Source organism: Diplotaxodon limnothrissa, linkage group LG5, assembly GCF_057381915.1.
Source record: "Diplotaxodon limnothrissa isolate DT_005_m linkage group LG5, D_limnothrissa_male_GT1.1, whole genome shotgun sequence".
NCBI classification, from domain to species: domain Eukaryota; kingdom Metazoa; phylum Chordata; class Actinopteri; order Cichliformes; family Cichlidae; genus Diplotaxodon; species Diplotaxodon limnothrissa.
This window is the reverse complement of record NC_140600.1, coordinates 23,487,191-23,609,086: the sequence shown is the minus strand read 5'-3', so window position 1 is coordinate 23,609,086 and position 121,896 is coordinate 23,487,191. Positions and strand designations below refer to the sequence as shown.

Here is a 121,896-nt window from a genome sequence, read left to right as displayed (position 1 = left end):
GTTCTGGGAATCCATCCTACCTGACAAACCATCCTACCCGTTGTTTCTACGCATGCGCACAACACGACATTCAGTGGCGAACCATCCTACCTCTGTGAATATGAGCTAGAAGCATAATTTTACAGCTAGAATTCAGTGGCAAACCATCTTACCTTTGTTAATAACAGCTAGACACATACTCTGACGGGTAAAATTATGTGCCAAACCATGCTACCTTTGTGAATGTGACCTACAAGCATTCTTTAACGGCTAAAATGAAGTGGCAAACCCGCCAAACCGTCTTGACTTTATAATTATGAGCTACAAGCATACTCTGATGGGCAAAGTTAAGTGGCAAACCCTCATACCTACTTACATTTGTGCTGGAATGACTCTGTGACAGCAGAAATGTGCATAAACTACTTACGGTAGAACACCTGTAATATAAAAAAAGGTGTCAGAAACACAGTTTTGACAGTTAAAATATCCCGTCTCATGTCAGTACGTCTAAATACTTGCCACACCCCATTCTCACTGGTTAACACTCGCACTGTGCGCGGGTGTAAACGTGCCCTTGAGTCACCTAATAACCGTTTCACAATCTCCGAGTCTCAGAGTAAGACCTAATAATGCTGCACACAGTGACAGCAGGGGCTACAAACCTCCAGAGGATGTGATGCAATGCGTCATTATCATAATATATGCTGATATCACTGCTCCCGTCCTTCGCCAATCAGCGCGCTTCACTTTCACCACCTGCTAGGAACTGAATTCCATCATTCCAGGCATTCCTACTCTCTCCCTCCCTTCCCCGCCTCCTCCTCCTCCTCTTCGTTTACAAGCAAGTTTGTCCCGACAGCTCTGCTACTATTGTCTGGCCTCGTACGGGACCGCTCAGTCGCGGCTTGAGTTTTTTTATTTTTTATTTTTCTGGCACTCTCTTTGGGACCATATGTTTTATTTCGGTTAATTTTTGTGTGGACGCTATCATTCTGGAAGATACCAAAGTGGCGCTTGAAGGAGGTATGTGCTGCCAAACATGAAGTTGTGTGTCACTGACATTGTTTCGTTTTTGTTTTTTTCCCCCAGTAGTGTGAGAGTGCAGTGTTTATCTAAGCTGCGAAGGACAAATATTGGACCCTTTTTTCCCTGTAATATTAAGCTTGTAAATGAAGCCTGTGTATTGGAGCGGTTAAAAATAGGGCTGAAATATTATCGGGCGCCTTCTTACACATTTCATTCACGATATGAAGCAGTGCTGGCGGGTTCCCAAACTTTATAATGCTTTCGGCCACACGCTTTTCCTTTAGAGATTTCACTTGTTTGCAGTGAGTGTGGAGGAAATGAGTGAAAGCTTATCAATATCAAGAGGCTATGCATTTCCTCTCCAGTGCCAGGCAGAGTTCAGTGCAGATCCTTTTGCTCTAATCCTTCCTGGATAGGGTTCATCTTAAGGGACCGCTGTTAAGGAAGCACTGAGTCAGACCGATATAAATACTCTCACCGGTGGGAATAAAAGTGGACGCACTTGCTACCATTATATTCGGCTTTTTTTTTTTCAGCGCAGACCTGTCCCATCAAATGCTTGTCGAGTTTCCTTTACGCTCACCACCGTGTAGTAACGAGGTATCCCCGCGTAACCCTGCTGCGTTTGCGGTTTGATTTGAAGTCGTAGTACGGGCTACTTTTCAGTAGTAACGATGCTTGATACTCTGTTTTCCTTGAGTAACAAGGTATCCTAGGAATGCAGAAAGAGGGAAGAGAAATGCGCTGGAGCATTTTATAAATCCACAAATACCTTTCATAGCTCAGCTAGTCAACACTGTAGGAGAGAACTAAAAAAATAATCCTAAAAAAACAAACTAAGAAAACAAAACTCTGTGTCTGAATAAGAATATGACAACTCTAAAGTGAATAAAAAAGCTCTAAGTGGTAATAATGAAGTGTAATTACATCAGGAATGACAGATGGCTGGTTTATACATACTCCTGCTGATGATAAATGACAGTGTAGGAAGCATAATTATTTTATAGAACGACTACTGAACAAGACAGCAAAAAATGATATATATTGTAGGCCATGCTTTCTTCATGTTGATGAGTGAGGCTCGCAGACCACACAAGTGTTTGAAGGTACTTTCACAATCCATCTGGATTAAGGGCTTGCTGTCAGTGCAGCAAACTCTTAATCCCAAACTTGGCCCAAAAGTGAAAGGCTTATTGACAATCAGCTGGATCCAACAAAGACTCTTAAGGACCAGTCACACATGTGATCTCAAGTCTGATCAGTACAATGAAACAACATTCATACAATTTTGAATTTCAGTGAAAGCACCTGGCTTTTTTAATGATTATGATCTGGTATTACAGGGCCGATTTAAGTTCATGGGCCACATACAGTCCGGTTTGATCTCATGCGAGTTGGACCAGTAAATCCATTGTATCATAATGTTTTTGAAATTAATAATTAAATTTAGTAATTACATGTGCATCACAATTTAGAGTGAACCTTCACATATAGAGTTTCACAGAGCTTAAAAACCCAGAAAAACAGATTAGTATTTAATAATTTAAAGAACTCTTGGAGCTCTGGAAGTCTTTCCATACATTTTCTCTGCTGTATAGCAATGCTGCCATCACCACACCAGGAGAAGCAGTGTGTTTTCCCAAAAAATTTAATTATTTTGCAGCTAATTTTATTGTTATTATATATATTTTTTTCTAAATCAATCCAGTTTGCCAAACTGAACCCTTTGGCAGCATGTTCTGGCCCACGAGTCATATATTTGACACCCATATGTTGATATAATTTTCACAGTCTAATGACATAAACGATAGAAGTATCAACAAAATAAAAGCTTGTAAAGTTAAAAACAGTCCACTTATAACCACGAAATAGACATAAACTAAACAAAGACATTTTAGCCATTTAAAGAGTGTTTGATTTGTTTAATGTTAATCACATTATTAATTGCACGCTTTACTTTGCCCCAAATTGCATTTAAAGTAGCCTTTTAAGAGAGTTTGTAAACCTTTCACTTCAGGGTTATGGTTATCTTTGAGGAGTTGCACATGAGCACTTGGTAGACCCTCAGCATTCATGCACCAAAGACACTCGTAGTCTAAGCACGCTTACTGGGAATATATCATTTATTGCAAAAGGGAAAGGTCCAGTGTATGTGGCTAAGATTCTCAACACACCTACTTAACCTATAAATAATAAAAATAAAAAAAAACATATTAATATTGATGACAGTATATATTTGGTAAGAAATTTGCATTTTTATTTCTGTTTTGAGTAAAGGCTGGTTTGTTTCATTAGTGCTGAAAGGACACAACTATTAAACACTGGCTTGTAATGTTTGACTACAATGTCTTTGTTATTATATTTTATATTTATACCTAAATCAGGTGAGACTATTCTAGTATAAAGGCAAAGTCTTGGACAGGTGATTGTGCTAAAGGAACACTAAGCACAATCATCTTAGTGATGAGTAGAGAAGCAACATTTTGTAATATAATGAGGAAAAAACGAGAGAATCTTTTATATTTATATTCTGCATCAGTTAAAGCAGTCAGATTTCTTATTTTTACTTTTGTGCACCATGAGACTTTGAAACAGTTTTGGAGCTTTTAAGGAAATTAAATATTAACTCCTTTTTTTTGTTTGCTTAAACTGACAAATAGTGATCCCTAAAGAGTTTTGACACTTTGCCCTCCTCTCTGCCCTGCAGGCATCCAAGCATGGAGACGCCACTGGATGTTCTGTCGAGAGCAGCATCGTTTGTTCACGCGAATGAGGAAGAGAGTAAGTTTTATCAAGCTTCCATTTCTGCTTGTATTTATGAGCCTGCAGAAATCGAGTTCAGATGCATGCCGCTTTTTTGCTTCCTCTCCCTCTCTATTGACTGTTGTACCGTTGAAAGGTGCAGGCAAATGATTTGTATCATTACAGTCATGCTACATATAGATGAAGTGCAACTGTATTTACAGTCTAAACCCCCGGGCCACGTTTTCTTTCATAAGACAATAGGTGTCTTTGTGTTGTACAATTGTGCTTTCTGATTTGCAGGCAAATTAGACCAACGGCCTTCAACTGTCATCACTACTTCTTTTTAACCAGCACCTCGCTGTTAACCTGCTTTTACTGAAATCAGGGTGGGGTTTTATCTTTCCTGCTGCTGACTCTGTGTCTGTGTCACTCTCATTGATTTCTGTCCATCTTCTTCTCCAGTCATTCACTTCATCGCTGTCTTAATTTCTCTTACTTTTTTTGTTCCGGCCTCTTCTGTCATTTCCTTTCTCTTTCCCTAATCATGTCTGAGTGCTTCTGGCAGTGCAGAAAAAAATTCCTTCCGAGATTAACGAGAAATGGCCGGTCCTTCTCAGCAGGCCTCCCTGCAGCCAGCAGGCTCCAGAGCTGAGCGAAAACTACAAGGACACTTAACATTCAGTGGATACCACTGATAATTGACATGCACTGTTTAGAGGAGGCAGCTCAGTTTGTTATTTTTGATATTTTGCACAGAAACACAGTATGTTTGTTTATTTGACTTTTAATAATTGGTCTTTGGTAGAGTGGCATTGGAAATGTTTGTACTTTTGTTGAGAGAAAAATCTAGAAGCTCTGACTTTGTGATTTTTTGTGATTTATATCCATAAATACCATGATTTGAATTCTTAAAAGAAACAGGACATGCAGTGAATTCCACTGAGACAAGTGTTTCTTAGTATTATTATTTTATAGAGATTCAGTCTTCCTATTGTGTCTATTTCACTTTGATAAAACCTGCTAGAAGGTTATTTGAAGATCCCCATTTTGGAGCTGATTAAGTTGACGCACATATAAGCAAGTCATTATACAGTAAGATAATCAGAACTGCTGTGTCACCAGCGTGTTCCTGTAATGTTCTCACTCAAATTAAGTGGAATATCTGCTTCCTTGTACTTCTCAGTAAAAGGCCTTGGGATCTCCCCACCCCTCTTCCTCTGCTCCCTCGCTCCCCTGCAGTGTTTTTGTTTTTTTCTCCTGCGCTGATGCCACTTTTTGTTGTCAGCTGTGTATGGCCTCTTTGTCCAAAGACAATGCACGCAACCTGTTTCCACAATAGTGCAGAGAAAACGGCTTGAATCGGAGAGCCAGCTGAGCTAACTGCTACACTAGTCAGCTAACGAGCGAGTCTGCCAAAACTAGCTTCAAGTTAGTTGAACAACCAGGCCAACAGGCAGTTAAGTCAACAACCTCTGTGGGCTCATTTGCATTTATGACGAGCCTTTGCAGAGACCGCGCAGCACTTGACACCAGAGCCTTGTCACAGATCAGGGAGAGGCTCAGGCCTGCCTTTTCAACAACTGATTTAATTCACGTTGAATGAGTGGGGCTCACTTAGGCCAGTGCTTTGGATCAGATCAGCTGTTCCAACCATACCCCTGCATACCCCTGCAGATAAGCCATCACTGTTTGAAATATTTCAGGGAACTATAGAAATGCCGTCTTGAAGGACATAAAATTACTGAACATGAATAATGTATTGACATTACTGCAGTAATGTTTAGAAATAGAATTGCTGGCTCAGGCCCAAATATTAAGGCTAATTGAATATGAAAGCTTATACTGTACAAGCTTAAAAAGAAACTCTACTTCCATTAGTTCTAACAACATGAGGCAACTCTTCAAGGAGAACCCATAGATTGTATAGAAGAGGTGATGCAGTCACTGTGATGTTGCTTAGTTTTGTGAAGACTTGATGTGCTTCTCTCATATGCTTATTACCTGTCAGTCACACTGTAAAGCATTCCTTTCTTTATCCTCCTTTTTGACTCTGATATACAAAGGCACTTCTGTATTGGTTTCACTTTTCAGACCAGGAAGTTTTTGTCGTTTATACAATTCAAACATTTTGTTTTCCTTTTTTTGTACTTGTGATGGGCTGATAGCAGTAACGGCTTTGTTCACGAGAATCTGCCGACAGTTAGAAAAGTATAGAAATATCATAGCCTTGGATCTACGTTTGTATGTCGCCTTGCAGGTTTATGAGTACAGTTAAAAGAAAAACTGGTTTTCCATAGAATGTGATCTGAGTCAAAGACAGTGCTCTTAAACTAATGCAACACAACAAGTTTCCTGATTACAGTACACTTATCATTAAACAAAACCAAACAAACATTTAAATGTTGCTGTTAGCTGCTACAGACCTGAAAGTCAGACTTCTGGGCTTCTCACAGAACTGGTTTAATTCTGCCGTATCGTTTGTGCTAAGCATTGAAGGCTCTCTCACGGTGAGAGATGCAATGCATCTCTCACCGTGAGAGATGCATTGCATCTCTGCAGGATTAATGTCCAAGGCTCTGGCTTGGTGCTTAGAACCTCTGCTGAGCTCCAGCTGCACAGCCACCCTGACATTCTGTAAGATACCTGGATCAATTTTGCAGTTCACTTTCTCTTTCACTTTCACTTACTTCATCTATAAGGCGATGTTTGCATGCTGGGACGAAGTGGCTCTTTGCACCATATTTTTTGTATGTTTCTCTAAGCAATTCTAAGCAAAAAACTTCGATGAGAAACTACAACTTTAACCACTATAGGGAAAAAGCCTGCTAAAAAAATTATATAAACGTATATAAATATACTTCAACCTACTCCAAATATGAAACAGCACAATGCTTGCATATACATACCTACAGTACACACACTCTTCAGCAGTACCGGTCTTTGTCAGGGAGCCACCTTCCGGTTTGAGGACAAACTGTCTGCATGCAACACTAATGACAGGTTTTATGCTCCTGAAGCCGAATATATGGTAATTACACACATACTAAAAAAACAGTGAAGTAAACTGTGCCTTGTATTTAATGGTGAATGTGGGTAAATGCTTAATACTTGTCATCACCCTCCATAGCAATTTTGGTGTCTACTTGGAAGATCTCACGGTGTGCTCCACCCTTCCTGGAAGCAGACCTGTATTTGAAAATCAGTCTAGAATGCATTGCAAGCCCAGCTTCAAGGACAGATTAATTATTTTTGTTTGTAGCTTCGCGTTTTCTGCGTCTTATAAAATATGCATGCACATTTCCTGGTTGTGGTCTCGTATGGTGCACTCAAATCCTACTTGTTTGTTTATAAAATAAACGTACACGCACGCACACACACACACACACACACACACACACACACACTTTCAGAATACACCCTTTATTGTTAGTTTCCATGGTTTGTTGAAGCACTCATTCTTTTTCCAACTATTTCAACTGTCTTCCTCACTTATACGAAATTCTGACTGATTGTGATGAGTGGCATACAGTAGTTGCTTTCTCATATAACAGTAACAAAAATTGGATGGATGGAGAGACAGACGGATTGACAAACATTGTGTTTTCTGGTTCTGCCAGTTTTTATTTTATTTTCCAATCTGTATATTGAAAAAAGTCACTTCATCATTTTGCATTTAGTGCTTATTAGCAAAACTTAAATAAATTGTTCACAATAATCTCACTGTGACACGAGCTCTCATTTTCAAGATCGTCCTGTTTTAAATATCCATAAAAAACTGTTTAAACATAGTATAGTTATTACAATTCTGGATAATAATAACTGGAAAATTACAAGTAAAAATAAAATAAAAGACTGTAGCAATAACACAATAAGAGCAGGAACAGCCATCCAATAATGCTTTCTCCATCATCCTCAGAATCTGTTTAAAACGCTTCAGTCCAGTTAAGCTGCATTATAAGAAAATGCTTTTTTCCCAAGTTCTGTGCATACATTGTTGTAATAAACATTAAACAAATGTTAGCACACTCACATTTTCATTTACGACAGTGAACTCTACAAACATTTTCTTATAAATACTAGCAAAGTAGCGTTATCATTGTTAGCAGGTAAGCGAATTGGTATTAGCTGGTGTTAGCATTAGCTAGAAATGCTAATGTAGGAACAATGGTATTCGGTAATTATTAGTCTTATTTAAATATAAAGATAATATACCATTAAAAAAAATACAGAGCAGATTTATAAAAGGAGAATGAGGGGATTAACAACACCCGAAGGCTAAATTTATATTTTGTTGTTTTTATTTCAGTTCTTCAGCTCATTAAATGTTCATCAAGTGGATTTAATGAAACTGGCTTTGACACTGTGCTTGCAAACGACAGTAAACCTCCTCAGTTTAGTCACACAGCTGATGTTTATTGAGGTGTACCGCAATGGTAGAGGCAAGTTTGGTTAATCTGAACTGGCACTTTTCTAAACTCTTAAAGGGTGGTGTAGAAGTTCTTCGAGCAAATGTATTGTCCGGACTAGTCGTAGCATGTCGATGATGATTTGTATGTACTTGGATCAACACTGAAAGGGAAATCGGAGACCTTGCATCACTGCTCTTTGTCTAAACCCATCCGGAGGGATTCTACGTGGGAGGTAATTTGATTGAGAATTCGTGCCCGTGGGTGGGATGGGTTTGGTTTTGTTTAGGGCTTCCTTAGGAAAGAGTAGGTTTGCCCTCAAACCTGTTTTGGTTTCTGACTTTTCTTCAGTTCAGCCCGTGTAACATGACACAGGTTTTAAGTGAACATGAAATGTAGATAATGAGTAGCACAGCTCCTTCTGTGTAGTGCATCAGGCTTGGTGGGGCATTTTGAAGGAAATGGCTTAGATCTTGATACACACGATCTTGTATGTATGGGTAACCCAGTGGCTCACAAGAAAAACAAGTGGGTCTTTGATTCAACATTGGGAGCCAATGATAACATTTTGCATGATTCACAAAAGGACTGCATACATGCAAAATAGACATTTGTTTAACTGATACCTTTCTGAGTTTCTGATTGTTTGGCAAACTCACACAGAGTAGAGAAATCCAGCAAGTCAGTGCTCTTGAAATGGTCTCATGTACCTCATATAAAGTTGAGACTTGTCATCAAACTAAACAAAAGTATTTAACTTTAAGGCAGAAGGTGACATTTTATTAACTTTTAAATAAAGCCTGCCTGCGAAGCTAAGCTAACTGCCCTCTACTTGTAGAATAAAATTATAATTTTTAAACAGACATTAATACTCAAAAGAAATGAAGGAACTTCTGGCCTCTGTAAAAATGCTAAGTGTTGACACTTTTCACACTTTTTTTTTAATCTATCCATAACATTAGACTACGATACATTATATATAGCAGCTGGACCTATGACCATTAATAGCCCCATGGCACATCTCTATTATAACACATACAGTGGGGCAAAAAAGTATTTAGTCAGCCACCGATTGTGCAAGTTCCCCCACTTAAAATGATGACAGAGGTCAGTAATTTGCACCAGAGGTACACTTCAACTGTGAGAGACAGAATGTGAAAAAAAAATCCATGAATTCACATGGTAGGATTTGTAAAGAATTTATTCGTAAATCAGGGTGGAAAATAAGTATTTCCTCACCTCAAACAAGGAAAATCTCTGGCTCTCACAGACCTGTAACGTCTTCTGTAAGAAGCTTTTCTGTCCCCCACTCGTTACCTGTATGAATGGCACCTGTTTGAACCCATCATCTGTATAAAAGACACCTGTCCACAGCCTCAAACAGTCAGACTCCAAACTCCGCCATGGCCAAGACCAAAGAGCTTTCGAAGCACACCAGGAAAAGTATTGTAGACCTGCACCAGACTGGGAAGAGTGAATCTACAATAGGCAAGCAGCTTGGTGTGAAAAAATCAACTGTGGGAGCAATCATCAGAAAATGGAAGACATACAAGAACACTGATAATCTCCCTCGATCTGGGGCTCCACGCAAGATCTCATCCCGTGGGGTCAAAATGATCATGAGAACGGTGAGCAAAGATCCCAGAACCACACGGGGGGACCTGGTGAATGACCTGCAGAGAGCTGGGACCAAAGTAACAAAGGTCACCATCAGTAACACACTACAACGGCAGGGAATCAAATCCCGCAGTGCCAGACGTGTTCCGCTGCTGAAGCCAGTGCATGTCCAGGCCCGTCTGAAGTTTGCCAGAGAGCACATGGATGATACAGCAGAGGATTGGGAGAATGTCATGTGGTCAGATGAAACCAAAGTAGAACTTTTTGGTATAAACTCAACTCGTCGTGTTTGGAGGAAGAAGAATACGGAGTTGCATCCCAAGAACACCATACCTACTGTGAAGCATGGGGGTGGAAACATCATGCTATGGGGCTGTTTTTCTGCCAAGGGGACAGGACGACTGATCCGTGTTAAGGACAGAATGAATGGGGCCATGTATCGTGAGATTTTGAGCCAAAACCTCCTTCCATCAGTGAGAACTTTGAAGATGAAACGAGGCTGGGTCTTCCAACATGACAATGATCCAAAACACACCGCCCGGGCAACAAAGGAGTGGCTCCGTAAGAAGCATTTGAAAGTCCTGGAGTGGCCTAGCCAGTCTCCAGACCTCAACCCCATAGAAAATCTGTGGTGGGAGTTGAAAGTCCGTGTTGCTCGGCGACAGCCCCAAAACATCACTGCTCTTGAGAAGATCTGCATGGAGGAATGGGCCAAAATACCAGCTACTGTGTGTGCAAACCAGGTAAAGACCTATAGTAAACGTTTGACCTCTGTTATTGCCAACAAAGGGTATGTTACAAAGTATTGAGTTGTATTTTTGTTATTGACCAAATACTTATTTTCCACCCTGATTTACGAATAAATTCTTTACAAATCCTACCATGTGGATTCATGGATTTTTTTTTCACATTCTGTCTCTCACAGTTGAAGTGTACCTCTGGTGCAAATTACTGACCTCTGTCATCATTTTAGGTGGGGGAACTTGCACAATCGGTGGCTGACTAAATACTTTTTTGCCCCACTGTACATATAGATTCAGTCCATGTTTTTCACTGACAAACTCTGTCTTGTTTTTTAGACAGTGGTTAAATTTACAGTAAAAGCTACCAGCAAGAATCAGCCACAAGCAAAACAATGGAAGACAATGTGGAACATTATGGCAGACAGTGCAGTTATTTTTCATAATACCTTTTATGTGTGTCCTGTATTGTGTCTAGTTCAGTTGTTTTATTGGTCAGCTTTACTATCAGTCCTGTAGCCGGTATCTCTTATGTTTCATTATTTTACAGACTACGTATTACAAGAACTGTTAGGCCTGTCTGGGTCATCGCCCCTATCAGTTGTTCTATAGTTCAAAGAGTCTGCAGTAGAAAAGCCTTGTTTGTCAGAAAGGTCTTTATCAGCTGTAACGACCACAGCGATTTAAGGCAAAGTGATGTAAAAGTTTCTCTCATCCCATTTTATCTCATATTTTATTGGTACACTTTTTCCATAGTTCTTTCACATCTGTTTGTTATGGTCTTCTTTTTACCATAACAAAAGACATTTATGGTATGTAAAATATTACTGGACCAAAGGCTTTGCAGTGTGTTTGGCTGTTTCTGGGTAGGATGAGTCAAATGATAAAGAGTGACTGGAATTGCACTGGGATTATTTTTTATCATCCTCCAGTTTGATAGAGTTAACTGTTACTATAAGCCTGTTATACTATGATAAAAGCAAAGAGGGAAGCATTATTTGATTCTGATGGCCAATAAAAACAAGGCATAAAGTAATAATGGACTCTTAGGCATTATGAATGTTACTGCTCCAGTAGTAATATTACTACTACTTCTCAGACAAATGATGTGTAGCTCTCCATGTTAAGTCCATATTCACTGTCCAACTTAATTATTATTTAATTTAATTTATTTATTTATGTTGCCTGCAGCAATCAGGATTATTGTCTGAAGGCCAATAAAAATGCCCAACAGATTTTATTTTCCTAAGTGAATCATTACGGCTTTGCCAGGCTGGTCCACTTGACTGATCCTTATTATTTATTTATTTATTTATATTTTTACTTTTAAGTTATTACAATCTGAACACAAAAGACTGGGGGACAAGAGAAGTTAAAGAAAAGGAGAGGAAAAGAAAAACAGAGGGGGAGAGGGACAGAGAGAAAAGACTGAAAATCCGATGGATCACCTGCTGGAAAAAAAAGAAAACAAGCAAAAGAGAACAACACACCAAGGAAACCAGCAGTAATGGCGCAGAAGCCACAGGGGGCTGCAGTGACATGCCTGCAGGCTCTGCCGGCAGCCTGCTATGCCAGAGCGGGCCAAGCCCCTGGGCCCAGAGAGCCGAGATCTGAGGGCCCCACCAAGCAGCCGCTGGGAGTGAGCCAGTACACACTCGAGCGCCCAGCTCTGGACACTGAGAACCACCAATGCACTGACGGGTGAGGGCATCAGCGACTGGCATCAGTGTGGTGGGGGGAGACAGGCCCTCACACTCAGGGTGGCCTGAGATGTTCCCAGAGAGGTGGAGTCTAAGACCCAACCTGACATATAAACATAGACCATGTAGTATGCTAGTAAAAAATTAGCTGAAGTAACGAAAGTAAATAGTAAAACAAAAACAAAAACATAACCAGCTAGCAACAATTCCCAAGTGGCATGTTGCAGGATGAAGGAATATGCTCAATGTGGATGTAGGTGATTACTATTACGGAAGTCCATGTCTAGCCATGAGATAATTAAACTGTGGATATGGTACAGTATATGTGTTCTGCTAATACATCCTGCAAACGTCTTTTTGCACTACCAGTGTAAAAAACTTTGCCCTAGCGCCACTATAGCCCAATAAAATAGTTAATATTAAACTCCTTTCGAGTGTGAAATCTTAGTCTCTTAGTCTATAATACACCTGAGCAATGATTGCAGTGGTTGCTCTTATTGGATTCTCTAGGTTTTGAGCCCAAAGTCAGTGTACTGTGTTTTGATACTGGTTCTACTATCTTTACAGTATATCAAGGGGAGAAAAAACATATTTTATCTTATGATCTTTATAGAAAACAAAGGGACTTTACATACATCTGTATTTCAAAAAAAAAAAACAACAGACAGAAAGAGTGCCAGAGAGTGCCCTGGAGTTCTTTGATGATTGACCTTCCTCAGAATCATACATTCGTACAATTTGAATGACCCTGAGGGTTTGTTCCCCTCCTGTTCCTGTGTACAGAATACTGCCATGGCTGATTTTCCCCAATGCAGCGTAACAAGCAGTAAATGAAAGATGACTTCATCTTTCTTTACCTCTACACTATACACTTCCTTTGACAGTTGTATTTACATAGGGCTTGACCAATGCACACTTACTCAGGTATTGCATCACCGCCGGTTCAGCAGACGGCTATTAAAGCGACAAGTTCTACAGGCTGCCATTGTTGCAGGGTCAAAAGTCAAGTGTCACAAGATCATGGTTCCAAGCCTTTTTTTTCCCTGTTACACACAGTTTTCCCTGTAACACACATATACAAAACCTCAGATTGTTTTGTATATGTGTGTTAAAAATGTCATTTGAGTTTCTTACGTTGACCAATTGCTTTTTTTATAGTTTCTATACAGATATTACACATAAGCAAGTACTTGTCTCTCAAATTCGATATGACATACACTGCAATGTGGTATATTTCACAGCAGACTCCTTTAGGCATGGAAATCAGGCTTTTTGCAATAATATTTTACGGCATCAACAGCATCAAGTATGAAATATGTATTGAGAAAATAGTACAAAGAATTATCATCTTTATTGATTAATTTAAATTATTAGAAAGTTAAGTAACTGCAGAAACACGCAGATCATCCAGCACACTCCTTACTTTTGGGTATCCACCAGGTTTCATGTAAAGCTCCTCTCTTCTTTCTTTACATGAAAGTTTTCTATAATGAGTGAAATAGTCAAGTCACGTTCAGAGAACTCAGCTGACAAGAGGCGGTGGTTGAATTTGGGTCCTAACATTGATATTTAAAATGTAAAAGAAACCGTGTCCTAGATTTGCTTTCAGTAAATGTCACACTTGCTGGTCTTATAGCAGCTCTGTGTCTCAGTGAGGGAACCTTCTCTCAGAGCTGTGCTGACCACACATATTTGACATTCCTCTCTTTTTGATAGCGCTCGCTATAGCTACTGAGAATGAAATAAAATAGGATTGCATTGCCTTTCACAAAAAAAGGTTGACTTTTCTAGTGCAGGAAAAGCATTTTTTTTGTTACAAAGGTAGTTCATTTGACCTGTCCAAGCATACAAAAAGAAATGCGCACACATCTTATGCAAGGCAGCAGTTTTAAAGAATGCATTGCATTTATTTATTGCATTCTTTTGTGTTCACCTAGATGAATCATTGTCTAGGTTAGATTTCTCTATTTTCTGTACATTTTAACTTTCAAATGGGAATTTCAGGGTTACACTAAGAATATCAACTATTATATTGTGTTAATTGCCACTGCATCCAGCATAGCAAAGCAGGATACAAAACAAAGATTGAGAAAATGAGTGGCAGTGGCACAGACATTCCCCCGGGGTCGGTTTGCTACAAGCTAATTGTTAGCATGGCAAGAATGTTGTCATAGGTTTGAATGGCTGATGGGCGGAGTTATCCTTTTCCATTAATAGAAATAGAATCTGTTTGGTGTGATATATTTGAAGTGCTTAACCATTCTTTAATTAGCAACAAAAGAGACACTGACCACCCTCAACTTTTCTGTGTCAAAGTTGGATGCCATATTTGGAAACTTTTCTCTCTTTTTTTTTTGGTGGTTATCAGCATTTTTTTTTGAGAGATTTGAATCTCAACTTGCTGTACATAAGATTGGAGATGTGTTTCCAACAGTAGCATAATATTAGTATCCAGCCTCGCATTGCCTGAAGCCAGCGTAGCCAGTGCCAGCCAGTTTCTGTCAAGACGGTTTTCTTTATGCCGTAAACAAATATTGGCAGGCACGCTGCAGGGGAGGAGTAGATGAAAACACTTAGAGACAGAGGGAGAAAAAAGATCAGGCAGATAGAAGATGTGCAAATCAAGTTTAGCACTGACAGACAAAAACTCTAAAGATGAGCAAGAGATCACGTGGAGAGAATGAGTGAGGAAGCCTGCTCAAACTGCAAAAAGCCAAACAGGACAGATGGACTATACTGAAGAGAAGGTCACAGATGACTAGGATGTCTCAGCTGTGAGAGAACACTTTGCACAGGACATAGCAGGCTTATGTTGATTTTAAAGATCATATAACACTACTAAGAAACCACCATCATTGTTGATAATAGTTACACTGACTCAAGTACTGCAAAACACGCATTTGTAACAATATTAAGATAAAATTAGGGGAAAGTTATAAACCACAGTAAAATAATTTAGAAAAAGAAATGGAAACCAGACAGAATTAAAGCAATTTGACAATACACCACTATGAATGAGACCTAACCCAGCTAACAGGTAGAGGTGAGTTGAGGACTGTAGGAAGATGACCTGATCTGAAAGGTGAAACTGTCCAGAGTTTCAGAGCTGAAACTAAAACAGCTCAGTCTGCTTTTAGAGCAAATCTGGGAACTACTCGAAATTTCTCATGACCTAAGCGAGGCATATGGGACATAAAGTTTTAACAGATCTGATAGATACTCAAAGGCAAGCACTTAAATGTGAACAAAGGAATCTGGTTGCCATTAGGCAGCACCACCATGAAATGGTCTTTGTTCCTTAAATGAACCTTGGAGTAGCTCAAGCTTGAATCTTCAACCTTAATGGTGTACTGACTCTTATTCAGAGCTGTCAGTGTCCACGTGGCCCAGATTCCAAAAATATTTGTATATAATAATGTATTTGTTGCGATACTTTCCTCTACATATATTTAAACCTTTGTAACATGATAGAAGTTTGCTAAATGTCCTAAAATAATACATTCTGAATTATACAACTTAACCTCCTAAGACCCGAACTCTTCCACGACATGCATTTTTAATTTCTCTTTGATATTCGGGCATATTGGGGCCCGATGAATGTAAAAACAAAGAATTACCAGATTTTTTTTTACTTTATTTTTGTTTTTAAGAAAAATGAGAGCCACAAATGAGGATATTCATTTAAAATTTTGATAGAACAGTAGCAGTATGATGTCCTCGTAAGTGGATATCAGGCCTATGTAGAGCAAAATTTAGTATTTTGGTCTAAATAACCCAAAATGCGATGTCCACATATGTGGACGGCAGGTCCTAGGAGGTTAAGGTATTTTTGCCGTTAAGGTTTAGTAATTGGATATAATGCAAAAAGTAGGGCATATTGTACATAATGGTGATCTCCGTCATTTACCTCTTGTCTCCCATTAAGTTTGTTGTATCTATGATGTCAGTAGTATTATATTACAGAGTTAGTATGTAGGTTTTAATCGAGTTCGAGGTCGGTGTCTCTTATGTGATGACAGGCTAAAAAAAACCCCCAAAATAACAAAAACACAAACTCCAGTGATGTAATGGTTAAACAGTCCCACCAAAAGCGAGCTTGTGTTTAATATTAAACAAGGCCGTGCTTAATAATAAACAAAAGGTTTCAGCTTTTCACCCCACGCCAGACAAAGGCGGGAAATGACTGAACGGCTTCGCTTCCACACAGTCACCTGTTGTTGTCATTGTTTCAGTGCAGCAACCTGATATTTCCTCCTGTGGGAGTGTGTGCTCACAGAAACCATGTGTAAAGAAGCAGGGAGATTTAAATGTTTAAACTAAAGTTTTGGATTAATTCATAGTGACGTGGAGTTGGTTAAAATCTGTGTTGTGTCATGATGCAAAATATAAGAACATCAGCTGTTTGCAGACATTATAGCTGCGATCAAACCTTTTACAACTTCGAGGTATGTGGAAAAGAGATTGTTCAGTAACCAGCCTCATACAAGAGGCTCAGATGACACATTTCAGCAAGGAAAAACATCTTTGATGCATTATGTCACCGTGTAAACAAAGCCAGTAATGGTTTGGGGAAATTTCAGAGACGCTGTAAAGTCATCAAGGGTTTGACCTTTAGCCGCTGCCACTGTGACAGTTGTTCTTGCTCCACGCCTTAATGAGATTCTGTTTACACAAATGTTATTTTGTGTAAACAAAGAAAGTGATAAACCTCTATTCTTTTCTCACTTTTCAATAAGGCGTGAAGAGGATTCAGAATACGGAGAAGAAATAGGAAGCATGAGCAAATCAAGCGAGCCTTTGTTATAGTCTTTAAAATCAGCATCATCTTTTATGTTCTGTCAGTGTTTGTGTCGCAACATGAGAGTGTGTTGATGAAGCATTAACATGAATTACCACCTTGCCTGTGCAGCGTTGCTATTCCTGACACACCCACTCTCTGGAGAAGCCCAGACCTGATCAGAGACACGTAAACATTGGAGGAGATCAAAAAACTAGGTCTGATAGCACCTCGTCATGGCAGATTACATTAATGAATGGGTACAGAGGAAGCAAGGGGGGGGGGGGAGGGGGGGGTGATGGCAGGAAAGCTGGAAAAGTTTGGCTTACTAATACTAATGGATCAACTTCTCCTGTTTAGGTTCTAAACTAAGCAAAATTATAACTAAGCATAATTCAAACCTGATCAGCAAAGTCTAAATAGGACAGGTGTTATTGTAAATGTAGTCTATGGTCCGTAGTAGGCAGAGGTAAAGATAAATAATCAGTAGCTGATGGGCCATACTGTGTTTCCTAGAGCTGGCACATATGAGTTGCGCAAAAGAAAGCAGGCTATGGAAACAGTGAGGAGAAAAGGTTTATTTCCTCCTTAGGCTAACTTGTGTGTAACAACTTGCCACTGCGGAAGAAAGAGGTGGATTTTCACCAGCTTGTTGTGTAACCATTAATCTGCTTATTATACTTATTCATCTTACAGCCTGCAAGGCCAGAACAAGGAATGTTGGAGAATGTGTTTTTCTTTGTAAGCAAACTCTGTGTAATGCATTTGTGATAACTGCATGATTGGTATGCACGTTAAAGTAAATGTAGCCACCACAGGAATACTCATGCATTTTATTTTAGCTGCAATCAGACCGCATTATACTCAGAAAAAACAAACATGCCCCAAATGCTGTTGTTGATGATATTGCTGATGTTGTTAATTGTATTTTATTGGAATGCAAAATGTAAAAATTACAGTTTTCTTTTATTTGATGGCTTTCAGTATTTTTTACAAGAGTAAGTATAAATAGTATAACATAGTCTCAAAAGTTGGAATCATCCTTTATCCATTATTATGTTAAAAAAAAAGTCAGGGTTCAGTTTATATAACTGAGGTCCACGATGTTACAATTTAGCTCTCTTTTACTTCTTTCACTTTGGGACTATAAACCTGTGTTCAGAAGGAAGAAACTTGACATCAAACCCTTGTAACTTTCTGGTGTACAGGGATGTGGGGCTAAGCTGTGGCTCACCAGTAAGCTTCTGTTCTTCATTATCATAGTTTTGTCAGAGTGAAAATAAGAAAGTTTCCTTAAATATGACAAATATTGATGCTAATTTTCACACTTATCTTCAGTTTGCTTCAAATTGAAATTTTCACTCAATTATTGTTTTGCACTATTTCTAATATTGCACACATTCCACCAGCTAACCCTTATTGGACATGAAAGGAGGCTGTTTTCTAAATTCAGTAACCATTTTTAGTAGATTACTATGACAATTTCTCATGTAGTAGTTGCCATGTAATAGATGTTGTCTCGAGGTCTACTAGCTGTGGGGATTCCCAGATATTTCCTCCAATGCCATTATGAGTTTAACATGTTGGTATTTAGTTGTACGTCTCATTAAATATGGTATGTATAATCATGAAAGACCACCAGCATGGTTTGGACTTATCTAGTCAAATGCACACATCTATAAATGTTGATTGATATTTATTATTTGTTGGTCAATGGAAGCCTCTATTGGCCATAAGAGGGCACCAATCTGTTATTATCTGAGAGTTTCTGTACACAGATGGATAGCACCTGTCTCTCCTTATCTCTTCTGTTACAACAGCTCGGTGTATCCTGAAAAGTTGTGGCACTAAACAGACTTAAGCTTCACAAAATATTTGTGCAAGGTTCTCTGTCCGGAGAATAATGTGAAGCACTGAAAGGAGTTAGCCTGAAATCAACCTTTATGTGACTGAAACTGCAAACAATGGCCGTCCGAATAGACACGAACCGTGTTCCTCAGTTCTGAGTCACCACTGGAGGAGGAGGAGGCCAGGAGGAAGGAGAGGAAAGGCTTTTGTGTGTCTGTGTCTGCACAACAAAGAAAGGAGAAGGCGTATAGACCAATGTGTTTGTGAAGCAGGATGAAGTGGGTGTGTGTTTACATGGATGCGTACTGCGTTTGTTGCATTTGTATATTTCTGCGAGACAGGAGGTAAAGTTTTTTTTCCTTTTACATTAGTTTGAGCAGTTTTAGATTTTGGGGGTCTTTTATTAAATGACAGAGATAGAGGTCTGTTTGTGCTTTATGAGAAATGTAGACTTTGCATGTAAAGTTAAATCCACACCATCAGATATTTCCCACAAAACAAATCCACTGTGCTCTTTTCCATTACCCTTCCTTGTTCTTATTTGGCCTGTTTGTATGTTGTTACGTAAGGTTACCAAGACCAGAAACAAAAACAAACATGCAACACTAATATATGGTCACATTGGCTAAATAAGTTTTCCTCCCTTTAATTTGGAATCTTTCACTTTTTTGCTTATTTTCTTTCCTCTTGCTGTCTTTCCATTATAAATATTTTATTTTGAGTGTAAAAGTGAATATCCACACTAAAGCACAGCCACACCTAGTGAGGTGTGTTGTCATATGCCCTGAGGAAATTGTTCTTTTCTCTTCTCAACAAGCTATGCAGTGTTTTGAGCTTCATGAGTCTATGTACTCTTTTCATTCCCCCTTGCCTGATCAGTGCAATCTATCTATCTATCTATCTATCTATCTATCTATCTATCTATCTATCTATCTATCTATCTATCTATCTATCTATCTATCTATCTATCTATCTATCTATCTATCTATCTATCTATCTATCTATCTTAGCCCATGTCAAACGTCAAACACTAGGGGGCAGAAGAGGACCACTCGGGATGTTAGAGGCCCACCAGGCCCTTTTAAACCTTTTTTTTTTTTAAATCAACACACTAAAGTTTGCCTGTGTTTTTGTCCAAATAAACGCCGACAGACAATTTAGAAAATGCATATCCCTGCTCTTTATCCTCATGGCCTCTCCTGAATGAAAAACAATATATTCTGTGCTATAAAGTATGTTGTTGACAGATGAATAAAAACAATATTTTGGTAGGAAAGTATCTTGGCTGTAAACAAAACGCTTTATGAACAGCATCTCCAAAAACTGAAGCACAGTTTCTTTTTTATTTACCCTTTTATTCAAGTTTTTTTTCTCCTAATTTCCTGACATCTTGCAGGTCTCCCTGTACTATTACAACACATAGAAACGTTTACAGTAAAGCACCGTCATCAGAGTAAGGCACTCTCCCTCAAATAAGGTTATATCGACCTAAAAATATTTTATGGCAACTGTAATCTTATGACCTCTGTATTCCTAGATGGAGTGTGCCTGGATTGCACGTCTGCATATTTAAAACCTTTTGCAAAAAAAACAACAAAAAAACAACAACAAGCAAACAACAAACTACAGCACTTGGACTTAAAATATTTACTAACTGTAGTATTTATTTCCTAAAGACTTCATGTGGGATTGCTGCAGTTCTTTGGTATCTGTGTGTGTGTGTGTGTGTGTGTGTGTGTGTGTGTGTGTGTGTGTGTGTGTGTGTGTCTTTCTCTCTCTCTCCCTCCCGTCGTTCGCTTTCTCTCTGGATGTGTTTGGAGAGGCTGATCTTGTGCGTAAAATATCCCTGATATTTGAGGCGCTCCACGGATTTAGCGAGCATGCCCAGTGCGTCCCTCTCGGCAACAGTGGAAACCGCTGGTGAAGCATAGGAGTCATACCAAGCATAGCCTGCGTGTCAGTGCAGTCGACTTACAGCTGGCTGTGAGGAGAACTGACGCTACTCATATTTTTGTATTATTTTATTTCTTTGCGCTTTGTCACCGCTGCATACTTACCCGTATTTCATAAAGTAAACTTACTGAGATCACTTTCCACACGGGTTAAATTTTGTTGAGTTTCCACAGAAGTAAAGTTGGAGGCTGGGCCTTTAGCTTTTTTTTACCGTCGCTTCAGAGGAGAAGGGAGAAAACAAGCTGGTCTTCTTTTTTCCCCCTTTGTTTTTAATTAAAGCCCGATAAATGCTACTAATGAAAATGGACCTGTTGAACTACCAGTACCTGGACAAGATGAACAACAACATTGGCATTCTCTGCTACGAAGGTAAACTAGCGGGTTTGGGCTGTTTGTGGGCGTACGGCTGTTTTTAAACTTCGGAGTGGCGTTACGCTGCGAGCTAACGTTAACGACGTAGCTGGTCGAAGTTTTCTCCTCAGTTTACGCTGCTTCGCTAGTTAGTCGTTTCTTCCCGCAAGCACGGTAGATAAAACGTGCCACTCTGTACACATGAGCATTGATTTAGCTTGTTATACGATTTATGAATACAGACTTGAGTAGTGTTTTTCAGCATTTGTTTTTAACCCGATTGTAACGCATTTGACGTAGAGTTGGTGTAAGCGCTCTTTCTATTTTGTCCTTTTCTGAATGGCTGGAAGTGCATTTATTCACTTGTCATATCATTGTTTTTATTATTGAATAAAAATCTAGAAAGAAAAGGCTGAATTAATTGTCTGTAAGTCGTGTGTCCATTTAATGGTCTCTCATAAGACTGACTCACAGTATTACTAGTTAGCGAGCTCTCTGGTGTTGTCCTATTATTCATGCCGTTTGCATTCAGATGAACGGATGTGTCCAAGATTTTCACATCTTGTTTTGTGGGGTTGACCCCCTACAGCACGCTGTAAGCTGCAGCTGCTAATCTTTGTTTAATTTTACAAGTGCAGAGATTTCTTTCTGTGGGCTGCAAGTCATTTCATGGCATTAAGGTAACTTTTTCATTCAATATTATGTCTTTGTCATGAAATCAGAGAGTAGAAGATTCCAAATCTCTGCAAACTGCCTAACTTTGAAAACGCTCTTGTCTCCTGTCAGGCTTTGTAAGATTATCCTGTCTGTCCGGGGGCTATGTCCAAGTTTTCCCTCTGCCCTGTCGCTGGCCTCTGCTGCAGCAACTAGGGTCTAATCCAAGAGTGGAAAAAAAGCATGTCCTTGTTTAATTTCACCAGCAGGTCCTCAACTGTCAAGCTGAAGTCAGGTCAAAATGTTCAGTTTATGACATGAACATAAAGTAATATGTTTTATAGATAGAAAGTAAATCTTTGAGACTGGTAGATAACGTGGTGACTGATAATTAGTCCTTATCTTATTTTTTACAATTACAAAAGCAGCAGCAACACAAAGACAACGCATTTTCTTAATAAACTGGTTGGCAGGCTTTTCTTCTCCTGTTTTTAGTCACATTGCTTCTTTCCCCTGCTATTGTGCCTTTCAGCTTGCCTCATCATTTAACATATAATTAACTTGTAATGGAGCTCCTTTTAAATATGCTGTGACTGACACCCATTTTGCACATTTGCACAATGGCATATGATTAAAACAGACGTTAGTTTCTGTTTTGTTTGTTGGTGAACCTATGCTACCAGCAGCAGAAGAAAAAATGTTTTTGTTTTTTTTTGCGGTTTGGCATGTGATTAAGGCTTCTGTTGTGTTTTTATCTGTTTCTAATGCTTCTGGGGAAAGGGGGAAAAAAGCCTTGGGTTGCTGTAATTCCTGTTTGGCTGTTGCTTGCATTTAGGCACATGACTCTTCAAACTGTTCTCAGAAGCTTGAGCTCACATGCCATTATTGAGAAATGTTGGTGCCATTTCTGCACAGTGCAGGTGTATTAGATAAGCCTGCCACTGGCCCGGGATTTTTGCTAGTCAGAATATGAGCGTTTGTGTCACCACGAAGCTTCACTCCTCACAGCTGTCATCTAACTCTAAATAAAATGACATAAGTAAAGATGGAGATAAAATCTTTGTAGTGGTATTTTTGTGCTTATATATCTGCTGGTTTGGATACAATTTGTGTCTGGAAGCATATCTCTGCACTATTAAGACAATCAGTTTGGTTTTCTTTGTGTTTGTTTGTGTGTGTGTGTGTGTGTGTGTGTGTGTGTGTGTGTGTGTGTGTGTGTGAGACACAGAGAGAGAGAGAGTGTATGGTTTTTAGCTGACTGAGCTAAAATCTGAGCTTCATGATAAGAAAACAAAGCTAAAAGGACACGCTTATCAGTGAAGAGGGGAAAAGGAAAGCCCCTCGTGTTCAAACTTGTTGAGCCAAGAAAGGGATAGAAGTGCTTTGTGATATTGTGGGTGTTCTGACTTGTTACTATATGCATGAGCCAAACTACACCATCATTTCCCAACAATCACGCTCCTACTTGTATACTGTCCTGTTGTGAAGCTATTACTGCTCCTGTATTATCACTGACATTTAACAACATTTAATGCAGATGGGACATTTGAATACCCTGCCTATAATGCAACTGAATAGCTGCTAAAAAAAAGTAATAATGGATGAACAGCTTGGATAGTCTGCACTAGTGTGACTTTCTAGGTAATCTCAGGTTGAACATTTTATTTGTTGTGCAGGTAGATATATTGTTTTTACAGACTGTGTAAGTGACAAAGTTTAGTGAATTCTCGCACAAACAAATCAAATCAGCTGTAGTGAATTAGAAAAAAGTTGACATCATTCAGGGTCTTGACTTGGCTCATGGAAAAACAGATTCTGACCTCAAGTTCATTCACCAGGGGTGATTAATGTGCTATGATGGTGACGTGAACCTACAGTGACATTAATCGTCTTCCTTTCTGTCTTTATGACTTAATTCATCTCAGTTGTGAGTTAAAGAAAAATGTGTGTTCACTCCTGGTTGGACAGATGAACATGTGAAATTTGGAAGTTTATGCCATGTCATAAATTGTATGCAACTGTGTGCTTCATAACAAATTCCATATAGTAGTCATTCAAATCTGAAGCCCACCAATACTGTAGTTTTGGGGCTGCCATATTGACAAAAACTACAGAGTGATGTCATTTCTAAACTTCCTCAGATATCTTTCTGCTTTATGTTTGTTTAGAAAAGAAGCCATAAGAGCATATACAGGAGAAAAACAGTAATGATTTATCTGTGATTGGCCAGAGCTGATTGACAGTGGGCCCACAGCATTGAAATTAGATTGGTTAAACAACGTATTGATTGCGACTGACATTGTTCAACACTTTCCTTCTATGCTCTCCAGCCATGTTCGATGTGCTGCATGTTCAAACTAAATGCATACTAAATACATACATGTGACATACTGGCTGAAGTGGGGATAGGACTTGCCAAAAGAAAAACCCCAAAACCTGATCTATCACCATACTTGCTCATTGGCTGTCGCTTTGCTGCCTGTGGTTGGTTGCTTGTGGACATTCTAGGCTAATGTTGCCTGGATAACTTATTAATATATTTGCCCCCTTTGCCAATCAGCAATACCATTCACTCTAATTGCTAGTTGCTTCAATCAGTTGCCTTAAAGTTGACAAAACTTGGGACCCATTGCATCGTTGCTTGAAGTTGCTGAATGTCATCGACTTTCTATGATGTTCCTACTTCACTGAACACCCCTTTAGTTTTCAGAAACTTGAAGCTCAGTTGATATGAGTTTTAAACAGTTCCTTAAATGTTTATAAGTAGTCCTTCGACAAGCAGTGGTCACAGCTTTGGCAGCTTCCTGGGGCTGTCACCTAATTAATTGTAAAGAGATTTCAGGGCTCAGTGGTTCAAATGGCTCATTTGGATTTAGAGCAAAATATGGATTTTTGTAAACTGTAAAATGCAGTTGGTGGCAGATCTATGAATTAAAAACAAAGTTAAGCCAAAGCAATTATTTTTACCAACAAAAAAATTAATTCATGATTGACATCATACAACATCATTTTTGTCTAACGTACACAGCAGGCAGCAAAGAAGTGACGCCATGGTGAAGCAACACAGGCAAAGTGAAGGAATTATGTTGTAGAGTTAACATTAACCACCATTTACTGTGAAGGCAGTTACAACTTTGGTGGGTTAAAAAGCCAATAAGAGGGTCACTAGGTCCAGGTTGTTTCTCTAAGTTAGTTAATCTGATGAACTAGAGATAACTAGTTTTGTATTGCTGTTACTTGCAACTTAGACTCTTGACCACTGAAGCACAGCACAAAACATCATCTCATCTCTTTATTTTAACCAAAATATGGAGAATAGAATTCAGAGTTTTAATAAGCAGCAGTCTTTGTATTGATATAGTTGTCTAAAATCTCCCTAACACATCATAGCTGACCTTGAAGCAATCAGCATTTCTGATGCTCAGTAGTTTTGCTAAGAATTAAAACCATGTTGCCAAATAGGACACTGAATCTTTTTTTTAATGTGAGCCATGTAGGGATTTATTCCGATGTGTCATCAATGTGACATGCGACACCTGATTATGCTAAACCACCTACTTGCGCTGTGTTTTTTTCCCCCTCTCTTCTGTCTCTCTTTGTCTGTCTGTGTGCCTCCATTTTCATATCAGAGGTCAAACAAATCTAACATCGGGTTTAAAAGTTCAGGTCAGTCTCATACAGTCCAGGACTTTTGTGGAAGAGCTTTTTTTGTATTTCCTTTTTAGTATTTAAAGTGTAAAACCTCCATGGACTCGGATAATAAAGGCAGCCAGAGGGCCAAGTTCAATTTACTGAGAAATTCAGCTAAAAATAACTACATAGCTGTTTTGCAGAGAGAAGACATGCTAGGAACCATCTTTTTTTAAGTATCAGATAGGGGGGAAGGACAGAGCGAGGAAGGGGGAGAGAGACGGAAATGAGAGCGATGGAGAGGGAAGCTCGCCTCAGTTTGTAATCCAATCTCATCCTGATCCAAGCTGTTTGAAGTTCTATCAGGAGAAATAGGCTTTGATCATGTGGACCTAATGAACTCAAAGAGCAGAGAGGGGAAAAGACAGAGTGGAGTTTGGCTTCTGGGTTACGGCTCTATTCCCACTAATTGTCTGCTGGTTTAATGTAAATGAAATGTATTTAGTGAACAAATATTTAAACTAATGTACTATAAATAATCACTTCCTATATGTAGATACATTTCTTGTGTGTAAAAATATATAAAAACTTAATGTGTAAGTACTTCTGCTCTTGTTGTTTCTTTTTGCCTTTTGATTTGAGAATAAATTGCAGAAAATGATTTCATTGCATTGTCCTTCAAATTATCACCAATGCAGGTTAGTTTCAGAAGGAAAACTATGCAACCAGTTTCCAGTTTGTTGTATATCCCTAGTTTAAAAAAACACAAATGACTAATGCAGAATTAGTGTGTATTGAAACTGCATTAGGCTGTGAAATCATCTTCTATAACTCATAAGAAAAAGCGGACATAATAAAATTCTCAAAGGCTGCAGTCGTGTCAGATGGTTACACTTGAATGACAACCTAGTATATATTAGTGTGCAATAGCAGTTGTATTGTCGCGCAGGTCAACAGTGTTTGACCTCATACGGTCGAATGTCTTGCCGCTCGAAGATTCACTCTTTTGTTGAGCACTTTACTCGGTGATAAGCGAGTCCTGGATGCTGATTGGACAGTGTGGTGTCAGTCTCTCTTCCTTTATTGCCATCCCTCTCCCTGCCAAAAAAGATGATGTCACCCTTGTTACCATGGTACACAGTAGCACGAGAAGGAACATGCCAGAGAGAGAGGGTGAGGGGAGGAGCTGCAGCTGTGTTTCATAGGCCATGAAGCTTAACATACATGGAGGAATGGTGGAGGAACAAAGTCTTTTCATAGTCTTTAGGCTGTTTTTGCTGCCGCATTCTGAATGACTCAGTTTTAGTTTAAACTGGCTTTCAACCAGATTTTATGACCTTATTCATCTGAAGAAAAGAAGAATAAATATTTATAAGAATTCAGTTTAATGTCTAATGTCCTGCTACTTAGTACTAATGTGTGTGTGTGTGTGTGTGTGTGTGTGTGTGTGTGTGTTTTTTGGGTTTTTCTTTTGGTTCTACAAATGCAGGAAGAATATTTCTCCAAAATCTAATCAATACTGATTGGTTTGTTATACAAAATAATTTGAAATGAAGGATGAACTAACAGTTAGCAAGTGTTTGTAACTAATTCGTTTTTATGTGAGTTGGACTAGGAGTTTTAGTGTAGGCCTTTCAGTGTTGTTTGGGTAAAGTCAGACAGATACATGAGGCAGAAGCAGTGGAAAGTCCCCATGCTGAGACAGAGCCAGTGGTAGTTTTCCTGATTCTCTTGCTCTAAACTCCCACTCACTGACAACTCTGTAGGCCTTCTGTACGAGGGATAAGGCTGCAGAGGGAGAAATAGTTCCCCCCCCACACACAAACATATGCAGAATCCATCCGCAACTATTTCTTTCAAAACATTCCTCACCAGATACTCCTTCTTTTATGCCAGAGGTTTGTGCCTCTCTCAGCAAACTGTATAAGTCAACAAAACCCCAGACACAGCCTGTAACGTTGTCATGCGGTAGACACCTTGTTTTAAAGTGGCAATACAGCAGTCACCTTCTGCTTTTAAATGCTATAATTTAGGCTAATTACTATAATTGACATTTATTTTACAGTAATCTTAGTAAAGCTAACCACGTGAGGTGACCACAGCTGCACAACTGTCACTCTAGTCTCACTTTTGAAAATGACAAAAGTGCAGGCAGCAGTTCTTTTGCAAACTTTCTAAGACACATTCTCCTAATGTTGTATTGCGTTTCACTTGATGTTTTCGTCTTTCAGAGTTTGTGTAGCAGTGGAGCAATCTCAAACTCATTCAGACTTCTAAATGATCGTGTTTTGGAACACGGTGTCAGCAGCACTAATAACCCTCTGTCTTGTCTTTCTTTCCTCCCTTGATGTCTTTCCTCCTCAGGTGAGGCAGCTTTAAGAGGAGACCCCAGACTCCTGTCCCTGTCGTCTTCCTCCTCGTCTTCATCATCGTCCTCCTCATCTTCCTCCTCCAGCCACAGGACGGGTCCTCCTCCCATCAGCCCCACTAAGAGGAAGCTGAGTGGTGATCAGGGGGACAGCGACATGGATGAAAACGAGCACGTGGCAAAGATGAGTCGACTGTTTGCCGCGCAGCTGTGAGTACATATACACATGCAACTGAACAACACACACATTCTAATAAAAAGCTTTATAAACATCTGGAGTTATAATTTCCAGATGCTCACTTTTTTATGAGTATCTGGAAATGAAAATGAACTTGTGGTTTGCTATCAGTGCACATTTCTCTTTCCTGTCCATCTGTCTCTTTCATATACAAACAAACACTGTAGCCAGTGAATGGCCATGTACACTGAACTGTTTTTCATACATGTCCAGAATGCATATTTAGAACCCTTGGTGCCTTGAGCCTTTAAAAGAAGTCAGTTTTTCCTGTCAATGCACGTGTTTCTGCCATCCATGTGTGAAACGGTGCACAGTGGCGCTATCTTAGAAGTCCTAGTTTGGACTCCAGGGTGCTATGCCAGGTTTAGCTCGCTCAACAGTGTTACAAACTCCTTATAGCTGCAGATCTCTGGAAGCTTGGAAACAGGGACTGCACAACAGAACGATTACTCACGTCGTTCCCGCATTCCCAATACCAGAGATTCCAGAGTCCTGGTTGGTGGTGGTGAAGGACTGCTGGGGCCAGGGGCAGTCGAGTCAGAGTCAGACATGACTGAGTCAGTTATAGGACTCCAGCCATTGCTATTTATTGCAGATGGAGTCAAGGGGTGCTGGGTAGAGCTGTACAGTTTTGCGTGCAGTATGTCAGTATGTCCAGATGCTGGGGGTAGGGGTTGGGGGTGGGGAGCGGAGCAGAAGTCGAACATATTTTTATAACCACAGCGCTGTCTGCCAAATGACTAGACAAGGGCTGTGCTATGACTTTTGGCTATACTTGTATATAAAATGATCAGTTTGAGAAAAGGAAGAGGGGCAGCAAAATTATATTTTTGCTTCTCATATGAATTTAAATTTAACAGCAGAAAACTACATATTCTATAAAATTAGGAAATATCCAAAGAGTGAGATATTCAAGCCCATTTCTGCCTCATGCAAAAATACAATACAAGTAATATGTGGATTGTTTTTATTCTTCTTGAAGTTTTCAACTGACACAATGGGATGCAGTAGATGAATGACTGGATATACTGGAAACTGGAAGAAGAGAGAATGGGTACAAGCATTGTTATTATATAGCTAAACTTATATAGTCACACACTTACATGTAGTACATGGCTGGCCCAAACAGGAATATCCCACAAGTGTCTGAGAATAGATGACTTGGAAACCAACAGATTTTAAAGGCAACCCTACAAAATGTTCACGTGTAGATAGATTCTATGGTTGCCCACCACCTGATTTTCATCATCAGTTAGTTTTAGCACCCGGTAGTTGTGAATACAAGTTACCGGAAAAATAAAGAATTTGTACCTCGTTTAGCTTCGCACTGATGCACTTGCTTTTTCTTTTGTTATGACTCCAGAGCATCGCTTTCCTTTACAACTGTGGCCCTTTTACCCCTCCCTAAAAAGCTCAAAGTCATTTCTCGCCATGCTGTGGCAGGTTTAATTCACCTCGAGCCAAGATGAAGAAAAGAGCCCTAGGGCAACAAGAGAGGTAAAACCAGTTCAGCTGTTTGGAAACACTTTGCTTCAGGGAGTCCAACAAGGAAGAGCGAATATAACCTTCAACAAATGAGTTTGTATGTCTGAAAAGTCAGTGAGTAAATAATGTTGATTTTAGGATTACATTAAATAGTTATGATATAATCGAGGAACTGGCCAAATAGTTACAATCGAGTTAAACAAGTTAAAATCTCAAAAAACTTTCTGCAGAAGTATCTCAAATTACTGGCACTGTTTTCCAACACTCCACAGTGCAGGTAAATGGAAAAAATTACACACTGGTGTTTGTGTATTTACTGATATTTGTGAAGCAATAATTGTTTGCAGAACCTATAGCAGCATACAGATAATGTCGTTTTATTGTCATGATTATTTTTATTTATTTATTTATTTAGACTAGGTTGCATCTGACTTTTGAATTAAGCTGTTCTACTGAGGCCGTGGGTAAGGGTCTTTGTTCTTTAATCTTGTGACACATAACAAAGGATTAGCTTGTGAGATTTGACATTTGTGCAGAATCATCATTTTTCCTGTTATTCTGTGGCAGTTGTGTGGGCATTAGGGTTATAGTCTGCAGTAAATCCAACCACTGCTTGTGGTATTATTCTGTTGTCTCTGTTGTTTTTCACTCCACGTGGGACATTATATATGCACTGTGTGGTTAACTTTTGCATGCATCGATACGTAAGTGCTCCTACTTGTGTATCACAAGTTTCGTAAGTCGGTGTTGTGCAGCACAGTAGAACTTATTGTTATATCAGCTTTCAGTTGGTGTCACAGATCCTCGCCACAGCTCCTACGTGCAACCATGTTGTTTGACTAGAATAAGGTTCTGTAAAAATAAAACTGATGCAAATGTCTGTGATGTTTAGGGCTTTTTAGACTGCTCGTTTTACCATGATTATTTCCAAGGCGCAAGCCATAATCCCCGTATTTAATCTCCATTTTAATTATGACCTTGAAGTCATTTGACTCCTGCTGCTGCAGGTTAATCTCTACCTAACAAAAGTCAATTGCTACATGACTTGCTGCAGCTTGAAGATGGATCCAGGGCCTTTCTAGTTCACAAAGATATATTTTTTTTTATCCTGGAAACCAAGTTCCCCTCGGGTCATCCCAAATGTGTCTTTTTTTAGTCATCTAATTTGAGGTTTCTCTGAGGGCATTCTTCCCCTGGTAACTGCTGTACGACTTGTTGAAACTTGTATCCAGCATCAGCCAGAAACACTTTCCTCCTAGGTGTAGCTCCCCTCCCTTTCCAAAGAACTTGGAGTGAAGTGGAAAATGATGGGATGTTGCTACAGAGAAAATTGAGCTAAAAATGCTCCTTAAACACCCTCCCCACATGAAAAACGACATAGGGCAGCCAGATTTTTAACATACATTCTGTTTTCCTTTCAGCTGTGCCATGTAAGGAGATTAATACTGTAATACAGTGCTTTTTCTACTCTTAATAAGTAAAGTACTTTTACACCGCATCCCTTATTCACCAATTCACCTTCACATTCATACAGCACTTTATTTTTTGCCCTTAATGGGTTTTTTTCAATAGAAAAATGAAACTCCACCCAAACCACACACAGAAGCAGTTCCCACGTCTTCTCTATCTGTTGGATTTTCCTGGCTGCTTCTGTCTGTCTGCTTTCTCTCTGTGTGCGTGTGTGTGCACTGATTGCTCAGCTCACTGTTGAGTGTCCCTGCCCATGCAGAAGCTTTTGTGTTCATTCTTTTTTCTGAAAAGTGTGGGTTTTTCTCTCTTTTTGCTCGTATTGCAGCTTTCCTCTGCTTTCCTCTGCTTTCCTCTGTGCTGACTTGTCGAGCTCCGTGTATTTGGCTTTCTTTTGTATTTAAGTTCAGTCATATTTTCTGTGAGCCTCAACACACACAGACACCTGACACCTCCGATTAGGGCGGGGCTATGAAGGGGGGACGCTCAAGTTTCCTCTGTTGGCCAATCACTACGAGCTAAAGTTAGGGGGAGGTGCACAGGCAGTGGTGAGAAAAAGTAAACTCTCTGAACCAGCTGAAGCTTTTATGTTTGTTTTTATGAACATGCATGATAAGTGAATGCATTTTGCTTTTGTCGGCTGCCTGTGTGTTTAAGAATGTGGCCGTAAGTATGTTTTTCTCAGCAGGCTTATTGTTTTAATAATATCTTCCTTTTGTTGTTGTTGTTGCTGTAAGTCCCAATGAAAACAGACTCTTGCAACACAGAAGGGTTTTTGGCATTCAAAATCCTGAATATTGAAGTCTTAATAGAAATAACTGCCAGTGCTTATATGTCGCCCTAGTCTACATGTATCCATCGGTTTGTGCAGGCATGCACATGTGCTGTTGTCTGTGTTGTTTACACATGCATGCGTGCTCTCCTACCTGTGATCATCTGAGTGCTTGTGTGTGTGTGTTTCTGTGTGGGGTGAGGTCAGGCAACAGGGGCTACTTTTTCATTTTCTCTGAGTAGTAGGAGGAGCCTTGAACAAAGAAGCCTTATCCTGTCCACTGGAGCCTGCGGGCTGGAAGCTTGCTCCTGCCTGTGTGCCTGCCTGCCACTCTGTAGTTGTAGACTCGCCAGTATGAGAGTCCTTAACAGTTTCATTGCTCCTTGAGACTAAAAGCCACTGACATGGTTTTTGCATTGACTGTAGTTTGGCGAATTTAACTACAGGAAAGTTTATATTCAGCAGTCAAAATACATTAGACTCATTAGGTACTAGTTTGCTTTTTGTTGTTTTTTTGAAATACCATGAAAATCTGTTGGTTCTGTGAATGCGCCAATAAAACATGAGGACCTTGACTAATGCAAACTATGTCTGGTTAGTCACTGGTTGGAACAGATATTTGCTTTTCATGCACTTGATAATAGTTCTGAATTTCCATTTCTCTTCACTCTGTAGAATTTTAACCACCGATGAAAATCTGAAATGAAAGCCTGAAGATCTGCAGTTGCATTCATGCTACATTATGCTGAAACAGTATACAGTATTACAGTTTACTCCAAATGTACGGCTGTATCTATAGGCACTAAATGCAAAATCCAAGTAAATCACATTGCTGCACAGAATACTGTAGCTTACAGAAACCACAGCTGCTTTCTACTGGGAACTTCATCAGTAAGTTGTTCTCATGGAAGTTTCTCTCGAGGCTATATGGGGAGAAAATAAGAGTGGAAAGAGGCTGTGTGTGTGTGTGTGTGTGTGTGTGTGTGTGTGTGTGTGTGTGTGTGGCTGGTGAAGTCATTGTTACCCTCTTGTTTTACATGAAACTATTTATGTAGCGAGCATGTGAGGAAAGGAGGGGAGATGTGGGTTTTTGTTTTTAGCTGTGTGTGTCTATGTGTCTGTGTGTGTTCACATGTTGTTTTCTTTGCCTTCTTGTTGTGGTTGTTCCCATATCCGATCTGTCCCAGCTTTGATAACAAAGGATTTTCTTCAGTTCTCTGTCTCTGCAGTCAGTTAACTGTCAAAAATGTGCTGTTTCTATCAGTATTTCTGCATGATTGACAATCTGAAGGCTCCAGCACCAGCGTGTAGAGAGCAGTGAACAAGCTAGTCTTTGGTTTAGAATTGAAGTGTTATATATCATTTGTTTCAGCAGATATTTGATTAAAGGGCATTTCCTCTGGGCTTTGATCCTAAAGGATGCAGATATTTTTGCTAACTTCCGCTCACACCAGCTACTAAAGACTTCAAACAGCAGAGTAAACGGTGTTGAGATGTTTGTATACTATATATACATAGTCTGAATAAGCTCTGTGGCTCACAGTCTGTGAGTGTGTATGTGTATGTATATCTCTTTTTTGTGGTTTTGTGTAGAACTTGTAGAGCTTGGTTCTGGTTATAACCTGTGGTTAGCCCTTCATCCTCTTCCACTTCTTTTTTTTCTTTTTGTTGTCTTCCCTCTACACCCTGATTCTTCCCAGATGTTTCCTGTGTGTATCTCTCCCCCCCTCTCTCGTCTTGCTTTTTTTTAAAAATGCATTTATTAAAGAGTTGGATATGAACCTCTGCCCAACCAAAGATTTGTAGGGAGGTTTTCTCTAAAGACCTTGGAACACAATTGTGAGAAAAAGCCTCGAGCTTTTATAGCTTCTGTCTCGCTGCCTCATAGTCAAATATAGCAAATTCACCAAACTGGCAGTCTCATACAGGATTAACCCTGGCACACTTTGAAAAAGAACCCATATTTTTAAAGTTCTTGGTTCATATGTTTCTATTTGTTTTATGTAGTTTACTGTCGTGATTATTAGGGCATGTTAGCTCAAACAAACTTGCTTTTCTAGCCAGCATGAACTAATTACTTGTCCACCCCCCCCACCCACCCCCCAGATCATTCAAACACATGATCGCAGTATGATCTTTAACTTGAGGTTGACTTGCGGGCCGGATGTCATGTGAGTGGTTACTTAAAAGGCTATGCTTAATGATAGATCTGAGTAGTGTAACATTGTTAAAGATATATGAATATATCATTTATGTATTGAGGGTTGGACTCTCTGGGTTTTAAATTAAGGGATCTTTCAGTAGGTGCCCACCACAGTGACTACCACTAATACCAGGCTGCATATAACCTAGCCTGCAGTAAAATACAGCCAGATAGATATTTTCTCTGTATTTCATTTCTCAAACAGATCATTTTGATGTCCTTTACATCATTCCTATTTACAAAGTAAATCAACTGAAAAAAGGGATCAGAGACGTTAGAAAAAGATATGACTGAATATTCTCACATATTCTGACTGAGCTCTACGTTTAAAAAGCTTTAGTTTGGTTTTTGTAGTTTGGCCAGTTTATCTAGGAAACGTCACTTTAGCAAACATTTTCTGCCAATTAAGAGGAATCCTGTCATCACACTGCTGGTGGTAAGAGCTCACTTGTTGTTTGTAAACTGCTTTCCTTCATGTTTATTTATACGTTATTGGATTTGGGCTTCCTTTACTCTCTGTTTCCAACCTCACCCCCTTCTTTTTAAAAAAATGCTGTTTGTCTCCCAGTGCCCACTGTAGGGGCCAAGTCTCTGTGTTATTTAGTAATCAAAGGCTGCCCCCCCTCTCTCTCTCCCACTTTTAGCTCCCATCTATCCCTCTTGTCCTGGCAGCCTGCTCTCTTTAGCTCTAGCCCTTTTTACCGCTCAGTGGCCATGTTTCATATGTAGCCCTTGCCATCTACCCTGTCCGTCCTCTCCCTCCTTCCCCAGCTGTGACCTTAATGATAATTAAGAGGTGAGTAAGAGAGACAAAGGCACAGAGTGGGTTTTGAAAGCCTGATCTCTGGCATGAAATGTGGTCCAGGGTTTGGTGGGCAATCAGGCGAGGGGAAGGCGGGGGCGGCGGTGGATTCGACAGCTATTCCATTCATTGGTCAGATTTGTTGATCCCATTCACTGGCTCCTGCAATGGGCCCTCTTGAATGAGGATGTGGGCATGCCTGCTCTTTGGCAGTGATTAAAGTTTGGAACAACTTCCACAACCCAACTCAAGACCCAGCTGCTGGGAAGGGATGAGAGAGCTTTGTTATCTGCTTGGCTCTTAGCTAATCAAGAGATTGTTTATATTTGAAAATAATAGAGAAATTATGCAGGGGGACCTTTCTTTATATTGTCTGATTAAAAGTGGATGTTTCATGTAGTAATAATTTAAACAATTTATTCAGTTGAATAGGCTTTAGTTTTAATTATGACCTGATTTAAAGGGATCAGCTCCAGAATGTATGTTTTTCTTTGTACTGTTTAAAAAAAAATGAAGATGAAATGGAGAATTGATGCCACTGTGAAAGAACAAAAAAAGCTTGTTGGTGAGCTGTCGGCCAGGGTTTATGCAAGCGCTGCCAAGTCCTTTCCTTCTTTAACCCTCAGGAAGTTTGCTGCTGATTGTGAGAAAAAGGGGAGGAAAAAAAAGAGAGCGGGTCTCCGTGAATGTAAGCTCTCGGCACAAACGAAGGAAACTACTGACCTCACTCTTTCTTAAAGTCGAGGTCCCGACCATTCACATGCAACTCACCCTTCCCCACCTCTTCTCGGCTCTTCCTCTCCCCCTTTATGTATTCTGTGTAGATTGTTTATTTGTGGAGGACTGTGCCATGGACTCCAGATGCTTGACCCAACAGTCAGGTTGCTTAGTCACATGGATCTACAACTGCTTTCTTGAGCTTGTTTTGCAACTTAAAGGGCTCCTGCAGCCTTTTAACTTGTGTGGGTTAGGAAATGCCCCTGCATAGTATTCGGTGGAGAATGAGGAAGTTATATATATTAATCGATGTTCGCTTGAGTTCAGTATTATTTCTTGCAAATTTAATCAAGCCTGCATGGTTTGTGTGTAGCGTATTCTGTGTAGGAATGAGCAAGTCGATGTCTCTATCTGTGAATGGATTATGGAGTTGGGGAGAAAAGGAGAGACAGAGGCGAGTACAGTAAATCTTGCTCCCTGTAGCTGGGCCTCAGTTTGTAAGAGGGGAGTGAACCGCACACACGGACACACACCCACAAACACAAAAAAAAAAAAACACAGAGCAAATCTGATGTAGGGACCAAAACAATTACTAACTTGTTAAACTACAACTCAATGGTCTTTAGTCGCAGACACTTGTTTACATCAGACATATCACAATCATTATTGTCAGAGCTGGAAGAAAGCCTGTTTTCTTAAACTGTTGTTACTTTAATCCCTTATCCTTATCTGTTTTGCAGTGATTAAAATATGAGCTCACTGCTTGGTGATAACAGTGCTGCTAAATAATTCCCTTTCATATGGAAGGTGCATGGCTAACCTCCTTTTACCTCCATTAATCACTTCATTGTTGTAAGTGTGGACAGGGAATAAAACTCAAAGAAAGGATGTTTAGTGACTTTAATTGAATGTTGAGTGACATCAGCCTGCATCTATGCTCCGTTAGTAGTTTTCTTTTCTTTTTTTAAATTATGACTGCAGTAAGTGCAGCTTGCCGAAGAGATGAAGTTGATTTGCTTTGCTGGGGAAACCTCTCAAGAGCTTTGAACTTTGTGCCCATTTGTCCCTCCTGTGTCGAGATAAGTTTGGAGTCTATCCATGTTGGATAAAGTTAGGAGAGTGTTCCTTCCTCCATCTGAGGACAGTGTGTGAGCCTGTGTTGGCACCATATGGTCTTATCAAACCCCACCAGCAATCTGAGAGCTAAGGCTGTGTGTCCATGAGAGTGTGTATTTGTTAGACCAGTATTAATAGCTTTTGCCGTTCCTGCTGACACAGAGCACCATTTACAATTGTCCTTTTATAATCTTTATTTTTTTCCCCCCACGTCACATTCTCCCTGTCTTAGCTGAACTCCTTGTGATCTTTCTGTCTCTTTACTTCTTGGCTTTTTTTTCTTTGCCCATTCCTTACATCGTTTGTCAACACTCTTTGCACGTCATGTTTACTTTTCATCTCATCCCAAACACCAAATATTGTGTTTTTGATAACCTTGGATCGTTATGTTTAAGCTCCAAATGTCTTCTCTTATCATTTTAATTATGATACTGGCTTCAGAGTCAATTTAGTGCTAGCAGACTCAGAATACACATGAATTAAATAACACTATCCAGTGTGCGGGATGAATAACGTGCGTTTGTTTTTTGGCTACTTGGCTGTTCCTCAGGAAACCTAATGGAGATTATCGCAGCTCTCCTGGCTCCAAGGACCGCAGCAGGAGCCCCATCGAACGTGTGGTGGTGCCGGGTGCTCTGGGAGTGCCGAGCAACCACATGTACAGCCACCCCCATCACCTCCACCTGGCCAGCTTAGCTACCATGGACCAGCCACTGGCACTTACCAAAAACAGCATGGTGGAGTCAGCACGCAGCAACACAGCAGCTATGGCTACAGTGCTGCACACAGTCAGCACTGTGGAACGCCAGCAGGTAACATACCCGTCCTGTCTTTGGCTCTAATGCACACCACATTTTTCTTAAATTGTCGAGTGAAACCTCAACTCTGGTAGGTCCCCCACATGATGTGACTAATATGCTTTCATTAACCTGCCTCCTTGGTTGGTGGAAAGTACACATTTCCTATTTGGCTTGTTTGCAAACCATGTTTTAAAATCCTGGTGGTCACTGGATCATTCCTGCTGCCTCAAACTTAAAACGTCTTTTCATTTTCTCCATCTTTTCTGAAAAGTTGCTGTTCTGTTCATTTTGCATTTACTCTGCTTCTTTTAACACGCTTTAGCAAATTGCTGATCGGCAATCATAAGACTGAATTTGACATTTAACACAGACTCTTTGTGTTTCAGAATCGTCCCTCAGTGATCACATGCGCCCCAGCAAACAACCGCAACTGCAACCTGTCTCACTGTACAGTCTCCCACAACGGCTGCTCCAACTTCACCAATAACTACAGGAGAAGCAACAGTGAGTACATGTTTGCAAATGCATTTGCAACAGCAATGTGCACCCCAGAGAGAAAACAGCTCATACTCTCCACGTTCAGATGTAAATGTATTGTAGTAATGCTAGGGTTCTTCTGTTTTTATAACGAAACCGTTGTTATGATAGCGTTTAAACATACTTAATTACAATCTTATCTGTTATCTCTGTACCCACAGAGTCACTCGAGGCCTTGGCCAATAAAACATTTGTTTTCTTTTTCCTTCATGTTTTCTGTGGGTTTTTATGATCCCAGTGAAATCTCTATGATCTCATTGAGGTTAACAGTGAAGTTTAAAATGTTGATTTAAAAAGAAAACCTGCAATAAAAAAGTAAACTCGCATGCACATTAAAACAAATTGCCTGCTGACCATTTCTTTGTATTTTAGTTTTTTTTGTTGTTTTTTTAACTAAAATTGTAACTAAAACCCTTTTTTTTCTCTTCTTCTTGCATAAGCCAACACAGTGTGCGACCCTGTGATTGAGGAACATTTCCGTCGCAGCCTTGGGAAAAACTACAAGGAGCCCGAGCCCACCGCCACCAACTCGGTGTCCATCACGGGCTCAGTGGATGACCACTTTGCCAAGGCGCTCGGCGAAACCTGGCTGCAGATCAAAAACAAAGGGAGTCCCTCGTCATCTGGCAGCAGCCCAAACTCCTCCCCTGACAGTCGCATGGTCAATCACAACCACTCCCCTTCTGTCGTCTCCTGAAGGGGGTGGATAGACCCCAGTTTTCCCGATCCTTATCCTGGCTCTAACATCCATGCCCCCATCACTTTGGTCTGTCACCAGCATCCCAGAGGGAATGCTTGTCTGCTGGTCTGCTAAAAATATCTAAAACCCTCAAGCCCGCTCTCTCACTGTGCACTCATAGAGGATCAGTCGAGCAATAACAACACAGTCATTTTTCCCATCTGTCCTCTGGTATGCTAATGCCAGACAATCAGTAATGAGTGATGAGGGTTTAGCCTGGAGCTTAGGTGGAGCATGAGCTTGCTCCTTCCAGTCATACATCATCCTGCATGTCAAGCTTGGAGCTGAGCAAGTGTCTGTAGTTATATGTAAATACGGAGAGAACGGAAAAGGAGGTGTTTTAATTATTAATTTTTTTCTTTTCTTCTTTGTTGTTATTTTTCTTTAACGGTAGTTTTGTGTACTTGCTTCTGCGTTATGCGATGCCCGACGTTTCAAAGGAAAGATGAGCGAGAAACACTTTGGAGAAAATGAACATAAACCACCTGACTGTTCTACCAAAGAAACCTCAGACGCTGATGTTTATCCATGCCCACCTCGGAAACAAAACAACAAAAAGCCATCTTGCAATCACCTCCCTCTGTTTTTATCTCCTTTCATCCTCTCACCTGCCTCCCCCCCCCCCCCCCCCCCCCCCCCTCACTTTTCCTCTCTCTCTTCTGTGTATGTGTTCTCGTGGTTTTGTTACTGTATGTGTATACTTTAGTGATCGACTCGGTCTGATTTGCACTACTGCCGTAGAGAGTAAAGGGTGGCATGTCATTTTGCGATCTGGCACTGAACACACTGGGACGGACGAGGCTGACTTTGACACGATGGCATATTATTCCAACTTTTGTTGGAATAGCCATTTTTGCATCCCATTAACTCCTCTCTGAAATCTACCCGTGCACATTTCCACCCCAGCGCTGGTAGAAAAGCGTGAACAAGGTCATTATCCATTATTTATTGAAAGCATTTAGGAAAATGTAAACACGCCTTTATGGCATTGGGCAGTAGACGCATGACTCACAGCAAGCTTTTGACTTTTGAAACTTCAGTAGTGAAGCTGTTAGCTGAAAACACACACATAGGTGAAAAACAGACACCAGCACTTCACTAAGGAGTGGTTATATTGAGAGCTGCAAGTATTAATATAAATAAAGAGAAAAGTTATTGGAGGGACTTAAAAATTTACCATCCACCATTAGTCACCAAACCGCTACATCATATTGTGAGAACAAGGTTATAAGTAGGTTGAATTAAACACTAGAATTGCAGCTTGTAGATTTGGTCTAATGTGGCCATAAGATGTGTAAATATGAATGTTTGTATGTGGTTTATACAGATACCTAAAAAGCAAAAGACCCCTTGGTTTGATCCTGGTCCTCTGGTATCGGCTCTACGCACATCCAGATTCTTATTTAAGCAGCGCTGATTTGTATCGAACAATGAAAACTGCTGGCTTTCAGTTTAAGAGCACAGTCAGGTTAAAAATGAAAAAACCGTCAGCTCCTGTGATGTTCATGGCCATCACAACCGTAATGAGAGGAGATTAGGGTTGAAAACACTGACCGAGTGTGTTGAAGGCTGGGCTTTGCCGAACGACGTGCTTTGATGTGTTTCACGGGCTTAACTGCTGACAGTGATGAGGGGATAGATGACGCTGCACGTCACTTTGTGGTTGAAAGAAAAAAAGTCTGGTTTCTCGACCGGGGGAGAGAAGATTTTTCAGATCTCTTCAAACACACCTTTGTTTTTGTTGTTTTTTTTTTGGGGGGGGGGGGGTTGGTCTCTTTGATCGTGGGTGTAGTAATTATATTTGGCATACACCCTGCTGTCCTTCCCTCCCTCTCCTACACACTGTGGTTTGGTAGATTTCTACAAGGTTTTAAGGGTAAATTAATGCATGTTGTTTTGTTTTTTTTGTTTGTTTTTTAATAGCTGGTATCTATTAGTGTTTTTAGCATTTCAAACATAACTTTTATTAGCCTTTTCATTCAGACGTTAGTTGTTACTTCTTTCGTTGTCAGTAACAGACATAGACACTATACACTCACTGCTGGGTCAGTTGTACTCCATATTGTTATTGTTATTATTACAATTTTGTATTTTTTTGTTTTGTTGTTTTCCATTACTAGCAGTATGGTAACAAACATCTATAGTGGGACAGCCTCCGGACAGGCTCTGTTAAATGATGAGAGCAATGTTTCCTAAAATCATCTCAACCCAGCAGGCGATCAGCTCATCCCCGCAGCAGAGTGACGATCGTCTTGGGGTTTAGTTGGGTTTGGGATCCAAAGCTCATTAAGGTTTTCTTAAGATGTTGATCCATCAGTGGTACAGGATGCTACAAACGTCAGCTTGACTGAGCTGAGACACCACACAAACAGCAAAAAGTCAGCGGGGTCTTGTTTTCTCCAAAAGCATCTGAGCATCTAGCCTGTTCAGCTGCCATCTTAAAGTCACCTTGGCAGGCATTGGATGCTTTTGGGAAGCAGGGTTTGTTTACAAGAAGAGTTGGTTCGCGATGGCTCTCAAACATCTTGTTGACGCATAAAAGTGTCTTAAAGTTACGGCACTAAAAAGACCACATTACGGAAATAGCATTGGCAGACCTAGCAGAGAGACGCTAGAGAACAAAACACTTGGCTGATAATTAGTTATCTGAATTTATGGTGTGACGTTTCACCTCGCTCAACCTCCATCAGCTGACTTTTTGTGTTCCGACTTGGTGTCTAGACCGTTTTTATTAATATATATATAAATACATATTTCTCTCTTTCTTTTCTGAACTCAAACTAGAGTGCTGCAGTCTAAGGAAATGAATTTTACTCTGCAAAGCAACCTGCGCCAAGGTGGCATACATTCCTGCTGTAGGCAACTTTGTACAGGCCTCAATGCATTCGCTATCTTTATATCAACAGGCGGAGCTAATAAGTAGTGAGGGCTACTTGTCCCCATCCCCTCCCAACAACATCTCTCGTGTCTTTGCCCGAATTAAAAGGTGCCCCATTTGCCTTTTTTAAGAAATAAATTGGCCATAGTGAAGAATAAAAGATAAAGAGAGTAAAGGAAGAATTGAATTTTAATTTTTGAGGACATTTAGTGGTCTGATTTAGAGAACTTGGGGTCTTACTAGCAGTCAGTGAAAACATTACTCACCCTGCATTAAAACTACAGATTGACTTAAAGTCTCTGAGCTAAGGCAGATAGGTGGTGAGGTTTTGATTCGTTGGCTTTGTGTAATTTGTGTCAAGAATGGCAAGTACGTACATTAGAGTTCTGTACCGTGTTCGAAAGCGTCTACACATTCCAGTCTCAGCTATCAGACCCTAGAACTAGATGATGGAAGTTCTACAATGTTACCCGAGATTCACATTTAACTGGAGTTCTGTCATGTACTTGTGCTTTCTGTGACCAGTTTCGAGTGGATTGGGTTGGTGGTTTTTCGCAGGCAGAGTGTTGGGGCGGGAGGCTGAGCTTTCAGAAGCTGAGCTTTTGTAAGCGCGACCTGTGAGTCAGGACATGTTCACCTGCCACTCAGCGTTGCCTCTCCCCCCACCTCTCAGATTCAGTCAGCCTGTATGCAGTCAGTAACATCGGAACACGAGGGAAATGGACTCGGTGTCCAGAGGATTTTGTTTTTCTGTTATTCTTTATCGTTATCATTTCACTACCACCCTGTAGGTAGGCTCTCTTTATGCTTTGGCACACACTCCCTACGCACTGTAGGAAAATCACTTAATAAAAAAATACTTTTTTATAATAGGTAAACTATAAGACCATCATTACGCTGTGCGTAACGAATGTACAGAGAAAAAAAATCGTAGGTATTTTTTGAGGAACAATGAATTTGTTAATGATATGTAGCTATTTAATTGTTTTTTCCCTGTCCTTCTATTGTAATCATTGCATTTTCTTTTTTTTGTGAAAAAGTTGATCTTTTTTGTTTATAGAGTTTGTCTTGTTAGAGTAAAGGTTCAAGTGCAGGAGCACAGAAAACGTGTGAAACCACAGTAAGCCACAGGTGTGTCGGTGACAATCGCTACTTCCATTGGTCCCCATGGTGTTCGATCATGTGACTTCAGAGACATTTGAACAAGACTTACCAGTAAGCCAAAACAAAGTTTGTTTTGTGGGCCTTTTGAGCAATTTGCATGTTTTGTGTTGTTGGAAGATTTTGCCTCTAGCCCATTCTGTCTTGCTTGCCATTTCCAAAAGAGTTCATTTTAAAAATATAAGCAAAGTCCCCATTAGTCACGGGCTAGCAGGCAGGTACAATTTCAAACAGCACGTAAGCAATAGCATTTTTTTTTTCATGACTTTTTTCATCTATAGATGGGAAATGAGTGAAGTAAAACTATCAGTCAGCATTTGTTGAATTTGCTGTTGGAACTGATGGAACTGTAGATTTGCGCTGCGGATCATCTGCTTTGGTGCCAGTCAGCGAGGCGTAGATGATCTAAGAAGCAAATTAGTTCTGGGGATGTCACTCCTAAATATGTCACCACAGTTTCCATCTGTTGAAGTCGTTTTGCATTCTTAATCAAGTTAACATGAAAATCGAACAAATAAATCAAAGAGGAGTCGGTCTTTACTCGGACTGCACCACATTTTCCAGGTCTTTTTTTGAAGTGGAAGTAGCATGTACTTAATGGTAGTAATACTCTGAACTGTAATAAAATTTCTATCAAGATTTGTGGCTCTGTGTCTCCTACTTAAAAGGTTTTGGCAGGCCACCTTTTTTGTACGTTAAAGTAGCCTTGATGAACAATAAAGTGCTTTTAAACCACAGTCTGACTGTGTGGGTTTCTGTCTTGTAATTGTTTGGTGTGTTTGTGCTTGTGAAATGGTTACGAGAGCGGCAAACAGCTTTTTGGAAAGACTGAGCTAAAATAAAAAGGACATTGTTGCATAGCGACATAAACCTCACAGATGTTAATAGAGAAATAATGGATTTTATTCCAGTTTTTTTTAATACAGAAGAGAAAAACAGCTCCGAGATTAATCAGAAAACAAACCAGATCCTTTCTCATGATTGAAACTCGAGTCAGTCTCAATCACTTTCATAAATATCCAAGCATTTGTTAAAATGTACATGTGAATACACTGAATACATCACTGCAGATGAGACTTCCAGGACAATGCAGAGGAAGAAATAAACACAAAAAACATAGTTACACAAACATGTACATGCATCAACACCAACAAACCAAGAGCAACAGTTTCCACAGTTCTAATTATATCTCAGTAACATCTGTATGCAAGTCCTCTCTGAGTGAAAGCTTCATAGCAACAAAGCTGGTTTAAGCATCACTTCTACTGTACGTGTCACAGCCTCTAATCAAAAGACCCCAAAAATGGATGAATCTGCAGAACTGTATTTTATTTTCAAAACTTATCCGAAGCTCTTTCTCAAACTGAATAAGTGAACAGATGTTGTAACTGCCTTGCCAAAGATCTCTCCAGTAAAATCATTAAATGTGTTGATGCAGAGACCTTGGGAGGGGATTGAAACTGTGGCACTTCAGAGAGGTTTCTTGGTGTTTTTAGACTCTTTAGTTCCAATATTTTTTGCAGGTTTTGTTGTGTTTTTGTTCAGGGACTTAAAGTGTGTTTAGACAACAGCAGGTGACAGGAACAGGTACATTCTTTAGTAAGTTCAACAGTTTTACATATCAAAAGCAAAAAAAAAAATCAAAACTTGTTCAGGCTTTCAGTTATTGTTTTGTTGTCTTTTTCTTAATTGCTTATTAGATTACTTCCCAGCTCTGAAGATCTGGGTCATCTTGAATCCAAATGAGGACTATTAGGAATTTTAAAGCTTTTTAAAGCCTTTTTAAAGCATTTATTTATTTATTTGCTCATGTGCTTGGTGCTCATTACGTAAACAACCTTGTCTTTGTAAATACAGGATTTACTTTAGAAAAAAGAAAGTATGGATGGATGTGTTTAGTCCTGAGTGCTTGCTCCGCCAGTTGTTCAGATGCTCTCATCGTCGCTCATGTCCCAAATCTGATGAGAAAGAGACAAAAAACAGGAAAAGAAAAAATCAGCAAAGGCAAAAAGAGACAAAATTAACACATCAGTTATGTTTGTGTTTCCAGAACAGTAAGTGAGCAAAGATATTTTAAAATGTCTCTTGCTGAAGTCCACTTGCTAGCGTGCATTGCCATTTGACCATATTGCAAAGCCTAGCTGCACAACCACCACTGATTGTTGACCAATCGTAATCATGGACACATTTAGAGTTTCTCACAAGAACAACAAGCTATGGTCCAAAACAAATATGAGGAATTTAAAACTAAGAAAAGCTGGAAAAACTGCCAACAATGTGAATGTTTATGCTTCTCATCACTTCAGTCATCTGTGTACCTGACAACAGCGAGTAGCCTACTTATGTCTATGAACGCATTCATTCAGCAAGACATTAACACAGGATGGGTAATTAATTTTCCCAAGCTAAGCTAAACTCGATTCTGCGTGATATCAATTTGATCTCTTTTTAAGACATTGGCGTGGCCCTCCACAACAGTCCTGCTTTTTCATGTACACTAAGCAGATTTATTTCCCCAATAATCTGTTTAAAATATAAATGGAGATAAATGGAGTACCAGGAATTACATGCCCCAAAATTATAGTGCAACTTACACGAAACACAATTATGTCAGAAATGTGATGCAACTCCCACATTTTCCGGAAGTGACGCAATAAAAGACACAAACACACATACACACACACACACACACACACACACACAGCTGAGCAACTTCTTCTGCATGAATCTGTCAGTAAACAACAGCGGCCTTCACATGGCAGCAGAAGTCTTCACATTCTTCCTCTGTCAGACGTAATTCGCATACCTCTGACACTTTCTGGAATGTTACACACACAACCACAAATACACGCAATTCTGACACACACACACACAGCGTCCTCTGAAAGCACGGCTTCGCGGCTTTCAGCGCTGAAACGTGAAATTCAGGGAAGAAGCAGAAATCCAACACGTTCAAATGGTTTTTAAGTGAAGCCGAGTCTCTTTGATTATCGCCTTGAACTCTATGAAGGTCATTCAGAACAAGGTCACACATCTTCCAAGAGCAGTTGCAATGAAATTGCAAAAAAAATATTTTTTTTATTTGGTTGGTTATTATTATTATTATTTTTTTTTAATCATATATAAATTCAATAAATATGTTTTTTATTGTTTCATTTTATGCTTTTATTTTATTTTCGCTGTTGCATGATCAACTATGTTTAAATTAATGGTCAAATTTACATGAATAAAAATTAACAGCAATTATTACACCAACAGTGTAATAATTATTGCACCTGTCCTTTAAGTAGGATTTTCTATGTCAAAGAGAAGAGAGACTATACATACAGACATTATACAGAAGCCCACCCCACAGTAAGGGTGAATGCTCAGCACTGAGGGCCAATGGCTTTGCCACTTCTACTTAAAATATGTCATCAATAGTATACATAACAACTTAGCTACTTACACTATACATTTAGATTTGGCTGGTTTATGTGAAACAATCAATGTCATACACCAATTTACTGCAAGCGTAACCCTCCTGCACATTTTCCTCATTAAAACAGAGACTGACCTATTTTAGATTCTGACAAATGTCCAGAGATTGTGTTCTTAGATGATCCACCGAGGGGAAACATCTCTCACAGAAATGGATGCAAACAAATAAATCATTCCTGATGCCTTGTAGCTTAACAAAGGTGTTGGAGTTGTATCCAAGACAACATCATCCCGGTGTGAACATCAGCAGGTTTATTACTGTGTGAATGCAATGAAATATATTTTCTCGCGGTCGGAACATTCTTGTTTAAATTACGGTTGTTGGAATAGTTAACATTTAGGGAAATGCACTATTATTGTTGTTTTTTGTGTGGTGCCAAGTCCAACAATACTGTGTTACTCCACTGTAAACACAGATAGCTTAGCATCTGCAACTGGAGAAACAGACTGGCTCGGTCACTTGGGGAAAAAAGGCTCCGCTTTAAAACTGTGTTTAATGTGTGTCAAACAGAGACGCAAAAACATGCAGCTTGTGTGTTGTGGCTGATGTTTTTTGCTCTAACTATTGCTTGACCACCAACGGTTTAGCCTTCCACCTAGTAGCCTTTGTGCAATCAGCTTGTGCAACAGCACGTCTCTGTTTGGTACCAAACCTGGCAACATCACCATTTCGGAGATTTTGACACGGCTAAAAGCGTCAGCTTCATGTCTGAATGAGCACTCGGGGGTCACTTTTTCTAAAAGTCACTGCAACAGTATTTTGAGTAACTTTCAGGAGAAGTCTGAACCGCATGTTCAAGTAACCCCCTCCACCCCTCCCCGAGAGGGACATCAAATCCTGATAGACAGAATCAGAACAGAGCAGACTGATCAAACCACGAGAGCGTCACCAACCAAAGACCAGGTCTAAAAGTGTTTTCACACTTTGCAAAGAAACAGTTTTCCCTCTCCTCCCTACAAGTTAAGCCAGGCTTAGCACAGCTTGTCTCCAGCTATTAGCAGCCCAGGATTAGTCCTTTTTTTTCACCTTACTACAGACAGAAAGATTAATAACTGTAGTTAGATTTACTTGTATGTAAATCCCCCCATTTTAAACATCTTAACTGCCAGAGGACACCAGCTTTACTTTAATAAAGAATTTATTGATACCTGAAGGAGAAAGTTCACATTTAAATCATGAGCAGTTATAAATATGGGCCACTGAGTTCTGTTTTGGCGATGCTATACTATAGTCTCTTTGAGCCAGATTCCTCCATTATTTTTCTTTCCTCCTCATCTGACTCTATTTAAACAAGAATATTTCAGTGATGCTTTTACTTTAGCTTTTCCTGACATACCTGCTTTGACAGGAAGTAGCGTAGGTAGTGCTACACACAGTAAGGACCGCAGGTGCTCCTGCGGCTAAAAATCATGTGTGCCAGCAGAAAAAGCTGCCCAACCTGTTCCATAGCAGCTCTGCCAATACTGAATATATGGTCTTTAAAAAAAGACAGAGTGTAGCACCAGAGCAATGCTAAGTTTTCACAAAGCTTTTTTCCCCCCTCATAAACTAAGTGTGGAAAATCAAGGACAAATTTTTATGAAAGCTGGATTTTCTGCACTTCTGCTCCACTGCTGCTGGGTAGCAGCCATCAAAAGGACAGCAAGCAAAGAGCTCTTTGAAAGGGAGTGACACTGGAGCCCCTCTCTGGATGGCTGCCATGCCACACTGATGGCGAGTATGTGGGCCTGTGTGAAATCTTTCCCGCAAAATGGAAAGGGGGGTAGAGGTAGAAGAGTGAGGGAGATTTTGTGTGTGTGTGTGTGTGTGTGTGTGTGTGTGTGTGTGTGTGTGTGTGTGTGTGTGTGTGTGTGTGTGAGAGAGAGCCTTATGTAACACGAATAGCTCCAGCAAACTGAAGCCTACAACTTACTACACTCTTTCGAGCTCAGCTGAATACTTGGGATGTTTCTCAACCATTGGAAGCCACCTCTGTTGCTGCAACACATAAGCAGATTTCTGTAAAGCCAAGATCAAAATAAATCACTTCTCAGCTCTGTCCAATTAGGAAACTTATTGAAACCCAAACTCCTTCTTGCATCATTCACATGTACAATCACACCTGTTCAACTGCTTGTTAACGCAAATATCTACTCAGCCAATCACCCGGCAGCAACTCAATGCATTTAGGCATTCAGATGTGATCAAGGAGACCTGTCAAATTTCAAACTGAGCTTAAAACTGGGGGAAGAAAGGTGATTTGAGTGACTTTGAACATGGCAAGGTTGTCTGAGTATTTCAGAAATGGCTGATCTAGTGGGATTTTCTCATGTGATCATCTCTTGAGTTTACAGAGAGAGAAAATACCCAGTGTGCTATATGGAACCCAATGAGAATCAACAGGAGAATCGATAAGGAATCAAGTCGATACGTGACAATGATAATGAAATCAGAATCGCTCTATTCTTATTAAATCCCATCCTTAGTAAAGACCCTACAACAGTACAGAGAAAACCCCGACAATCAAAGGACCTCCTTTGATCGAGCACTTCGTGAAAGTGGGACAGAAAAACTACCTTTTAATAGGAAGAAACCTCGAGCAGAACCAGGCTCAGGGAGGGGCAGCCACCAGCCTATTTTTATGTCTTGCTAGACTTGGTGCATGTTCAACTTTTATCACCATAAAAAGCTGCGTGAGAAGGTAAAACTTGACTCTTCTAACAGATGGAAGAAAGCAAGAAGCAGGATTCAGTTTTTCTTTTTTTATTTGAAGGACTACATTAATCCGAAAAATATCAACAATAAAACTAATGACTGCTTGCAGCTCTAGCTTTAATTATATTTGTCTTGGCTGTTTGACCTCTACTTCACACACACACCCTCAAAGGAATTGGCAACAACACAATCGATGAAACATCTTTACCTTTGAAGCCGCCTTATCGCTTCAAGACCTTGAGCCACCGCAGGTTTGAAAACAAAAGGATTGCAGGATGTTTCATAACATCCAACAGTAAGCTGCATGTAATCATTGTGCGAATGTGTTTGTAATCAGTTGGGCTCCGGCTGATATGACAACTCTAATCCAGGCTAGTTGTTGAGACAAGGCCGGGATCTGATCAGATAGTGAAGGCTTTAGCTGGAAGCTGAGGCTGGTAGAATCACAGCCAACTCTCTGCTGCTGATTGTTGCTGCTACCCCGCAAATGGAGCACAAGCCTCAGCATGAAGGGCAACGTTTATCTCAAAAACTAGTGCCCGAGCTACGGTGTTTACTGCCTGAAATCAGTTTATCAGGGAGAAACTTTTCAGATCACTGTCATTTCACTGACAAGGGTTGCTGCTCCTTAGGAGAGCCGATCCAAAATACTGAGCCAACTTACAGGAATAGTTCCTAAGTGCGGGTGGCCCCAGTGGGAATCCAGCCTCTAAAGTCATTCAACTAGCTAGTGCTACACAACCACTGATGGGCTTTGCTATTAAACACACATCTGTTTTACATATTAGGACTGACACCAAAGCACAAAGTGCAAAGTCGAGCTTTCATCATGGAGACTGGCTCCATCTGATATGTAATTAGAGGACCACACAGACTGATGTGGTTTATGGCTGCTGGATACAACACTGACTGTGCGCTGTTGGTTGAGGAAGAAGACGAGGGATATCCAGTTGGAAGAAAATTTTTGGTTCGTGTAGGTGATCTTGGATAGTTCATAAAAGTATTTACAAACCTCTGTTCATATATCTGTGCATACACAGTGTGGCCTCTCATTGGAGGGCATTTAGGCTGTATGTAAACTATGCTAGTGGGACATTCACTCATCAGATGAAAAAAAAGTAAAAATAACTGAAACACACATAACAAAAACATGGTGGAAGTGGTACTGATACAACATTTTACAACACCTCCATTTCTGTGCGACGTCTCAGCAAATCCTAAAAGCTTAAAGCATAGAAAAAAAAAAACACATTCAAATTTTTTTAAGGGTGAATTGTTGAACTAGAAATACTGAACTCCAGGTTTTTTGTACCATAAATCCAGACTTAGGATGAGTCCTAAGTCTGGATTTATGGTGTGCTCCTGAATAAGTCGGAAATTCCGGGTTCCTACTGGGAAATTATTTGTGGAACGTCCCCTCAACTCAGATTTCCCACTCGGAAAGTCGGCGCAGACCAACACACCCCAAGGTGTGCAGAGATGCTGCAGGAAGGTTTAATCCAACACAGGAGTACTACTATGTCATTTTACTGTGCAGTGCTGATGCACAAACATCAGGATAAGCTGCAGGTTTTTGGAAACAAGTTCCACAAACATATGAAGGTAAACTTGGCTCTTTTTTTGTCATAGTCACCAAAGATTTGAAGTGCTACATGCAAAAAAAAAAAAAAGAAAAGAAAAGAAAGAAAAAAGAAAGAAAGAAAGAAAAAAGAAAAAAATTCCAGCAAACTCAGGAAAAGAGTGAAAGTGAAAAGATCCTGGGTTCTGCAAAAAGGACAATGATCAAAATCAGACCTCGAAATCCATCATGAACTGTTTACAGTCTCCTGACCGCTACCAATCTGCATAAGGTACATAATGGCACCTCCCAAAGAGGTTTTGGCCTTCCCCCAAAGGAAAATCACCAGGACTGAAAATGATTTTTTTTTTTTTTATAACCGCTGTTTTTTTTAATGGTTTTGAATGAACTCAAGCAGAAAATCGATTTTTATGCATCAAATGACCACAAAAAACAGGAAAACACATGCACTTCTGTTAGCAAAGTAATACAGAGTCTTTAATACAGAGTCCCTCAGGGAGGAGCAGCTATTTGCTGTGACTGGCTGGGGGTGAGGACAGAGGGAGACAGGATAAAAGACACACTGTAGAAGAGAGATGGAGATTAATAATAAATGCATGAAAAGTGTGAAAAGAGGTGAGTGTAAAAAATATAAGCTTTATCTAAAAGGAAAGTTTTCAGCCTAATCTTAAAAGTAGAGAGGGTACATCATATATTTTGATGCACGCTCAAAAATACAGGTAAAGAAACCGTAGGACGGAGCGTTTTCAGTGGGAGAAACATTTCGTCACTCATCTAAGTGGCTTCTTCAGTCTCAGCTGACTCCAGGTTTCTCCAACCTTATAAACAGTTCATTTGCATAATGACTGAAACTAGCACCAAACAATGGACTGTGAGGTCAGTTTCTTGACTGTTAATATGCATACTGTCATGACCACTGATCAGCAACCACCAACCAAATCATGGCAATCCTCACGACACTTAACAGCGTACACTATACTACTCCGTTTGTGCCGGGGGACCCCATCCTTGGGGTGGACCAATTTTGGCACAGCGTGTTGCCTCTCAGCTATTCCAATACTCCTGATACATAAACGATCACTAAGTGATCATAAGTGATCCAAATGAAGCATCGTGCTACATGATATGCATCTACTATGGAATAAAACATCTTTGAACATTAAATGATTTTTAAAATAATTCATAGATTAAGAACTGAAAGACTGGATGATAGAAAACAAAGGGATCAACTGAGTATTTGTGTGTTGCAGAATAAGTTGGCAACAAGTCTGTTGGCAGCCAGTAATTATTCAGTTGCTGCTATTTGTGATACATTATGACTCATATGCAATTTATAGGAAAACATTGCTTGAAATAAATCTGGGTTTGTAAACTTAATGTGTCATATTCCAGTAAAAAGGTCAATTAGGATTAAAAGTGTTAAACTCTTTTTGACTGAGTCTCTTCTTTCGCAACACACTTGAAACAGTCACACACACACACACACACACACACACACACACACACACACACACACAAAACATAAGTGCATGTGCGTTCCCATTTTCAGGCAAGAAAATGACATCATAGGGTACTATGCAACACCAACTGTTGGTGTATTCCCAACAACATTCCTGAATTCCTCTGTGGTATTTCTTCACCATGTGGGCAGTCTGTCAATTCTGCAAGTCAATTTTGCAGTCTGGGGGTTTTACTGGTTGAGAGACAGTTTAAAGTAGGGTGAAAATGTCAAGACAAATGCAGGAAATAAAAAGTTTTGAAAGAAATGGAATAATAGCAGAACATATCTGTCTGGTTAATCTTTGTTTCTACCTTCCGCTATGGCCACAAACTTTAGGTAGCGACTAAAGGTATAAGATAGCCGAGACAAATAATGGAGATTAGCTTCCTCCAAAGGCTTTGAGGGTTCAGCCTCTGAAACAGGGTGTGGAAATCATGTATTTGGCAGGAGCTCACGGTAAAGGTGCTGCTCCTCCACATCAAAAGGAGCCAATTGGTGTGGTTTGAGCATCTGACTAGGATGCTTCCTAGGTGAGGTGCTTTGGGCACGTCCAACCAGGAAGTGACCCTGGGGCAGACCCAAGACACGCTGGAGAGATTATGTTGGCTGGGGATGGCCTGGCTTGGGGATGCAGTAGAAGGTGGTCTGGGATTCTCTGCTTAGACTGCTAATGAGATTTTAAAAAATGGATGGAGGCAGCGTGTAGTGCGCGCTGACACAATAAGCAGAACTGTCACTGGTATTGCTTGGAAGTAAAAACACTCATTTGATAAAGTAGTTCCAGATGCCTCGGTGGATATAAAATGTCGGGACTAAGAGATACAGATTCAAAGCAGTACATGTGTCAAACCAGGATGTAGATTTGGTTTGGCTAAACGAGAAACAGACCACAAGACTATTTAAATATACTGAGTGTAAACATCTCACAACTAGCAGCTATTTCCACAGATTTTAAAAACTCTTGACAGTCATACTGGGTCACACAAAAACACTATAATTACAGCAAATTTAATTCCGTGTACCAATACTGAAATTCTGGGAACTTGCATAAACAGCAGCAGACTTCACTTCTGTACAGATTTTTACTATTATGTGATTGGTTCACACAAGGAGCATTTGTGTCTATTTTCTCTGCACGTGCACTTTATAGTCCTCTTCCCACCCAGAAAACACTGTAACCTGAGGAAAAACCTCAGGGCCTTAATAACTATGTAATTCTGCAGCCACATGGCACCGCACTGTATTCCTTAAGTTAACGAAAACTAAAGACATTCCACATCTGAAGGGTTTGTGTACTACAGTACAGCTGGACCGAAATGTAGGTAGTCCCAACCCCCTCGTTTTGAAATGATCACTATGTGTGCTTCCATTTCCTCCAGCAATCCCCTGTGTTCTTTCTGATGTCCTCTTTGTTCCAGGGCTGCAGCTCTCATGGGGGAGCTCGGTGAACATGGCGTGTAATTGGGTGTGCATGGGTACACAATCTGTTCACTGGGACTTGAGACAGGAAAAGGAAAAGGGGATGGGTGGAGACAGGAAAAGGAGGGGAACCTACTAACTTAACCTGCCCTATCGGTGACACATATCCTATGTGCAGATTACGTTCAAAGAAAAAAGAAAAAGACCCACACACCCTCTCTTTGACACTAAAAGGCAATAACTTTTTATTAAATATTTGACTTTTTTTTTAAGAGTGTTTGTTTTTTCTACAAAAAAATAAACACTCATCACTAAAAATATAATGCGAGGATAATCTGTATATGAAATGACAGCCTTAGGATATGAAAAAGTAAAGCAAATCTATTCTTTCCAGCAGAGTGAGACTTCTCTCACTCCAAAAATAAAGATCATTTTGCTTCCTTGATCTGTAGCCTCAGTAAACACTTTACTGATGAGTTTATGTTCTCAATTCCCAGTTTCATGTCTTTTTGAGTGTAACAAGACGCTCATTTTGTAAATTATGGTCCCCGTCAGAGTTAAAAACAAAGGATAAAACCGGATATTCTTTAGGGTGGGCCTATCACTCTATTCTAAAACTGTGCAGTGTATCTCAGTTTCTCTCTCAGATCCATGTGTTTGTCATGTCCGGTTTCATAACGCCAAGTTCGCAGGAGCCAAAATGCCTCACTTGAGGTTTTCAACACACAATTTTGCAAACCACTGGTTTGTGTCATGGTTACCAGTTCCATCTTTTATATGCAGTCTATGCTTTTATCTCTGTCGTTCTGCTGTCGTTGTTTACTGAGGTACTTACTAGAAATACTACTGGGTGTGACGTTATAGGACACCTCACTGAATAGCAGTGGTGTGACTCCAGCACTCACAAACATCACTGCAGTGCTACAGGAAGCCAGCTCAACTTTCATCATCTTACATCGATGCAGTGACCCTCGCAGGCATCAGTTTGTAGCTTCATACCAATGGAAATGTAACAGAACTCAATCAAGCTGCCATTGCACTTCAGTAACACTGTTGGACTCATTATGAAATCCAATGCTTTTTTTATTCCACGTATGCTTCTTCCCAGTTCAAAGCCCAGCAATCTTACTTATTTATAGTCTCTAGTTGTCAGACCTGAAAGGCTCAAGTGTCGATGTTTGAGGCACTTTTTCCTCACAAAGCTTCCCCCACATCCAGCGTGGATCCAAATTTGGTGGCTCCTCTGTAACTTAAGCAACTTTATGGGGTTAATTTCCTTCTGAACTTGACAAAAATGTTAACAGATACCCAATTATCTTATCTTATATTTATTAGGTATTTAATTCAATCGATAAAGGAATGCTACTTGTATGGCTCACCAGCAGCTGAGGGAAAATGTGGCTGAAAAGGCTGGGAGGGGGGGGGGGGGGGGGGGGGGTGTTAAACCCAGGTCATAATTTTATTAAATGACAGCAGTGTGTTTTACAATAGCTACAAAAAACAGCCCAGTCGTTAAAAGTGTAGCAATTACATTTGGAGACAGAGGGAAAATAAGTGACACAAGGAAAAATGGGAACAACAGGACAACACGGATGAAGCTCGAGAGGAGGTTGAAGAAAATCAACGTCAGGCGGAAAGTGAAGGATAACATGGATGGGAGTGAAAGTCGTCTGACGCAAGTTAAAAAAGGGAAAAGAGATGGCTTAGAGGAGCTCTCGTGGGAACGGCGTTAATGTTCAGGTCCCAGCTGAGGTCATGTCCCCTTGGCTGTGTTTTCATAATCTCCCGAGTCTTGGGGTAATCAAACAAAGCAGTGGCATTCTCAATACTCGACCCAGATAACAAACTTTGGACCAAACCCTTTCACGGAGAACTGACAAACCAGAAGCGATGCAGCATCCTCTTTTCATTTCCTTTGCTACTTTTCACTCTCTCTTTTCTTTACTTTAAGTCAGCCGGAGTCTGCTGCCACCACCTCCACCTCCCCCTTTTCCCACTTTTTCTGTCAGCGTCGTGAAGGCCAGCAACAACAACAAATGGAGCCTCTCTCCGCTGGGTGTGGTGGCCTGCAGAGCAACAGCTGGGTTCTGTTGTTTCTCCTGAGACACCAACAGACTATTCGCCCTTCTTTGCAGGAGGACTGTTCTTCCATGTTCTTAACTTTTTTCTTAAATATTTAGGGGCTTAAATTTCCCAAATGTCCTCTTTTTCCAGTGGCAGTGACTTTCTACCTTTCTCTGAAATGTTTCCCTAGATCGAAACAGTTTTTGAAAACAACATTTAGTTCGACAACTGACATATCCTCTTTCCTTTAAAAGTCTCTTGCTCCGTCTGCCTTACTCTACTTTTCTGTCCTTTCTCTCACTGTCAGCCACTGGCTATCGTTCTCCATCTTCCACTTCCCTACGTTTTTCCCCGTTCCCTGTTGACCATTTCCCAGTGACACATTTCCTGTACAGCAGAGGTTATCAACACATTTTAGAGTCATATCAGGGTTTAAAAAAAAAAGGGTAAAAAAATATCTAATTTAGCTACATAGTAAAATATATAACAGTACACTTGAAAAAAGTCCTTTTACAGATTACGTATGATTTTTAAAAACTGGTTTTCGCTGTTCAGTTACAGCTGTTATGACAGTGACAACTATTATTTGTGTGCCAAAGCTGCAGTAAAATTAAAACCTTTAAAAGTTTGAAGCCTCTGTTTAGATCAGCTGCAGTCGCCTTTGGCGAGGCATTAGCATGTGTGTGTGCTCGCAGTGTAATGAACCATTTTTGAGGGTGCAACTAACCGAATGGCAATAACAGATCAACTTCAGAGGCGGTGTGTGTACGTGTATGTGTGCCCTGCCAGTTCAGACCTGCCCTACGTTTAATTAGAACTATGAGTCAAAGCCCAACTTGTGGTCAGAGCAGCAATCAAACACTAGCAGGGCCCCATGGGCATGTGCACTAAGACACACACGGGCTTGGGTAAGCGTGCGCGCACATTCACAGATCCTCTCACGCACTTCTGCCTAACAAAAACCCTCAACAGAATGCAAATTATGAAACGAGAACTCTTTTTTTCTCTGTTTTAAAATCTGTAAATTGTCAAATTGAGTGCAAATACTATTCAAACCAGTCGTTCTACTGTAGAGCAGCAATCCCTGCACGCAAATACAGACACACACGTACACAAACGCATTTAATAGAAGAAAAGAAGACAAAGTGCTTAGTAAACCACAGTTGAAGCAATCTTTTGATCTGATGCTAAGCACACCAGACAGTCACAGTCTTTCATTACAAGGCTTTGCACTTTGCGAATCAGTCACTGCCAACAACTTAAAACTTCATATATGAAGAAAAGAAACAAAGTCAGTCAAACATTAGCCAAAGTCTATCTGTGAGCGTTAGTCGTAGTCTCACTCACAGATAGCAGACAAACACAAATATACTATATGTACAGATACATGCTGTATGCAAATCATGCAGTACTTATCGTGCGTGCACCCGCGTGTATGTATGTGTAATTATCAGAACCCCGGGCTCGATGTTATCACTGCTCTCCATGTGCTCGACAGGACGGCATCGGGAGAAAAGATAAGAACCGGCACTGTGGCCAGATGTCCAATGTGTGCGTGTGTGCAATTCCTTTTCAAATCGGAGCTCCTGGGCAGATTACCTGTGACCAGCAAGGCAGGCCAGAATCAGGCTACAAGATCCTCTCTCTCTCTTACACACACACACACGTACACACACAGACTCTTATCTCTGTCTTTGATGCAGCTGGAGATTTTTACTGTGTTTGCCAAAACCAGAAAATGAGGACAAAAAGCCCTGAACTGACAGAATCCATGGAAAACACTTTAGACTCCAGGTTATATGTACACACAGCAGCTATCTGTGCTCATGTGAATGTAAAACTGATCGTTTAATTATTCTTGACTTTTTTTTTTCAAATAAATTTCTGTATGTTGTAGTAGTTGTGCGTAACAGAAAAATACAACTCTTAGTGGGTTTGATGTTAGAAACACTCCTGAATGGAGATTTCGTCATGTGCTAATACATCTGTGTATGCCAGGTTTCAGCATATCAAACAATAGAATATGTACTGGGCACAATGTGTGCTTACATTCTGATAACATTCACTTCCTTTGGTTCCAGCTGAGCTGCATTTACTTGGATACAGATGACACATTTGACCTTCACTGGAAAGGTAAACATCCATTAAATTCAGCGCTGGTATCTCCAAACCTTTTGTCCTTAGTGAGGAACAAAACAAAGTATTTGAATTTAATTACTCACCCTGAAAGATGAGATTGGACCCAATATGTAGTGATGTTGTCTAATACCAGTTTCAGTATCAAGGAGGATGAGATTATTGTTTATAATCCAACCTTCAAATGAAAAGTGTAATATCTTTAAATATAAATTAAATATAATATGTCTTTAAATATAATATCATTGTTTTTCTGTTTTTTTTTTTTTTTTACCTTAAAGCAGTTTCAGTAACAATGCAGAGCAGACCCCTTACTTATATCACTGCAACTGTAGTGCCACAGTCTCCAGTTTGAACAGTGAGGGGGAAAATGAACAAAAACAAACAAACAAACAAACAATCACATGACATAAAAGTTGGAACTTTTGCAATTTTTGCTATAACCAGACTTCATCCAGCAAAGATGAAGGCATTCTTCATGGGACTTTATATTAGACACTTAGTAACCTGTCCACAGCATACCCTGCCTTCCGTCCCTCATGACCTGAATTGGTTAAGTAGCAGAAAATGGACAGATGGTAATATAAACGGTTTTATATTCAAAATTATGCATTTATCAAACTGGGCTTCCAGGACTCCATTACACACTTATACCTAAAACAACACTACCTCATCATCCATTAATAGATGGCAGAACATTATTTTTCTAAATGATACATAGCTCGCCAACTTGATTCACTTCATTTGATAGCGCCAAATCACAACAACAGTTGTTGTCTCAACGTATTTTATATTGTAAGGTAAAAAACCTTCAATTACAGAGAGAAAGCCCCAATGATCAGACGACATCCTATGAGCAAGAACCTGGTGACAGTGGGAAGGAAGAACCCCCGTTTAATAGGAAGAAACCTCTGGCTCAGGCTCAGGGAGAGGCAGCCATCTGCTGTGACTAGTTGGGGAGTAACAATAAAATGTGTATCTTTTTGCTTTTCAAAAATTGTGCATTACTTAGCGTTTTCTCCGTAGTTTAACAACAAAAAAAAAGGGTATACAAAAAAGAAGACAAAAACCAGTGACGGTGTGTTTTGACACCATGAGAAAAACATAATATAGGTGTTGTCATATCAATAAATCATTCAAGAGTTTTTTGAGTACTAGCAAATAAGTTATTTGTATTGGGACTAAATAATACCAGAAATCAGATAATAAAATCTTAATCTCCAATAACATAATGTCCATGTTAAAACAAAAATTACATTGACTAGTTCAGCTGTGTAGCAAACCGATCCACATGTAAGCAAGTGGTGTTGGGGTGCTTGCACAAGTGACAGTCCACTCCAAAAGTGCAAAGCTGACACAGATACAGAAATAGTTGTTAAGCTACCGAACAGGAAGGAGAGTAGGAGCTAAACAGGGACGACTAGACTACTACTCTGTCTGCTGCCACCCAGTCATCTGTCCATCTGTCTGTCGCTCGCTTCCTGGCTCGAAGAAGACATCACTTTGGACTGACTGGCGCCTGAGAGGAGAGGCCATGTATAGGAACAGGGCCTCTGTAAGTTTTCCCATGTAGTGAAGGAAAATTTGGCTTTATGGATCCTATTTATGACTTATGAAAATACCTCCCTGTGATTGATGATTAGTAATTCTGTATGAGCTTCTTTGGGGTCAAGACACAGGACAGCTGTTCTGGGTGCCATGCTTCTTCTCCACCCCCATCCTACAGTACATCCCTTTGCTGGCTCCAATCCTGTGCATAAGGGTATTAATACAGCCCACCAAGGGAGAAAAGTGGACTTATTTCCGTGCCAAGAAGCTTTACAACATATCACCTGCTGTTCTTCTCACCTCTTCATCTTTATCTCCACATTGAGTGAAAAAGCTCGGAAAAATGCTAATATCAGTAACAACAATAATAAACCTACATAGTGCTAAATCAACAATAACTCGGGTAATCTATTAAAATTGACCAGTCTTTTCTTCCTTTTATAAAACAAAATCTCTGTGTTTGTCTCTTTGTCTGCCAACTCCTCCTACACGATGAGGATTTGAGCAACCATTACAATGCCATCAAATTGCTTGGCAACCACCTAGCAACAGGCTAGGCTGAACAGTATTTTTTGCCTCTATGCACCTACAACACCTTATGAAAGGATCCTATTGTTTTAATTTTATGACAATAACATGTCCATTATAACCACAAAAGCTGAATTATATGTGATAGATGACAATGTTATCACGTTGCCTAGCAATCACCTTGCAATGGGCTAAAAGAGACCATTGTTTGCATTTATACACTTACAGCACCTCATATTTTTTTAATTTCACGGCCAAACAAGAACAGGCAACAAACAATATTGCAATATGAGCATGTACTAATAAGGCAAATGGATCACTGACTGGATATTTCTTCTTTCTTCTTCTTCCTGGGTATTTATATTTTGCTGAACATGGCACCTTGTAATGATGGAAACACTGAGCAGCTCTGCTAGTTCTAAGTGTCATGTTACCTCAGCTAGAGGATCAGAAAGGTGGGACAGGGGCAGTTAAATGACTGATGGCGTACTGTAGCTGCCACACCTGACCCAAGTCCTGAATGACCTGCCCTGGCACAGAACATGTATTATTCAATCCGGTAACTCTATTGAGTAAAGCAGGCTGTGGTTGAATCACTTTGTTATCCCTATTTGTCAAACTTCACTTGTTTGCACTACACTATTTTCCCTTTTGTGGTTGCCAGCACTCACTGCCAGCGTCAGACAACCAAGAGCCAATTTGTGCTGGACAATCTAGAACCTGTGAAGACTAGGGTTAGTTATAAAAACAAACACACAAGAATTACTCACCCCACTTATATGTTAAGGTTAGCATATGTAGGATTAGCAAGTGAGGTTAAAAGTCAAGCCACCGATGACACAAAGCTTCTGAATTTAGCCTGTAAAGGACTGGGATGATTTAGACTATGTATAGGAACAAAGTTTCTGCATGTGTGAGAAACTATGTAAAGAAAGGAAGGATAGAAGATGTGACCTGTCTCTCCCTGCTGGCATGCATCAGAGAAAGAAGAGCACACTTTTATAATTAGCAGTGCAGAAGATGTCAAGCAGGAATAGCTGGCATATGTATGGGACATAAATATGCATGTGCCACATGATGGTATGCACGCTTTACTTTTTACATTAATACACAGAAATACAAAATCACACAAAAAGTCTGTAATGTAGCAATATTTTCATAAATTTTCCTTGAAGGTTTTCTGGAATTAACCAATTGAGATTATTCAAGGAGTAAACTTCAGATCAATTAATTCAAATGATCTGTAACAATAAGTATTTTAGGCAGAGTGAACTTAGAAGCTATCAAATTATAACAAGAAAGAAATGAAGACTAAAGTTTCCAGTAATAAATTTAGAATGATCACATGTTAAAACTGAAATTTCTTTTTATGAGATCTGTGAAGAATCTCTTCTTGACTTTCAAACTCTAAACAAATTATGGAACATGGTATCAAATAACTTTCTGAATCCTTCTTCTGTGTTTCAACCACAACTGCTACCTTTCCTCTCCTTTCCTGGAAACTGCTGCATGAAAGCAGCCAGTTAATGTTCTACTGAATTAAATATAAAATGCTTCATCTCTCTGCATCTTAATAGGTGATATTTTAACTTCTTTTGTGGTTTGACATGTTTTTACTGGAAAGAAGATGTTGGGCTGAGATCAAGGGGGAGATATTATACATAATTCAAATGGTGATGTTTTATGCTAGTAATAGATGATATTAAAACATGCATCAGGCATGCTTTTTTGTTTCAACTGATTATAAAATAAGAGTTAGTTGCATAATGTAGTTGTATCCAGACTGGTTTCATGAAAAAGTGTCGCTTTCACCATGCACTTCTGTCTGCCACTGGGCATGAAAACTACCGGGAAAATGAAGTTTCAATCGTGCAGCCAAAACAAAAGGAACATTTCATTTTCCTGGTAGTTTTCCTGAATTAGCTTGTAATGGCAGATGTTGGAATAAGTAAAATAAATAAAGACTGCATGGCCAAAAAAAAAAAATCAATAAAAAGCAAGGTGAAGAGGAAGTGTATAATCGAAATCTAAAGTTTAAACAAGAGTAAAGTCAGTTGGCTACGCAAGAGAGCACTCTAATACTTGGCTTTTGCTGCTAAACTCAATAAGGGCCCAGTCACACAGGCCTAGAGACTTGACGGTGACCTCCTAGCAACCACCAGTAACTAGGACAAAATGTGTATTACTCAAAAGGTCAGGAAGTGCTTGCTTCGGGTCCAATCGATTGCTGAAGCCCCAGCCACAGATCCAGAGACCGGTCAGTAATGCCAGTGACACAGGTTGCAAGGGAATTTTGAAACAATGTGTTACCAACCAATATTTTCCATTTCCAGTTTCACTCAGTGATTAGTTGGCAAGTGTTTGCACACAAATCAGCATCATTCAGGCAAATCACAGGTGACCGTGGGAGAGGTTTTTGGTCCAGAACCTTCTTTGCAACCGATGTCACATAGCGACAGCCATCTTTAATAAAATGATAAGTCTGGCTGCTTTACCAGGTGTAACAATGAATAAATCCTTTTTTTCCATGGATGCCTGGATGTTAAAGTTTAACAGAGTTAGAAGTTAGCAGGGAGTTAGCTTGCTAATTTCCATCTAAACATAATATACCCTGTTCCAACTGAGGGATTTCAGAAAAATTAAAACGTACAGTTCTGCTCTCACTTCTGACATAAATGAAGACAGAAAACTAAACAGCAGTGATGTTTGTGGGGTTACTGAAGTTTGGCTAGCTGGTATGTACTGATGTGCTACGTGGTGGCTAGCTATATAAACACATTAGCACAGTAACGTTTCCACTCAATAAAAGTTAGCAATCGCATGGCAGGTTGCTGTAAACGGACCAAACTTCAGTCAGAAGCACAACCGAGATCATTCATCAACAATACGAGGTTAGTCATTAATATACTGTTGCATGGGATGGGCTGTAGTTACACTGTAAGGTTTTTAAAAAACGGTGCTTTAAAACGTGCTGCCGATGAATAGTGGTAATAAAAACTGAGAAACGCAGAGTGTTCACCGACCTTTTTCCCCCCCTTTTTTAAGGAGCTTGTTCAGATTAAATCGAAAATTAAATAGAAAATAGACAGTGTTTAAAAAAAAACAACAGCCTTAGTAAACACAAAGTAGTTTGGACCCGGAAGCAGGGTTCATACATCATCACTTAACAACTGGATAGGAAGTTGGTGTTTATGAACAGCAACAGCTTGTTAACACACAATTTCCATACTTTCCAAGTCTTACTGAATGGAGTTTCATGGATTTCATCAAGTAAAAAAAACAAAAGGATTGTACTTAGATATAAAGAGTTAAAAAAAAAAAAAATAGGTGATTTTTTTTTTGTTTCAAAGGAACTTAATAGTAAATCGAAATGAAAATAAGCAACTACTCAGGGACAGTAGATTGCAGTCAATTTAAAGACAATTTATACTTTTTTAAAATGTCTCTCTCATTCTCCCTCCTTATTTTTTTTTCCCCACTCGAACTCTCCGTCTCACAGGAGGGTGTGCAGTGCAATAATGAAAAAGCAGACTTAATATGTTTTCCCTGAGTCCATCTGGTAATAATTGCAGCATGTAGCAACTGTAGCTGTGTTTGGATAAAGCTCTGACATACATGGGGCCCTCTGACGCTCATAGAGTAAGCGTGTGTGTGTGCGCGCGTGTGTGTGTCTCCACTGGGAGAGTCTGTTTATGTGGGGACAAAGAGAGAGAGAGGAAGAAGAAAAAAAAGCATGTGACTGGATAATTTGTGTTACTCTGAGTGTGTGTGCGCGTATCCGCACTTGTATGCTTTCCAAGCTGCTGGGTGACGGGCCAACATAACTAAATCAACTTTATCGTCAGCGCACTGTTTTACGTGGATAAGCGCAGAGCAGAGCATGGATGAATGTGTGTGGGTGGTTGGGTAACATCTCCTCCTCAAGGGGATGAGTATGACTCAGGGTGATGATTACTGGCATCTGATGGCACTGAGATTGCTACCAAAAAGCCACAGGCACACTGGACAGATCCAGGTACCTACATCTTATCGAACACAGCTTCTGTGTACTAAAATTAGACCTAAAGAATTTTCAGCAAGACTCGGATCACTTCTTTACTTAGACGACAGGTACGGTTCAATCTTAGGTCACGCAGCAAAACCGAAATAATTTAGATAGCAACTGTCAGAGCAATTATCTAAAGTGTGCCTCACAAACCGATCTTGAGCAAGACACTGACTCACAATATGTAACCTTGGATATTTGGAGTATCAACTTAAAAACAAATGCCTCCCAAATCAGGGGCCCCTGTACCCAAAGGAGGAATACAAGATGGTCCTATATTATTAAAAAGGGATTGAAGTAATTTCACAATGATTTCATTTCAAAATGCAACAATAAGATGATGATGTTACTAGAGATGGACCGATCCGATATTACGTATCGGTATCGGTCCGATACTGACCTAAATTACTGGATCGGATATCGGAGAAAAATAAAAAATGTAATCCGATCCATTAAATATCACGAAAGCACCTCACAAAACTTGCAACACGCCGTAACTCGCCTCAGAACGTCGGAGCAGTATGCATCACGTGATAGAGCGGCTGTGGCATGCGGGACCTGTCGGTGGTCTGGATAGCATTTGGAGCTTCGCTAGCAACCTGGCATTTCATCTCCGACAAAGTTATCCCCGAGAGAAGTAAAGCAAGTGTGTAAGTCCATCTCTGAATGTTTGTAAAGCATTCCCACGTTAAGCTTAACGAGCGACTGCCTCTCGCTCTCCGGCTGCTACTTCAATCGTGAAACTGCTTAATGATCAGCTGATCAGCTTTTCTGTCGCGAGTCTGTCTCTCGTTTGTTTTTGGTCCACTTTGCGCCAGAAAGAGCAAACCAGCGGCTGAACAACAGCAGCACGTTTAAGCTTGATAAGCTGTTGTTACAATTTATTTAATATTACTTTCTACACCAGGATCTTTTTCTACGTAGCTGACGGCTGGTAACTGTGCAGGGGCGGATCTAGCAAAGTTTAGCCAGGGGGGCCGATAGGGCATTAACTGGGAAAAGGGGGCACAAAGACATACTTTTCTTTCTTATTCTCATTTAAAATGTCTAGCTTTTAATAAATAATTATCTGACACCCAAAGTTTTAATTTGATGTAAAATGAATAGAAGTCAATTACTGTATATAGTGACTATTAAGTCTAATATACCCTAGTAAGCTATAGTACTTTTTCCTTTGGGAAGGTACCATCTGTGCAGTCTGCAATTTTGCTGAAGAAAGATGTTGAATCTATTTAATATTTCTTGAAAAATAATTGATTTCTGTGCATTTTTTTTCACACTGCATCAAATTAAGGTTGATTACGTTGATTAAGCATCATGAGGTGGAGCGTGAGGGGTGGTTCCCTATTTTTTATTTATTTATTTTTGTTGTTGCTGGGAGTTGGAACCCTATTAGTTAGGTTGCTTAATATTTACGCTAAGTACTCTTTAAAATACCAGAATAGGGAGGATGGTGTAGGTCTAAGTTTATTAGATTGATCAGTATTGCTGAACTATGAAATATTTTTTTTGTATACAGGTATAACAGAATAGCTTTAGTGTAGTTGTTGTTTTAAACTTGAGTATGAACTTGCAGACTTGCAAAATGCAGCAAGATATTTTAAAAAACAGTTTTGTTGATTAAAAAACACTATATCGGATTCATATCGGTATCGGCAGATATCCAAATTTATGATATCGGTATCGGTATCGGACATAAAAAAGTGGTATCGTGCCATCTCTAGATGTTACACAAACACAGGTTACACCCTCTAGAGTGTGTTCACATAACCAAACCCATATTAAATGTTGCCTAGTTTTTCACTCAAATCCTTGTGGAGCAAATCACATCAAGTGTTACTTGTGTGATATGAGATTCTTTTACTAAGCATGTTCTAAAGGCCCCTTTGTTAAAAATCAAGCAGCTGTCACGGTATTCAACATGAGACTACGTCCCAAAGAATCAAAACAGAAAAGAGTGTGACAAGTGACACATTCTTCTTCAAGTTCAGCACAGACGTGTCTAACTCGTGACTTGCTGCCAGTGCCAGTTGGAGTAGGTGGAAGGGAGTGGAGCATGGATTCTGCAGAAAGACCCTTTGTGCTAAAAGGGTCACACATCCTCTGTTTGAGCCATTTACAGGCTGACAGATTAACACATACGGGAAACACGCTCGTTCCCATGTTTACTGACAATGATGACAGGGACATACAACATACACAACTGAATATCAATGACCACGTGCTTCCTTGATGTTAATATAAGGAAACTGCACAGCCACAAAATAATATCTAACCTTGATAAAGTCAGATGACTGTATATGAGTGTAACGCATCACTTCCTTTACAAAATCTCCTGCAATCACATTACTAACCTGACGCATTAGAGCTGCAAATGAGTAAAAAAGCAAAGCCAGCTTGTTATTATGACTTTAACTTTCAATAATGGTATAGCGCTTCTATTTTTTGTTAACATTAAAGTCATAAAATTAACCCATTTTGTCCTTGATCCCTGTAAGTGGCTGTATGAATGAGCGCAGTGACTCATCCTTCCAAGGCAAAGACAATCAGTGGGCATCGTAGGAAAGGTAGAGCATCCCGTACAGACACTCATTTCCTGTCAGCTTCTCTGAGTGTTTGTGTGTCTGACCCTGCCCTCAACAATGAAGCTACAGTGAGGAAGGAAAGGGCAGCCAAAACTCAAAGCAATGTTCCGGTTAAACATGTTTAAATGACAAAATTATTGTGAATTGAAATCGGAGCTTGATTCAGTTCAGGTAATGCATCCCATTCAACTTTTGAACCAACATGGCGACACAGGTTGAACATGTGACCCAATTCAGTCTTATTTGATCTGGTTTGGATAAATCACACGCTGGAAACAGTTAAAATCTTGTGGTAAATGGATATTTTTGTTGGCAACGATAACGTTTAACTACAAATACTCATCTAAAGTTAGGAGAAAATGTGTATCAGTCGAGGCATGAGGCAGTTTTACGGCCTCGGAGGAAGTAAGTACAATGATTTTATAGCCAAGGCTTGTCTGAATGGTTGCCGTAGTCTTTTCCTGGCTGTGTAACATTTTTCCCTCATCTCTTTTGCTTCTACAATGCTATAAATAGTAAAAATAGAGATAGTGGCCCACACTCATTCTTAACTTAAACATAATCATTCATGTGGTTATGAGATAAATAGGGACCAAGAGGGGTAAAAGAGGCCTGAAACACATGACAGCATAAAGGTGGTGTGATTGCTGGAGAGTCTATCTCAGAAAATGAGCCAAAATGTTGCTGTATGACACAATTAGACCATATGAAAATAACTCATACACACAGGAGTGACAGTGGAGGTAACAGTTGCACAACACAAGGAAAACTAACCATGGCAATCTGCAGAGTAAAAAACAAAGTAGTATAGCACAACTACAGATCAGCTCATAAATATTAAAATCAGGTCATGTTTCATTTTCCTTGCCACGAACATGAACGGCCTTAAGAGGCATGCTGCATACAAATGTTTCAAATATAAGTAACTGATTTGCCAGATTTATAGTACATTTTCCACTCTGCCATGGTCCCATCACAGGCTGAAATCTCAGCAGGGCTGATCTCACAAAGAAGCCATTCAAAGTGACTTGTGCACGTTAACACCACACACATACACGCACAGGCACAGCTTTCAGGCAGTCTAAACTTTTACCGAACTTGAACTCCCACAAAACCCTGCAGTGACCGCATAAAAAGTAGTTCTCAGGTTACAAACTCACCCAAAATAGGCCTTAAGTACATAGTAGTGATATCTAGTGACGTAGATTATAGTTTAGAATGGTTACACACACTTGAACGGCTGTGATGAATTCAGTGTCATGCTTTAGGGAAAGGCGAGAACATTGAAAAGTGTAACTTGTTTCATTGTAATACTATGTTTTTTCATATATGACCAGTACTATTGTATTTCTCATCAGAACCTGCAGTTTAAAAGTCATACTTGTAAAATCTGTCAACAGTTTCTAAAAAAAACCACACCAGATGAGATAGTTAGTCATGAAAATAGCTATTCTTTACAATTCAGGGAAACCTTTTAAAAGCAGTGAGTCACTGAAAAGTCACTGAAAGTGATAATCTTCCCATGAGGACTCATAACTGTACCCAATTCCAATATGTACACATTAAAAAGAATCACATAAGAACCCTTTAAACCCCCTAATTTTGCAGTGAGAATCATCATTATTGCAAACCAGAACTTCTCAAAATATGGGGTCGAGCCCCAAAATGATCCACAAGCCTGTTTCTAGTGGGTTCCCGCATGAAATAAGTAATAATATGCTTTCAAAGTCAAGGAAAAAAAACCACTACTGTCTTTCCTGGAAATGAGGGCTTTTTTTTAAGGGACGTCCTTAAAGCGCAGTAATTTTCAGAAAAAGTAATCTGTGTACAGGAAACAGACGCAAAGACTTCTGGCGCTAGTGGGCTGAGCAATCAAAACAATCTCTCCGTGTTCTGATTGAAGAGAATGGGACCGATGCCAGACTCTTCAACACGCTTCATCGGGGAGAGGGGGTGGACAGAAGGGGGTGGGAACAAATGCAAGAGATGGAGAGAAATGATAGGGATGAGGTGGAGACTGATAGAAGAAGAGGTGAGAAAGGGGGTAGAAGTTGGGGAGAGAGAGAAAAGAGGAGGAAGGCATTTTCTTCTTCACTTGTTGCTTCTCTCATTTCACCTTAAATTGTTTTCTTTTCATCTCCAGTCCTCTTTTGACGTCCATTCTTTCTTCATGCTTGTCTTTTCTACGATCTCCACTGTCTCTTATCTCTTATGTTTCTCAGTATTTTAATCTGGCTCTCATGCTTTTCTTTCACCCCCTCCTCCTCATCGATGTGTTATTAGGGAGAAAGTACATGGGATTTTCCCACAGTTCAACAGTCCAACCCCCACCACCCACACGCACTCGTTTTCTGTCTTTCCCCCCGATTCCCTCTGTCTCATGTCAGAGGGGAAAGTCTTGAAGAAAACCACCCATATTCCACCACAAAGTATTCTGGGTGTTTGCTGGAACTTTATGCCGCTCGTTGTTCCGTCAACATTGACTGTGCGCTTCTATGGCAACACAATAATTAGAGGAAGGTTATGGGACGAAAATATCTCTGCTTCGGGATTAAAACGGCATCTTTGCTTAATGATTTAGGTCCTGTTTGGTTTTGCTTTTAGAGAAATCCCAATGATGAAATTAAAATTTCCACAAGAGGATAAAACCATTCTGAAACTGTGTGAAAAAAACATATTGGTACGAATTTCCCAGGGTTGTAAAACTTCCAGGACCAATCTAAGAGCTATGTAGCCATTAATCTCTGCCCCACTGTTTAGGTTTCAGTCATGGTTGGAGTAGGCAAAGCAAGAAGCTCAGAAATCTGTTTGGTCAGCCATGAAGCCGATATGAAACAAGCTGCCCAAACCATTTCAACTACACTCTAGAGAGCCTGAAAAAAAGAGCCAACTGGACTTCTTTAGGTTTGTGAAGATGTTTCACCTCTCATCCAAGAGGCTTCTTCAGTTCTAAAAGCAAACGATAAAGAGCCACAGGTATTTGACCCCAAGTGGCAGCTGTCCCCTTAGACCTGGTCCAATTTTTGTCTAAGACACAAACTCTCAAACACAAGATGAAAAAAAATGTATGCTGTGTATACTCTGCAGTGAGGTGTGGTCGGACCTCTGCATAGGTAAAACTAAACAGCCATTTCACAAATGCACAGTACAACATATAAGAACCACCTCAACAACAGACTTAGCTGTACGTGTGCACCTAAAGGACAAACTACAGATGGTTTAAGAGAGGAGTAAAGGAGGCCATCTTTGTCCACTGTGAGTAACCGTCACTGAAGAAAAGTGATGGCTTACAACATGAGCTGTCAGCCACTTCCAGTGCAGTCTTGATTTCTCTTCCCAGGCAACCCCACTCGCACCTCGTCTCTGGTGACCTCAGTAAGTCACATGATAGGTTGAGGAAAGATCTCACAGGGGTTTCACCTTTAACCACCAGTGATGGTAATGACCCATGACTTCTTTCACCCCATGGCTCATGTCAGTCGTCACATGACCCAAAGTCAATGAGCCTCAGGAATACATTCAAGGGGACAACCCCCATTAAGGGTTAAGTACCTGAGACCCCACCAATTTGTTTTTAAAACTGAAGAAGTCTCTTCAATGGGAGCTGAAACATCTTCACAAATCTAACTAATGCTGTTACCTCAGTCCAGCAGTAACTAGTTTCCACAGGTGAAGGCTAGCGGCTGATTTGATGAATGGCCTCTTTACTATTAATGTCCAACTCCATTGCAACAATCTAATCCAACAATCTGACCAATTAGTATATTTTGGGCTAGGGTTGTGCTAATGGTGATGTCAGGAATTGACAAGTGAAAGTCCGCCCATTTTTAGGTTATTTTCCATATTAAGTTAATCTTATTATTATGACATTAACATTAAACTGAATTTGTCTCAGTGTTGTTTTCATGTTGAATCTCCACATATAAAAGACGCTTATAACACAGATGTGTCTGGACGTGTACGGGCAGGCAAACAAGTTCATGCCCAGACTTCTGACTTTTAAAATTAATGTGGAGCAGCGACACTGATCCAGCACAATGAAATGAGAAAAACAGGGGATATTTCTAACTGGTGGACTGATTTTTTGGGACTCTGCATTTACAGAGAAGCTCATTTATCAATCTCCTTAACTTTTTTAAAAACACATTAATCACTTTTGTTGGTGTAGGGAGGTCACCATAAAGAGCACAGATAAAAGAGATGGGTAAAATATTTCACTCAGAAAAAACAAAAAACAAAACAAAACTAGAACACATGGTTTAACTATCAGTCTGAGGTAAAGATGTAAAAACTTCATGCCATTTTAGCCTTTTCAGTGCTGTGTACAACTTTCCACTAACAACCTCCTGTTGGTGAGCAGCAGTGGTAGCAAAAAAATAGATTTATGATCCTGCAATCATGTCTGTTTTGTAACTTTCCAGTTATGCAGAGAAAAGAATGACTGAAAATCAACCAATCAACAGATTTTTGCTTGCATGCGGTCCTGGAGCTAACTAACAGTCTGTGGCCTGTGCGGATGGATAGGAAAGGGAACTGCTACAGCAAATTTCAATAAAATCAAAGAAGTTTTAAGAAGCACGGAGGAGAGGACTGATAATGACTGCAGTACAAAGCTTTTCATCACTCGTTTTAACGTCATTGCTGAGACAGTTTTATAAAAAATAAATAAATAATAAATTTCTGCAGCATGGGCTAAGGTGAAGTACAAACCAGAGTGCAAACATCAAAAAACACCATATATTTTTGAGGCTACAACCTGCATCATCATAGCTCTTTGGAGCACTTACTCACTATTAATGCACTACCACGCAGAGCTCTTTACTCCCACTTTCAAACCAGACCCCAACAACACTTCACCTGACAGTGGTGGCTAACATTATTTAAAAAAGACAAACAGAACAAACAAACAGAAACAAAACACAAAATTGGTGACAAGTGTGCTTAACTACTTTCAAAGAATACACACACAGCTCTCATTCCAGCTATACAAACATCAGTTTCTTGTCATTATGGCTCAAGGACCAGGTTTGCCACACTTAGCACATTTTGTGATCATGTCTCCACCTATTTGTGTGGGTGGGTGTATGTGTGGACGCAATCTACCTCTGCAGCCTGTGTCTCTTGGTGCAGCAGAGTCAGCCCCGTCAGGTCCTCCAGGAATGAATGGGAAGAATTAAAAACCTTGGACAGGAAGCTGAAACCTTCCCTCTCATAGTGGTCTAAGACCTAGATTAAAAAACAAAAGAAAACATAACAACAGTTAAAGGTTATTTAATCCAAAATGCAACTCTGGGGTATTACACCATTGTTTGAATTATGTGTGCTATGATACTACACTTCTGCTTTCACTGAAAGTAAACAGAAACAGCTGATCAGCATAAACTGATCGTGAACTGGCTAAGTAACTGGGAAAAATACAAAATGACTTAAAAACTTACAAGATAAAATCTCTAAATCTTCTCTTTCTGAAAATGTAGATGTCGCCGTGTGTGCTGACTAAACAGACGAAGCCCTCTTTTAGTTTGCTCAGGTGCAAGAGTTAAAAGGTTGGACTCACACAGGTGAAAAAAAGGTTCCACAACCTAAATGCACTGTTTGACCTTTACTGTGTTTTTTAGTAATATGTTACATCTTGCCAAAGGCAGTTATGAAATGTTTTCCTTCCCCACACATTACGCTTTTGGTGTCCTTATTAAATGTGCCTTGCACTGGAAAAGTAAGCCATGCTAAAGAATCACAACATGAGAAAATGTATCTTCAAAAACATTATTACATAAAAGCAGATCATAATTTTTGCATGGAAGAAACACTTTTTAAAAAAGGAACTTTTAAAACTCTGGCCCTCAGGCTTAACTTCTGTAACACCACAATTCGGCACCTCTACAATCACTCTGCGGTGTTTACCATAATCCCCTACAGTACAGACTTCAAATACCCACACCTTCTTTCCAAAAACCACACATCCACAGATCCTCTGCCCTCTGGACTACCCTGCTAGACTTAGCAAAGCCTTTCATAGATGCCTACAGACCCTCCCCTGCAGGTGTAGAGTTACCTCTGCTTCAGACAGCAACACAATGTGTGCATCACTGTCTGTGTGTGTGAGTTCGCAGACTGGCGTCTAGTCTTGGAGCCAGACACACCGCACACAATACACACTGATGTGTCCCCTCATTCATCTTTTCAACCTCTCTTTTCTTTCCTTCTTTCTCTTTTATTTCTTTGACTCTCCACTTCGATCCATGGGGTGTGTTATGTGAGACGCCAACGGCCATAACCCACTTTGTTGAAATGTAGCTTTTCATGACACAGGAAGCAACCTAATGACCATGACGATCTTGTGATAAAGTTAATAAAGTCACTGCACAAACACAGTACTAAGGGCATCAAACACACACCTTTTGGAAAAACATGTCCACAAAGGCTCTCTGCGTTTAGAGCATTTCCCATAAAAATGTAATTACATTGTTGTAAATACTATAATTGGACACACAAAGAAATGAAAAGACTACAAAAAAAGGAGAAAATTTTGAAGTGTTTCGCGGTGCTGATGGCTTTAATAGTGATCATGTGCTGCTGCTGGATAGCATCAATTAAGCAAAACTACAAATTCACCAACAAACAAACATCTGGATGAGATGGGTTGCTGCATATATGGACATAAACGAGGGGCGATCGTGGCTCAAGAGTTGGGAGTTCGCCTTGTAATCGGAAGGTTGCCGGTTCGAGCCCCGGCTTGGACAGTCTCGGTCGTTGTGTCCTTGGGCAAGACACCTCACCCGTTGCCTACTGGTGGTGGTCAGAGGGCCCGGTGGCGCCAGTGTCCGGCAGCCTCGCCTCTGTCAGTGCGCCCCAGGGTGGCTGTGGCTACAATGTAGCTTGCCATCACCAGTGTGTGAATGTGTGCGTGAATGGGTGGATGACTGGATATGTAAAGCGCTTTGGGGTCCTTAGGGACTAGTAAAGCGCTATATAAATACAGGCCATTTACCATTTACCATAAACGCTGACATATGGATTCACACGTGCACTTGTAGCAAAGCTTCCTTCCACTCGGGGCCACATAAATGCATCTCTGAGCTTTATTGACAGTTGGCAGGCCTCCTTTTTGAAGCTGGAACCATACAGAAGGCATTAACTGGAAGCATCACACACTACACGTGTGCCTCTAGCAGTTTCTAAAGATATCAAACAGTGGGTGGTCTTGGTGACACAGAGGACTCCTTTACAACCAAATTTTAAAGGACTCAAATTTGCTTGTAAACACTGAAGAATATGAGGGACCGGATGCTTTTCAAAGTACAGCTGCTTTAATGGTGGTTTAAGCTGGTTTCATTTTTAACTTAAGCACATAATTTACCAGGACTTTGTGTTTCCATAATGTGACACCTAATATATTCTGAATACTGTGAGTAAACAGTTCCTGCTGACTCACTTCCTCTGTTAACAAGAACGGCCATCATGCCTATGCAGACACATGCTTTAAAAACTCCATACTGACTCATTATTATAGGTTTGTGGGTGTAACGGTATTGGTGAAAAGGGACACTTTCGAGAAGGTACAGCTAGCAAAGAATGTGTAGCTGGAAGTTTTTTGAGTTTTTTTTCCTGGGCACATCAGCATAATCATCCTTCTTACCATCTTACCTACTCGCTAGAAGTGATGCCCTGCATCTTCATCCTCCTACCCATTATGAATTTCAAGTTAAAGGGTTACTATTTTGGACTACATCCACCGCAAAATGCAGACACACAAGTGCGAGCGGTTTAAACAAGATTTCCACTGAGCGTTCCCAAAATAGAAGCCCTTCTGGCAGCTGTGCAGCTCCGACTAAGGAGACTACCTTGAAGAGGAGATCAGGCAATCTAAAGGACTATTTTTTGTTTTTTCCCCAGGGCGCACTTGTGGTAACTTATGATTGCATCCTATGTTTTATATCTGATTATTTTCTATTAATTTTTTTGGTTGGTGCTTTAAAAACTTAATATCACACATCAGCAAAAGCAATGAAATGGAAATTCACCCCCTGACATAGCACAAAAAATACCCGCAGACTCTCTCTGGCTGTCCACTCCTTATATTCTTTGCTTTTCATCTTTACAATCTGTGGTTTAATAAGGACGATTTACTCTGAAGATAAAACAACACAAGCAAGTACAAGTTTAAAAGAGAGACCACCTTGACAGAGGAACACTGTGAGTTATGTTAGTGACCAGTTACAAATGTCGTCAGAACTTTACAACCCAAACAGAAAAAGTATATGTTTGCTATTAATAGTGGAAGCATATTTGGTGGTGTGTACAAGTAGCTGTAGTAAGAGGTATCTGGCACAGTTTTAGACAAAGCCACGTCAGCTGTGATTTACTCTTTGGCGTATAGTTTTATTGGCTTGTAGCCCCAGAGAGTTAGGAAATACACACACACACACACACACACACACACACACACACACACACAGAGCGAAAAGCCCCAACTCTACAGGAACTGCTCCAGCCCAGACAGGGGCTGAATTGTTTTGTTTCCATAGAGACCTGGCAGCACACAGCTGACTGCGGCAGAAATACACGCAGAAAGACCTGCACTCGCTGTCTCTCTCTCTCACACACAAAAACCCACACATCCACACACTATTTAATACACCGATAGATGGACTAGAGGAACACACAATGGGAGGAGAGATGTGGGGGAGGAAGAGAAGTAAGGCAGAGAAGGTAAGATGTACGAGAGGAAAGAAGGAGATGTAAAACAGGACTAGACTGAAAAAAGAATAAAAGAAGAGACTGAAAGGATGATAAGCGAATGCAAAACAGATGGAAAAGATGTGTGAGTGGGATTAAACATATTCACCAGCTTCACTACATAACCTTTATCCCTGCCTCAGCAAAGGATCGTCTTTCCAAACTCATGTTGTTCATTGTTCCCAACTACACAGGCTTTACCCAATCCCTGTCAAACCATATGAAACCTCTGTGCAGACCGAATAATCTCATCAGTCACACAGGCAGAAACATGACACCTTAAGATGGGCTGGAACTGCAGACTTTTTTTCTTTTTTTTGTCAGAGCGTAGGTGGAAAAAAAACTTTTAGTGCACAAGCTAGCCAACTCCCTCCCCCTGCTGCCTCTTGGTTTCTCTCCCCGTCTTCACATGAAAGTGATAGATCTGGGGCTTTATGACCTCTTTATAGACACAAAGAGTGCATTGAGATCAGGGAAGAATGAAAGACTGAACCAGCCCGCCACTCATCACAACACCCTTGCTTTTAACGCTCTACTTCCTCTGCTTATAAACCCTCGATATTATTCCCATTTAAAAAAACAAACAAACAAACAAACAAAAGCCACGAAATGACAAAAAAAACTTTCTCCTTCTTTAATTTGCACTTTTCTATCGCGACTCCCCTGGTTCCCAGTCTTACACCAGTGTAAAAACAATGAGTCACATTGCTACACACTTAGCCACACTGGCCAGTTGGATATCAACCTATTACGAGAAAAAACAAAACAAAACACAAAGGGCAATTTCTCTTACCCCACTTGGCCTTAGTTAGGATATGTGAACCCTTAACAACCCATCTATGCACATGCACACACACACACACATGCACACAGACAAAAAAAGAGAGAGCAGCAGTGGGAGCTAATTACACTCAACGACAGTTACTGACATCAATGAACAACTGCTGCCTGATTGTTACCATATGCTTTTACCAGCTTTTCTGTGTCTCTCTCTGTGTGGATTCAGTATTCCTCAAAGAACTGCATTTCAACACTGACTTCACAATGTGGAAATAGGAGAGATGGGAATCCCCCTATTTCTGTTAAGGCTGCAATTTGTGTTTGGAAACAATGTTGTCACATAATAACAGAATCTAATCTGATACTTCGATACTTTAAGCAGGGGATATATATAGACCTCACAGCCCATTGTTCATTGGTGCTAGTCTCAGAACAGAATCCATTTTTTGGGATTTCCTTACCTGGATGATTGAGGGATGCATCAAGGCACATCTACATTGTATCTACTTTTTTCTGGCAAAGTGCAGTTCAACATTAAAACACAGTCTTGCTGCAAAACTGGATTCAGAAACACATAATTAGAACTATTCAGTTACATTTGGTGCCACTTACAATGGGGGAGCAGGCAGTGCATTTGTCAAAGGCCAGGCTGGCAGGCAGGACATTATCGAACCTTGAAAGAAAGCCTCGAATCTGTGGAGGAGAATAAGACCCTTAAGAAAAGCAGACATTCTAATTATGTGATCAAGGTTTGACAACAGAGGGGACAAGCTGACATTAACAAAAGATAAACAACAAGAAAAACAAGCAGCTTTTGGAAGTCGGTGTGTTCACCAGGAGACTTGCTAGGAAATGGCAAAGGTGATGCTTTTATTCCTTGAAAGCAAAAAGTAATGCTTCCACTGACAATCATGAAAATGCAAAACAAATTTTGCATTTTCATGATGAAAATGCAAAACAAATGACAAATTTTCATATGTAATGAAAATTTGCCAGCAATTTCTGTATGCTGTTTAAACTGAAAGCAGAGAGCGCCCTCTGGTGTTATAAAGGCATGTTTCAATTTGATTCATTTCATCATCTTTAAGTGCTAAATGCCTTCACTCTTAATTAATCCTATACATGCATGTTGCAGTATCACTTTTCACATCACATTCTTGTAATCGCCTTCCTCATCCACCCCCAGCTTCCTGTTTTGTAATAAAAGCTTCAGCCAATAATGGGGTTTTTTTTGTTTTTTGTTTTTTTGATGACACACAAAACATGAGGAGCATGCAACAATTTCCTGGGTATAATTATCTGGTGGTGAGACTGACGAGTATATCAAACATTTGTGGCCAATTACTGCTGATGCCCAGTGACGGAGAAAAGGTGGAAATTCATGGCTTTTGGTGTTTCTAAGATCAAGAGCATCAGTGTTCGTCCTTATATGCACCAAACTCATTTCTTATGCTGTGTGTTAACCTGCAGTGACAGGTGACACACCATGTCCAGAGAGTAAGGTAAACTGTGGGAAGGGGGGGGGGGGGGGGGGGGGGGGTCAGACCAGTGGATGAGCGTGGGCGAGTGAGACAGTCGTGAACAGACTCTATAGCTTTCTGTAGAGAGCATAAACTGACCACATATGACATATGTGTGTCAAGTAATGTGCTCAGTCGACGTCAGGCACAGTTCAACACGCGTTTGGATAACACATGAAGATTAACTGCTGTTTAAGCACGGCTCGTCAGACATGTCATTCAAGACTGTAAGACCACTAATTACTTCATGGAGTTACATCAAAGCAATCAAGGTGCATCATTTCCACTGAGAATCAGTGCTTTTGACTTCAAGGGATGATAATATATGTGCCGCTTTGGATCCCAGTTCAAGTTGCTCAACATTCCTCCCACATTAAGGCCATGCTTAATTTGATCATTTTATCCATTATCTACGTTGCAATTTTGATATTTTGGATTATTTTCTACCTTAGGCCCGGCTGTCCACCCCTTATATTCTTGTTTTTTGGGGACCGTAATTGAGGGACTGAAGATAAAAGGTCTTGGAGTTTGTGAAACTGGACAATATAGCTAAATCCAGTTTAATTCTATATATATCAGAGTAAAGTGCTATTGTAGTAGTTGTTACTTATAGTAACCCTTAATGTTGATTATTTGATTTAGCTTGGGCTTAACACACAGAAGTATCAAAAACATGTTGAGAACATCTCTCAAACACAGCTCTATTCAAGGGCACAAAATTGACAGTGCGCGTGAAAACGAGGGGAAGGCAATGGTATAGCTGCACTTCAGTTACAATGGAGATACAAGTGTGCAATTTTTGCAAATCACCAGAAGCTGTCACTGTGGCACCACAAAAAAAACCCAAACAAACTGCAGAGTGCTGTATAGGCACAGAGTGACGGGGGACTGAGCACCTCAGTCATTTATACATAAATGTGTGCGTCTCAAGCATATTACTTATTTTGCATTTTTCACTCCAATCATTTTTGCACCTTCTCTCTGTACATGAGCACACACATAAAATACCACATTTGAATGCCAATTTTTTTGATGGGTTGTTTGGCTGCCAGCAGATGTGTCAAGCAAAAGGCAGTTTTCATGATGATGAATATTGATGGTGATACGTAAATAGAGGAGATGAAAAACCACCATTTAGCCAGGAGCACAGTTTGTCCTAGGTAATTTGCAAAATCAATAAAAATATTTACACTTTGCTATTACATGAAAAAAAATGAATATATTACTAAACAAAATCCAATTTGAATGTGTCATTAGTCCAATCACGCTCAACACAATCCAAAAAACATTAAACAAAAAAACCCACACACAAAAAAAACTTGCAAATTGAGTTTTACTAATGACAAACCAAAGAAAAAGAGCTACACAAAGATGCACTATTCAGATAAGCACACGGACCCTTTCTTTTTCCTTTCTTCTCCATAATAGCTGCTGCAACCAGCTCATTGATTATCACTATGAGCTATGACTTTGCCACAGCTTCCAGCTGAGCCTTGCCTGACCTCAAGTGCCGTGTTTCTCGAGCTATGAAAAAGAATTAATTTTGTTCTATTTGGCAGCACCAAATTCAAGTCTAGTTACTGCCTGTTATGACGAGCCATAGCGCCTTACTCTTGACTCATTTCTACAAAAGGACTGAAAGGCACTAATTCATAAAGCACAAAGACATGCAAATCTGCAGCTAAAGTTTGCATATCAGAAAATCTCTTCCTGTCCCAGAAAATGGGCTTCTGGCGCTCGGAAAGACTAAGATCTCTTAATTATGATGGTTTCCAGGCATGATGAAGTCTCCTCATTAGGAACCTTGAGTCATGTTTGATCTTTCAGTTTGAACATATTTAATGACTATTAAAGTCACCAAAATGGGAAACCTTTGTGTATTGTTACAGAATAAAAAACATCAGATGTAAGAATGTTGTCTCTACATATGTATGTTTGTACTGATGTGGACAAAAACCCAGCAGAATATTAAAAACTGAAAAAAAAATAAATCACTGACTTGCCAAGCTGTTAAGGCAAGGTTGTGTGCAGGGCACTTAGTGAAATACTATAACAGCGAGGCTGCTGAATTACGCAACACTTCCATCATTTCTGCTTGTCCTTCTTTTCACAGAGTATGCATAACAACACAGCAAACTGTGCCCCTTTTCACTTGCTGAATCAAAACATAATCATTTCTTCTTGGGGTGAATGCTGAGATACTCCTTTGCAATTATCTCTCTTCTGCACTGTTGTTCTCTTCGCAGTCCCAAACTGGACTCTCAGTGAAATGCAGCTTTTTCAGAATGTTAAAGCAATACTTCAGCCTCCGCCTTCAGGATCTGCCACTTGTTCCCCTGAGTCACTGAGAGCTTTGTATGTAGGTGTCTGGAAAACTTTAATAGCCTGTAAATATGCTGACCCTGAATTCAACTTCAGCAATTACAGTTTACTGTCTGTTATGCAATTCTTTTTATTATTTTTTTTAACTCTTACATGCATACTTTGGATTTTTAGCAACATTTTGCAAGTTATTAATTTCAGATTTTCATATGAGTGCATCTATATGTCTGACCTGATGTGGCACGAGACCGAGCGAGGTGGGAGGTTCGTTCATTCTGTCATCGCTGCTGCTGGCCACTGCATAGCCTCTGAAGGAGAAGAAAAGGGACATAAGTTTATATTCCTACACACATGCTTGTGCAATTTTGGCAGTTTTTAAGAAATAAGTAATAAATGAATAAATAAATAAGATGAAGAATTAAAACCAGCAAACCTGCTTAAACAACCTTCCACAGAAAATTATAATACACTGCATTCTGATGATTTTTTATTATACACAGCAAATCTAAATGTGCTGCTAAGAAACACTGACTTTGGTTTTCTATACTGAGAACTAATAGATCCTACTTCCTTGAATATTAAAAGGTTTTACATTTTTCATGTGATCTGAGAGCTCCTGCTCCCCAGTAAATGTAATCAGGGTTAAAAGGTTCTACTCTGTGTGGGTAACAATAAGTGAAATATCACATCTCGCGCTGAGCTGACAGTGGTTTTGCAAAGTCAGAAATCTCTGTCAAACTGCAGCAACATTAATCCTGAAGTGCCAATTTTCTAAAGCCAGTGGTTGCTATGGAGTAAGATTTCAAATGAGAGCTGGTGTAAGGGGCTTTTTTGGGATAAAGAGCTGGAAGAATTGGGGTTATACAGAAAGGCACAAACACAGCTACTAAGATAAAAACAAGGACACAGACAGTAGCTGAAGCAAGACACAGAGAGATCTTGGTGTAAAGCAAGGAGCTACATAAACACAGAAGTTCTGGAAAAAGCACATGGAAATTCACCTTCTCCTTTACTTTCTAAGCTTTTTATCCAGGACCGAAAGAACGGCTTTGTAACAGCTTATAACATCTCAAAAACATTCTGAGAGAAAATGGCTGTCTTATCAGGCCCAGCAAGCAGCCACTTTAGTATGATTTTCACCAAAAAGGGCACACACAATTCCATTTTCACAAAGACACACCCGTGCACATGACTACACACTTAATAGGCATGGACACATCCCCATTGGCGTTAAGAAAAAAATACACATTCTAAGAGACGGAAATATCGAGCTAGCACAGACTGCAAAGAGAACTTAAGGGCTGACTGAACCTCTGTGTTAGAGCTTTTGAAGCATGAAAATGTGAAAAAGCTCTTCCGGGGGGGGGGGGGGAGGACTGTGCTACAACCAAATTACCAATGCTACCTGCAGCGCAGTGAGACCTCAGCTGCTGTGCTGCTCCATCAAAAAGGTAACATCTCCCTTAGCTTTAAGCCTGGAGTGAAGCACTGATGAGAGTACTTCAGACAGGTACTGGTAATCAGGGCCGTTCACTAAGGGAGGAGAGCGCTAGCCCTCTAGTGTTTGCAAGGATGTTTTATTAAATCCAGATTGGAATGTGGACTGTGTGTGTAAAAGAAGAGGGCAGTATGACATAAAAACTTTTTTTCTACTATGATTCTGAGTATGATTTTTTTTCTAGCACCATGCTGAGAAGCATATATTGTATACCAGAAACACAAAAACCAGAGGTGTGACGCAAGAGTCAACCTCTCACACTTTGCCCAACACTTCAACCTATGAATGCATGGCCAGACCATACATTTTAATACATAAAAGATGAAGGTTGCGTACAGGTCTAAAATGTCACGGCAAGGGTCAACCTTCAGTGTCAAAAAATAAAGCCAGTTTGACATTTAGCTAAAAACTCCAGATCGTCTAATGACTACGTGAGGCTGCTCCAAAAGTGACTCTTGTGTTAAAATATCGATCTAATGGCATTAAAAGCAGTCAAACCTTGATGCATAGCTCAGTATACACACGGTTTTTTCCCTTCTAACATATATAGTTTTTTCAAGTGTAAAATGTATCTAAGTGTAAACAGAATTTGTAAAATTTAACTAAAAATTTCACCACCAGGTGACAGTGTTTTACCAGAAAGTGTAAGTGTAGTTACCCTTATAGATGAAAGCAAGTAAATGCAGGTTTGGGGCTTTGACAGTGCAGCGCATTAGCGCTGATGCCTCACAGCAAGAAGGTTCTGGGTTCAAACTTCTTGGTTGGCTAAGGCTTTTCTATGGAGTTGGTATGTTCGCTCATGTTATGTTAAATGACGATGCTAGATTGGCTCCCAGTGTGGATGTGAGAGCAAAGAGTTTTCTGTTTTTCCATTAGTCTTAGACTGGGCTGGATATGATTGGGCTATACCTTGCCTCTTACACTATGACTGCTGGGATAGGCTGGATCAAAGTGGTCTAAGATCCCCCAGCTAACAGTTTGTTACATAGCCATAGCCATGTCCTGCTGAGCTTAAATGAGCTGCTGTTTTATTTTTAAACAGACATACAGATGACAGAATTGTTAGCTCGTATGAAAATGAAATGTTTTAAAGTATTTTCTAAGTGCAGTTCAACAGAGCAAAGGATTTTTAACACAGTTTTTACAAACATACTAGTTTTATTTTGGATGCTGGCATTTACTTTGCACACAAATACAAAATTATTTTACAAAAACTACCCCTCCCCACCAATGCTAATACTGAGTTATATGTTGTTTTTGCTGGACAACAGCCTGCAGTTGTTTCTTGTAGGGAGCTGGTGAGGAGCTTTGTGGAGTGGTCTGGCAGAAATAACCTGCTTCTGAAGGTCAAGACAAAGAGATGGTGGTTGACCTTCGGAGGAAAGAAAATCTGTGACACGGCCCATTAACAACATGGGCAGCTACGGATACTTCTAAGTCCACCTGAATAGAACAGACTGAACTGGAAGATCAAAAGTGATGCTGCGTAGCAGAAGGTGACGAGCAGACTCCTCTTTCTGATGAAGTCCAGATACAGAACATGTTCGGCAAGATTTGGAGTTCTACCAGTTTGTGACAATTCCCCTATTTATTTTGCTGTTCTCTCCTGGGGGTCAGTGTCAGTGCCAGAGATGCCAACTGATTCGAAAGGCCAGAAGCATCATTGGCCAAAATTTGGAGGCGTCTGAGTCAATGAGGGACAGAAGGTCACTGAACAAACATGGACATCCCATCTCCCCTGCTCAACTCCACACCTGAGGAAGATTGCATTATAGATATTACCTGTGTTATATCTTCTTTATTAATGTATTATTAACATTAATGTGTATTAATGTTCTTACTCTTCCTTTAAAAAAAACTGATAAGTGCCCGCGTCACTTTTACTATAACTATGTTGTTTAGTTATTGTAGACTGAACCATTTTTATTCTTTTCATTCTTTCCTGCTGCCATAACACAATCATTTCCCATGTGGGATCAATAAAGTGTCTATGTATCTATATGCCTATCTACCTGTCTGTCAGTCTTGAGTCAATCCGCAGATTTTCAGGGGAATCCAAGTCAGGGCTTTGTGCAGGCCAGTCAGTACCATTGACATTGTTCTTCACCAGGTGGGATGTATGGTTGTTGTCTTATTGGAAGACAGCTATCCAGTTTTGACGCTGACTGCTTGAGGTTTTCTTTTAAAATCGTTTTTCTTCTTGACGAGATTCCCAGTTCCAGTCACACTCAAGGATCCTCAAAACATAATACTCCCACCACCAAGTTTCACTGTGGGTTGATGTTCTTACGCCTCTCCTTCTTTCTCCAAACATAAGCAGTGTCTCTGTAGCCAAATAGCTCTAGTTTTCAGTTTCTAGTTGTCTAGCTTTATGTGATTAAATGATGCACAATCTTCAGGTTGTTTCAAGTGTACTTGAGTCTGGCTTGAAGGTGTGTCCACGCAGAAATTGAGTTTTTCCTCAGTCTACAGCCTTGCAGTGCATTTCTGTGCAGGGTTTTAGCGACCTTCTTCTATGAATGAGTGAACTCTTTCACTTCCTACCTTTGCCAGGCTTGCTCTGTACTGTGTCGCTCTCTTTGAATTTCTTGATTATACTTCTCATTCCAGCTTTCGACAATTATAAACCTTGTGATAACTTTGTATATCCATCTCCTGCTTTGAGAGCATCAACGATTCTTTTTCTCCAGTCTAAACTGATTTTCTTTTGTTTCTGGCCTGAAGCCTTCTCAAGTGAATAAATGGGAAAATATCCTTTAGTTTTAACTCAATTTTACATCCGTCGAGCTTTACAAAGTTAAAGGACATCAGGACTGGTTTGTGCTATTGCTCTACAAAAGGGTCGTTTTTCAGGGGGGTAACAATACTGAGCCTGGTATGTTTTTGTTATAATAATTATGTTATTGTGTGAAAATTGAAGTATTTTATGATTTCTAAAGAAAACTAATATGTTTAGAAATGCTATCTTGAAGATCCCTGATTCTGTTAAATTAAAAAAAGCACATGGGCAAATTTGGACAACAACTTAAAATGTCATCAGGGGGCTAATGATTTTGTGTACATCTGTAATCAAGAATTAATGTAAAGCTACTGTTAGACTAGCATCTTTCTAGCCTGCTTTTTCTTTCACTTGCTCTCTTCAGTGGTTGCCACAGCAGATTAGATGGCTCCATCTCACCCTAACCTTTGCAAACTCTTCTGTCAAATGAAGCATTTTAGATGTTCACTCTCACTATATCCTTTTTTTTTTTTTTTTTTTTTTTAATAAATAGGACAGGGGGAATGAATGAGAGAAAGAGGGGGAGAGAAAGAAAGAAAACCAAAGGGGAGAAGAGACGGTGAGAAGGGGGGGGAAGAGAGAGAAAAAAAAAAAAAAGAACTCCTGGGTCACCTGTATGGAGAAAAAAAACAAACAAACAAAAAAAAAACAAACAGAGGAGACAGCAAACAACAAAGAGCAACATAATAATAGAGAAAACAAAGCACCATCACAATAAACCAGCTAGCCATAGATATCAATATTTACTAAATAATAAACGATATTGTGCAGCACGCAAGATAGACAGCGCACAGTGTGCTTTGAGGTAGCAGCCAAGAAAGCTTTAGTCCGCGTCTGTGAATACCCATGTGTGCATACCTGTGTGGATCAGCATGCTTGCATTCCAAAGGTTTCTCCATGTAATGATCTGCTAGAGAGTGTGGGGGGGCCACAGCCCCGTCCTCCAGGGTGTGAAGCGGGTATGGAGGAGATCAAAACTCCAGACATCCAGAGGCCCCCAGAACACAAGAGACCATGGAAGACCAACAGAGGGGCAGCCGCGCCACTGTTCCAGTAAGAGCTGAGGAGAGTCCCAGATGAGGGCTCGCCCAGCAGCCGCGGAGCAGAAGCCAGGGGGAGTTGCAGTGACGCGCCCGTGAGCTCCGCCGGCCCCCAGCTGCGCCTGAGTGACCGAGCCCCAGGCCGAGAGGCCGGGGGCACCCCACCTCCAAAGGGGCCCGAGCGAGCCCCAGGCCCCAGGCCCCGAAAAGCGGCCGCCAAGGAGTGAGCCGGTGTGTACCCGGACGCCCACCCCCAGACACAAAGAACCACCAACACACCGACACCTGAGGGAGTCCGCCACCGGCAGGGGAAGTGGTGGTGGGTGGAGATAGGCCTCCAAACCCACTCTCACTATATCCATAAGTGTTCTCTTCTTCTTTTCCTTTTGCCAGGCAGCCCAATCATCAACATCCTTTTACCCAATATATCCACTCCCCTCTCTGTCTGCACATGTTACTCTCAACCTTGCCTCTCTTACTTTATCTCCAAACCATCCAACTGTAGCTCTCTCTCTGTAATATACTCAGTCCTTATCCTGTCCACCCTGGTCTCTCCCAGTAAATATTTGAGTATTTTAAACTCTGTGACATCAGGCTCCACTTCCTTCTTAGCCTACAGTTACTGTTCATTACACATAACCACAGTCAAAAATAAGTAAATATATACATAAACAAATTAAACAATAATGAAGGACACATGTTGCAAAGGAGACGTGTCTGTTTAGCAGTCGATGAGAAGATGACTGTACTTCTAACAGCGATTTATTCCCTCAGTCAACATTTTTTTGTGGCTTCAACCATTAGTTTCGGGGTCGCTTCAATACAGTACAAGGCTCATTTCGTAAATAACAGTCCTATTAAGCATAAAATAGGTTGTACAGTTGGGGCATGGCTCGCTTTTACCTACTGGTCATCAATATGATCGCGCTCATGTTCACAGAATCCAGTAATCAAAACAGTAATCTACTTCTAAATAAACCCATGAGTGATGTCCCAGCGACTATTTGCATCAAAATCTACACAAGTATAACGGCCAGTAGTTACACCCTTAATACAACTTCAATTTCTTATTAGTAGCAAACATATATTTTGTCATACTTACCCTTCACTGTGCTGTAGAATGGAGACCATCATCTCAACAGCCAACGCTCCGGCAATCATGGCAAGACCTGGTCTGCTGACTGTGCACTGCTGATCCAGAGTCCGATCCCGGGTTGACTATTTTAGCAAAACAAAACACAGCAAAAATAGTAAGAAGATCAATATAGAGAATCATGTCCTGGAACTCCAAAAAGCCAAAGGTCAATCCAGTAAACCTGAGAGGACTTTCTCCACAATAAGTAGAGAAACGAGAGGTGAGAAACCTTGGCACTGGCTGAAGGTCTTCTCCAGGGGAATTCTGACCAAGTTGCTGATCACAAACTGTTTATGACACACTGATGACTAGCGGATACTTCCAGTTGAGCAGGGTGTTAGTAATGCCATAGTATTTTCATAAATACTATGAATTGAATCTGTTTTTCAATAGATTCGACACCACAGTGTCTGCTCCTACCCCCACAACCTCACCTGCAGTCAGCCTGGAATCCAGAGCCACACCACTGTGCCAGCCTCTCTCTTCACATGTTGCCTCCTGTGAGAGTCCTGACACCCCTCCCCCACCCATCACCTTCACTCAATACCAGGTTGAGATGCAAATGAGGAGACTTCACTCAGGCAAGTCTGCTGGACCAGACGGAGTGAGTCCCCTTGTCCTCAAGGCCTGTGCCCCCCAGCTGTGTGGAGTCTTTCATAAACTGTTTATGCTGAGTCTGAGTCTGCAGAGGGTCCCGGTGATGTGGAAGACATCATGCCTCGTCCCTGTACCAAAGACGCCTCGTCCCAGTGGCCCCCAGGATTATAGGCCCGTGGCACTGACCTCCCACATCATGAAGACCCTGGAAAGGCTCATCCTGGACCAGCTGCGACCCATAGTAAGACCACATCTGGATCCCCTTCAGTTCGCTTATCAGCCTCGTCTCGGAACAGAGGACGCCATCATCTACCTGCTCAATCGTGTCTACACCCATCTGGACCAGCCGGCGAGCACTGTGAGGGTCATGTTTTTTGACTTTTCCAGTGCTTTCAACACCATCAGGCCGACCCTCCTGGGTGATAAGTTAGCAGCGATGCAGGTGGATGCTTCTCTGGTGTCCTGGATTGTTGATTACCTGACAGGAAGACCACAATATGTACGTCTCCCACAGTGTGTGTCTGACAAGGTGATTAGCAACACAGGGGACTGTCCTCTCCCCCTTCCTCTTCACCCTCTACACCACAGACTTCAGCCACTGCACAGAGACCTGCCATCTTCAGAAGTTTTCTGATGACTCTGCGGTGGTTGGATGCATCAGAAGGGATGATGAGACAGAGTACCGGGCTGTGGTCGACTCCTTTGTCACGTGGTGTGAGCAGAATCATCTGCAGCTCAACGCGGCAAAGACCAAGGAACTGATCGTGGACTTCAGGAAGACCAGGAAACACTTGACCCCTGTTTCAATCCAGGGGGTCAGTGTTGACATTGTGGAGGACTATAAATACCTTGGAGTACACATTGACAATAAACTGGACTGGGCTAAAAACACCACAGCACTTTACAGGAAGGGCCAGAGTCGTCTCTATTTTTTGAGGCGACTGAGGTCCTTCAACATCTGCCAGAAAATGCTGAGGATTTTCTATGAGTCTGTTGTGGCCAGTGCGATCCTCTATGCTGTTGCATGCTGGGGGAGCAGGCTGAGGGTCGCAGATGCCAACAGACTTAATAAACTGATCCGTAAGGCCAGCAATGTTGTGGGGATGGAGCTGGACTCCCTCAAGGTGGTGTCGGAGAGGCGGATGCTGTCCAAGATAAAGACAATGTTGGATAACACCTCCCACCCACTCCATGACATGTTGGTCAGTCACAGGAGCTCGTTCAGTGAGAGACTGAGATTACCGAAAAGCACCACTGAACGACACAGGAAATCATTCCTGCCTGTGGCCATCTCCCTGTACAACGCATCCACTTAACACACTGTTTGCTGCTACAACTACACATGTTTCTTTTCCAATTATTTATTTATAAGTGACTTATGTATGTATGTATGTATATATATGTATATATTGTACTATTCTTAGTTAGCGTATTGTCTGTCTTGTCTTAATGTTGGTTTAAAATGGAGCACTGTAACAAAAAATAATTTCCCCCAGGGATCAATAAAGTATTCTGATTCTGATTCTGATTCTGATTAAATGGACCATTAGTGTCAGTGGCTGCAAACCTCTTGGCCAGTGTCAGTTGGAACAGGCTCCGGCTCACATGTAAAAGGGTAAGAGGGTATTGCTAATGGATGGATGAACGGATCATTAGTGTTTGTGCCAAACCTGCAAATATTCATTTTGGGGATATTACGCTGTGGACCACACATGCTTACCAGGGGAATGGCTACAAAATCTGACATGTAGCCCTTTAGAGTCAAAGGCATTTCATTTTTATTTTCTGGTCATGTTTTATTTTTGCAGCAGTACATTCTCACACTGAATATGTCCCATATGTTTAGACAATCTGTATCATTTTGCTTCAGGCCTGTCTCACTTAAACCTTTAAAACAATATGCAAAACTCTATATTTATTCATTCACTGAACTCAACCTTAGATCAACATTTAGAATATACTGATAGCAGGCTCTGCCTCAAGTTCAAATCTTAGTATTACTTTAATGTTTCACAGAGAGACCGACACATATGGCATTTACAGTAGAAGTCAGAGCTTGCTTCGGCAAGCGCGTACGCTAAATTGGATACGATACAGAGAAGATTAGCATGGCCCCTGCGCAAGGATGACACGCAAATTCGTAGAAGTCAGAGCTCATTGCAGCAAGTTTCCAACAAATGCCACAGCCTTTAATAGCCTATGAAGAATCTTCGTGCATTACTCCGAAAAGGTCAAGAGAAGGAGAAAATCCAAAATCCCCAAAACAAAGAACATCCAGAGAAACAAGCAGAATGTGGGTGTCGAGGCTACAAAGCTGCAAGTTCTGTTTTATTCTTTCTTGGGGGGGGATTTGCATATTGTTACTCTTACAGAAAAACAATTACAACCATCTTTCTCAAAAATATGAAAACCAAACAATAACTAAACCAAATGCTGCATTTAAAAGCAACAGATTTTTGATGACTACGAAGTGTGCAGGCAACCTTAAACACAACACTGATGTGATGCTCCTAACAGTTAAGCATAAAAACAGGAATCATGTGAGACTTTCACTCAGGAGATTCGAGTTCATATCTCATATGGGACCGTAATTTTTTAATAGCAATCATTTTCACTTCAGCTTCTGTTTGCTTGGGACCATTTCAAAACCTTGTTTGCTTGAAAATAACATCTGAAAAGAGATTTCGCTCATGCGACCATCACTAATTTTAACTCCTGTAAACAACACAGCCGACTTTGCAGCAGCGTCTACCTGGTTTTGAGTGCATTAGGTGAGCTACTTAGTTGAGTGTATACTTGTTATCTGTGTGGTTTCCTTACATCTCCTGGTGCCACAACATCATTGCAGAAGTAGCAGCCAAGCTTGTGCCCTGGGATGTTTGAAAACAGGGACGATCCCGGGACAGCGGGCGCAGCACCGGCCGGTGTGGAGGATGACGAGGAGGCAGAGGAGCAGGAAGGGGAGGAGTCCGGCTCGGTGGAAACGCTCTGAGTGTTGGGAGGTTTCTTCAGGCCGTGGCGCATCACGACAAATGTGTCGAATCCTAGAGCAGCATTCACCACTAGCTGTGAAAATAACAATTATGGTAAATCATGGTCATAAAAGCTTTTTTACAAAGCAACAGAAAAAAAAGAATCAAAATTGCTTTGGCTTGATTACTGATATTTTTGCCATTTGCCCTGAGTACATTTTCAACCAGTTAAATGTGGCTTCTCTTATGCAGACAATAAGGGAACATCATGTTGGATTATTTTTAAAAAAATCAATCACATAAAACATTACTGGCCTCTACGGAAAGCATCTACATTTTTGGAGCAGCACTTGAAACAAATTTTGATGCCAATTAGCAGTGAAGTCTGAAACAGCTCCATGGCACAAATGGCCAAATAACCTCTCAGTTGAGCCAGCCATCAGAAAAAAACCTCATCAACAGCCCACTTAACAGCACACAGCAACATAAGAGTTGCATTACTGTTCCCACTGGAAGCATTACAAGTTCCTGACACAATGTTCAATAAATCCAATTTTGCATGGCAAATTATAAAATAACATTAATATAAAATGGTAAAGAGAAAAGTTGGACTTGAGTTATCAAGCAATCTTAGTTTCCCGAAGGAGAAGTGAAAGGGCTTCCCAATTTCAGATTCAAGCTTAAAGGTAAATAAAAGAAAAACAAAGTTAAAAAGACATTAATGTCTCCTGCCAGAGTGCTGCACTGTGGCTTGAGGTCCAAAGTAACCTTTGAGCAAACAGATCTGTTTAAATCCATGGTATTGATTTCCTGTGCCACTATCAAAATACTCTCAACAAAGCTCATAAAGCCTGTTCTGTTTATGTACATCTGAGACTAGACTACAATGCGCCAGTAGAGACTAGATAAAGTAATAAAATCCTTTACAATTCATTGTGTAGATTACAAAAAGTCCCTAATAGCAAAGAATAAAACAATTAAAAAGGTGGAGTATAACATGCACTTTTAATCTGCAGTATAAAACAATGAACTATTAAAAACTTTGTTTCTAATTACTTTTCTAGTCATTTAGGTAAAAAGGTTGAATATTTACGTCTATTTTGGTCTTTTTGGTGTTTTATGTTTGACTTTTATTCACAGACTAGTTTGTCTAGTTGCTACACGACGCTGCTCAGTGGATTGATTTAGAGCTTTTTTGCTGAAAACAGCTGTCTCCTCTAAGCGAGTTCATGAGAGCGGCGACAGGGCGAATGTGCAGAACCAAATAATGAGCTGAAAGTAGCTCCGCTAAACTGCAGAGTTTAATAATAATCATGAGTGCACACTTCGTTGCAGGTGTCCACTTTCACATTGCATGTCATCATTTCATTCATTGTTTTTATGTACAATACTATAAGTGGAGCTATAATCGAACCCCACCCCCGCACACACACACACCCTACCGCACTGCTTTGTGACCGTTCATTCTACATATTGTACCGTTCCTTCCTACCTTCCTCTTGCTGGCAGCGATAACCGTAGGCAGCCAGCGGCTCTCTCTTGTATCCATTAGTAAAAACACCACATCGTGCTCTTCAATTAGCTTTTCCAGCTGCTCGACATCTCTCTGGGCCTGAGACAGAGTGGCCTGAGAGAAATTCACAGGGTGGCCAGGCATGGGGATGCTCATATTGTAACCTTCTGCATTCTGCAATAGAAAGAAATAGAGGTAAGGAACGGCTTACAAATTGAGCAGACATGTGTGGTAACTAGCACGATATGTACAATATGTACAAGTCTTTTGTTTGCACAATCAGCTCTCTTTGACATTATTAAAATGTATTTGATTCATATGCATACATTATTTATGGGGAAACCAACTTTTAATACTCTCAGGAGGTATTCTTTTTCCAGTACATCTGGCTCAAATCTCTATAGTATAAAATATGTAAGGACATAAAAGAATAGTGCCATTCCAAAAGCACCTTAGACATAAAAAGAAGTCAGGTTACAGAAATCTTCTGAGACATGAAAATATGGATTTCCTCAGTCACAGATTGAAAATCTGCTGTCTGGTAACTGACAGACTGGGGAGATCAGAAAAAAAAAATGGTCCTGTATAACTCAGCAGTATGAAAATAAACCATAAAAGATCATCTTAAAGTCAACAAAATATCCTTAAAAAAGGCAATGTTCAGTCTTTTGTTGTCCACTGCCAAAATTCTCGTGCCATGTTTATCTCCAGGGAGCGTATACTCGACAACAAGGCAAACGGAAATGTCAAGAGTCATTTCATAGTCAAGAGAAGGACAGAAAGGGCAAAGCAGAAGTGCGAGATTTGAACAAGAAAAAATAAAAATGCCACTTTTACTCAATCAGTGGGTCTTCTGCCTTCACTCCTCACATTGTAAGTGTGGGAGCTTGTCAACCAAGTCTTGAATTTATATTTCACTGATGTAAGTGTTGCTAAGCTGCAGAGGTGGTAATCATATTCCAATTTCCTCTATAAACATCCTTAACCTACAGCCAAGAAAGACATACATCTTTTTGAGTGTGAGAAAAAAAAACTTTCTGGAAAAATAAAACAATCCAAGAAAGCCGCTGTTGATGATCCAGTTTTGATGAGAACAAATTTTAAGCGAGAAAAAGAAGCTCCTGGAAATGTCAGGTGACTTGTGTCAGGTGTTCGCCCACATACAAAATAAGAAATCTGCCTGACATTTTCAACATTGTGACCTTGTTTGAACCATATTCCCCCAGTTCAATTAAAGTACTTCTGCACTTTCAGCTCACCCTCTTCATATTTGTCTTTCCATCTTTCACAGTTGCACCTGACACCCATACGTTTGCAGAAAAACAAGCAGGGAGGAAAGCCAAGCAGGCACACGCTCACACTGTTACAAATAGGAGCAGGTGTGGATGCAGCTAGTTTGATGGTGAAAACACAAAGTGTCACGACACGTCATGACCACACGGGGCCACGTGTCCGTTTTTTCACTTTCTATTTCATTCCCAGAACATTCAGAGAGAAACTGAAAATAAGGGTGGGCCAGGGTTGGCGAGAGACCTGGATGTCAAGTTGATGACATGACAGGTGTGTGTGTGTGTGTGTTCAACTTAAAAGGACATCACGTTTCTTTTAATGTGTGACACCATTTTCCCGTCCTAGTGTATCTCGTTTCACCGACACGTTATTACAGAGATGATTGCAAGCTCTGAAAAATCAATACTTTAACAATGAGGCTTGAATCTTACACAGTTTAAGGTAAATTACATCAGACGTTTAAACACTGAGGGAGTCGCTGTGTGAGATGTGACTGATAAAGGCACAGGCACGCTAGGGACACACAAGTTTTGAGACTCCTACACATGGTCAGTTTAGTTAAAACTTACAAGCTGACAAGAAGCAGAAGGTGTGAAAGCATTTTACACGCTGCTTTTCTTAGTCAGTCTTCTTCAAATGCTTTAAAAATGATTTAGAGGCTCCAGAAGTGGATTTCGCTCCAGATTTAAAAGTGAAGATAACGTGTTTGGTTTGTGAGCATTAGATGTGCTGTGAGGCTAATTTTATTATCTGTGCAAAGCAACCTGTCTGGATGCTTTTTCTAAGCTATGCCAAAAATCTCCTGGCAGTAGCTTTGTATTTGCTGTCCATTAGATTGCTATTGATTCAGTCAACTCACTCCAGCTTTGAAGTGTCATGTTTTCAGAAGGAGAAATCATTTTTGGCTTAAATGTTTATAGCTAATGTGAAAACAGTATGATTGGTCATGGAAACACACACACACACACACACACACACACACACACACACACACACACACACACACACACACACACACACACACACACACACACACACACACACACACACACACACACACTATAAATGGGTTCTGAGTCAATGAAGCTGTCAGATACCGAGATGATTAAATCTGCCACCAACATATAAAAGGGAAAACTTTTCTTTTTCATTTGCTGAAATATATACCCCCCCCCAAAAAAAAGAAAAAAGAAAACAAAAACCCCACCCACAGAGAACCCACTCATTAATTTGCAAAGTATTGAAACCACCAGCATTAATATGCATAAAAACCAACTCTTATTATTCTCCATGGTGTGTACTTCACATCTAAGTTACAAGAACTCAAACAGGAATACAATTAAAAACCTAAAAATAGTAAAATGGCAATTGCATTCAGTGCAGTTGTACAGTGATTACAAATTCATCTTTTTCAATGTTATTTTAAGATAATTAACCTCCATTTATCACATGAACACTGGCCTCAGCAGCACTTTGTGAGCATCATCAGTGACAGTAACTAGTAGGCACTGTGCCTTGTGTGCATTTCAAATGAGTGCTTGGTGCGATTCCAATATAATGCTGAAATATGCAGAACAGAATCACAGGATTTCTGAAGAAATTAATAACAGGGATTATGACAGACTGTAATCATTGGCTTCCAAGAAGCAGGGCATGCTTTAACTCTAAAATATGAGCAGAAATACAGGCGTCATATTACACAGTTAAGCATTGTTATTCGACGTACCACACCGGGAAAGATTTTGGTAAGTCGGTCAACAGCTGCCATGGCTTTGGACTTTCCACCTCCAAGACAGTCCTCAAACTCATAAAGCGGCTGCCGCACTGGATTGGAGTATGAGATCTTTGCGTTGTCTACAAATGTAATGTGTCGCACTCCCCATCCCTGGAGAAAAATGGAAAAACCATAATCGACCATTTACTGACATGAACACTGACCTAAATGGCGCTTTGTAAACAGTTTCAGTGACAATGAGTGGGAGATGGTGTGCCTTGTGTGCATTTAAAATGAATACTTAGTGCAATTATAATCTAACTCTGAAATAATGGGTGCATTAGTGTGCAGGTTAAACAACTGTATAATTTTAGTTCTATTCTACATTACACCAGGTTCAGTGTGAAAGACAATCAAATAACTGGTGAAAAAAAGCAAGCACCAAGGATGATGATTGTACCTGCAGATCAGAGCTGTTGTTTTTCACACTGAAAAAAATATTAAAAGCTGAGTAAGCCTTTTTAAAAAAGTTTTTTAAGTCACTGATATGGATGGAAAGGATTTTTAAAAATGAAAGAAAATCTATTTTGTCCAGTTGATAATTGGACAAGATTATATCATCACAAATAATGTGACATGTCTATGCTTCTGTTCTGTGAGTGCAAATTAATTAAAACGCTAAAGTTGTTTCAGAATTTCAAGTGGTTAGCAAAAGCAATTCAAGATAACTCATTTGCAGTATACTGTAAACTTTATGGCACACATCATGTTCAGACACCAAAAGTGAAACAAGTGGTGAACAGTGTGTCAGCTGATCAGTTTAAGAGAAGGTTTATTTATAGAGAGGTGCTGCTTACATCCCCAGAATGAAAAATAATTAACATCGAGCATCTTCTAATCTTTGTAAAACCTGGTGAACACATGCCACGTGGTTGGAGTGCAGTGGCGTAGGTTCAACTACAACCCCTGCTTTCCCCTCCTCTCTCTCCCCAATTTCCTGTCTATCTTAACTGCTCAACTATCAAATAAAGACATATAAAAAGAATGTAAAAAATTGAGGTGTGTGACAGTGAAACAGTGAACCTGACAATTGTTGCAAAGCTTATGAGCTTCTGTTAAAGGAACCTTTGATGAAATCCTGACTTCAAGCATGTTCCTGTGAAAGTCAGTGGTTCCAAAAACACTCTGAACAAACAAGCATCATGTATGTGTATGTATACTGTTAACAGTGGAAACAGTAATGCTAGCATATTAGTTAGAAGAATAGTAGTCCTTTTTTTCTCTTTTGTATAAATGTAATCTGAGACACACAGTAATATGATAATAATGTTAAATCTACACTTTTTAGGATAACTGTCTTGATAATGGCACGGGGCTACTGCTTATTATTGTTGTATTAGCAGTATTTGTATGGATTGTCCTGTAAGTTGCAGTAACCTTTATACAGGTTTCGTAACCTGACTTGCGGCTACACCTTAACATAGCATGAAAAAAATAAATACTACCCATCATCAAAACATAACATTTCTCATCTTTACTAACATCAGTGTTTAAAAAATCTTCTGTAACAGTTTCTGGTTAAGCAAGTCATAGACCCTAATGAATTAAGAGCCATAACACTTTCCAAGGAGCACTTATCCAAATTCTAGCATACCTTCATCACCCTGTCTACCCACTGATTTGATTTTCTATCCTTACCATGAGTGTCCGGGCCACATTGCACCCAAGTGTCCCAGCACCTAGAAGGAGACACTTTGTGTTGATCACTTTGTCCAAGTCCAGGGAAGGAACCAGCCTCCATCTCATGAGTTTCAGGTTCAGGTCTACTGAAGACTCTGCAAGCCTATAAAAAATTAAGTAAGACAGGTGAAGACATACACGCACTAGCCACTTCACCAACTGTTTGTTATCGCAAATATCTAATCAGCAATCACTGGACATCAACTCAATGCATTTAGGCATGTAGACGTGGTCGAGACAACCTGCTGAAGTTCAAATACGTGTATTATTTATTTCACCGTTTGGGGTCCATGCATTCACTGAGGTTGACCATCCTGGGTCCCATGGCTCCTTTTGGATTTTTCTCCCAGCCGACACTCTTTGGACAAGCTATCAAAAAAGAAAAAAAAAAAACAACAACAAAAAACACACTTGCAATGTAAAATAAGCAAAAATCATAAATGCATACATACATACAGAAACACTTTCAGGCTAGAACAACTTTAATGAAACTTCTAATACACCAAAACCTTTATTTAATTGAGATGTGTGGATGTTAATTCACAAACATACAGTCTACTCCCTCTCTATTTTCAGAATTTAGAAGATGGATTAGCTGAACCCGGTGTAAAGTTGGGCCAAGGTTGATTGGTTAATCCTTTTCAAAACAATATCAAATCATCAGAGTAGATGAATCATTTTTTGCTGCATGAATATATCCTCAGCAAATTAATTAAAAGACATTATGAACCACAGAGGTAGATTGAGGAAAACAAAGATTCCTTGTCTGAACTCAACAAAAACCTTTGCAGATCAAAGAGCTACCCGCTTTCCCATCCTGCTATTACCATTTAAATTACTTTCTTCCCTTATTCAGCAGATAAAGGAATAATGGAAACGCTTTGTGAGATTAGTGTGTCCTGAAAAAGAAACAGTGAGTCTCGGTGGAAAGTGAACTAAGAATGCGTGTTCAATTTACTATTAATATCCACAAGTGTATGTATCTGAATGCATGCACACATTCACATGAATACAAATACAAATGCACCGATATAAAAATGCACAGCAGCACAATGCAAACTGCACCAATGCACCCATACATAAAAAGAGAAACACAGAAAGAAATAGAGATTACCAGAGTTGCTGGGAAGCTCAGGTAGTTTGACATGGAAGATGACGCTCTGTTGAATGGAGCGGCTTCCCTGCAGAGTTCTGTCCCTAAAACACAGCACCTCCACTGTGTCCAGCTTAGACTTAGACCCCCTGTAGTGCACACGTACACACACAAGATGCTACATGAAATGTTGAAAATATATACACACACACATATATATATATATATATATATATATATATATATATATATATATATATATATATATATATATATATATATATATATATATATATATATATATATATATATATATATATATACACACATATATATATATATATATATATATATATATATATATATATATATATATATATATATACACACATATATATATATATATATATATATACACATATACACACACACATATATATATATATATATATTTTTTTTTTTTCTTTTTTTTTTCTTTTTTTACATGTAGATATCTCACATCCATCATTGTGAAATACACGTTAATGTGCCTGTTGCTCCAAAATAAAACTCTGACACCTTATACAGCCGTACTAAAACACTTCCTCTAATATGGTCCTGAAAAACTGAGTCACGTTACACAATCAAGCTCTGATAAAAGAACTGAATAGGCAAGACATCACAGCCATCGATGCCAGTATCAACAGTTTATGTTTAACAGAGAGAAAAAATGTAGTCAAGCACAGGATCGATGAGGTTTGTTTAAGATAAAAACCTGCAGAGCATGCATGAGTTGATATCACAGAAGACTATTGCTAAACAAGCCTCTGTGGGAGTTCCTTTTTTGTACAATAGAAGAAAAAAAATTTAAATGCCAGAAAAAAAGAGGGAAAACTAAGCTCTGTGACAAAACACTCCTCAATATAGACCTGAAATAAGAGTGTGCAACGCTTCTTAACTGATATAAAAGCCACAATTAGAAACATACAGAGATAATTTCAACGACAGTCTCAGAACATAACAAAACATTATGATCAGTTGTGTGAGATGGGTTGCTTCCTCTTGCTCAAAGTCATCAGGTATGGGGTTATGTTATTTCATTTTGATATCTACTCCTACATCTGAATATTTACATTTTTACTCAAAAACTATTTAGTTTCATTTCTCAGCTCAACTCCTTTATTTACCATCTGAAAATAAAAGTACCGAAAAGCTTTCAGATGATTTGCAGTTTTCACCTGCATCGTTTATACAATATTTTAAAAAAAATAAACAAAACAACCTTTTCTTTTCTTTTTTAACTTAAGCTGGTTAAAATATATCATTGCCCGTGGGATATGAATCCTTTTATTTTTTAAATTTTCTGATTGTTGAATCAACCACTTCTGAATAAAGCAAATAAAAATCATAATCGAATATTTAAAGATGATAAAGCACAACCACCTGCTTTGGAGACACTGAGCATAAGCACAAAGTGTTCAAAACAAGCAAAAATCACAGCCTACAACACTTAAAGAGGCTGATTGGATGAAAACACACAATATCCTGCTTTAAAAATGCACTCCTGATGATATGTGACATATACTCATGAAGGAGCCTAATTTAACCACAAAAGAAATGGCCCCTTGATGTAGGAGGACGTCCAAGTGTGTTGTTTACAGATAACTATTTTCGAAAACATAAAAAAACGTGTCCTTCATAAATGAATAAATATGTACACTCACTGCCCACTTCATCAGCAACACCTCTTCAACTGCATTTTAACACAAACATTTAATCAGCCAACCACATGGCAGAAACTCAGTTCGTTTATGCATGTAGACGTGGTTAAGATGACTTGGTAAAGTTTATACTGAGCATCAAAACGGGGAAAATAAGGCGTAGTTGTTGGTCGCAGACAGGCTGGTCTGAGTATTTCAGAAACTGATGATCGACTGGGATTTCTCCATACAACTATCACTAGGGTTTACAGAAAATGGTCAAAAAAAGAGAAAATATCCAGTGAGCAGGGGCTCTCTAACCAGAGGAGATTGGCCAAACTGCTTTTAGCTGATAGAAAGGCAAAACTAACTCAAAGAACTATTTGCAGGTAGAGCAGCGTGATATCACACCACAACTGTAGAAAGACAAGAGAAAATGCGACAAGATGTTGCCAGGTCTGACGTGTCTCGATTTCTTCTATATTTCTTCAACAAAACACACGGACTTGGAAGAATTGGTTGGATTTGTACAAAATGAAAAGGCCAGTAATGGACAGATGCAATGATACTGATGGTTACACCCTCGTACAATAAAGAGGATGTCCTTTGTATCACAAGACATGATAAGACGGCTGATCAATTTGTTTCACTAACTCATCTAAACGTTAGGGTATAGGAGCTATGGCACTTTGTCTTAAAATAACAGCTGTAATCTTCACATTTCAACTTTTTTTCCTCAAAAGAGTATTTGAAGTTTTTTCTTGAAATAGAATTTCATCTTTGATCTTGATATTTTGACTTTTACCAAATGATTAATAAGAATTTTCTTAATGTGGCCTTGTAACAATGTAACAATACATTCCTTTTACGTGACATACATGAAAGTAACAACCGTTATCGATCTATCCTGCTGTAGAAACCCTCCATCAACTTTGGAATATCCCAAGAGAGCCTGCTAACGCTTTTCAAACCAAAAAGAATAAGAAATATACATATTCTGTTAAAAGTGTTTAATAACAGCACCTTTAATAGATCAAATCTAGTTAAAAATATCTGTCAATATTCTGCAAAGACACCTCATACTGTGTATAAAACAACACCGCCTGTGGTTAGAACAAACAGTAGCTGCTGTGTGTCACAGATAGGTATGGCATGAGTTAACAAACCAGCTATGGTCTTTTACCCAGACCACGCAACTACTCCCTGCCACAATAAAAAATAAATGAATAAATAAAATGTAAAAAAATATATAAATACAACTGAGAAAAAGAAATATGATTCACATAAAGGCAATAAATCCACACAAAGTAGTTCAAACATGAGCGGCAATGTTTCCTGATGGAATTTGGAGATAATTTTGAAAATCTTTTAGGTGGAAAAAAATAATAAATCAGCAAGCAGTGACATCATTATTCATCCTCTTCAAGCAAGGCAGATTAGATCAATATAAACTGTTTGGACAACCTGATTTACATTTTAAGATTAAAGCTTAGCAAGAGCTTAAATGGAAGAAATAAACCTTGTTTATCTGGAAAATTGATATCCTTATAGACAAATGGGACTAGCTTAAAAGCAACAGTCGTGTTTCTGTAAGCAAGTGCTGTCATCTAGGAGCACATGTAATTGATCAAATTAATCACATCCCCACTAAACTCTTGCAACACCACTGAGACGAAGCAGCAGCTTGATATTTCTTTTTCAGTCCGAGTGGAACAGAATAACTTTAGTAGAGTTTCAATTGCTTTTGTCCTGATGCAAACATTTTTAAACTGATACATTTCTCTTTTTGAAATTGATAATTTTCTTAAATTACAAAGGTTTGCTTTCCTAACACTGCAGCAGGGTTGGGAAATCAGTCAGGAAGAGGAGCCTTTCATTTATGTGCAACTCATAGTGAAATTCAGCAGGTTTTTCCAAATTACTTAATGACCGACAGCACACATCATTGAGACAACTTCCTCAAAACACAGTCACACATGCACACACACACAGAGAGTTTACCATTGGTTAGCTACAAGCATCAGTAGATTCCTCAGAGGCCAGCCCGGATGTTGGGACAGAGTACACGGATCATAGACACCCACAGTAACCTAGAGAAAACAAACAAGGTATGTTTACATTAGCAAGGCGTGAATGCGTATATGTGTTATTGTGTGAGTGTGTAACAGTAGACAACATTAGTAAAATGTGATGAGCCAATAAAACTACAGTAGAAATCCAGTTTGAAGCCACAACAAAATAAATTTTAAACCTTATTAAAAAAACGAGTCTGTTTGAATCTTTTTTTTATTTTTATTTTTTTATTACAGAATGAACAACAATAGGTTTGGAAACTTTTGGTGTATACTTTAAATCATACTATTATGATATTGATCTAAGTGCAAAAAAAGTAGCAGACACACAGAATAATAAAATATAAGATTAAATTCCTGTTTCTATTAATATAAATATAAAAATCTTCTTGAAACCTTCTTAGTATCACTGAAAAATGTCTCCCAGTCCCCCAGCACGGCCATCTGAACTGACTCATCTGTGTATTTTATTAGGAAGTAAGGAACTGCAGTGGCTCCTGTTTTGATGCACAGGCCATCATAAGCATCCTGCAGGGCTGCAATCTAAGACAGAAATTAGAAGTTAGAAAAATCCGGCAATTCAAACATATCACAAGTGCTGAAGTCAGTGCAGCAATTCTCAACCAAGTGACCTCAAAGGGATGAAAACCGAATTATTCAGTAAAATTCTTTTGGTTTATATAGATGAAGCAGTGGAAGACACTAATAGCACTTTGTATTCATCATATAAAACAGCTAATAGTAATTGTAGAGTTTTAACTTTTTCAGAAAAGGTCATTTAAGGATAACTTCAAAGTGTAATATCTAAAATTATATGGTGATCTTTAAAAATCCAACCTGCTTTGCAGAGAAAACCTGATCTAGGACGGAGGGCGGTCGAACAAGCATTATCGCCTCTTTGAAACAGAGAGCAGGAAAGCAGAACCAGTAGTAGAAATTGTACTTCTTCAAATCCTGTTTAAAAAGAGTAGCCAGAACAAGAGAGAAACATGAAAGGAAACTGGTTACATGAAGTTGTTAAAGTGTAGAAAAAAACAAAAGCAAAAAAGAACAAGCAAACATATATGATCATATTTTTACGCACTGCAAAGGTAAGGAGAATAAATCTACAAAGGATGGACGGGTCCTTCAGTGCAGCTCCAGACTGTATAGCATCCCAAATCTACCCAACAAAGAGAGAGAATACAAAAGAAAAAATAATCAATAATTTAATCAGGTAATGTTCTGTTGGGAAATATGACCATTCTAATGCCTACTTTATAGATAATCCACTTTCAACATGTTTTTGATGTCAGAACAAATTGCCACTGGATGTCTCTTACCTCCTTGGCTTCTTTCTCCAACAGAGCCTTCTTATCAGTAGTCTTAAAGGCATCAAGAGTGTTGGTGTTGTACAGCGTTCCCAAAGCTGGGCAGCAACGAGCGGGAGTTGAACCATCACTAACAGCAAAAAACCAACACATTTTTCATTAAACTGTATGTTCACAGTGTAAACATACTGACCACCAGAAACCAGTGGGCTATATAAAAGTTTATTTTTCCCTATATAGAAGTACATACACAAAACATCTCTGTGACAACTGCACAATCGGATGAAGGCCACGTCATTTTTTTTTCTTTAGACACACAGGCTTTTTGTAACTGTTCAGAGCCGATTTAAAAATACTGGCAGCTTTCGGTGCTTCCCCTCTGCCTCACTGTAGCTGCACCTATGGAATAAGTCGAAACATCCTGGGTAACTTCCTTGTTGAGTTATCACATTCACAAGATTTTCAGAAAACTTCTGATCTTCAGGTGGAGGTCACCGAGATTCAACTCATTTAAGATTTTTAGTAGATGGTATCAATTTAGGTGTCCACGTTGTCCTCCCACCTGCCCAGCAGTGTGACCCCAACAGTCTATGCTATGCTTTTATTTTGGCTTTGTTTACAATGACACTTTGCATCACAAGACTCAATGGCAGCAGAAAAACTTAGCAGAAGTGTAATGCTTCTTTACACAACATAATGCCTTATACTTACACATCAAATGCACTGTACTCCAAAGTTAGACGGGTAGGCAAACCAAGAGGATCACCTATCAGACATGAAAGTCGATCAGCCACATTGGTAATAGAAAATACAGATCTGTCAATCAAGTGGGAAAACTGCATTTGACAGTGAGTGAGTGTGTTGCTTATTCTGTCTTCCTCCCATCACCCTTAACCAGTAATGGCAGATAGCTGTTCCTCCCTGAGCCTGGTCCTGCTGCAGGTTTCTTCCTGTTAAAAGGGAGTTTTTCCTTCCCACTGGCGCCATGTACTTCATCATAGGGGGCAGTTTGATTGTCGGGGTTTCTCTCTATTATTGTAGGGTCTTTATCTTACAATATAAAGTGCCTTGAGGCAACTTGTTATGATTTAGCGCTATATGAATACAATTGAATTGAACTGATCTTTTATTGAAACCATGCCATCAGAATACTCACCATTGTAATAGTATCCTTTGATACATTTGGGACTCTCATCCAATCTGTAGTCATTGAGTTTCTTCTGAGTAAGCTCATGCCAAAAGCCTGCTTCCAGAGCGCTGCTGAAAGGAGCAAACTGCAGCTTAAGTTCTGCAGTGGACGGCGATGCCTCACTGATGTCAGATGCCATTACACTTCACAGAGCGGCACGTTCAACAAGCTGTGAAATAAAACAGCAGACGGCTATGAAGCACTTGCAGGCACTATAATAACTTATGACTTAGATACACAAAGAGTAGTAAAAGTAACTCTCGCACTGTTGAAGTAAACAGTCTGAATAAAAGCACAGAATAAAAGCTGCACTTGTATACGGTTTTATGACTTTGGAGTGCCTCAATTACCAGTTCACACTCGCACAACAATTATGGGAAAACTCCCTTGCAAGGAGCTGGCCTGCCCATCAGGAGTAACTTGGGGTTCAATGTCTTGCCCAAAATCACTCACACATGTTGGTGGAGCCCTGTGATTAGTGGATGCCTAAATCAGGAGCTCCTGCTGATCACATAATAATCAGTTCATTATCTGCTGAGCCCTAAATTTCCAATGCTGCTGTTTAATTGACAACCCAGTGAAGAATGTGATTTGAATAAGCTTATTACTCAGCCAGGTTTAAAATTACTCGATGAGTACATCGCCCAAGATATCAGAGATGTAACTATATGTGCTTTTGATATGTGAAAGTATCTGCCACACATGCAAATGAAGGAGAAAAAAAAATCACACTATTATCAGTTGTCTTTTTCTTCTTTCAGCTGCTCCCTTTGGGGTCACCACAGCAGATCATCTGCCTCCTTCTCACCCTGCCCCTAGCATTCGACTCAGTCACACCAACCCTTTGTAAATCCTCCTTCACTACTAGGGCTGGACTGGTAATGCATATTAGGCTTTTTCCTGGTGGGTCAATATAATTTTTTTTCTTTGTTGCTATAATCATACAGGCCACCTGCCATGGTGCACTGGCACTACAAACACTGACACTAGTAGTGTAAAGTACTTTGGGGTCCTTAGTGACTAAGTAAAGCGCTATACAAATACAGGCCATTTACCATTTTAGTCCAGTGGACAATTTTTATTAGTAATCCTGGATAGACCAATATAATCTTTTAACGCAACCATCCCTCTCCTACAGACACAGATGGAAAAACAAAAGCACAAAAAAAAGGTGTCAGTGAAAAGCCAAGAGAGAAAAAGAAAAAGAAACTAGGCATATATGCAGCAAAATGTTTATATACATATTAGCAACTGCACTGTCAACAGCAGTACCAGCAACCACTACTATAAAGCTCTCACAGTCACAGTACTGCTCCTGTTTCCAGCACTAGCCATGGAGAAATGATGGAGGAGGGAGAGCAGTTCCAACAAGAGAGCGGGGAAGGTGTAAATAATATGGTAAGGAAATAAATGGAAGGACATGATTATCAAGGGAGACATTCAAGTAAAATAACCCACCATCAATGACCAAAAGCCACTGCTAATAGCTAAAGGGTAGCTTTTAATTGTGCCATGCTGCACTAAAGCACAACAAAGACTTCCTAACCCAACAACAAGTGTACCAACGTGGTTAAACAAAAATAAAGCATAAACATTTATTTATTTATTAACTGATCATAGTCAGCCGCCTGGACCAAATATGCCAGGGCTCATTTGGTGTCCCAGTTGTTCACTTCATCAGTGAATCTTCTCTGAGGTCTTCGTCTTTTCCTCCTCCCTGGCGTCTCTATATTCAACATCCTTTGTCCATCCTCTATTACTATTCTGCACGTCCAAACCACCTCAGCCTTGGCTCTCTAACTTTACCTCCACACCGTTAAACTTCTGATACACTGATTTCCAACCGTGTCCACTTTGGTCAATCCCAACAAGATTTGAACATTTTCAGCTCAACCGTCTTTTTGTCAGCACCACAATCTTCAAACCATACAAGACGCTATGATGTGTGGGTGGTCTCAGTCCCATCTTATAAAAATTCTCTTTAACTCTTGGTACTGTATATCTGTCACAAATAACTCCATATGTGATGGCAAGCTACATGAACAATAAACTGGACATTTAAAAAAGAAAAAAAGAGGATTCGTGTTTCCTTTCCTGTATCCCATCCACGTGCATAATCCATGAAAAGATAAAGGATTTTAAAATATTTTTGACCAGCTCAGCTGCAAAGAGAGCCTAAACTCTGGTTAAATAATGAGCGCCAAACCTTCAAGACTAAGCATTTAATGGCTGTCAGTCTTGGCATGTTAATGATTAAATTCTACGTTTACTTTTTTTCGTGTCTTTAACTGTTTTCTCTTGCTGAGAAGTAAAGTCAGCTCAATAGAGACCACACAATGAAACCCAGCAGCTTTAGCACTTCAAGCGCTTTTTAACGCGACGAAAATTCTCATGGAAATAAATCATAAAATAAGACATCCCTGCATCACAACACAGACAATTTATGTCCGCTTCAGACAGATACATACATGTTTATACGTTAACGTGTAACAGGACTTGTGCACTTACCATAAAACCTTACTTCCTGGTGAAGGAGATCATGTGATCGCGAGTCTTGTAAATAAAGCAGTGCAGTGTGGGTAAGCTTTAGCTTACTTGCTACGGTTTCTTGTCTTTATGGTGCAAGCACCATTGAGTAAAATACAAAGAACCAAAACATAAACAAGAACGCGCAGACGATAAAGCAGGAGAAAACGGACAAAAACCTGTAGGCGCCGTTTCTTTTCATTTCGGAGACTGCTACAGAGGCTGAAGCGTTTGTAATGAACGCCGGTTTTAGCTTGTGAAATTACAAACGCAACATAATAGTGGTGAAACCGGTAAAGCTACTTCTGCTCCTACTTTTGGGCTCAATTATGACTTCAGTTTTCACCAGAAATTAGCTGTATGTGAGCGGCGGACCGTACGGAAACAGGGTTAGGGACCGTCGCAAAACTGTGCTGCTGTACAAAAACGCACGATATAAATTAAAAGATGTCATGTTTTGGCCAGGAGGCTAAAACAAACTGAGAAAATCCATCTAAAATAATATGAAGCCCACAAAGTGTCACCTCTTTGTATTTGTATTTCCCTGGATGACAACCACAATATCCAGTGGTAGCCCCTGCACTGTGAAGGACAGCATGTAATAATAGCACCCCCCTTTTTTAAATAGCTTGTTCTACATGGAACAGCTATTACCACATGTAAAAGCCACTGAGCTCTTGAATCCTTCCTGAAGGAAAACACAGGAACGAAAGTACAAGTGCTCAAGGTTTCCTTGTACCTTATCATTTAAACACAAGAACACTCTGAAGTAGCAGATGAGACTAGCGGTTCAAGGAAAGCATAAAATGCTTTGAAAGTACTCAGTTTGTTAGATGGAGTACATGTTTACAGTGGAAATCTTCAACAGGGTAAGTTCAGGGACATTGTGTGAGCTGTGTTAACTGGTTTAATGAAACAAGGAAACATCTCACAGTGATGCTCATGCAGATGCAGACTGTGTCAAGTTGTGTTGCTCTTAACTAATCTTTAAAAAAAAGCTTGACTGATATAAAACTGCTCCTACTCATACAGGCTGAGTTTTCCCTCTTCAACAGCTCATGGTTTAATTATTGTAAGGTGAGATATATGTGTTAGTATTAATAATTGAATTTCTTTTTTTTTTTTTTCTGATTTTTCTCGCTTGGATAAGACCGCTCCAGGTTTCAATTTTTGATGAAAGCATGTGTATGTTTTTCTGATTCAGACCTTCAACACAAACTGGTTTATTACAGTAAACTATGAGGTAAAACTGAATTGAGATTTTCAGATCTGTACCATGGAGTCCATTCCAGTTTAAAGATTACAGATTAAATGAAAAACAGTTCTTATTTTAGTACAAGTAACCTGAGAAACACGCCATAGAAACTCATGAATGATGCCCGTGCTGGGTTATTAAGAGAGAGGGGATGAGGGACATTGGCATATTGTTGAAAATGTCCTTGTTATACGTCCCATACAAGAGAGGAAATATAACAGTTTCAGCACACTGAAAAGTTAAATGAAATATTTATGCTGGTAAGTCACAAGCTTTGCAGATTTTGGTGAATATTATTGAAACTGCCACAAAGACAATTAAGTGGCACTATATTATGAGAAATAGAGTTCTTGTCTTTTTTTCTAGAGCTATTTCTCCATTTTGCACAGGAGAAAATATGAATGTATTAATTGACAGTATATGTGCATCATAATTTGCTAAAAAAATGCTAAAATTCCCCAATATGGCTTAAAAAGAAGATGGCTACACTGTGGTCATATAGGGATGGACATGGTCAGCAACATTACTCGGGTAGGCGGTGGCATTTACACAGTGCTCATTTAAAGGATCTTCACTTGGTACTACAGGACCTAAACTGTGCCAAAAAAATATCCCTTCATCATTACATCACCAGCAGGTTGAATCACTCATACAAGGCAGGATGGCTCTATCTATCATCTTGTTTAGGCAAAATTAGGTAAACTATCTCAACATTGCAGGAGAAACTGAGACTCAGCAGAGTAGCCAGTGTTTTTCCAGTCTCCGCTTGTCCATTATAGATGAACCTTTGTGAACTGTAGCTCAGTTTCCTGTTCTTAGCTGGAAGCACTGGCGCCTGTTGTGGTCTTTTACTGCTGTAGCCCATAGAATAGAATAGAATAGAATAGAATAGAATTCAACTTTATTGTCATTGCACATGCACAGGTACAGGGCAACGAAATGCAGAAATGCATCTGCTTCAAGATTCAACATGTACAATCAGAGATGCCTTTCTGCATACCTTGGTTGTAACAAATGATTATCTAAGTTACTGCTGCAGTCTGGCTATTCACCCCGATCTGTGAAAACAACCTGGCATTTTCTTCCAGAGAACTGCCTTTTGCTGGATATTTTCTCTTTTTCGAACCGTTCTCTGTAAGCCCTAGAGATGGCTGTCTGTGTGGGAAACTCTCAGCAGATCAACAGTTTCTGAAACACTCTGCTTGTCTGTCACCAACAACCATGCCGCATTGAAGGTCACTTAAATAACCTTTCTTCCCCATTCAGATGATTGGTTTGAAAAGCTGTAGTTGAACAGGTGTACTTAATAAAGTGACCAATGGGTACATTTGATGGAATCTTGCTGCAGCATGGGCATTGGGTTTTGTCCCAGGTTAATTAGGTCATGTGTTCAGCATTTCACATAAATGTTCTTGCCAAAGTCAGCACCTCAAACTAATGACAAAATAAAATTAGAAGAACAGTTTGAAGTTAATAGTGTTAATGACGTGAGGCTTGAAGGACTAGCACATTAGTACGTTTTATTTTTAGTTTTAGGTGTACATCATAAACAGGACATTAAATGTCATCAATTTTTTTTCTTTCAGATTGACTTCAATTTTATTTCATTACTGTATCATGCATGAAATAATATGCCAGCCTAAATAGGCTTACAAGACACCGATAACAAAAAACAGAATATAAACCAGAACACACCCACAGGTTTTAATCATACTCTGGTGATCATTATAAGCATTATTCAAAAACTTTGCCCTCAACATGAGACACCCAGCATTAAAAGCGCATAGGCAGCAACTTCACTTTGACATAAAAGTATCCAAACTACTTTTAAAAAAAAAACAACAAAAAACACACACACACAAACAGCAAAACATTCAGTGGGACATAATATTCATTACAAAGAGTTACCTCAGGGGAAGCTCTTTGCAGAACCTTTTCAAGCAACAGAGAAACAGCATATAAAATGAAATTTTCTTCCCCTTTGTCTTGTTTTTAATGAGAAGTGCAGTCACACACATCCGTCTTCCCATCATCACCTCTTCCAGCTCAATTTCAGCCTCCTCTGATTTGTTTGATTTGACTGCACAGTGACTCACAACATTGCCACGCTCATTACATTATTTCAGACACTATGATTCACATATTAAAATATGAAATTCAGTTCTTTGTCCCTGCCCCCCATAAAATCTGAAGTGACACTGTGCAAAAAGTAACAGTGTAAGGAAATGTCCTTAATTCCATTTATCCTTATTTTCTTTTTACAAGGAAGCTTCTAGCATAGCTAACACGGGAGTTACTGGGAGAAAGAGTTGCACCATGAAGCTCTGTGTATAGCCTGGATGCACTTGAATGCGTTTGTTACAAAATACTGACACAAATCCATTAAAGAAGTCTCAGATTTATAGTGTGCTGCAGCATTTTTGAATCATTTTCGACACTCTTTGGCTAATGACGTGTAGCGACGTGCTACACCTTATAACAGATAAGCAACTTATTCCCATCAAGGAGAGAAACAAAACCTTTCTGCAGTTCGAAAGAAGACTGTGACTGTGACAAATAGTTTGTTCTGGTAGTAGTTTTGTCTTCATAATCAGGTTTTTGCTCATATATTTCCAATTTCGTTATACTATGTATAATGACAATAAAGGCTTTCAATTCAATATATTAACCTATTAGACTTAATGGCAGGAAATAGATGTCAAAGCACGAACAGGTAGAACAAGTTCAGAGGTTTTCTTTAAGGGAGTGTAGGTGACTGAATGTGCTTGTTTAGAGTTGCCATTCTTAATTAAAAAAACATAAAAAATAAAGACAGTAGGTATCATAATTCAGCCCTTCCTCGATCACTAGTACCAAGCACCAAGATGCATCTAAAGTCTCGTACTCTGTTTAAATAATAAGAAGGAGAATGACTCACAATGTGGTTGTCATTTTCAAAGAAAATCTTCTCCTTGTTCTTTTTTTTAAACAATATTAATCATATTTCACATTATGTGTTTTATGGTATATTCCTAGCACAGAAAATCAATTAAATTTTTTTTTTCAAAATACAATTTTTACATAGTTTTTAGCAAAACTTTAAGCTCAAATTCTTCTGTGACACAGTCTATTATTATTATTATAATTAGTGTAACATAAACAAAATAAATAACATTAAACTGACATATTATCCTCAGCTTGAGTCTTGAGTCCAAAGAATTGGTGTTTATAAAAATAAAATGCGGAACATAAAAGGAATAGCACACTTTTTTGGTCAACGCTTGATGAGACATTTTTTCCTTTTGCTAATTCTGCTGTTGTCTCAACATTTAGACGCCTGCGATTGTGTTCTGCTCATTTACAGTCACAAAGGAATGTTAAGAATATTTTTAATAATAATAATAATAATGGATACTTTATTGATCCCCATGGGGAAATTACTTGTTTTTCTCTGCATTTGACCCATTCACTCTGTGAAGCAGTGGGCAGCCCACTAAGCAGGCGCCCGGGGAGCAGTGTGTAGGGACGGTACCTTGCTCAGGGGTACCTCAGGGTAGCCGTTAAGTGGATTCGAACCGCCGACCTTCCGATCATGGGGCGACCACTTTACCTACTGAGCTATCCCTGCCCCAAGACCCGTTTAAAGTTTCCATTGCAGAGCGGGTATATAAAAGGGTTTAGAGTAGAGTTGATGTAACCCAGCCATATGGTGAACATGTGCAGGTCATGGTGGACGCACTCTCTACAGAAGGCCATGACCATGAAAGCTATGAAGTATGGTATCCAACACAATAAGAAAGCAGCAATTATGAAGCCCAGCTGCTTGGCTGCTTTGTGCTCTTTGTGGATCCTCAGACTGTGGATGCGATGGCGTGATTGGTCAATGAACTTTTGCCACGCCTGTCTCAGAGTAATTTCATTATCCGCGTCTAATTTGGCATCTTCTACTCCTTCCTCGGCCCAAGGTAGAGCTTGGCTGGGGTCGTAGTTGTTGCTGAGCACAGATGTGTATCTCTGCACGTCTGATACCTTGTTGGTATCGCACACTCCGCTCACTGGGTTTGGCACTGTCACATGGCATTCGTTTAAAGACGCTTGAAGTTTGTTCTCATTATTTCCACCTGAGCAAATCACGTCCTGTGGTGCCGATGGCTGGCTCTGGGGAACCTCGCAGTCTGGTTGCTTCTCCTCAGGAGACAAAGAGCACCTTTTAGTCTTTCGTGCCATTCTGAGACCTTTTGTTGTCATGGCAAGCAATGACGTCTGCTGGCACTTTACACCAATTTTTCTGTGTGCTCTCGATAGAGCAGTTTTACTGTTTTTATCAGCGTCTTCAAGGGGATCTGTCTGTTCGAGAGTATTCTGGTCTAGCAGTTTTTCTGTTTTGGATCCTTTCATTAAAACCTCACTTTCCCTCTTAGGTGACTTGGAGTCATTTTTCACAGGGGTTTGAGGATTTTGTCCATTGTCGTTTTCTCCAAATGAATCAGTTGGATGAATGATTCTCTCTCTGTCCCGTAGATGTTGTCTTACTGCCAAATAGATATATGTGTAAAACCACAACATCAAAACAGAGGGTACGTAGAAGTTGAAGACTGCGGTAATGACCTTAAACCACGTGACAAAACGGAAATCTGTGTCACACTTATTTTCCTCTTCAGGTTTGAGGTCCACGTGTGTGAAAGACCTCCATCCTAAAATAGGAATAATCCACATCATGGACAGCAGCCAGGCTCCAGAAATCATCACACTGGCTTTTCCCCGTGTTCGATATTTTAGGTACTTAAGCGGCTGTCTCACTGAGCGGTACCGATCCAAACAGAGGATAAATAAGCTGAAAATTGAAGCTGTGCTTGCCACGTAGTCCATAATCAGCCAAAACTGGCAGACAGCCCGCCCCAGCTTCCATTCATCCTCCAGCAAATATACCAAGTTCAAAGGCATGACCGTGGTCCCTACAATGAGATCTGCCACAGAGAGGCTAACAATATAGAGGTTCCCTACAGTGTGGAGGCTCTTCTCTTTCTTCACAGCATACAGTACGAGCAGGTTCATTATGATCGTGAGAAGGGAAAGAAATCCCAGAAAAACTCCCAGCAGGGCGCTGTTGATGCGATCATGGAAGGTCAGGGTTTGATTGTTCCTCAATGAGTCACCATCACGGAGTCCACTCCAGCTGTTGTTGCTGAAGTTTACATAGCTGCTGGCATTGTGGCGTAGAGGGTCTGCTGAAGGTGACAGACTAGATTCCATCATGTTAGGTGAGATGGACACCTCTAGATCCTGTCACATTTTGGAAAGCTTTCATCCAGTGCTTGTTTAACTAAACACCATGGCATGTGTGGAACGGCAGGTTTTAATCAGTGTGTTTACACTCAATGGATAATGGACAAGTTGACTTTCACTCTGGAAAATGTGTATTCCTTCACTAGCCCTGGTCAGTTTATCCACAGTCTACGGTCCATTTTGTTGTAAACCCCAAGTAACAGCATCTGGAAAACACAAAAAATGGCAAGATTAGACATGTAAATGCTGTTAAACAACGTTCTGTATAGAGTTCATGATGTGGATGATTGATTTATAATGGATTACATAATTTCATGAATATAATTTAGGGTTAAAAAATGTCTTCACTTGAAATGTGTAAGAACTAATGTTGCACGAGAACAACCTTAGCGAGAGTATTCAAGACTTTTCATGGACTGCAGGTGAGCAGATGTCTCTCATGAAGCGCTGCTAAGCTAAAGGTTTATTGAAAGCAAAGCAACACAAAGACTTAAAGACCTCTTTTCAGGACAAGCGGTCAACGAGGTTTTTGTCATTTTTTAAAAATGTCTATGTTTAACTTTTGAACTAAATATGTGTACTGGAAAGTTGCTAATGTGTTTGCACTGTTCACTCATATAACCAGTTCTCACGGCGTATTGACGATGGTGTAACTAAGGAGAAGAGAAAGTCCAAGTAATAAACGCCCCTTTCAAAGAACCAACCTGTGTCTGTGTAGTCGTGAAGAGAGCTACAAGACATTTGAAAGCTAACTGTGAGTTTTTAAACACTTTTACTCTTGAAAATAAAAACACAAATCATTATTCAAAGAACATGGCTGAAACATGACCACAGGAAAGCTTGAGAAAACCGCCCGAAGAAAGATAAGGTGAAGAAGATACAGTGATGATGCAATATTTCAATACACAGATAAACGTTTCCTGTAATCTTTCCACCTTTGCAGTTTGGGTTTGAATTATTATTAGTCTAAAACCTCTGTAACTCCGAAATGACAACACAGGCACGGCTTCTTCAAGACGGGCGCTTCGCTGCATTTATTGAACGCCGTGAAAACTACAAACATAAAACACAAAGACTTTAAGCGCTTCAGTCTATCAAAATTAACACTTGTGCTTTAACAACGAAAATTACCTCGTGGCCGCCTGCCACTTCGGAGGTCCTAGAAGAATAGCTTTACAGTCTTGTGCATTCTAAATTAAAACATAAAATAATTAGAACACCATACATTACAAATTTTTACAATATCACAATACAGTTATGGCAAATGACAAATACCTTGTACCGCTGGTAGACTAACCAGGCCTTTGCAGATAGCTCGCTGGACTCCTTAGCGTGATTATTAAACGTGGGCTCACAGCCTATACTATCACGCCCAAACCTCGCGATAATAGCGGTGTAACAAAACTTGTTCTTTCTGACAAGATAAACACACCCTTACAATATTGGCCACAGAAACGTACAAGCAAGAACATTTTAACTGCTGGAACCATCTATTAAACTTCTTTATACATAAGCCATTTCTGTGACACTTACACTCCCACCAAAATCACTCATTGTTTGCAATGTGATTTTCTAATGAGTGTCAACATTAGAGTCTGTTTCACTTTGCATGTCAGTCTCCAGTAAAGTCACTAACTTGTGAACAGGTCTTTCCAGATATATCAGCCTTGTCTGTGGTTTCCCCCCGTCAAAAGTAGTTTCACTGGTCTTGAGCTTCACCTTTCGAACCTTGCCATCTGAGCTCTCTATAGCCTCTACTATTAGAGCAAGTTTCCATTTACATCTTGGAGCATTATCATCCTGCAGTATCACAATGTCATTTACTCGCAGGTTTCGTGAGACGTTCTGCCACTTCTGTCGCCGCTGGAGATTTAACAGATACTCTCGCCTCCACCTTTGCCAAAACTCATTTGCCAGAAATTGTACTCTTTTCCATCTTTTGTTCAAGTACAAATCCTCTCTGCAAAACTCTCCTGGAGGTGGAAGAATAACCGAAGATTTCATCGTTAATATGTGATTGGGAGTTAGTGGCTCTGGTCCCAAGGGATCATTGAGATACTCAACACTTAAAGGTCTGCTGTTAATGATGGCCATTGTCTCGTAAAGCAGTGTTCTTAGACTAGCTGTATCGAGTCTGTTTGAGAACTTGTCCAGCATCGCTGTCAGTACACTTCGTACTGTCCGAATTTGACGTTCCCAGGCGCCCCCCATGTGGCTAGCTGCCGGAACGTTCACCACAAATTCACAACCCATAGCTCTTTGTGGTCCTTGATCCATATCCTTCATTAACTCCAAAAGTTCTCTTTTGGCGCCCATAAAGTTTGTCCCTTGGTCGCATCTTAATTGCCGGACAGGACCTCTTATGGCTATCAGAACTCGAAGAGCGTTCATGAAGGCATCTGTCGATAAGTCATCTAGTGTTTCAATGTGCACAGCTCGTGAACATAAACACGTGAACAGTAGTCCATACCTTTTGACTTCCTTTCTTCCTTCCTTTACCATGAATGGCCCGAAACAGTCGACGCCACAATACGTGAAAGGAGGTGCTGTTTCTGTTCTCACTTCTGGCAAATCTGACATCTGTTGGACATTTGTAGCCTTTCTGTATCTTCTGCACTTAACACAATGGTAAATGTGTGAAGAAACAACACTCCCACATCCTAAAATCCATATCCCATTTGCCCGCAATTCATTTATTGTCATCCCTCTTCCCTGGTGATGTACACCTTCATGGTAGTGTTTGACGAGGAGGGCTGACACATGGGACTCCTTGGGGAGAATTGCAGGATGTTTTACATCATAGTGTAAAGTTGATTGAGATAATCTTCCTCCTACCCTGAGAACATCCGACTTGTCCAAAAAGGCATTCAACTGCCTTAGTCTGCTGCGCTTGTGCAGAGAATTTTCTCCTTGAGATCTGATCTTCTGTATTTCCTCAGTAAAGATGTCTCTTTGCACTAGCTTGATGATGAATAATTCTGTGTCTTTTCTTTCTTCAAGATCTGTCACTTTGTTCGTTCTTCGTTGAACACCCTTGTACTCTTTGATGAATCGCCTGAGCCTGGCAATGGCCTTGATAGCTCTCGACCAACTGGAGAACTTCTTTAAACGCTCTAGCACTGGGTTTGCTTCCTTCGAATGTACAGTGTGCGTATAGCCTTTACGGACTTCAGGATCCATTTCTTCAACCTCTCCCACCATTTCCTCTTTGACTGGAAGCTCTTGTTTCCAAAGAAAATCGGGACCTTTCAACCAGTTTGAATCTTTCAGCTGAGTAGCATTTAAACCTCTTGAGGCCTGATCAGCTGGATTTTCCTCTGAGCTGACGTGCTGCCATTTCCCAGGACTTGTGCTTTGTCTTATTTGTTGAATTCGATTGGCGACAAATGTGTGAAATCTTTTAGCATCATTATTTATGTATGCTAATACGACTTGTGAATCTGTCCAATAATATTCCTGTAGATTTTGGATGTCTAGTTCTCGTTTGATCACATCTGCAATGCGAACTGAAGTCACGGCCGATGACAGTTCGAGCCTTGGGATGGTTGTTTGCTTAATGGGCGTTACTCTTGCCTTGCCCATGACAAGTGCACAACTGACCTGTCCTTCTCTACCTTTTGCTCTGAGATATGAACATGCGCCATAACCACTGAGGCTCGCATCCGAGAAACTGTGCAATTCGTACTGCACAATGTCCGCATCTTGCGAGTAGCTTCGTGGGATCTTCAGAGCTGCCAACTTGGGCAGGTCTCGCAACCATGCTTCCCATTGTGGTAGAATGTGATCTGGGAGATCCTCGTCCCAATTAACTTTGTCCTTGCACAACGTTTGGAGTATCTGCTTTCCAATTAATATGAATGGGGCAACGAACCCAAGGGGGTCAAAGACTGAAGCAACAATCGAGAGCACCCCTCTCCTTGTCAATGGGTTGTCTTTAACTTGGACTCTGAATTGGAATTCATCTGCCTCTATGCACCATTGCACTCCAAGTGCACGTTCAATGTGGAGTTCTCCAAGAGCCATGTCCTGGTCTTTGGCTTTAGCTTGTTCCTCTTGGGGAATAGCTGCAAGCACTTCTTTGTCGTTTGACACAAACTTATGCAGATGTAGGTTGCCTGTTTTACAAAGTGCCCTTGACTCGTTTACCAACTGTATGGCTTCGACTGTTGATGTCACACTAGCGAGTCCGTCATCGACGTAAAAACCTCTTTGGATGAACTCAATAGTCTTTTCGCTGAATCTGTTTCTACCTTGAGAAGCAATATGTTTGAGTCCGAAATTGCAGCATCCGGGAGATGAAGCTGCTCCAAAAAGATGCACTCTCATCCTGTACACTGAAGGCTCAGAGTTTAAATCGCCTTTGTCCCACCAAAGAAACCTCAAATAGTCTTGATGCTCCTTGATGACGTGGAATTGGTGGAACATCCTCTCCACGTCACACATGATGGCGATGGGGCCCTTTCTGAATCGACATAACACTCCAATCAGTGCGTTGGTAAGATCTGGTCCAGTCAGAAGGTGATCGTTAAGAGATGTCCCCTGGAAACGGGCCGAACAATCAAAAACCACACGTATCTTCTCAGGTTTGTGGGGGTGGTATACTCCATGGTGTGGTATATACCATGCTGCCTCCTTATCCAGTTCTTGCTCTGGGACCTTCTCTGCGTCTCCACGGGTTATGATGTCGTCCATGAACTTGACGTAATCCTCATAGTATTTCTCATCTCTTCTGAGCCGACGTTCCAACGACGACAGTCTATGCTCAGCACATTGTTTGTTGTTTGGAAGATTCGGGTCGTCGGTTTTGAGTGGCAATGGGAGTTCATAGTGACCGTTTTCCTTTCGCCTTATGCCTTTAGTCACCTTTGACATGAACAAAATGTCTTCCTGAGAGACTGGATTGTCATCTGTTTCATGCTCAGAGAAATCAGATCCCAAAGCCTTTATTACATCAGCTGGACCCACTTCCTTCACTTGAGTTCTGCATACAAAATGCACTTCTTGCCTGAGTTCAACTGCTTGTTGTACTGCAGGAGTAACTTCTCGAACAATGATTCTGTGGCTTATGCCAATATCATCATTGTGATTTTGAACTTGAGACGTACAACCAACTATGCTCCAGCCGAGATCAGTTAGCTGTGCGTAAGGCTGATTCTCCTCACCTGCAATGACTTCCCGTGGAAGAAGGGCTTGCTGACAGTTATAGCCGAGAAGCAGACCAACTTCGCATTCAAGCATTGGAGGTAACCTATCTGCCAGCCTTTCGAGGTGAGGCCAATTCAAAGCAGTTTCAGACGTCGGGATGTGTGATCTGTTCACAGGGATGAATTCTCTTGTATAGACCGGTGGCAATGTAATTCTCTTTTCCTGCTTGTAGCCTCTAACTTGAAGATTTACCAGTTTCTCACATGGTATGACTGTTGACTTGGCGGACATGGTCGATAGTCTTAGATGAGCCTTACTCTTATCTGTGTCGAGATCCTGGGCTACTTCATCCAAGATAAAGGATGTATCGCTCTGAGAATCGAGGAGGGCATACACTAGAACTTCTCTGTCTGGGTGATTTTTTGATGAAACCCAGACAGGTAGAATGGAGGATGTCAGTGTGCTCGAAGTTGCTTGAGTTACTCTATTAGAGATTGCGGTTGCTGGTTCATCTCCTTCGTCCTTGTCTCGAGAGTTATCATTCGGTGCAGGCATTATCCTTTTACGCTCCACAAACTTGTCATCATGCAGACACGTGGGATGCTTCTTCTGGCATTTCTCACACGTATTCCTTTTATCACACTTCTTAGAATGATGTCCCCCCTTTAAACATCCAAAACACAGCCTTTCTGTTTGTACAAACTTGATACGATCCTGGACTGATTTTTCCATGAATTTGAAGCATTTATCCAGTGTGTGACCATTTCTTTTGCAGTAAAGACAGGTCATGGGATTTATGTGACTTGAGGTGGTTAAGTGACTTGAAGTTGCTGTTAATGTTTTAGCTTGAACGACTTGGCTGCGTGAGTGTTTGGGTTTACTGATTTCCAAACCCTTGAGTGCTTGCATTGAAGCTATGTCACATGCTAGGTCTGCTTCAGTGGATACAAAGTCCGTAAACATGTGAAATGATGGATATTCTCCATTAAGGGTTTTTCTTATTTTCATCGCTGCGCGATTCCATCTTGTTGTCAACCAGTCAGGAAGTTTCAGCAAGAGTTTCTGAATTTCCATACAGTCATTGAGAACCTCTAATGTCTTTATGTGTGACATCGCAGCTTCACAACTTCTAAGGAAGTCGGCAAACTCTCTCAACTCACTTCCATCCTTGGAGCTTATTTTAGGCCAACTGTGAAGTTTGTCTCTGAAGCATTTTCCTATAGTGAACAGATCTCCAAAGCGCCTTTCCAGCACTTCCCAAGCTGCATCATACGCTTCATCTGTGCCCACTAGGAGAAATCCTTCAACCACTCTCTTTGCGGGTCCACCAAGGTACTTCCTGAGATAATAGAGTCTTTCGTTCTTTGGAATGTTTTTTCTTTCAATCAAGGTCTCAAATGACAACTGCCAGTCCTTGAACTTTAAAGGGTCACCAGTGAACAGTGCAGGTTCCGGAGTTGGAAGACGATTAGCACTTATTGCGTCTGCTAGTATGCCGACTAGATCCAAGTTTGGCTGTGGATGAGTTGCTGAAGCGGCAGCTTGTGTTGCTTTAGGGATAAATGGCGGACTTGATGCGTTTCCTGCTTGGCCTGTGGTGCCCTTAGGTTGCACACCAGGGTTTTGTTGGGCTTGGTTTATGACTGTGGGAGTATGTGGAACAAATGCAGGGTTTGTGGCATTATGGGCTTGGATTGTATTTGGAGCTTGAGAGGGAACTTGTGGTGGAGCAGGGATTGCTGAGGTTTCGCTCTCAGTTTTGATACTGCGCACTAAACTACGACTTTCTGAAATACTTTCAGCTTCTGCATAAACCTTTACTTTAGCTCTTGCAGCATTAAATTTTTTAACCTCTTCCAAGCGTTCAATCTTTCTGCGCTGCTCCTCCATTGTTTGTTGCCTTTCCAAGTTTTCAAGTTCCAACTTTTTTAGTTCAGCTGCTTCCCTTTCTTGATCCTCCATTACTGCTAATATTTCCTGACACGCAGCTGCCTCAGCCTCTGCTTCTATTCTTTTAATTGTTTGTGAGTATGACTGGCTTGAACCACTTTTAGACCTTCGTGATTTTGACCTTGATTTAGTACTTTCAGATCCTAAGCATGATCCAACGTCTGGCCATGGCTCTTCATCACCATCTGCAAGGTCTCCTTGTAAGTGTTTTTCAGCTCTTCTGACAATGAACAAGGAAAGTGACGTACATGCATCCACTTTGCGTCTTTCATCTGCATCAGGAGTTTGTGTTTGCCGTATTTGTTCATAAATGGTTTGTACATCTTTGCAGGCAACATTTACATTGTTGATGAGCTCATTCAATTCACTCTCGGAAACTTCATTTCTTAATATTACTTTGCTCAATCTTGCTTCATATCTCCATTTTTCAAAAACAACAGCATATCTGTGTTGGAGGCCTTTGAGTTTCTTCTCTTGAAGCTCTTTACCCTTTTCTGTTAGTGTTCTTACTCTTTCACTTTTACGAACAGTCTGTAGTTCTGTAATTTGTTCATCATCATTTTCTTCCACTTCGGTAAGTGATACAGCATGGTGCTCTTCGAGATCTTTGTCAACCATCTCGGGAGTCTAGTTAAATGTCATTAAGCGCACTGTGTTCAGATTTCAAATACTGTATACTTTAAGTGCACCTTTTCTTAAAGGACCTTGTAAACTTCACTCAAACTTTGACCTTAAGCAAGCACACAGAACTATTCACCAAACTACAAAGCATCACCTTGAAGTACAGTAGAAATAAATAAACTTTGACAAATGTATTATAGAAACTTATTGTGGCTCTTTAAACTTGACTTAAACCACTATTATTCTACCTTTAACACTGTCCCTTATTAATTTCCACCTTACTCCAGTTGTACAACGTTGTTGCCGCTGTGCTTGGCTGCTTGAGAACGGTGAGCTTATGCAATGGCGCCCTCTTGTGTCGCTCCAGTTCACCGTCGCTCTCTGCAGCTGCCGTCTTCGTAATTAGCTTCTCACCGGCGCTGGCTAGGGCGAGTTTTCACTGTAACTCCGAAATGACAACACAGGCACGGCTTCTTCAAGACGGGCGCTTCGCTGCATTTATTGAACGCCGTGAAAACTACAAACATAAAACACAAAGACTTTAAGCGCTTCAGTCTATCAAAATTAACACTTGTGCTTTAACAACGAAAATTACCTCGTGGCCGCCTGCCACTTCGGAGGTCCTAGAAGAATAGCTTTACAGTCTTGTGCATTCTAAATTAAAACATAAAATAATTAGAACACCATACATTACAAATTTTTACAATATCACAATACAGTTATGGCAAATGACAAATACCTTGTACCGCTGGTAGACTAACCAGGCCTTTGCAGATAGCTCGCTGGACTCCTTAGCGTGATTATTAAACGTGGGCTCACAGCCTATACTATCACGCCCAAACCTCGCGATAATAGCGGTGTAACAAAACTTGTTCTTTCTGACAAGATAAACACACCCTTACAATATTGGCCACAGAAACGTACAAGCAAGAACATTTTAACTGCTGGAACCATCTATTAAACTTCTTTATACATAAGCCATTTCTGTGACACTTACAACCTCCCTTATTCCATCTCTTTCACTGTCCAGCTGGCTTTCTTTCACACTTACGCAAGGGGAGGGCGGCGAATCCCTTCAACAACACAGTAGACAAACTGTGTCATAGGCGGAAAGGAGCCATGAATATGCTGCCAGCGCTGTATGATGGAACCTTTGGATTGATAAAAGCCTATTCAACACTACACTTGATACTATGTTTGAATGTGAAAAGCACAGCATGACTTATTAAAGCATATCAATATGGTACTGGAAAAGCACTTATCTGAACTGTTTGGGATATTGATTTTTAAGAAAGTAGACTGAAATAAACCTGTTGCTATGGATGAAGGTGACATTTCTGTTTGTCTTTCTGTGATTAATGTGTGAAATAAAAGATGTCATTTTGCATTTTTCAGCGGTCCCTGCACTCCCGTGCTAATAAATGATTTAATCTGTGTAATTTTGGTAATATCATCATGTAATTTCACTTAAATCGAATTGTACTGTACAGAGGAAACAAAACAAAAGCTACATATTAATCTTTTCCTTCTTTCGGCTGGTCCTTCAGGGGTCATCAGCCTCCACCTCATCCTATCCTTAACATCCCTCCTCTGTCACACCAACCCTCATTATATCCTCTTTCACTCTTTCTCTGTGGTCTTCCTCTTTCAGTGCTGGAATCTATTTGTGTATGTGTCTCAAAGATAGGGCTGCCACAAATGATTATTTTGATAGTCGACTAGTCACCGATTATTTTTGCGATTAGTCGACTAATCAGATCATCATCCACTGGACGTAAAACTACAGCTTATATAACTATCATTAGCTTACAGCTTTAAGCTTTTAAGGTGCTAACTAAAAATAAAGACAAGATGATAGTTTAT

The 121,896-nt window shown here is 40.1% G+C and overlaps 3 protein-coding genes and 1 non-coding gene across 5 annotated transcripts; 2 read left to right on the top strand and 2 right to left on the bottom strand.

Moving 5' to 3' along the window:
- Positions 1-827: 827 nt before the first annotated feature.
- On the top strand, positions 828-43,439 carry vgll4b (vestigial-like family member 4b). Of its 2 annotated transcripts, XM_085353304.1 has the most exons (6): positions 828-1,002; positions 3,713-3,786; positions 27,791-28,004; positions 37,145-37,406; positions 37,781-37,898; positions 38,372-43,439. In XM_085353304.1, the coding sequence occupies exons 2-6, from the start codon at positions 3,723-3,725 to the stop codon at positions 38,626-38,628; spliced, it is 915 nt and encodes a 304-aa protein (XP_085209430.1). In that variant the 5' UTR covers positions 828-1,002; positions 3,713-3,722; the 3' UTR covers positions 38,629-43,439. The 2 variants fall into 2 exon arrangements, with proteins under 2 accessions (XP_085209430.1, XP_085209429.1); XM_085353303.1 differs by lacking the exons at positions 828-1,002; positions 3,713-3,786 and adding an exon at positions 20,773-21,160.
- Positions 43,440-44,087: 648 nt separating this feature from the next.
- atg7 (ATG7 autophagy related 7 homolog (S. cerevisiae)) lies at positions 44,088-105,823 on the bottom strand. Its single transcript, XM_085354294.1, has 19 exons — positions 105,780-105,823; positions 103,239-103,440; positions 102,794-102,848; positions 102,095-102,212; positions 101,857-101,934; positions 101,610-101,726; positions 101,169-101,315; positions 100,702-100,790; positions 97,043-97,170; positions 96,207-96,297; positions 95,887-96,031; positions 94,201-94,359; positions 91,164-91,358; positions 89,520-89,765; positions 86,070-86,185; positions 79,883-79,958; positions 76,421-76,501; positions 71,393-71,515; positions 44,088-44,667 (listed from the first exon to the last, which is right to left on the bottom strand). Exons 2-19 carry the CDS (start codon positions 103,408-103,410, stop codon positions 44,635-44,637), a joined length of 2,169 nt encoding a protein of 722 aa, XP_085210420.1. The 5' UTR covers positions 103,411-103,440; positions 105,780-105,823; the 3' UTR covers positions 44,088-44,634.
- LOC146632345 (U6 spliceosomal RNA) lies at positions 88,752-88,858 on the top strand. The gene has a single exon (XR_014906235.1). It is a non-coding gene; the product is annotated as a U6 spliceosomal RNA (small nuclear RNA).
- A 4,572-nt stretch (positions 105,824-110,395) lies between the features above and the next one.
- hrh1 (histamine receptor H1) lies at positions 110,396-112,323 on the bottom strand. Its single transcript, XM_085354293.1, has 2 exons — positions 110,664-112,323; positions 110,396-110,424 (listed from the first exon to the last, which is right to left on the bottom strand). Exons 1-2 carry the CDS (start codon positions 112,285-112,287, stop codon positions 110,396-110,398), a joined length of 1,653 nt encoding a protein of 550 aa, XP_085210419.1. The 5' UTR covers positions 112,288-112,323.
- Between the last annotated feature and the right edge of the window lie 9,573 nt (positions 112,324-121,896).

Coding starts and splice junctions, on each gene's coding strand:
- atg7 (XM_085354294.1), bottom strand. CDS start 103,410: ATGGCATCTGACATCAGTGAGGCATCGCCGTCCACTGCAGAACTTAAG. Junction 101,935..102,094: donor TGGAGAAAGAAGCCAAGGAG/GTAAGAGACATC, acceptor TTTGTTGGGTAG/ATTTGGGATGCTATACAGTC. Junction 44,668..71,392: donor AAGAGACACAGGCTGCAGAG/GTAGATTGCGTC, acceptor CTTTCTCATCAG/ATTTGGGACATGAGCGACGA.
- hrh1 (XM_085354293.1), bottom strand. CDS start 112,287: ATGATGGAATCTAGTCTGTCACCTTCAGCAGACCCTCTACGCCACAAT. Junction 110,425..110,663: donor TGGAAACTTTAAACGGGTCT/TGGGGCAGGGAT, acceptor TTATTATTATTA/TTAAAAATATTCTTAACATT.
- vgll4b (XM_085353303.1), top strand. CDS start 21,079: ATGCTACTAATGAAAATGGACCTGTTGAACTACCAGTACCTGGACAAG. Junction 21,161..27,790: donor TGGCATTCTCTGCTACGAAG/GTAAACTAGCGG, acceptor TTTCCTCCTCAG/GTGAGGCAGCTTTAAGAGGA. Junction 37,407..37,780: donor GCACTGTGGAACGCCAGCAG/GTAACATACCCG, acceptor TTTGTGTTTCAG/AATCGTCCCTCAGTGATCAC.